This window comes from Ascaphus truei, chromosome 4 (assembly GCF_040206685.1).
Source record: "Ascaphus truei isolate aAscTru1 chromosome 4, aAscTru1.hap1, whole genome shotgun sequence".
Taxonomy (NCBI): domain Eukaryota; kingdom Metazoa; phylum Chordata; class Amphibia; order Anura; family Ascaphidae; genus Ascaphus; species Ascaphus truei.
The window spans coordinates 404,716,407-404,837,672 of record NC_134486.1 but is presented as its reverse complement, the minus strand read 5'-3'; the positions used below and the strand labels follow the sequence as shown (position 1 = coordinate 404,837,672).

Here is a 121,266-nt window from a genome sequence, read left to right as displayed (position 1 = left end):
TGCCCCTTTATAAAGCACTAGTAAGACCACACCTTGAATATGGAGTACAATTTTGGGCACCAATCCTAAGAAAAGACATTATGGAAATAGAGAGAGTGCAGAGAAGAGCCACCAAATTAATAAAGGGGGTGGACAATCTAACTTATGACGAGAGGCTAGCTAAATTAGATTTATTTACATTAGAAAATAGGCGTCTAAGAGGAGATATGATAACTATATATAAATATATTTGGGGACAATAGAAGGTGCTTTCAAACAAACTATTCATCCCACAGGCAGTACAAAGGACTCGGGGCCATCCCTTAAGGTTGGAGGAAAGGAAATTTCACCAGCAACAAAGGAAAGGGTTCTTTACAGTAAGGGGAGTTAAAATGTGGAATTCATTACCCATGGAGACTGATGGCAGATACAATAGATTTGTTCAAAAAAAGGTTGGACATCTTTTTAGATGGGAAAGGTATACAGGAATATACCAAATAAGTATACATGGGAAGGATGTTGATCCAGGGATTAATCCGATTGCCAATTCTTGGAGTCAGGAAGGAATTAATTTTCCCCCTTAATGGGTTTTTTTGTTTGCCTTCCTCTGGATCAATAAGTAAGTATAGATATAGGAAAAAGTATCTGTTGTCTAAATTTAGCATAGGTTGAACTTGATGGACCTACGTCTTTTTTCAACCTCATCTACTATGTAATATGTCATGTGTTGTTGTTCATCTGAGGTTGTATTTACCTAATTTTTAGACTTGCTATGGAACAGATGATTGTTATTATGGCCTGATATGTAAAACCATGGAATTCAAAGAGGGTGTACTTTCTTTTTCACATGACTGTATGTCCACTGAGTTCAACCTGTGTTAAATTTTGACACCAGATACTTTTCCTATATTTGGTATTTACAGTGTATACAGTATATTGATCCAGAGGAAGGCAAATAAAAAACCCCCAGTGAAACATTATCCAATGTCTCATAAGGGGAAAAATACATTCTTTCCTGACTCCAATATTGGCAATCAGATTTCTCTCTGGATCAACAGCCTTCCAATGTTTACTTAATTTGTATATTCCTGTATACCTTTCCGTCTAAAAAGATGGTCAACCTTTTTTTGAAGATATCTATTGTATCTGCCATCACAGTCTCCATGGGTAATGAATTCCAAATTTTAACTGCCCTTATTGTAAAGAACCCTTTCCTTTGTTGCTGGTGAAATCTCCTTTCCTCCAACCTTAAGGGATGAACCTGTGTCATTTGTACTGCCCGTGGGATGAATAGTTCTTTTGAAAGCTCCTTGTATTGACCCTGAATATATTTGTATACAGTTACCATATCCCCTCTTAGGTGCCTCTTTTCTAATATAAACAAATTTAATTTCATTAGTCTCTCCTCATAAAACAGATTTTCCATCCCCTTTATTAACTGGTGGCTCTTCTCTGTACTTCTTCTAGTTCCATAATGTATTTTATATGGAGTACTCCATATTCATGGTGTGGTCTTACTAATGCTTTATATAGTGGCATCATTATGCTTTCTTCCCTTCCATACATACCGTGTAATGCAAGATAAGATCCGACATCGTGGATATCATGAAAAAAAAGCTATTGGCCAGTGAATAATTATCACCGCCACACAGATGGCAAAGCAAAGCTACAGGTTGTTGTTGTACAGTGTTTGTTACCGTGGTTACCAATTTATTTTCATTTTAAATATTGAATTTCTCTGAAACGGTTGAAGCAAGATGTCTGAAAAATTAGTACAAGCTACAAAAACAATACATTTAATGTTTTGTATCAAGAATCAGGTCTTTTTGTATCCCTTCAAAAAACAAATCAATAATTCCAAGATGAGACTGGCACTGATTTGGTTGAAACTTGGCAGATCTAAGTTAGGATGGCATAAAGTTACCCTCAAACTTTAATCAGAATCAGTCAAGGTGTTTGGCCTGTGAACAACACACAACCAAACACAACACCCCCCCCCCCCGCCTCACCCCCCCAAAATGGCCAAAGTCTAGTTTAAGTTTTAACGTCGCTCGCTCATCCAATCACATAACTGCATTTAACTCTTGGGGATACTTCCATTTTGAACTCCCAGACACTTAATATTTGAAACGCTTATATCTCCTAAATGAAGAAGCGGATTAAAAAAAATTAAATAAAATGGAAATGGTGTTGGACAGGGCAAGAAGAGATCTATTCAAATAAGTAAAAGCAAACCCCACTCTCCCCCCCGGAGATCAGCGTAGACGGCGGCTTTAAATGAGCAACCAAAATTACTGGGTATCATAACATTTGTTTTTATTTATTAGGACCTTTTACCAGTCCTTTACATGCTCTCTCAAGTATATTTCCTTTTACGCTTTAGCACTGCAGATATATTTGCTTGTATTTGTGAGTGTGAACACAGCTGCAATTTGTTTCAAGGTGCAATGCTACCCAAAATCACATCATGTGAAGGTAAGTGGCCAATTATAAGGCAACTCTGCAGTTGCTATTTCCCATCCCAATATCCCCAAGCTTGTCTCATACTCACTGTTTTTCAACTCTCCCTCCCAATTCAAGATAGTGACACCAACAAACTACTAAAAAATTATCATATTAGCATGTTTTTGGTGTATTCTATATAAAATGTAGTTTCTGGTTAAGAGTCTGATGGAGATCCAGGCTGATTGGTTGAGTGTAATATTGATTTATTAATGTATATCCTGTATTTTACAGTAAGAAGGCTTTTTTTGGTTTTTATTTGTTTGTTTCCCTATTCTATGTTTTTTTCTCTCTTTTTTTTTATGTATTTCGTTTCATGTGGATATGTGTATATTTATGTATTTACAAGTACTCTCTATAGTGGAGTAATGTTACTTGCTATATTGCAAATAAGATGATTTTTGGCCCTTGCAAATAGATGTGTGTGTGTGTGTGTGTGTGTGTGTCAGTTATGCATCTGTGGTTTCCATGACGATCATGGCGATCTCGGGATCAGCTACTCCACGGCGTGTGTTTGACGTTTGACTTGCATGACATAATAGCGATGGTACGGAATACCCGGATCATTAGGCTGTATTTAGGTGAGTGATTAGCGACTGTTTGGTACTCCTTGATAAACCACCCGTGTGGTGCGAAACGCGTAGGAGCGTCTGTACCTCCTTTTTATCTATGGAAGAATAAAATATTTTTTGTATTGACCAGGATCCTGTCTCCTCCAGCTGCGCGCTGCCTAAACCTTTATTACTCTTGGGATTTTCATTTTCGGCGGCTGATCACGCGGTGGCATACCCCCTGAATGAGTGTGGAAGATTAAAACATGAGTAAAACCGGGTTTTTTTTATGTGGAGGGTGTCTTGCTGAAGAAAATATATTGAACCGTTATGTGAGGATCTAGGGGAGAAGATTTAGCAAGAATTCTTACCGCTATACCTCATTGGTCACTATTAAGGAAGGCGTAAGACACCACAATATATACCACATTATATATCACTTATTTATTCCACGCACCACAAGAAGAAGGGCACCATATTAGTTTTTTCAATATGAATAGCTTGAGCCCATATTTCCTCCTTAGTGTACATGAGCACCCATAGAAAACGCTATTGCCTTTTGTTAAAAGGACAAGTCCTCACTAGGACCAGCGTAAAGTAATGGTACAGATATGTCTAACCATTTAAATAAAAACATCAATACACACATATTTGTAAACTATTTTTAAGATTTCCATTGGCTCCGTGGTTTCCAGGATCTTTAGCTACCTCTTGTGCTTTGGCGTCTATTTCTTTGTTTTCTGAAAGTAATTCATTAGTAACCAAATAAAAAAATTAAAAAAAAGATTGGGAAAAACAAGTATCTGATAAGATTACAGAACCCAGTAAAAGTAAAAAACAACTTTTCGTAGGAAACAAGTATATTTTTGTGATTGGGTGGGTGATTGACCATGCATAAGTTGCTTTAACAGAGCAAAGCAATGTGTTGCAAGCCCCATATAACACTGAAGGGCTTGAACCTACTGTAATAGCAAGGGTATAATCTATTTTGATAACACTCCTTCCCACAGTTTTGGTTGCCTACTCTTTCTAATATATATTTGGCCAGCCCTTTGCTAAGTGTCTATGTGTTTATGTCAGCTCTCAATGTAATGCAATTAATGAAACGAGTCTTGTGGAAAACGCATTGTTATTCAAGTTTCAATATTTTAAAGCAGCATGAGAAGACGGAAGCAGAGACAGCACTGGAATTAAAGATGTAGCAATAAATGCAAGCACAGTCCTCTCATTACAATTATTTATGCTTTTGACATAATTGCTAACAATATTTACCCTTTGGAATGAGGCTTATATGTCAAGTCATGCTTATCTTGGTTAGCCTGTACTTCAGTGTCAATTATATAAATACCTTAAAGCCAATTCTCAGGCAGTTTGAGTAGATAAATAAGCAAGGTAATCGAGAAAGTATTTGGGTGGAGAACGAAATAAGGAAGGACAGAGAACAGCAAGAGGTGTGCTACAGAGCAGCCAATCTGCAAGACGAAGATGTTCTGCAGAAACTGGTTGTAGCGGCCTGCTCGAGAAAGAAGTGATGTGTTTACAGGGGGTAAACATTACCCCTGACATCAAATAATGAAGTCCAAACAGAAAGGGACTTATGAATCAACTTAAAGTAGCTTCCGATGTCTAGGCAAGTGAAACGATCAATTTTTCTATAAAATAAAGTCAAACAAATTAAAGCACTTCCATACATAATGCTGCTGCTGTTTTACAATGTATTTATTATTTATTCATAACATTTATATAGCGCCCTTATCCAGGGCGCTGTGCATTAGTTAGTAAAACAAAGGTGTGGTTACATATAGATTATAAAGTAATTGTTAAGATGTCATTGTGATGGGTAGGGGTTGGGAATATAATGGTCGGGCTATGAGTTAGGTGCATTGAGAGATTGCTTGGTTGGTGGGCAAGGGTTGGGGTCATATCTGGCTTTAGTCTACAAGAAGTAGAATATTTTGTTTTAAAGGGGATACCCCCTCCTTTTAATCTTTAATTTGAAGATGGCTTTCCCAGTGTAGTACTGTGCCAGTCTTGCATACAATTGAGTTACATAGAATTGAAGTATTTAGGAACAAGACATTTACCTTCTTCTAAGATGGCTTCTGGCCTGTGAGCAATGCCTACCTCATATGCTGCAGTTACTGATTGGCTCGCTGAGTACTTTATTGGTACATTTGAGGTGAATATCAACTAAACCCAGAGGATCCCTAGTGGTAACACAGCAGCTGAGATCTCCTACTGGTCAGTAGGTCAAACGAAATGTTTTCATTTTTTCTCCTTGTACCTTCCCAATACACATGAAAGCATTCAGTGTTAAAAAATAAATAAAAAGGAAACCATGCTGCTTTATATGAAAGCTACTTGACAGCTAAAGTCTCCCACAAGTTTGGGAATTCAGAGAGTGCCATGGTGTTCATGAGACAAAGTAGGAGAGGCCCCTGTGTATCATAAAGCAGGACCTGGGACTAGTGATCACAGTAGGAGTTTGGCTCAGCTTTGTCCCATGCTGGAATTAAGTGGCCCAAGTTTGTGATTGCTAGATTTTCTCCTGACATTTCTCCAAACATGGAATCTCAGGATGCACACTTTTGAGATTCATGAGTTTAAAGGTTCAGTCCAAGCAGCATTTTTTGTTGTTGTAATAGAGTTGAAGCAGAGGGTCTTTGGAGCTGAACAGCATTGATTTCAGCTTCGGGGACCCCCTGCTTCCCGAGATACTTACCTTAATAGGGGGTTCTGGTAGCAGCGACCGCTGGGCTAGTTTGGGTTCTTGTAACGGCGGCTTAAAAATCCCGTGCCACGCAGGCCAACAGGAAGCCATGACATCATCCCTTGCGACTTCCTATTGGCACGCTTGACCAGTACATTTAAACTTGAGATATCGGCGCAACCCATAATCAACGTGGTTCAGCCCTGGAGACCAACTGCTTCAATCCTAGTACAAAAAAAGTCATTAAAAAAATGCAGCTTTGACTTAACCTTTAAAATGCCATGCTTCTACGCATAAAACATGGCAAATGGTAAGGATTTCATTTTTTGTTATCAACATTTCAATGCAATTAAGGCTTCTTCAGCAGGATCTACAGTTGATTAAACAAATTTTATATCGAGTTTTGTTAAGCCTCTTTTGGAATATGTGGCTATACTCTCCAAGACAGGAACTTAGTGGAGGGAGACACGGAAGTCTGTAGAAGACCCTAAAAGCCACCCATACCATAAGGAAAATTAGATTTTAAGTCTACATGCATATAGTTATACTACTGTAGTACTCTAAAGTGCCACACATTTTCGAAAGGGGAATTTTCCTTCTTGAACATGAGCTATGAATGTCTCAGGCTCAGCAAGACATATTCCATAAAAAATCCTTAGAATTATAAACCTATAAGGCTTTATTTTACCTTTTAAAAAACTGATCAGTGCATCAGATAAAAAAAAAATAAGGTGAATAAAGTGACTTTATAGAGTCATATTAAGAGAATGCAATACTCACTAAAAAAAAACAAAATAACCCCGCCAATATAAACGTATAGAACAAAGGAACACAAACGGCTTCTATTTGTATTCCATTGGATGTGTATTTAGTGGGAACACTGGAAGGACCATATTTTCTTACATTCTATTTGTAAAAGAACTAAAAGCTAGAATAGGATGAAATGCATCTTAAAAATACCTGGATTACTTTACTAAACTACTGTATACTAAGACACCTGTGCCTCAGAACTGGAACACAGACGAACTGTTCCAAAGGGGATGTTTGTCATATATTTGACTTAATAGTGAATGTGTAAAAAACTATTTCTATATAGAAATGACATAACAGTCACCACAGTTTAAGGGCAAACATCAGATGTTATTTATTTCAACCTGGGAAGCAACCAATAAAGGATTTTTATTGTCTGCAACGGCTTGTGAAATTTCTCTATTGGTTTAAGCCAAATCAGTTCAGAAAGTCAAACTAATAAAAAATGTCTAAATAAATACGTTCATTATTGTTTACTTTTCCCATTTTAACAATTGTTTGTAACTAAGGCTGCGCTTATAGTGCCATTGGCGACGCTGACGTCACGCTGCGGTCACTGGAAAAATGAAATTGAAGTGACTTCAAGTGATCAAGCCGTCGTGCCGCGCCTACTATAAGTGCACGTGACAGCGTCAATACATTTGTTTTGACGTCGCGTCGCTGTCACTATAAGCGCAGCCTAAGGCATTCTGGTATACAGTATATAATAATGATCTTTTTTGTTCGCATGCACTGAATTTTCCATTTTAACAACTTCAGTGTTTGAATCACAAACGTCACAGGAGCAGTTCACAAATAGTTGTGCTTTAATCACAGTAGTTTACACAGTTGTCACTGAACCAAAATACACTTTCTCTGCTGCATGAACACACAGTAACCTTTAAAAAGATTCCTACTTCATTTTCTTTTTTGTGGATCGGCCTTGAGGAGGCTTCTTGGTAGTTTGTACTTTGGAAGTTGCAGGGTCAGGCACGGGGGGAGGATGGGGGGCAGGTGCATTAAGTGACTGCTTTTGTTGTCTTAGTTCCAAGATTTCAAAGCTGGTCTTAAGCTCTTCCAGCAGAATCTCACCTGTAAACTCCATTTGGACTCCAATTGCTTCTTTGACAATTTTTTCTAGAACCTAAGCAAAAAAAAAAAAAAAAAAATCTTTTACTAATACCCTAATATTGCTTACGCCATTTCAGGAGAAAGTTATTCTTGCATTGTCCTATGACCTTAACTACTAAAACGGTATGTAAATTCCTTCGACCAACAGACTACTCAGGCATCTTTGATGACTAACTGCCATATTTACAAGGCGGTGCTAAGCAATAAGAGACCTTAGTGCTCCTTCATATCAGTGTTAAGGTGTCTAGTGGCTTATCCCTGCTTAGTAAACATGGTCCCAAAACAACATACAGGTATTTTATAGCAAAACAGATTTACCCATTCTCTGTACTTTCATGTTTTCCAGATTCACTTCTTTGGGCAGCTCCAGGACTACCTTGGACTCTATATCACAGGTATTTTGTAATTCATTGTAAATTCATTGTTTGCACAAGCGCTATTGTTCACCTTTATTTTCACTAATACACCATCTGTTTGAATCTTGGAACTGTTTCTGTCGCTTAATATGGGCAGATTTGCCTTGGAGTAACTTTTGATTTTGTGATTACTTTGTGTTATATATTTATATCTTAGTGAGCCACGGGTCCTGCTGATCCGCTTTTCTACACAGAGTTGCACTATTGTTTGTTTGTTATGTTTTATTTTTCATGTGTTCACTGGTGAATCGCGCTCCCTGAATTTTCTCAACTACCAGCATACCCCAAGGATCTACTAGGAGGATCCGGTGAAGGTTGAGCTGCAAAGTTCATTCATCGTTTGTATAAAGCTTTATTTATTTTTATTTATTTTGAGTTTATTACTGCATTAGAGTATTTTGATTTATATACCTGCGGGAGCGCCTGGTGAATTTTTGTTTCTATATGTTTTCAATTGAGCTTTCTTTTTTTAAATCTTTGCTAGGGTAGAAGAAATAGTAAACGTGTATAGTTCTGCTTAGCATTACGCTATAGTAATGATATGAGCCACAAGATCTTGGAATATAATCAGTATAGGGTTGCTACTTATTCCGCTGAATATCAATGTGGTTGTCTAACACCTACATTATGTAACGATCACGGAAACGTTATTTCACATGTCAATCCCTCTATTTGGTTACGTTGGTGCTAACAAAATCTTATTGGGCTGAGTCTGTTTTCTGCGTAAATATATAAGCATCTGACCCCTTTTTACCAATATGTGAAATGTTCTGCAGAAAATCCTAAACAAAAAATGAGCTATAAATAGATCTGCTAAAACTTAGGTTAAAGGAGCTTACCTCAGCAGTAAGCATCATTTTTTTTAAAACACAATTATAATCAGCAAGACAAAACACGTATTACAACCTCTCCTACTTAAACCGTCCCAACATACAGAAAAGCCTTGAGGCAATATGTGTCAAAGTACTGTATGGAGGCTTTCATCCTAAATTGAGATGTATTGAAGAAAAGAAAACCTGGAAAGCACTCAGAGGCCCTTATCCCGATCCGGTGCTATCACACAGAAACCCCCGTGGAAATCAATTCAACCTTTCTGATCGCCATGTAGAATAAGGGCCAGTGTTCTCTGGAAAACTTTGCTTCTGTTGTATCAAATGTATACCAAATGTTGTCCTCGGTAATTGACTCTTTTCTTCTTGGTTTGCACATTCGAGGAAAATATTTTTAGAAAACTAGAAAAGCACATCTATGAACAACTCATGTTGGCCCATAAAAAGTTATTGCTACTGTACTTGCAAAATAATCATTCTCCAGGAATAATGTACAATATTCACAGGTAGGTGCTTGCCCCTTCATTGGGAATCTTCATGTAATACTGTGCAGTCACTTAAATGTGAGACCGTCTTCAGTGCACTGAAGCACTTCCCTAAATTATATATTCGCAGCAAATGCAATAACTTCTTACTTACCTTTGCGGCTATTTCATGTTTAGTGAATGGTTTCCTTATTTTTTCATATGTCTGAAGTGAATTGTTAATTTAGCCAGGGCTATGGATTTCGCTCGCTATCCTGTAATCAATTACACTTTTAGTCAGGGTCCATCCTTATCTTAATCCAGATTCAATCTCTCTTTAATGTAGACATATCTGTTTAGCTTTCTTTTTCTTAGTGGCAAAGTTAGAGCTCAATAGACAAGGACATTTTTTTCCACGTGGTTGGTGTAAAATATGCTATGTTTAGGTAGGAACTATGACAGTGAGCAGTGCCCCATCCCTCTCCCTTACACCCATGGCCCTTTCTTCCTATCTGCCCCTTTCAAGAAGCCCTATGGAGAACCAAAGCACTACATTTGCCCTGCCCTTTGCCTCTGATTCACCCATATTACTTCCTGGAGTATGGAGAGGAACCTGCTGGCAAAGATCAGCCCAATCTGCTGTTGCATTCCCTGTTTGACCTGCAAAAAAGGTATGAGGGACAGGGGTGCTGGAAGGGAACCAGGTATGCTGGTAGGAAGATTTGGGTGCTGTTAGGAGCAGGGGGATGCTTGAAGGGGCATAGGTATTGGAAAATGTACATATACTGTATGAGGGTACATACTGGAGATAGGAGAGAAATGGTAAAGATAGGGTAACTTTTTGTAGGGTTGAGAAAATATTGCCCGACTAGTACATACTGTATTCGGACTGGCTAGGAATTTTTTTTATATCCATTTCACTGGGTGTCAGTACACATTCAGACCATTGGAAAGCATAACTTCCGTTAATTATAAATCCCTGATTGAATGCACAACGTTTTAGTCAATTAGTTGATAAAGTCTGATCACATTCTGCATCAGCTAATATTACAGACGATAAAACACAGGGCCGTTTACTTACTAGTGTTAAAAAGGTAAGGCGAATAGCAAAATACAATACTTGAAATGTTGCCTGCATTTGTCAAATACAATTCACTAAAGGTATTCCAAGTGTTCCTGCTGTGTTTTGTTTGCCTGGATAGCAAGTCTGATGATACTGTACATAGCCTTGAAGCAGACACACACAGGAAGCCACCTCATTAGAAAACAAATTGCAATTTATTGGATGCTATAACTCACAGGCAGTTTGGGACAACAATGGAAGCGTGCAATGAAATTGGATTTGATTCATTTTTGTTGCGATTCTACTGGAGACTACAGGGTATAAATATTATTCACTTTGAAAATAGGGCACTAAGGTCACAACTAAAGTTTCGTACAAATAAGGTATTTTGTCTTAACTACGAGTTCAATTCATGATTTTGTAAAAAACAAACAAACAAAAAAAAATAATCAGTAACTTGTGATAACTTATTATTTTTAGGTCTATTTGAGCAAAATCTCCCGGTTGCAAAATTATAATTTTTCACTAAACAACTTTTATGCATAACAAATACTCCACACAAACAGGTTTGAGCGTGCAGAATTAAAATGTGTGTTGGGAGCTGAGGCTATTAAATACGTTTCTGGTCTAGAGAAAATAATGATAGAAGATCATGCATAACGTAACAGCATGCAACATAATTGTCAGGGCTTAGCTAAGTACATATGGGGGAGTAAGAAATGTCTGCTTTAATGAATAAGAACTTACTGCCTGGTACTGTATACTGGCTGTGCCTAAAAATGACTAGGTAAGGCTGATCTCTTCTGATTAATAGATTCTCAGTGGACTGTTCATTGCAAACAGATCTCTCTAGCATTGCATCACACTCATTGTTCACATTCATAGATTCCCATTCACTCTTTTGCACTGAAATTGAGATGCAGTGAAATACTGTTGTAATCGGCCTCATGTTCCACCTGTTCTCACGACAGCACTGACTGCTACCACATGTGGGAAATCTCCTTGCCCTTTTCCCAGTTTTCCATACTCCATCTTCTTGTTTGTTGAATGGCACAAGAGCCAAGACAACTAAAATAGCGAGTATTTCAGAAATGAGCATGTAGCTGCAATCGGGCCCAACATTTTGGGCCATATTTACTAAGCACCTGTAAGACATCTTCCAGTGCTGGAAGACACATTACAGACCATTGGCTTGAATAGGCTGTACGGCTTCTTCCAGCGCTAGGTGATTAATGGCAGAATACTGCTTAGTAAATATGGTACTTTATTTGTGACTGTGGCAGTAAGGGGGTTAATGAGTGTGGTGCTGCGCTACTAGCATAAGGCCTCGGGTATAGTAGGCGTCACGCGCACCGAGCGATCTGTGGCCTGAGATCCACAGCGACAGGGAGGCGTTGCAGAGGTGTGGCCATGACATCACGTGAGCAGTTTGCCCTCATTGGCTGAACCGCTCACATGACCCGGCCATCGCGCGTCAAAATAATATTTTTTTTTGTCGGCAGAAAACGCGGTTGCGTTTCATCGCCCGCTCTATGCCTCAGAGATGCGGCCTGTTTGCGCCACGCGCAGTATGGATGTGGCCTAACACACTCGGGTGCACTGCAGCATAAGCTCCCTGCCTCATAAAAGGCTGACAAGAACAACATTGGTACTCAAGTCTAGAGAGAATGCATGGGGAAACTCTGCTGGACTCATTCTAGTTCTAGTGAGGGCTGGAAGACACTAATGAGACACAGAAAGAGAATTTAGGCGGATGTGCAAAGTAGCACCAGCAGAATGATTTTGTTTGTAGTTTTTGAGTTCTGTAACTACTGTATGTTGGTGCAGCAGTGTTTAGGCCTGTGTTGAGGGGTCCTGATTCCAGGCATTTAGACTGCATCAGAGGTGAGGCTGGGTGGTGGTGCTCTGCCAGGATATAGACAGGGAAGAGCACCCAGCCCGCTATATCAGGCGAAACATTTATTCACGGGAAACCCACTTATTCTGCCATTGAGAAAGAGTGCCTGGGTATAAAGTGGGCCTGCACAACACTCCGGTACTATCTCTTGGGGCAGGAATTTATACCAGAGACAGAGATGCTGCACTTAAGTAGTTGAAAAACATGAGACTCAAATGCTCGAGTAATCAGGTGGTAATTGGCACTGCTGCTCTTCACCTAAAAGTACGGCACAGAGTCAGCAAGAGTCAATGCCCACTTCTTGTCTTGTGATGGCTGTGGTATAGCCTGTGAAGACAGTGCCTGTTCTTAAAAGGGGGCATATGTGGCAGTGGAAGTAAGGGGGGTTAATGAGTCTGGTGCTAGGCTGCTAGCATCGCCCACTGAAGTGCACTGCATTAAGAGTTAGGCAGACTGCTTGCCTGATAAAAGGCTGACAAGAACAACCCTGGTTCGCATGCTTGGAGAGAGAAAGTGTGGGGGAACCTGCTGGACTTGCAGTTTTTGAGTTCTGCAAATATGTTGGTGCTGCAATAAGGGCATCTCTGAAGAGTGGTTGATGTTAAGCCTCTGCCTGCATCTACAACACAGCCCTGAATCCACCCAGTTACAGTAACCTTTAAAAATACCCAATTTGTGCTCTTATTTTAACAGAGGAAAAGGTAGAATGGCCTAGAAAAGGTCAAGTTGTGTACCTTGCACTACACCAATATTAAAGGAGGGAAAGCAAATGTGTTGTGTCCTGTATGATAACAGAGCAAAAACGGCAATAAAGGGTGCGGAGGTGGTGCTGGCAGGGATGGGGTTAATAAGGAACACAGGAAAGAAAGAGAGCTCCCTAATAGCCGCACAGAAGAACACCTATGCCTATATTAAAAATGACTATTTATTGATAAATTGATTAAAATATATTTATTGCAGCAATACTAACGTGAACCAAAGTGAATAAAATAATTAAATTAAAAACGGAGAAGGTAACTATGTGCTCTAATTCAAACTGACAGTGTACACTGGGAACAACTATTGTCAATCAGGATGTCCCACTGCGATATAATTATACTAACAGTGGTAGTTGTTCCAATACAATTCTATGTCGTTTTAGGACTATTCCTAAATGTATAGAAAATGGAGAGTATTACCAAATATTGTGTGTGCGCTCGAACTTAGTATGATATATTCAATTGAGCCAGCTTGATGCTAATATATGCAGGTATACACACACAGTTGTGCCAGACCATCAGGTTCAAAGATTAATGAACCTATAGGTCTGTCTTGGTAAGCAATATACAGCTATCTCAAGATCACAAAGTATGTGTCTTGTACTCGGAACCATATCTATTAGAAAGTAGTCAGAGTGTTGTGCTTCCCATTGAAGGCTCCGAAACACTCTAACTGAGAAAAGGCAACAGACCTCTCCGATTTAGCCAGCACACTAGGTGGTAGCGCTTAGCCTGCCCAACATATGTTTCACCGTTGTGGCTTCATCGGGGGCAGTTACAAAGTGATTCTCTCAAATCTTTATACACATGATCCTTACCCTATTGGATAATTGATATCAGACTGTGATAGGTCTTCTACATTCATGTCCCTCCCACACGTCAAATTGGGTTACATAAGGTTGAAGGGCCCTAGTTGGCTGTGTCATATCACATGGCTAATGATATATCTCATTGGTGGATCATGGTCATGTGACCCTATCACATGGTTTTGCTGCCCCTTTATTGGATTGAACATGCAGGGGGAGTTTGTTATAGCTACAGGGAATGCCATATCCTCAATGGCCGAGAGTTGCGTCGCGTCATCAGCGCGCGACATCCCATAATGACAACAAACAACAGGATGTCAGTGTCATTAGCACATGGCTGTTAGTATATCTAATTGGTTGGTCGCGGTCACGTGACCCTTTGGCACATTTCCCCTGCCTCTCTGTTGCTTTGAATGCACAGGAGGGTTACTACAGCTACCGAGAATGCCATATGCTGAATGGCCGGGAGTTGCGTCGCGTCATCAGTGCGCGACATCCCTAATAACAGCAAGAACAAGGTATCACTGCGATCAGTCTTCTATCTGGTCATTTTGGCTGAAATAGAAATGTCTCTATTGTTTTAGCCGCTCTAACATGGCCCCATATCACACACTTAGAATAAAAACATTATTCATTATGATTACAGGGGATTGCGTGTGCTTGTGGTGTCGCATCATAGTCTTCATAATCCTGAGCAGGTATAGTATCTCTGATTGGAGGATATAGCGACATGTTAGTATTTGTTTTCAGTGTGTTAAATTAATGTATGTATTTACCTCTATTTGCAAATAAACATTCTTAATCAGCTGTTTACTTCTTATTGACCAGTTGTAAAGTATGACATTAAGTTAAAAACTGACCAGATAATTGTCAATGTTTGATTGTGATGTTTCTTGCCATTATTTTTTTACCATGAAGTGTAGGAGTGAGCAACTCCAAAGAGATGATTCTTTTCCAAGAGAGGAATGCAACTGATAAATAGGGTCAGGATTGAAATTAGTGCACTTATTACAGGTAGGTATCACAGACGGCCAGAGGATTTACAGGAAGGGGGTGAAAAGGAAGCCCTCATTCAGACCTGAAAGAGATAGGGTGGATAGTTGATATATCCAGCGGGACTCTTGCTGTAAAAGACTTTTGTCCCAATCCCCCCCTGTTGTATTGCCTTTGAGGCAAAAAATGCCTTGAAATTGTAGGGAGTTAATGTCTCCCCCATGATGTCCCCTTACATGGCATGACACTGGAGTGTCTAACTCATTCCTGATAGATCCAATGTGTTCCAATATGCGTCTACGGAACTGGCGGCCCGTCTTCCCTACATATTGTATCCCGCATTTACATGTAATTAGGTATACTACTTGTATGGTTTTACAATTTATGAAACTTTTCATTTGAAAAGTTTTGTTATTGTTAGTACTTTTGAAAGATTTACTGGTATGGATATATGTACATGCTTTGCATGTTCCGCACAGGTGCCCTGTGTTTTCTGTGGAAGCCATGTTTGAAATTGGGACTTAGTTTGGAAATGGCTGTGAACCAACGTGTCTTTCAAGTTCTTTGATCTTTAGGTACCATTGTTGGGTATGATTTTAGAACTTCACGAAGGTCTTTGTCCTCCAAGAGGATACAGTATGCCAATATTTCCTGTAGATGGATTTAATCTGATTCCATTGGGCACTATAGGTACCTATATATCTGATGGTTTTATCCATATTCAATTTCCTCTTTGAATATAGTAGTTCTTCCCTATTGATTTTTTCTGCGTTTTCGTAGGCTTTTTTAACGTGTGTTTTGCTGTAACCTCTATTGAGGAACTTGTTCTTCATAATTTCCGCTTGTGAATGGAAGTCCACTGGATTGGAGCAGTTCCTCCTGATGCGGAGGAACTGGCCCGTCGGGATACCTTTAATGAGTGGTGCCGGGTGGTGGCTGTCTGCCCTTAAATAGCTATTGGTTGCCGTTTTTTTTGCATGTGATACCGTATTAATAGTGCAATCTTCATTGATTGAAATTTTTAGATCTAGGAAAACCAGATTTTTGTCACTAGCCTCACACGTCAATCGTAGATTATGCTCATTTGAGTTGAGAATTTCCACAAAGGTGTTGAATAGTTTTTTACTGCCCTTCCATAATATCAAAATATCATCCATGTAGCGAATCCACATAGTGATATTATCCGTGAAGCTTGTCATATTCTCATTAAACACACTATTTTCCTCCCACCAGCCCAGGTACAAGTTAGCATATGTTGGGGCACAAGTTGTCCCCATTGCAGTTCCCTGTACCTGGAGGTAGAGTTTGTTGTTAAATGTAAAGTGGTTGTGTGTTAGGACAAAAGATAGAAGGTCACACACAAACTCGTTATGTTTGAGATATCTAATGCCACGAGTGGAAAGGAAAGAGGCTACCGCTTTTAAGCCTACTGGATGTTGAATACTTGTGTAAAGTGACTCAACATCCATACTGCACAAAATTGTATTTGCATCAACTGTTATTCCTTCTAGGCATTTTAAAACATCCCGAGTATCCTGTACATATGAAGGCAAGGATCTTACAAATGTTCTCAGAACTTTGGCTACATAGACACTTGGGCCCTCAGTGAGGCTCCCAATACCCGATACAATTGGGCGGCCCGGTGGATGTATGGGGTCTTTATGCACCTTCGGTAAACTATAGAAGGTTGCTGTTTTGGGGGATGGGTTATACATAAATTTGTGTTCTTGTTTGGATATTACTGAGTCTTCCAATCCTTGATCTAACAGAATTTTAAGTTCTTTCATAAAAAATGGATTTGGATCATGGTCTAATATTCTGTAACAATTCTTGTCACCTAGAAGTCTCATATTTTCCTTGATGTAATTTTCTGTTTTTAGTATAACTATGTTCCCTCCCTTGTCTGGGCTTTTTATTGTAATGTCTTGCCTGTCTGATAAATCTTTGAGTGCTGCCCTTTCTTTTTTGTCCATATTGCTCTTTCTACCTCTTCCCTCTGTTGTTATGGTTTCTAGATCTTTAGACACCATTTTAACAAAAGTTTCCACATTGCTGCATGTGTCCATTGGGGGAGTGAATTTGCTCTTTGGTTTGAGTTGTGTGTAGGGACCCACTCCTGGTGGTCTTTCAATTTCTTCACACAATTCCAATAGAGTATCTAGATTATCCAAATCCTCAGTACTCATTTCCACAGAATCCAAATTTTTTGATCTGGCAAGTTTGATTTTTTTTGTAATATTTGTGCAGCAATAGTTTTCTTGTGAATAAATTAGTATCCTTTATACATTCAAAGTGATCCATATTAGAGGTAGGAGAATATGAGAGGCCTCGTTTAAGGACTTTAATGGCCGTCTGTGATACCTACCTGTAATAAGTGCACTAATTTCAATCCTGACCCTATTTATCAGTTGCATTCCTCTCTTGTAAAAGAATCATCTCTTTGGAGTTACTCACTCCTACACTTCATGGTTAAAAAAATAATGGCAAGAAACATCACAATCAAACATTGACAATTATCTGGTCAGTTTTTAACTTAATGTCATACTTTACAACTGGTCAATAAGAAGCAAACAGCTGATTAAGAATGTTTATTTGCAAATAGAGGTAAATACATATATTAATTTAACACACTGAAAACAAATACTAACATGTCGCTATATCCTCCAATCAGAGATACTATACCTGCTCAGGATTATGAAGACTATGATGCGACACCACAAGCACACGCAATCCCCTGTAATCATAATGAATAATGTTTTTATTCTAAGTGTGTGATATGGGGCCATGTTAGAGCGGCTAAAACAATAGAGACATTTCTATTTCAGCCAAAATGACCAGATAGAAGACTGATCGCAGTGATACCTTGTTCTTGCTGTTATTAGGGATGTCGCGCACTGATGACGCGACGCAACTCCCGGCCATTCAGCATATGGCATTCTCGGTAGCTGTAGTAACCCTCCTGTGCATTCAAAGCAACAGAGAGGCAGGGGAAATGTGCCAAAGGGTCACGTGACCGCGACCAACCAATTAGATATACTAACAGCCATGTGCTAATGACACTGACATCCTGTTGTTTGTTGTCATTATGGGATGTCGCGCGCTGATGACGCGACGCAACTCCCGGCCATTGAGGATATGGCATTCCCTGTAGCTATAACAAACTCCCCCTGCATGTTCAATCCAATAAAGGGGCAGCAAAACCAGGTGATAGGGTCACATGACCATGACCCACCAATGAGATATATCATTAGCCATGTGATATGACACAGCCAACTAGGGCCCTTCAACCTTATGTAACCCAATTTGAAGTGTGGGAGGGACATGAATGTAGAAGACCTATCACAGTCTGATATCAATTATCCAATAGGGTAAGGATCATGTGTATAAAGATTTGAGAGAATCACTTTGTAACTGCCCCCGATGAAGCCACAACGGTGAAACATATGTTGGGCAGGCTAAGCGCTACCACCTAGTGCGCTGGCTAAATCGGAGAGGTCTGTTGCCTTTTCTCAGTTAGAGTGTTTCGGAGCCTTCAATGGGAAGCACAACACTCTGACTACTTTCTATTTCATATGGTTCCGAGTACAAGACACATACTTTGTGATCTTGAGATAGCTGTATATTGCTTACCAAGACAGACCTATAGGTTCATTAATCTTTGAACCTGATGGTCTGGCACAACTGTGTGTGTATACCTGCATATATTAGCATCAAGCTGGCTCAATTGAATATATCATACTAAGTTCGAGCGCACACACAATATTTGGTAATACTCTCCATTTTCTATACATTTAGGAGTAGTCCTCAAACGACATAGAATTGTATTGGAACAACTACCACTGTTAGTATAATTATATAGCAGTGGGACATCCTGATTGACAATAGTTGTTACCAGTGTACACTGTCAGTTTGAATTAGAGCACATAGTTACCTTCTCCGTTTTTAATTTAATTATTTTATTCGCTTTGGTTCACGTTAGTATTGCTGCAATAAATATATTTTAATCAATTTATCAATAAATAGTCATTTTTAATATAGGCATAGGTGTTCTTCTGTGCGGGTATTAGTCAGCTCTCTTTCTTTCCTGTGTTCCTTATTTTAACAGAGCTTAAAATAAGCTCTTACTTGTTAGTAACTTGTGTAACGGGTATTCCCTCTATCCCAATCACAGATACAGTGTGTGTGCGTGGAAACCTATGTGTTACCAGGTGTGGTGCATATACCTGTAGGTTCACAAGAGGCCTGAGCCTCCGCTTGTTGGGAACCTGGGGTGAGTCCGTCAGCTCGATCTGATTTACAGCGCCTCCACCTGTGCAGGGTTCTAGAAATGTAGAAGGTTGCCTACACAGGACCCACATATACAATAAGTACATACACGAAGATGTATATAACCAGTTTATATATATGCAGGAAATAACACACACTTAATAACACTCCCCCTAGGGGGTAACTCCACAGTCTATAACGCAGTCCCAAAGTGTCTTTCACTCCACTAGGAGTGTACCTACCCACCACCGTGTATCCCCACACCGTGTCCACAGCCTAACCCCTTTGTCCCGTGGTCAGCGCTGCCACTATGTGTAATTATAATATATAGGATACATTGGTGCACTTAGGAAGGTACCTGCCGAGCGCTCCTGCACTCGTGCCTGCCAGCAACTTCGAAAAGGATCTGCCGCTTGGTGATCCCATCTGATCCGGTGTTTCCTCGCACGAGGGTCTGCCAGGGGCGATCCCACCCTGGGGATAGTCTCTGTCTCTTTGGGCACAGACTTGAGCCCAAGTCTCTTCACGGAAGCGCAGCGCCCGCTGTGTCCCTATCTATCACTGGCACTAATGTGACAAAGTCCCTAACCTAGGGCCTGTCCCTATAGCACCACAAGCTGGGGGAGTTCAGGACCTATCTGAGGCCTACGGGGGTTACTGGCCTAATGCAGTGGGTCACAGACCCCTGCACTCACCTCCTTCCCCTAGCTCTCCTGGTCCAGCACTAACCATCTCCCGCGCGCGCGAAATTTATCAATCCCCTGCAAGCAGGGAGCTCCCGCAGCCCTATTGGCTCCCTGTAGTCCCGTTTAAGAGCCTTCCCTGGTAGGCTAGCGTTCGCGCGCTCCTTCCTGTGCATGCGCAACTCTGCCGGGACTTACTGCGCATGCGTGATCTAACGCAAGAGGGCGGCGCCCTGCTCGGGAGCCGCCGGGGACCGCCGGAACGCTAAAACGCTCCCTGCACTGGCCCCGGGGTCGCGGGGCAGCAGGCACGCAGAGGGGACCTGGCTACACTTGTAACCTTGGCTAAGAATGAATGAACCTTTAATACAAAAGTCTATCATTTAAGATTTTTAGGCATATTCACTTTTTTTTTTTTTTACTAATTCTATAAAATGGCCTCTGAAACATTGTACACTATTTTATATCCACAGTAATATACAAATAATTAATCATAATGGTAAAGCATAAAAAGAAATGACAACATTACTATGAATCACAAACAAAGCTTATTAAAGCTGCAGACCAAGCAATATCCTTCCTACATGTGTGTTTTTCTAATAAATCAGTTCTGTACTATGAGAAAATACTTGTAGCATTTTTTTTAACAAAATCAACTCCGAATGACATTTTTAATGTATTATAATGTAACAAGCATTTTTTGTTTCTATAGCAACCATTTACAAAGTCACGTCCCCTTCCTTTTCTGAAACAGGCTCTGGCACACCCCTTTCTGAGCCCTGCCCTCTCTCTAGCAGTGCACCAATTGTATCTAGTGACTGCCTGGTCACATGATATTCCCCACTTTGCATCTTTGGTCCTCTTCTGCTGCACTGACAGCCATTTAGTGAACCCCCGAGCAAAATCTTCGCCGGTTGAGCACAGGAGAACGGATCGATCGGCAACTTAGCTAATTACTTATCATTATGTGGATTGTATTGATGAACATATTAAAGGGGATTTTTTTTTTAAACGGCAGCTTGGACTGCTGCTTTAAAAGGTTTACATCAAGAGAAACAAATGTACTAAAAATTAGCTGAAACATTGTAATTTTATTTTTCCCCATTGCCAAAGGTAAAAACTAGTTACCAGTGCCGCCAACAGGGTGGTTCAGCCAGTACAGCGGTCCTGGGTCTGGTGGGTTTAGGGGCCCGGCCTTTGTCCCGAATTTCAGATATCTGCAGTGGGCCCCATGAGCTGCAGGAAGCACCGAGAGTGGAAATCTCTTCCTCTCTGCTGAGCATGGATTGGGTGGAGTCTCTGGGAGGAAAGCATGGCAGGGCTGGAGCATGTGGGGGGACAGGCTTAGGCCGCGCTTATAGTCCCGGCGACGCAACGTCGCGTCAAAACAAGTATATTGAATCTGTCACGTGCACTTATAGTAGGCGCGACAGCGACGGCTTGGTTGCGATCGCTGAAAGTCACTGAAATTTGATTTTTCGGCAATCGCAGCGTGACATCAGCGGGCATGTGAGCGGTTCAGCCAATGAGGGGGAACCGCTCACAGCCACGTCACGACCCCGGTTACCATTTCTTGCCTCTAACGCAGAAATTGCTGCGACAACGGCGACGGATGACGTCACGTCCTTAGAGGTGAGAGGTAAGGGCCAGTTCAGGGGGAAGGCACAGTTGAGGGGGAGAAAGACAGATATGAAAGGGTTACAATGGAAATAGAGAGGGGGAGACAAAAGGTTAAAATAGAAAATGAAGGAGAAAAAATTAATTCATAAAAAGGGAAAAGAGAGAGACATGAGGAGGGAAAGAGAGTGAGTAAGATGTGAAGGGGGAGGAAGAGAGATGCTGGGGAGAAGAGAATTCATAATTGTTAGAGAGGGTGACATGAGGGGGAAAAAACTGGGGAGAGAAAAACATGGAGGATTATAGAAACAGAATGGCAAGAATTGGAAAAGAAGAGGGACTAAGCATATGAGATGTGAAGGGTGTATCTAAAAGGAGAAAGACATGCTGGGGGGGGGATACATGCTGAGGGAGATGAGGGAGAGACATACTGGGGGGAGAGGAGAGAGACATGCTGGTGCGCGGGGTTGTTCGCCAGGGCTCTGTCCTGGGATCTCTTCTCCCTTTACTCTCTCTCTAAGTGGCCTTATTAAATCTCTAGGCTTCAAATATCACCTCTATGCTGATGACACAAAAATGTACCTTTCAACCCCAGACCTTACACTTGCTGTACAGACCAAAGTCTCCAAATGTCTCTCTGCTACATGAATCTGGATGGCCTTCCGCTGACTCAAACTTAACATGTCCAAGACGGAGCTCCTCATACTTCCTCCCAAGCCTGGCCCTACTGCCCCCTTCTACATTACTGTTGGCAGTACTATCATAAACCCAGTATTAAAGCACACTGCCTGGGGTCACACTCGACTCCTTCCTCACATTCACAATGTAGCTAAAACCTGTCGTTTTTACCTCCGTAACATTGCAAAGATACACCCTTTACTCTGTCCCTCTACTGCAACTCTAACGCAAGCCCTCATTCTCTCCCGTCTCGACTATTGTAACCGTCTACTGACTGGCGTTCCTGCCCCTCACCTGCCGCCCCTACAATCTATCCTTAACGGTGCTGCTAGAATCACTTTACTCTCTCCAAAATCTGTCTCGGTGTCTCTCCTGCTGAAATTCCTCTCCTGGCCTTCTAGCAAATCCCGTATTACTTACAAAATTCTCCTCCTCTCTTTTAAGGCTATTCACTCCTCTGCTCCTCCTTACATCTCAGCCCTAATTTCTCAGTATACACCTGCCCGACCCTGCCCGACTCTTGTGCTCTGTGCAAGGATGTCTTCTTTTTACCCCTTTTGTGTCTAAAGCCCTCTCCCGTCTAAAACCTCTCACTCATTGCCCCACACGTCTGGAATGCCCTTCCCCTCAATATCCGACTGGCACCCTCTCTCTCCTCCTTTAAGACCTATTTAAAAACATACCTCTATAATGAAGCATATAACACCTTTCTACTGTCTCTGTAAGTTCTCCATAATTACCACTTAGATTGTAAACTCTTCGGAGCACGGACTCTCTTTCCTATTGTTACTGTAATGTCTGAAGCGCTTATTCCCTGTATCTGTTATATTATTATGTCACATACAGTATATTACTGCTGTGACGCGCTATGTACATAAATGATGCTATATAAATAAAGATATACATAAATAGAATTATATGTTGGGGGGAAAGAGACATACTGGTGGGGAGGGAGGAGAGAGAACAACAAGCTGGGGGGATGGGAGAGGAAAATACATTCTGGGTGGGAGGGGAAAGAAATACATGCAGGGCACGCTGGAGGGAAAGGATGGGGAAAGACATACTGGTGGGGGGGAAAGAGAGAACAACATTCTGGGGGTAGAGGAGAAATTTTTTGGGGGGGGACGGAGGAGAGAAAGACATACGGGGCAAGGGGAGGAGCAGGGAGAGGAGACAGCAATGCTGGGGGGAGAGGAGAAAGACATACTGGAGAAAAATAAATTGAGAAATACAATAGGGGAATGAAAGAAGAAAAACACATTGGGGAAAGAAAAAACGTGAAAGACATGAGGGGGAAAAGAATATACATGGGAGGAGGGGACAAGGAGACAAGAGGAAAAGATGGAATGACAAAGGGTGTGTGAGAGAGAAACCAGAGGGAAAAGAGAGAAAGACATGGAGGTGGAGGGGAGGGGGGAGCGAGGAGACATAACGGGGCATGAATGTTTTCACACAAGAAGGGTAGCGTCATTGACTGGGGTATGTGACAGATTTTGTTCTACCCCTATTTTCTTCTGTAGCTGAACATTGAGGCTTCCACCCTCTTGATCTCCTGAGTTAACCTACTAATGCCATCTTCATGATCATTACAAAGGGTAATCATACTCTCCACAAAATGTAGCACTTGGAATGGTTAGTGCAAGTGGCAACACATGGAAATGGAGATGGAGTTACTGAAAAGAAAGTTTTCATGTCCCTCTTGAATGTAGCAATCAATCATCCCATGATAATTCCAACAGTGACTCCTTTGAGCACTTAATGGGCACATTTACTATGTGGTGCAAATCTGTATGACACCTTACAGCTCATTCACTATATTATAGTGGCGTGAGGAAAGCTCCAAGGTGAACCCTCATATTTATCATAGGGATAGGGTTACTTTCTCATATACTCCTCGCTTGTACTCCTACACCACCTCTTCCACAAATAAAACAAAAGGAAGAATACATAAAATACGAGAATGCATACCAATTTCACACTCGAGAAGGAGGGACGGAGAAAATTGACACTATGACAAGGCACTGGGAAGTATTTGAGGAGATGCATCTATACCCCTCATCCGGTATAAGCAACCAAAGTTTAAAAATGTCACATTTCTAGCTGTTGACATACAGTACAATGTTTTACCTTGCACCGATGATGCAGAGACCGTACCTGTTTATCTAACATCTGTGTTTCTTGCAATTCCAGACCTTTATAGAGAGACCTCAGTTTCTCTTCTCTTTCCAAATGTAGAATCTCTCGTAAAAGAAACATGTTGGTTCGTTTCTGGGTCTCGTCAGACGCAAAGTGTGCTAATTGTTGCTGATACCGCCAGAGATCGATATTAACTCCTTCACTCAGTGGAGGGGGATTTGGTGGCAGATGGATGTCTAGCTTGACAACTGTCTGAATTAGTTCCTGTTCTTGGCATAACACAAACTGGTAGAGCTGATAGTGTCTGATGAATGTGTCGATGAAGTAATCAAGTAAAATAAGCACATGGTTGGAGGGGAGATCAATTTCAAACTCATGAATTTTATCTTCTATCATGTGCATGATCTCCAAAATAGTTACCCCTAATAATAAAAACAAGAAAATGTGTCTCAATAAATGTATGGCAACATTTCTCACAATGCAATAAGGTATACAATAAACATTATATCAGCGGTTACCAACCTTGTTTTGCTCCACACACCCTCTCTATAACAAAATAACCGCATTTTCCATACCACACACTTTTTAGATACTCATACAGATGTAGCAAGTGACACTGTTGCTAGTGATAACACAACAAATCCCATATGATTCAATGGCAATAATCGCACTGTATATTACACTGCATCACAACACATCACTCCAAAAAGATGATGAAGCAATGGTGATGATGTCACTGTATATAATCTTTTGTCACATACGTTTTAATAAATAATTGCAATTTATCTCTAAAAATAAAGTCGTGTGGATATTAGGCTTCTTCTTTGTGGCTGTCCTCTCTCCAACAGTAACCCGAGGATTAAAAGCCACAATAGTATGGGATATCACTTCAAATTACCTTGTGTGCCACTCGTACAAAAACGTTGGGAAGCACTGTTCTACGACTCAAGAACCATCCAATTTCATAACTTTATTTATGATCATATATTAACATTCGGGATGCACATTGATACCCTGACATCCAAAACCTATGCCAAACTAGGTGTACTTTATAGGAACACATCCTCCCTAAGTCTGCTGGTATCGCACAGCAGATGCTAATGCCAATTATCGACTATGGGGACATAGTATACAGCTCGGCACCCAAAACCCATCTTAGCAAACTTAATAATCTCTACAATTCAATATGCAGTTTTGTTCTCCAATGCAAGTACAACACACATCACTGCGAAATGCTCAAAGAACTAGATTGGTTATCACTTGAGTCTAGGCGCAAAGTTCACCTCTCCTGTCTTGCCTTTAAATACATTCTGGGCAAGCTACCCGTCTATCTGAACAAGCTCCTCACCCCTACCACATGCAGCACTTATCACCTGAGATCTGACTCCAAAAGACTGTTCATAGTCCCAAGGTTCAGGAAAGAATCTGTCCGCTCCTCCTCCTCTTACCTTGCACCCCAAAACTGGAACAACCTACCGGAGACTTTCACAGCCACCATCAGTCTAAATTCTTTCAAAACTAAAGCTGTCTCACATTTTAATCTGGTCTGTAACTGTTACATACTCCTATAATATACATTATCTTTACTGCGCATGCCATGTCTTGTATATAATGTATAACCTGTTCACTTATGTAACTATGTATTTGTAACCATGTATTATTTATCATCAGAACTCTGTGCCAGGACATACTTGAAAACGAGAGTTAACATCCAATGTATTACTTAATGGTAAAATATTTTATAAATAAATGAAATATGTTGCAGCCATCTCAGATGCACTAGGGGACTTCATTTATTCTATGCAACTTCAAATATTACATTCATCTTTCAAATGAAAAAAAATATCTATTTAATACAAACGGAAAGCAATGTTTAAATATTCCAACAAAAACAAACAAATATATTGTTCGAATGGGTCTGTTTTCTTGCCTATTAAAAAAACATTCAAATTTGTTTAGCTAGTGTATTCTATAATGAACTTTAACAAAAAAAGTAGTGCAGCATTTTCCCCCTTAAATCTTATTTGCCAATCTTGTACTTCTTAAAGTACAATTACTAAAAAGATTATAACATTTAAAGTTATCCATTAATAATGCAATCTTAGACAACACAAATCTGTAGGTTATCCTACATTTCAATATACTGTAGGATGCATTGGGGCATTAGCCAAACGTACTCTTAGGCTTAGCCCATTACAAGTAAAGTGCATATGTACATAATAATGTGAATGAACAGAAAAAAGAAGCAAGCACAAATACCACTGCAGCCCAGTGCCCCATGCTATATATTTCCGGCCCTAACATTATAAGTCCCGGTAAGGAGCTGGCAGCGTTAGGGTTAAACTCCTCTCACATGGGCCAGCACTTGAGTCTCCCCACTAGGATGTTATTTTGTTGCGGTTTCCATGCACTAGTCTGGAACCGTTGGAGCATGTGCCAGAGGTGGAGGGGGGAATGGGGGGGAGGCGCTAATTTCAGCAGTGCTGCCCTATCACAGGAGCTTAGGAGTAGGACCCTCCCCTGGTATAAAAGACAGTTCCCCAGTGTAGCCTGCTCCTTAGGGAGTGGGCATGGTTCTACCTTGCCCCATCAGTGGGAAAGGAGGTTAAGACTAGCCCATGGGCCTCAAGCTCTTGGAGGCCTAGACAAGGTGATCCTGTAAAGAAATGCAAGCTGCGAGGGAAAGGCTTTTTTTGAACATCTATGAGAAGTGATCCTCTCTTGCATGAGAAGGAATTGTGTGAGCTGGTCCATCAATACATGGTTATACTGGTTCCTGTGGGGAAGAATCCCTGACCCTGGCAGAACCCTGCAGGATGGAGGCGCTGCACCATCCTGAAAACCTGTCCTGTTATCCTACTCCCCATACCATCGCGGAGACTCAGATCTTCTGGAAGCCTACAGGTGAGCACCACAGCACCATAACATCACAGTAACCTGCAAATCTCCATGCAGGGGGGGAAGTGGGGGTGGGGTAGGGGTAGTACACCACTTTTTGTGTGAAAAATATGCGATAAAAGTGTACACATTACAACCATACAGGATAGTGCGGCAAAGAAAAAAAGACTTTACTGGTGTCTCTGGATACGAACAGGACCAAATAACGGAGCGCAACTATCCTCAGGTAAAATCATAAAATTAAAAGAGGGGAATATAGTGCAATAATGCATGGTAGAAATTTGGATATAGACAAGAAATGGGAAAAGGTTACTCTTGAGGAAGTTCGCCTGAACGAAATGCGTAGGGCACCTTTTACGCAGAGAGGACTGAGGTTTCTGCACCATCCATGAAGAATACCAGTCTCCTTCAAACTTCCAGCACCTCACCATTGTGCCAGTGGCGGCCATTTTCTGGAAGTGACGTCGCGGGCAAACACGTGGAAGGGGAAGGACTGGAGAGTGTTGATCCCAGGGCGGCTCCTGCACTGCGTCCAGTGGCAGATTTCCCATTAGGCTCGAGCCTAGTGTGGCAACATTTGGGGGCGGCTAAAATTTCCATCCCCATATGGTAGTGCCGTACTCCCTGGCCTATTGGAACCTAATAGAAAGGCACTTACATGTTTCGGCTGCCTCCTTTCCGCAGCCCTCCTGCTCCTTTGGAATCCCAGCGTCAAATGACGCAGCGCAAAGTAACCAATGTGGCATCACATGGCGTTAAATTACAATGTCGCGTTTCCATGGCAACGTGTCGTCATGCGACATCATGTTTGTGACATCCATGGCGTCATTTGACGCTGGAATTCCAAAGGAGAAGCAGGACAGCAGCAAGGAGGTGGCCGACACAGGCAAGTGCGTCTAAACCCAGAGTGGTCACAACGCCTGTTATTACCGACTGCGTGTAATTGTATTTTCACTTTTCAGCTTCATGTAGTAAACTTTTTTGCACTATATTTCTCTTTCTTCGTTTGTTTGAGGAATAATCTGGTGCATTTACCTGCTGCTGGAGGACGTGTTGCTGTTTGACTGCAGAGGGGTCTTCCCCCAAATTGACTGATTAATTTGGATAAAATGCGAGTGGGATTTTGCCATTGCCATTGCTTATATCTATATCTATAAGTCTCAAATAAAATTTGTGTGTGTATGTCGGCTGGACAGCTCATTGGTCTGCGGGCCAGGCAGGGAGGAGCCAGGCAGGGAGGAGAGACACACCCGCACACTCTCCTCACACCGTGACCACGTGCGCCTCTGACCAACACCACACACACACACCACCCCCCCCTCTCCCGGTGCCCGTCACTCTCCCCCGTGTATTATCTGGCCCCGCCGGACCGCAGCTCACCTTCCCCCCTCCTGGTGGCCGTCACTCCCCCCCCACCCCCTCACCCAAGCCCGGATGCTCCGCAACATCCCCAGCCGCACCATCACCACCACGTGCGCCGCCCTGCACCGGCTCCCGGACGGAGAGGAAGCGCGGCGCGGCCCGCCTGCTCAGCAGCATACTCCAGGCTCCTCCTCCCTCGCTCCCAACGAGGAACGGAGGGGAAGCGCGGCGCAGGCCTCCTGCACTCACCCTCACGTGCATCGGCTCCCGGACGGAGGGGAAGCGCGGCCCTCCTGCTCAGCCGCAAACTCTAGGCTCCTCCCCCCTCGCTCCCAACAAGGAACGGAGGGGAAGCGCCGCGCGGGCCTCTTGCCCCCCCCTGCCAACTTCCCGAACCCACCTCCTATCAGTGCCAGGAGGGGAACCGTCTGTCGCCAGGAACCACCACCCGGTCAAGGTAAGTCTCCCACCCACCCACTGTCACCCAGTCAAAGTCAACCACACACCCACCCAGTCACCCAAGTCACTCACCCGCACAGTCACTCACCCAGTCACTCACCCACCCAGTCACTCACTCACCCACACACCCACCCAGTCACTCACCCACCCAGTCAGTCAGTCACCCACCTGGTCAGTCAGTCAGTCACTCCCCCGGTCAGTCAGTCACCCACCCGGTCAGTCAGTCAGTCACTCCCCCGGTCAGTCAGTCAATCACCCGGTCAGTCAGTCACCCACCCGGTCAGTCAGTCAGTCACTCACCCGGTCAGTCAGTCAATCACCCACCATGTCAGTCAGTCACCCACCCGGTCAGTCAGTCAGTCAGTTACCCACCCACCCAGTCAGTCAGTCACCCACCCAGTCAGTCACCCACCCAGTCAGTCAGTCACCCAGTCAGTCACCCACCCAGTCAGTCAGTCACCCACCCAGTCAGTCACCCACCCAGTCAGTCAGTCACCCACCCAGTCAGTCAGTCAGTCAGTCACCCACCCAGTCAGTCAGTCACCCACCCAGTCAGTCAGTCACCCACCCAGTCAGTCAGTCACCCACCCGGTCAGTCAGTCACGCACCCGGTCAGTCAGTCAGTCAGTCACCCACCCGGTCAGTCAGTCAGTCACACACCCGGTCAGTCAGTCAGTCAGTTACCCACCCAGTCAGTCAGTCAGTCAGTTACCCACCCAGTCAGTCAGTCACCCACCCAGTCAGTCAGTCAGTCACCCACCCAGTCAGTCACCCACCCAGTCAGTCACCCACCCAGTCAGTCAGTCACCCACCCAGTCAGTCAGTCACCCACCCAGTCAGTCAGTCACCCACCCAAGTGTCAGTCACCCACCCAGTCAGTCAGTCACCCAGTCAGTCACCCACCCAGTCAGTCAGTCACCCACCCAGTCAGTCACCCACCCAGTCAGTCAGTCACCCACCCAGTCAGTCAGTCAGTCACCCACCCAGTCAGTCAGTCACCCACCCAGTCAGTCAGTCACCCACCCAGTCAGTCAGTCACCCACCCGGTCAGTCAGTCACGCACCCGGTCAGTCAGTCAGTCAGTCACCCACCCGGTCAGTCAGTCAGTCACCCACCCGGTCAGTCAGTCAGTCAGTTACCCACCCAGTCAGTCAGTCAGTTACCCACCCAGTCAGTCAGTCACCCACCCAGTCAGTCAGTCAGTCAGTCACCCACCCAGTCAGTCACCCACCCAGTCAGTCACCCACCCAGTCAGTCAGTCACCCACCCAGTCAGTCAGTCACCCACCCAAGTGTCAGTCACCCACCCAAGTGTCAGTCACCCACCCACCCAGTCAGTCATCCACCCACCCAGTCAGTCACCCACCCACCCAGTCAGTCACCCACTCATCCAGTCAGTCACCCACTCACCCAGTCAGTCACCCACTCACCCAGTCAGTCACCCACTCACCCAGTCAGTCACCCACTCACCCAGTCAGTCACCCACCCAGTCAGTCACCCACCCAGTCAGTCAGTCACCCACCCAGTCAGTCAGTCACCCACCCAGTCAGTCACCCACCCGGTCAGTCAGTCACCCACCCGGTCAGTCAGTCACCCACCCGGTCAGTCAGTCAGTCAGTCACCCACCCAACCGGTCAGTCAGTCAGTCAGTCACCCACCCGGTCAGTCAGTCAGTCACCCACCCGGTCAGTCAGTCAGTCAGTTAAAGGGTCAGTCACCCACCCAGTCAGTCACCCACCCACCCAGTCAGTCACCCACCCAGTCAGTCACCCACCCAGTCAGTCAGTCAGTCACCCACCCCGTCAGTCACCCAAAAAACCCCACCCATTCAGTCTGTCACCGACCCCACTCACCGACCAACCAAAACCCAACCCAGTCACCGAACCGTCACCGACCCAGAAAAAGTCACCCAGTCACCGACCCAGTCACCGACCCAGAAAAAGTCACCATCACCGACCCAGTCACCGACCCACCCACCGACCCAAAAAAAGTCACCCAGTCACCGCACCCACTGACCCAAAGTCAATCAGTCACCGACCCACCCCCTCAGTCAAGTGTCACCCACCCACTCAGTCAAGTGTCACCCACCCACTCAGTCAAGTGTCACCCACCCACTCAGTCACCCACACACTCAGTCAACTCAGTCAGTCACCCACCTAGCTGTCAAGGGGGGGTAGCTGTCAAGGGGGGGAAGCCCAACCCTGTCGCCCGCCCCTCCAAAATTACATCCTGGGCAACGCCGGGTATATCAGCTAGTATATATATATATATATATATATATATATATATATATATATATATATATATATATATATATGTATATATGTATATATATATGTATATATATATGTATCCAAATTTGTACCATACATTATTGCACTATATTAACCTCTTTTTATTTTATGATTTCACCTGAGGATATTTGAGCTCTGTCATTTGTTCCTATACATAATAATGTGCTTATAGATCTATTGATTTAAAAATATTGTTACATTAAGATGTACATCTCATCCAAGCACGTTCAACTCATAATTTGCAGCCACAGTAGAACAATATTTATCGCTGAATCTACCAATTTTTAAAAAAAAAAAAACATGTACCTTTGTTTCTAATATCAAACCATCAAACTTTATAGATGACTGTTTAATACAAGACAAATTCGCGTTCATTGTAAACAAATGGACATTGAATCTGCACTAAAGATATGGGAATCACAATGGGGGATTACAATGTTGAGTTGATGCTAAGAGTGCTAATTGTGTGTTATGTCCCTTGCTGTCATTTACTCTAATTGTGTTAATGAGTTATTTGGAGACTGCTTAAGTAGAGCAATTACATGTTACCTGGAGCAGTTTTGTTTTCTCTTTGTGTCAGTTACCCCTGCTAGGCGGTGTTACAGTACCTGCATGCGGTCTAGGATATTTGATCGCGGACATTTCGCCGAGACCAAATGGCCGCTGGCACTTCACCACAACTCACCCTGCCGCCGGCCACTTCACTGCCAGCGACAAAGGAAAGTGCCTTACCCTAAACCCTTACCCTAAACCCCCAACCCTAAACTCACACCCTAAACCCCCCACCCTAAGCCGTTACCCTAAACCCCCAACCCTAAGCCCTTACCCTAAACCCCCCATCCTAAGCTCTTACCCTAAAATCCCCTACCCTAAGCCCTTACCCTAAAACCCCCTACCCGTAGCCCTTACCCTAAACCCCCCTACTCTAACTTCGTACCCTAAAACACCATACCCTATGCCCTTACCCGAAACCCCCCTACCCTAAGCTCTTACCCTAAACCCCCCTACCCTAAGCCCTTACCCTAAAAACCCTACCCTAACCCCCTACCCTAAGCCCTTACCCTAACACCCCCTACCCATAGCCCTTACCCTAAACCCCCCTACCCTTACCATAAAACACCCTATCTTATGCCCTTACCCTAAAACCCCATCCTAAGCCCTTACCCTACCCCCTACCGTAACCGCTAAAACCCTTAAATGAATCACCTACCCTAACCATTAAAACCTTTACATTAATTCCCTACCCTAACCACTAAAACCCTTTACATTAACCCCCTACCCTAACCACTAAAACCTTTACATTAACCCCCTACCCTAACCACTAAAACCCTTAACATTAACCCCCTACCCTAACCACTAAAACCCCTTAAAAGAACCCCCTACCCTAAACAGTAATACAATGTACCTTAGAAGCGGCCAGCGGCGGGACTTCCAGCGGCGGATCGGCTGCGACAAAGTGGCAGAAGCCATTTGGTCAGGGCGAAACGGCACGACCCAATGTCCCCTTCCGCCTCCATGCATCTGATATGTGAGTGCGAGAACATACATGGCAGTATAACCACAGGTACATCTCGTAATAGGTCCGGATGGAGCCAGTACAGCAAGGGTTACAGATCTTACTGGAACAGTTTCTTCACAAATAACCGATTGTGATAATAAGAAGTATATCAGACTTGGGGCATTCTACTGACAGTGGCAAACACCTCTCACATACAGTACAAACTGATAGAGCAAAGGCAGTCTTTCTAACCCCTCGCAATCAAAATGGAAGAGGTTTGAAATAGAAGATGTTCAGTGCTACCAGGATTGGGCGATAACAATTTTTTTTCCATAATAATGATACTGTATTAAGTAATTTATCGTGATAAATACCCCCCCCCCCAAAAAAAAAGTAATTAAAAACTGTTCCAGGTTATGTACTGTAAAATATTTCTTAGAAAAATGCCTTTAATTCTTAGTATATTTTTTATTTTACGAAGAAAACATTTTTAAATTAAAACTATTTTACAATACAGTAAATGAACTAAACCCCACTAAAGCCTTTTTTTTTCACCTGACACAGCATTAGTCCCCCTTTCCTGCACACATTTAATGGGCATGGGGGAGGAGGGAAATAAGGGGCATGGAGGTGGTGGGGGTTAAGAGGCTTTGGGGAGGAAGGGGTTAACATAAAAGTAACGCATCGAAGATGTAATGTTAAGCCAATGCTAATTCCACACAATTTCACCCCAACCCAATGCTCACATATACATATGTAACATAGCCTCCCGGCAGTTACTTCTGTTTCTGGGCCTTTCCTCTGTCAGTCCTGTTAGTGCAGGCAGTGGAAAGGTTAAATCCAGTTTTAGGCCTGTATGTGTATTTCAGCCTTGAATGTTGTAGCAATATTCGAGGGCGGACCTTGCAACTCTGAGGTTGTCAATCTAAGGGGTGGATATTGGTTGGAACGCCACCTGCTGTGTGTGGGCCAATCTGTATCCGGCTCTGGCTTGTAATGAGTCAGAGTTAGAGACTGTGATGGGGGAGGGGTGCCAAGCGAGTAATAAAGGGGTCACCCCCATTAGGCACCCCTTCCACCGTCTGGGAACTAAGGGGTTAACCCGAAATGTACGTATAATACATATGTTCCCCTGCTTCATAACCAAGAGGTATGTCCCTTGGTTATCCTATTCCCACATTTAGATGGAATTGGTGTATTTTTATTCCCCTGCCTCATGGCAAACCGTTTTATTTGCTAAGTGTTTATATTGGTACAATTATGGTGTTTGTACCTTTGCAGTGTATGCAGCAACCACATACACTGGGATCCAGGTGGGAGGGAAAGGGTTAATGGGAATTTTGTGTTTATGGCCCTTTGTCCCTTTTCCCACCTTTGCAGGCTCCATTTTGCAGTTTCTTCATAGGTCGCCATTGGGGCTCCATATAACCCTATGGATATTCCGGCGATTTGGGCCTGATATCGTAGAAGACCTGCATGTGGCGCCCGAGAGGAGGAGCGGCGGTTCCCCATATAAGTCAATGGAGCCATTCATTTCAATGACGATTCCTCGAAGCCGACCTCCAGGAACGGGTTGGCAGCCATCCAAACCGCAGACCGCAGACCGCAAGAGCGGAAACATTGTCTTGAAGAGAGCTTTGATCACTCCCTGGTCAAGTTCAAATTCAATTGGTGTGGGAAACTTAGGTTCTAGGGCACCCAGGAATAAAATTCTTTTTGCCCCTAGACCCTAGGAACCCACTCACATGACCCCAACCGGGTCCGAGAGTTAATGACCCCGGTAAAGGGTCACGCTCGTTATAAGGGTCGCACCATAGACACTAATGGCGGAGGTAAAAGCCGCGAGTAAAAACGGCAAAGCCAGACTGAGCAGAAACCTGGAACCCATAACTCCGGTTCTGTTCAACTTAGAGGACTGAGATTTGGCCACCATGTAGTCCTAGTTCCTGCAGGATTGCATGGCAAATACCGACCCTCTCGGGGCAACAGAACGGAGTCAGGGTAATTGCAAAGTTTGGGTTTCTGCCATTGACTTGCATGGCAGAAAAAAGCTTTGTGTTCAAAAGTGCTTTTAAAACTGCAATTGTGTAACTCCGGTTCGGTGGGTCACAGCGAGCTGAAACTTGGCCACCATGGAGTTCCCTCCGGCATGAGGGTCTGGCAAGTTTCAACCCGCTCGGCCCAGCCAAACGGATTATTTTAATATATATAGATATTAAGGAAGGTACTGTATTTCCAGGCGGGGAGAAAAGCCCACGAAAGTTAATGGGTCTGCTTAATGTTAATGCTCAGGGGGGCGACCCATTGTCTACAACAGACCCCCTGATCAAAGGCTCAACCACTCTGGTTGGATACATTAGGGCGGAGAAACGCAGGGCTTGAGTGGTCTGTAAGTACTATAATTCACACTTACAGACAAAGGATTTCCTGACCAGATCCAAGTCTGGTAGACTTTTAGGCGCCCTGAGTTTTGTGTGGGGCTAAAGAAATGAGACCCCAAGGGCCAGATGTGCCAACTAATGTACCAACTAACTGGGGGCATGATCTAACAATGCTTCCCATGTTAGCTGGCAAAGGGTCATTGGGTGGAGGTAATTGATGTCCAATGCCTGACACCCTCTGTGAATGTATAGGGCTGGAATCCCATATAAACCAGTGTAAACTCTATACCCATTGTCTTCGTGATATCTTCGATTTTACCAACTACTTGACGCCTGATTGCTGTATGAATTGCCAATCTTGTACCCGATTGCTTCATTACCCAACCCCTAAGTAAGTGCTATATTTTGTCTGTTATTTGTATCATCTGGTGTGTTCACCTATCTAAGAAATAAACTATCTTTATTATATCTAAGTCGTGTTCAATTCAACCCAGAAAGAGAGAAAAAAGTATGGTGAAAGAGAGGGGGGAAAGATAGGGAGATGGGGTGGGGAGAGTTCGTCCCTCCCCTTGTCTGGTCGCGCCTCTTCTAATATCCCTTACGGCTCAACTGGTGTTTTTGCGCCTCAAAGAATTTTATTCTGGTTCATGCTATTGGATTATCCAGAGTTCCCAAATTTTATAGAACCCTTCAGTTGAGCGCTTTAAGAAAGCCGTAAGTTTCTCCATCCTCATTACTTCATTGAGTCTATTTTTCACCTGTTGTTTTGTGGGGGGCGCTGTCTTCTTCCACGAGTATGCTACCGAGCATCTTGCTGCAGTAAGAATAAAGGAGATTAATTTCCATACTGGGCGATCAATTTCCTCTATCGGTCTGCCCAGAATGAAGGTCAGTGGATCCATAGGAATTGTGAGACTTGTGAAACCTGTGATCTCTTTTATTAAATCTTGTATTATAAGCCAGTATTTTTGAATCTCTGGACATAGTCACCAGATATGGGCCATGTCCCCTCTATGTCCACAGCCTCTCCAGCATAGATCGGAAGCCAGAGGGTAGATTTGTTTAAGTCTCACTGGTGTAAGATACCAGTGATACATTATTTTGTAAATATTTTCCTTCACCGTGGTACATATGGATGTTCCTGAGGCTGCGTCCCATATACCTTCCCAGTCCTCCCGATCTATAACTATGTTCAATTCCGCTGCCCATTTGAGCATATAATCGTGTGCGGCTAGGTTTGCCGGATTGTCCATGCCAGCGTATATTTGCGTTATTAGACCTTTTTGATGTGCTCTTTCTTGGCACAGTTTCTCAAACTTTGTGGGAGGGGGAAATTTCAACGTTGGGGACATTTTTTGTAGGAAGTGCCGAATTTGGAGAAATTTGAATGTATGTAGGTGATGTACCTTCAGTTTGGCGCGTAATTCTTGGAGACTCAGGAACTGTCCATCGCTCAGCAGATCTGCGATCACTCTGATCCCCAATGATTTGAAAATGTCGAATTGTCTAGTTTCACATCCTGGGGGGAATTTAGGGTTGTTAAATAGTGGAGTAAGTTGTGAACTGAGGGAGGAGAGCTGGAATTTCGTTTTGGCTTTCGCCCATATTTCCCATGTGTGTCTCATCGCTCCCAGTTCGAATTTGGGCGCCATATCAGTTCCCCTGTCACTGCACCAAAGATAAGCTGGCAGAGAAGGTGTTCTGGAGTATTGAGATTCAATTGCTAGCCAACATAGCTGGTCTGGGTCCGAGTTCCACATGACCGCTTGTCTTAATTGGGCTGCTTGATAATATTTAGCAATGTCTGGGGCACCCAATCCTCCTCTTGTCCTGGGCGCCATAAGGAACGACCTAGATACCCTGGGTCTCTTCCCTTGCCAGATAAATTGAAAGATTTTGTTTTGGATAGTTTTTAGTTCAGAACCAGGGATATGGTGTCTGAAAAAAGTATAATAATCTGGGGAGTATATTCATTTTAACTGAGATCATCCTCCCGATCCATGAGATCTGGTAACTTTCCCAATTATCCAGGTCTTTTTTAATTTTTTTAAAGAGGTTTGGATAGTTGTTTTGATAGAGAGAGCGGTAATTCCTTGATACATGTACTCCCAGGTATTTGATGTATGAAGGGCTCCATTTATAGTTGAAGTTTTGTTTCAATGTCCGCATCTCTGGTTCTGACAAATTTAGGTTGAGGGCGTCTGATTTGTCACTATTAATTTTGTATCCTGATATTTTACCAAATTCCGTTAGCTCCTTGTGGAGATTGGGAAGGGAGATGTGGGGTTGTGTTAGTGTTAGAATAATATCGTCTGCAAATAACGAGACTTTATAGTTTTTCCGCCAATTGGTACCCCTGTATATTTATGTTGTCTCGTATTTCAGACGCTAGAGGTTCAATTGTTAGGGCGAACAGGAGGGGAGATGAGGGACATCCCTGTCTCGTTCCATTTGTTATGTCGAATTTCTTAGCGGTTCCACCCGGGAGTTTCACCACCGCAGACGGACTGCAGTATAGTGCTCGGACTCCCTCTAGGTACGCATCTTTGAAGCCGAATTTCTGCATTGTTTTGTCAAGAAATAGCCAATCGATTCTGTCAAACGCCTTCTCTGCATCTAAGCTTAACAGAACCGCTTTGGTAGCTGTGAGGTGGGCATGATCAACGATATTTATAATTTTGCGGGTATTGTCTGAGGCTTGCCTGTCTGAGACAAACCCCACCTGGTCATTGTGGATTAATCTCGGCAAAATTGGGTTCAATCTATTTGCCAGGATTTTGCTGTAAAGCTTGAGATCGTTGTTTAGTAGAGAGATTGGCCGATAACTCCCACAGAGCAGTGGATCCCTACCCTCTTTGTGAATTATGGCGAGGTTGGCCTGGGTCATTGATGGGGGGATTGGGTTGCCCTCCATGAATGAATTGAATAAGCAAAGTAGGTGTTGAGATAGGATCGGGGAGAACCTTTTATAATAGACATTGGAGAAGCCATCGGGGCCAGGGGCTTTTGAGATTTTTAATGTTTTTATTGCGTCCGCCAACTCTTTTGGGTGATCTTTGTGTTAAGCATCAGATTTTCCTCCTCTGTCAATGTGGGCAGGAGGCAATCAGATGGGTAATTACTAATGGGTTCAGAGGTGGATATCACCGCATTCCCTCCCTGAGCCCTGAGGTTATAGAGTTTAGTATAGAATGCAGTAAATTCCTCCGCTATTTTCTGTTCATTATTGATTATTTCCCCCCGATCTGTTCTTGATTGCCGTGATCTGGGAACGTTTCTGTATACCTCTTAGTTTGCTAGCTAAAAGTCTGTCGGCCTTGTTGCCCTTGTCATAGTATTTCTGGCTAGTCCATGTGAGGGCTTTTTCTACATCTTCCATATGGGACTGTTTTAGCTCGTTTCTGGCTGCGGTCAAGGTTTTGTAATTTTTTTTCGAGGGGTTGGGTTTATGCTGTTGTTCCAGCTTTATAATTTTATTTGTCAGATCCGTTATTAATTTTACCTTGGCCTTCTTTCTATGGGATGCAATTGAGATGAAAGTTCCCCTGATTGCTGCCTTATGGGCTTCCCACAGTACAGCCGGAGATTTGACTGTACCCAGATTGAGAGCGCAATACTCCCTAAGAGCCGCTTTAATTTCTTTTTCTACTTCCGGATGGTTCAATAGAGAGTCATTCAGCTTCCAAGTGTAGGATGTTAATTTTTGAAATGGGGTTGAAAGGGTTAATGTGATAGGGGCATGATCTGACCAAGTAATGGGGCCTACGTCCGAATTGGTGGAGGCTTCCAGAATATTTTTGGTAGCAAAAAAATAGTCTATACGAGAGTATGATTGGTGTGGCGCCGAGTAAAAGGTGTAGTCTCTTTGGCCCTGGTGCTGGATTCTCCAAATGTCCATTAAAGAATATTCCCTAGTGATTGCTTTGAGTTGTTTCTCCATTTTCTGGGAGGAAGCTCTTTGCAAGCGATTTAGAGTTGAGACTCTCTCCTCAGTGGAGTTTAACACCATATTAAAGTCCCCGCCTATAATCAAAGAGGATAGGTAGGATCAATCTTTTCTAGCACTGTTTTTAGAAATTCTGTTTGATTTTCATTTGGGGCATACAGTAGATGTTGACCAGAGCGATCGCTGAGCCCGCAAGTGAGCCATATACCATTAGAAATCTACCCTCTGGATCTGAAGTTGTTTTGGTAATATTGAATGGGGTTCCTTGTCTGAGTAGAATAGCTACTCCGCGCTTTTTACTATTAAATGATGAGAAAAAACCCGTCGGGAATACATTGCTAATTAATTTGGGCAGCTCTTGAGATGCAAAGTGCGTCTCCTGGAGGAAGATGATATCTCCCTTGGACCTTTTCAGCTCCTGGAGCGCTAGTCTTCTTTTTCTGTTATTGTTTAAACCTTTCACATTCAATGGGACAAGTTTAATTGCCGACTGACTAGCCATTTGGGTTATGTGTTGGAATGTTATTCCCATTGGGATCGCGCCCTTCCCACCGGGAGGATCCTTGTATCTTAGTTCGGAGATCTTTTTCATCACATCTGGAGGTTGTGTTCTGTATGTGGGGTTCAGGTTGGCCCGACGAGGGGTTGGGGGGTGGTAGGGAAAGTCTGCTGGGACAGAATCAGCAGCAAGAGCTAAAGTAGGATGAGGTCTGCTAAGGACCTCCAGTGGATACCGCCGGGATTGGATACCGGCATTTGGGCGTATGGCCCAATGTGGAGGGGGGATCCAATGGCTCAGGTACCGCTGTGCAAGAAAAGCTCGGACCCAGATATTGGCTTAATGTAGCTCTTCCTGGGTGTGAAAAGGGGGGGGGGAGCAGGGGGAGGAGGGGGGGGGAGCAGGGGGAGGAGGGGGGGGGGAGAGAGGGGGAGGGGGCAGGGGGGGAGGGGAGAAGGGATGAGGGGGGGAGGAGGGAAAGGGGGGGTTAGAATGGGGGGGAGGAAGTGTAGGAGGAGATAGAAAACCAGGATAGTATAAAGCACAGAATGACATAGTGAAAATATTGTTAGAAACCGTGTTGATCTGTTAAACCGTTCTGTGTCTATTAGTCAGACTCGTAACCCTTGGTCTTAAGGGGTGGGGGGACCCACGTTGATAAAAAAACAAAGCAACATATAGCGAGAACATTGTTAAAATCGTTGGTGAGCATTGATATCATCTTATGTCGTTTAGTCTGATTTGTGACTCTTGAACCAGGTGGGGGGAGGGGAAAGGGAAGGTTCAAATTTATTTGCCATCTGACTCATTCTGACTAGTCTCTTGTGACTTGATGAGAACGTATCTTGCTCTAAGTGAATTCGCGTTGATAGTCATGTTATATCAAGAGCTGTACCTCAACACTTATTCACTTAGTTTAGACACTCTCAGGGATCACTTTATATCCCTGACCTGCGTAGTCCACCTTTGTGGAGCGTTTGTGAGGTAAGAAGGTATGTTGCAGCCGTCCGTTTGGCACGGGGGGGGGGATCAGGGTGGGGGGAGGGGGGGGATCAGGGTGGGGGGAGGGGGGGATCAGGGGAAAGTGCATACATATTTACTATATGTACTGGCACCTTGTGACATGGTGGGAGCATGTTTCACTCTAGACAATCCATCTCTTTACAGGTAACATCGTATTAACAGTCATACAGTATACTAATGAGGTTTATACCTCTACACGCTTTCACTTGTCTTAGACAATCTCACAGATCCCTTTTGGACCCTGGTCCTCTTAGTTAGTATCATTGAGGCTGACCTTGTGGAGCGTTTGTATTGTATGAAGAAGCATATCAACAGTTTCCAGGCCCCTTCAGTAATGAAGTGGGAGAGGGGGGGGGGGGGGGGAGAGGAGGAGGGGGGAAGGGGGAAGTAAGGAGAGATGCATATATATTTACTAAATATTGGTATTTTGTATTGCTATCTTGTGGCATGATGAAATCTTTTCTCACTCTAGGTAATACATCGCCTTACGGGTAACATCACACTGACCATCATTTATTGCGGAGGGCTGTTCCTCTACACGGGGGAGGGGGTGGGAGGGGGGGAGTGGGGATGGGAAGTGGGGATGGGGGTGGGGTGAGGGGATGGGGGGTGGGGAGGGGGATCTATGTCTCTTGTGCACCTATCTGTGACATCAACTCTGTCAAGCATTTCCCTAGATATTAGGCCTGGGCATTTATCAACATTGGGCATGTGGGAGTCCTTTGTGGGATGTGAGAGAACATTCAAACAGTCATCTAACCGCGTATTTTCAACTTCAACAGGTAATAACCGGTAATAACATGAGCAGGATGGGAGCAAACAGGATTGTCGACATTAACCTATGTACTGATACTTTTTCAGGCGAGAGAAAAGAAGAGAACTGGCCCGGTCTCGGAGCTATACCCCAGCCCCAGGGCGATTTCACCACGGCAGGCGCCGGGCGAAACACTCAAGTCCGCGGGGCCTCTCTTGTGTGGCCAACTTCCGTAGAGAGAGGGGGTTGGGGTACTCACAGTTTGATGAATCACAGGCCGGATCCGGGGCCACACTCCCTCTCTGGGCCCTCATTGCTCGTTTGAACCACCCCCCTGAAAACAAGCCAGGGAGCCTCTGCATGGGCGTGGGCCCAAGTGGCCTTTTCTGCGGGGCTCATAGCCCCTCCGGCTGCTGCCCTCCCTTCGATCTTTCTACCCTGGGCCTCAGATGAGCAGGCTCTGGTTGGGCTTTCATGCAGCAGGCCGGTCGTAGGACATCTGGGGGTGAGTGGACGCGTTGTCTGTTGTCGGACGATCTGCTGACGCAGGAGTTGTAAAATGCAGGACATCCAGGGCTGGTGTGCTCCATCCGGGGATCCGTCGACTCCTGCTCCGGTGGCGCCGTGATCCAAAGGTGAGTCAATGTGCGAGCCGGGTGTTGTAAGTCAGTTCTTTGCTAGATCATTTGTTTCTGGTTGAGCGCTGAGTCGCCACTCTTCTCGTGGTGCCTGCCGGGCCTCGATCTGCTTCGTCCCCTTGCGTGGCTGTCTGTGTGGAGTTGGGCAGCCATGCAGCTGGAGGAGATAGGCCTAGCGCACGGGCAAAAGGGAGCATATCTTCCGGCCGCCGTATGATGAGGAATTTGCCTCCGTTGCTAGCTGTTTAGTTTAAATGGGAAGCCCCATCTGTATTTCACTTCATTTTCACGAAGGAACACAGTGAGGGGCTTCATCTCCCGTCTCCGGTTGACCGTGATTCGTGACAAGTCATTGAATATCTGTATTGCCTCGTCTTGAAAGGTGAGTGATGTAGCACCCCTGCAAGCTGTGATGATCCTTTCTTTAGTCCTGTAGCTGTGCATCCTGACTATTAGATTGCACCTTCGGTCTGGATCTTCTGACCTCGGGCCCTGGGCTCGGTGGGCCCTGTCAATCTCGAGGTCTTTATCCTCCAGGGACTCACAGATTGATGTAAATAGTTCCTTAAGTAGGATCTGATTTGACCCGGGAGAACCGTTTCAGGCACATTGCGGATGCGCAAGTTCTGCCTCCTGTCCCGGTTCTCCTGGCCCTCTTTTAGTATAACAGGAAATATGGAGAACAAAAGCGCACTAGCAAAAACGGAGCAGGAAGGACCCAGAATCAAAAATAAATTAAAAGGGCACTTTAATGTGACAAAAGACCCACAGCTGTGACGTTCGAAACGCGTTGGATGGGTCTTTTGTCACATTAAAGTGCCCTTTTAATTTATTTTTGATTCTGGGTCCTTCCTGCTCCGTTTTTTCTAGTGCGCCTTTGTTCTCCATATTTCCTGTTATACTGCATATCTGAAGCTGCACAGCCTGCCTACCACTCCTAGGATGTGAGTATTGCTTATGTTCAGGGGAACCTGCCAATGAGACTGAGGGTGAGTGGGCTTGTACCATCTACCACCTGTCTTCAGGAGGATAGTAGCAATACTATTGCATATTAAGTACTATATCATACTCATTTTATACCTTGGTTTAGTGGTTTGGCTTACTTCATTTCATCATACCTGCATTAGAGCGCTTTAGCCTATTTTTTCTTTCCCTCTTTTAGTAGCAGGATTTCATCTCCCAGGCGGACGATTTCTTCCTCGGCCTCTGTCTGTCGAGCGAGGGACTCTGCCAGCCTTCCTTCCAGGCTTGTTGTTCGTTAGGTGAGGCCCTTTATGTGTTGTTTGAGTTCCGCCGCCACCGCTCTCAGATCGGCCTGAAGTGAGGCCTGCAGTTTAGTATGCATGGACGCCATCAGGTCCTCTATGTAGGATATGGTTACGGGTTCCTCCGGCGCTACGGTCTCCTTAGGCCGCGTTGTTCTGCTCTGCGGGGCCTGTGGGCCGCGTGCTCCGGCGCCATCTTGGTTTTCTAAAGAGCCCTCTGGGCTTTTCTGCGGAGGCGAAAAATACTTAGTGACCCCTTGATTTGTGGACTTCTTCTGTTTTGACATTCTCCTAGTATTCCTCTTGCTAGGGAGCCAAAGTTTGCTCGGGGAATTTTGGTGGAAGAGCGTTATATGTTTGTTTTATAGTAGCGGGTCTGCGGAGCTCTTTCCCTACACCACCATACCGGATGACGTCACCGGAAACCCCTCCTTTTTTTTCTGACTTTTAATTTTAATTTTTTTAAATATAACGGGCATGCAGTGACGGGGCCTGGGATGCCAACCCTGGCAGACCCCCCCTGTTGGCAGCCCTGATTATACTGGCCATTATATACATAGGCAATATAAACTAAACCAATCTGAAACAGGATAAAATAACTTTAAATACATGACAGTAAATATTAACACCTTAGTAGCACACGTCAACTAGGGATGGGTCTCCATGACTAGCTGACCACAATGGGCCTACAAAGAGATTAATATCAACTACACTACCTAACCCCCTTGCCCACTTTAGTGGCTAGTAAAGGCAATGAAGGGGTGGCACGTCTCATTTGACTGCAGGAAGAAGACAAGTCAACATCTGGAAGAAGAAAAGAAAGATGAAAAGAAGAAATCAACAAAATAAGAAAAAAGAAGAACTACTCACCAGACTGCTCTTCACTCAACGGAGAATCCATTGCTCTGGGTCAAGCTGAGGATCCATCAACCTTGTCCCAGGATGGATTCGGATTGGAAGGCCATCGGGCCTGGATCTATTTGACCTGATTGGCACTTTTTGCTTATTTTTGTGTCAGCGGGCAGGGGCTTGTTTTTTATTTATTGATTTATTTAGTGCCATCGGGAAGGGATTTGTTTTTCCTCATTTGGTTGCTTTGTGGGTTTTTTTGTGCCATCGGCAGGGATTATTTTGCATGGATTTTGTGTTTTTATTTTCAGTGGCCATCGGGCTAGGATTGTTTATTGGTTTTATTTTTATGGAAGGGCATCAGCGCTTTATTGGATTAATCTGCGGGTACCACTGATGCGAAGGACGGCCTTCATCCCAGGAGAGGTAAGTAATTGTCACAGGAGAAAAGGCAGTTTATACCTTTTTACCAGGATCATTCATTGAGCAAAACGAGATAATGAAATAAATTGTGGTTTATTCACTTAAAATAGGCAAACACACAATGGAACACAAAATACATTAGAAAGACACACTTACTGGGGGTCTGGGCTACACAACTAGACTTTGAACACAAAACAAAAGTCTTTCATTGACCGGGCCCAAAATGTCCTGGAGCTCAAATCGTCATGAAGTTCCTGACGCCACCGCTCTCTTTTCTCTGGAGGATTTGAAATCACTTGAAATCACTTCACCGGGAGTTCGCTCCAAACGTCCTGGAACTAAATTCGGCTTGCAATCCTAGCCGTGATCACTACGTTCCTATTTCAGAACTTGGTTGCAAAAAGCTGGACTTAAAAAATATTTTCTGAAGCTGGTCTCTTGCTATTTCTCCGAGAACATCTTTTGGTACATTCAAATTTGCCGCTGCTTTTCTGGCGCTTACAATCAGATCACCGGATTGGCCGAGGGATTCTTATAGTATTTCTGAGTTCATTCATGAAATACTACAGCCAATCCCAGCGTGGGAACTTTTTCACCAACCAATCAGAGCGATGCCAGTCTTCTGAAGCCAGGCAAGGGGTACTTCTGAATCAGCCACGGGCATGCGCAAGCTTGCCATCTTAGCCACTTGGTATTCAGAAGTAATCCGCTGGTTTAGGCTCCTCTCAGTCTGGTGGGGCAAATGGTAGTCCCGAAGACCTCCATTCATCCCAGGATGTGGGTACTAAAGCCTAAACCTCCTGCCCAAATGTTCTTCACACTTCTGACATCCTCTGTGGCTATCATGTCCGATGTCTGAGTAGACAAACTGGCACCAAGTTGGTAGTCCAGTGGCCTGTCAGAACATTGGATCTGAAAGTCCCAGCTCATAATACTGTGCACAAAGCATATATGTATTTTAAAACACTCGGTTAATAAAATATACACTTTAACTTTCCTAAGTCTTCTGGTTATAGGAAATAGAATAAGAAGCTGCACTTTATTCCTTACTAGCCATATTACCCACACACTATAAACTAGACTTAGACTTTAAAAACACCTCACAACCTTGTCTATAGTTGGAGCACCCCCAGAACCCATATACCGGGTTCTGGGTGATCTGTGAATCCCCCTTAATCTAGGGACCCCTTGACCGTTCCAGGGACACCTCACATCCCTATACCACATTTACCTTTCTGGTCTGTGCTGAAGCAGGGAATCCTGGCGGTGAGTCGCGCAAGCGTTTTCAAGGGGCGATTTTGCCAGGAAAATGTGCCTATATGTATACGGAAATCCGACCTGTTTCCCGGGTAAATTTTTGGGGTATCCAGCAACTCTGGATCCCGACTACCTAGACACATTCTGACAACACTTTCTCTGCAAAAACCCCCTTGAAACTCATAGCCCAGTGCTCTCTGCTTGTTGACACTCCTGGAAAGGTAAAAACACAAATTCTTTATTGTCGCATAATTTTATAGTATGGTTATACAACAGTTAGCCTCAAGAGCTGACACTCCTGAGCCCCAATACATGGATCAGAAGTAACCAAACGGGCTTAACCTTTATTAGTGCGCTTGGTTATCCCCTCACCGTCACAGTAATACTTTTATTTATTTAGTGTGTACATTGATTGTCAATTGGGGGCCTAGATAGCACATTGGCAATCAATGGCTTGGTTTTTCTTATGTTAAGATTTATTGTAATCTAATGCATTTTTTTATGCTTTTCAATGGTCAAAAGTCCCATTACCCACATTTGGCTAATAGGACTATTGCCCATTACTCTTGTTGGGAGTAGGCGATGGGGTAATTTTCCCCAGGGGGGAGGAGGGGTAGGGGTGGCTAGGTCTCCCGGGGGTGGCAGTAGGGATTAACACCTTCATTACCTTAGCAGTTAGTAAAGCATTTGCTTTGCAATATTTACTAGGCACTAAGGTAATGAAGGTGGGTAAATCATGTATTTTAATATTGCCTATTTATCTTTTTTTTTATTCGTTTACCTTTGATTGACAATGTGGCTATCTAAGCCTCCATTCAGAAGGCATGTTAATGAATACCAACTTAAAATTGCAGTAATAACGTAATCGTAATTGTATTTTTACCAGGTGCGATATAAACTCCACTTGAATGAAGTTTAATCACTTTTAAATAATAAGAATAATAACTTTACTTCATATAGCGCTTTTCTCCTAATGGGGCTCAAAGCGCCTAACAATGACAGTATAGTGTACAGTGTGCAGCACATAGGAATGTTACAGACACAGTCCCTGCCCAGATGAGCTTACAATCTATAATTTTGGTGCCGAAGGCAGTGAGACACTGATTCAAATGCAGTGTCATTTTTTTTTACAGAGTCCATGTCTTTGCTCACTGAGCCACTCCTTCTCAGTGAGTAAAGATGTATCCGGACCAGAGAATGAATAGTAGAGCTCTCAACGGTATTATAACAATAGTAATATAAAAAATTGCCAATTTTGTATTAGAGAAGAAACATTGATGTAATATTGATTTATAATATTCAGTTTGCAAATAAGATTGCTTACTTAGAGCATTCAAATAAAGTTTTATTTGATATACTCCAATTTAATTAAACATACAAATTCTATGGACTTATATTCGACATGTGTAAATGTGTTATTATTCAGCTACTGTAACATACTGTACACCTCTGGAAAGTTTTCATTAGGATTATAAAATTAAGTGCAGGTAATTTTATTGGCATTTTAATGGCTCAAAGAGGAGCAGTGGAAAGGTTAGATCATTAAGTTTTGTTGAATCATTCTCAATAGGTGCTAAATGCAACATTTAAAACGTGAGTCAGGAAAATAATTATATCCCCTTGTAAATGAACACAGCACATGGTATGGCAGTTTTAAGTATGACCACTTACCATCAGCCATATCCCCGAAATGATGTTCTTCCTTAGAGAAAATATAATGTAAAGTACCAAAAAACCTCATTCAGTATGACAAAGTCATCGACATACAGTTAGCAATGTTTTAACGCAGTGTTTCTCAACCAGTGAGCCAAAGTCAACCCTAGTGTGCCGTGAAGTTTTTTTTTCAATTTCCAACTCTGAATTCTCCCCCAACGCCCTCCGCTGCTTGTTCGCTGTGCGCCACCACGCCAGAAGTTGGCTCCAGACGGACCAGAGGCCTCTCACTCGTTTCTGCCACAAGTGTGGCAACAAGGAATAGTGTGCCAGCCCCCATCTGCTTGCAGGACTACTCTGCTGTGTCCCCCATCTGCACCCGCGAGGCGTTCTGACAGCATCTCCCGGGATTGCCAGGGACTTGCCAAGTCCTGAAAGCAAGTGCTGCAAGTGTGTGAGTGTGTGAGTGTGAGGGGGGGGAAATAATTCTGTGTGTGATAATTGAGTGTCCGTACAAACCAATCCATTTTAATTTTAGTGTGCTGCAAAGCAAAGATGATTTTCCAAGTGTGCCACAAGCATTAAAAGTTTAAGAAACACTATGTTCATTTAAATTATTTTGCTCACTCTCCCATTCCTTTTAGATTGTAAGTTTATCGAAGTACTGTAGGGACCTAGGGGTGGATCCTCTGAAGCCCGTTCATTTTTTAACATGATGTTATCTCCATTTAACATATCGATATCTGTAACAAGTATCCTCAAAGGTGCTTAGCGCTACAATGTCCTGGCATTTTCCCTAAAAATAGTGGATCAATACATTTTAATGAGTGTTTGGCTTACACATATGCAAATTATATGGTAACGAGCAGTTTATCTAATATTGGAGATCCTCAGACTTCCTCCGTTCATGTTAGCTCATGGAAATTACGATACGATATTTAATACCTTTTAAAAGCTGCCCTTACTCACATCCAGACCACGATTAGCATTGCGTTATTGCTACAAATAGCCTACAAAGGAAAAAGGGAAAGTCTTAAGTTGTACATGAATGTACTGTGTGTGGGACTTAACCCTTTCATAACCTATGATACTTCATATATGTGGTGGAACATATGAATGGCTGAAACACAGCAACAGATGCATCTCATAATGTGTCATGAAGTTCATGTGCTAATAGATACTAAGCTCTAATAAAAACATCCAGACATGTATTTTCGGACACAACATACATACATACATACATACATACATACATACATACATACTGACATGTATAATACAAATCATACTAAGAACTCAGTAAATAAAGCTATGAAAAAAAACTCTCCAATATTATTTGTTTTAAACAGGTCACACACAATCAACTTAATCTAATTTGCAACCCCTATCATGCACGTTTCAGTTCTTCCAATCAATATACATTTCTCCTAATATACACACCTATTAACCGCACAGTTACTGAACTGCTTGAGTTAATTTTCTTGCTGACAAATAAAGATTATATAATGCATAGTGATAACAGTGAATTAGACACCTCACTATATTGTAAATACATACCTTAAATGCATATTATATTAGTTTTAAGTAAAGAAGTACAATATTAACATAATACATGTATCTCAAGTGGTTAATTGAAATGGAAATGCACTTGTGCCATCCAAATTTAGAAGTCACCACATTCTCATTATTATTACAATTTGTTCTCATTGACCAATTATTTAAGCACGTATTTGTGTGATAACCAATTAGCTAGATATAAAAGGAAGTCCTGCTGCAGACATGTTTGTGGGCAAGATGGAGGTTATTTTGTGATTGATTGAGATATTGGAGATAGAGTGGATCTTGGTGGTGTGGATGTTGGTGGTGAACCGAGAGTGGTGCCTCCTAGGCCAGTCAGAGTTTATCGGCCTCATCAGACTCTGCAGGGCCTTCGGCTACGGCCCCGCTGTCTGCGTTGCACGCGCGCCTGCGAGGCTGGCGGCGCGTGCAGCCAAATTCCCCGGTCTGCAGTGAGCTGCAGGGGGAAAGATAGGGGGAGTGTGGCGGGGGCGCGGCTATGACGTCACCCGGCAGGTTCGCCCTCATTGGCCGAACCGCCGGGGGGCGTGGCCTACCGCTCCTTCATCCGTGTCCATCTCAAATTTTGGGTCTGGAATAAAAACTCGCGGCGCCCCCTCCTCGCAGCAGGCCCCCCCCCCCATTGAGAGGCAGCTCTTGTCCAGGCAGCGCTCGCTAGCCGGTGGGGACCAAGCCATAAAGAGGAAAAGATGATTGATCAGTTCACATTTAACAGCTTCTATTCTGGCCTTTTATGATCGTATAAGACCAGAATTAGAGTCACGTACTGGCAGGACTCATGCTGTTCCTGGCCTGGTGAAAATACAGAGTTCATGATTTTTTTTTGGCTCAGGCTCTTTTCCGAATACAGTTACCGCAGTCAGTGGAATAGCGCAGTCTATGTTTCAATCAAATTCTGTGTGCTATCAAGAAACACATGGCAAAATATATTTGTTTCCTCCAAGAAAGGTCTGAGTTGCAAGAGATATAAAGTGGGTTTTACCAGTTAGCAGGCTTCCCCAATGTGATGGGTGCACTAGAATGCACGCATGTAGCATTAGACCCACCCAGAGAGAGGGAAATGGAGTTCCATAATAGGAAAAAACGGTCATTCCCTCAATGTGCAGATGGTATGTGAGGCTACAATGCCAATTCTGAATGTGGTTTCTGCCTTTCCAGGATCATGTCTTGATGCACATATCTTGAGTCATTCATCCAGTGCTCGGTATTTTGAAGAGAGCAGATATGGAGATGGATGGCTCTTAGGCCTCGGACATAGTAGGTTTGTCAGTGCGGAGGCGCGCTGAGGCTCAGGGAAAGCGGTGCTTACACAGCGCGCCGCCCGTGGGCGTGGCGGGTCTGGGGGCGGGCCAGTGACGTCACGGAGCTGGTTCGCTCTCATTGGGTGAACCGCTCACGTGACCGGCCCTGCGCTCTGGCGAGCGCCAAATTTCAAAACTCCGTCAGACACACGCTTCCCCAAGCGTGCGGACGCGTGCGAGAGCCCCTGCTAAAGCTGCTCTCATTGCGGCTGCAGGGGCTCAGTGCCGAACAGCAGCGCGCCTCAGCACGGGTCAGCGCATAAGCGCTGACCATGCCCGAGGCCTTAGGTGATTTCCAAACTTACATTTTAAACACTTAAGCTTACGAGCATAGAACAGTTGTACACGTTGTGACAAAAAAACATTTTTGATACATTTATTCTAGACATTATAAAGTGTTGACACGATTCATACATGTGTTCTTGTGTCCCAAAATACAATAAAGCTTACTGTTTTCATGTTCACATAGGTGACGTAGGGTATGGATGCCTGACATGGCTTCTATCGCACCTTGCTAATCCTCAGACTGCAGTAGAAATACGGTTCAATGAGGCACACATATCTACGCGTTCTGTCATTGAGCACACATTTGGAGTGCTAAAAGGTTGATTTAGGTGTTCAGATAATGGGCTAAAGTATAGCCCTGCAAAAGTTATTGGTATTATTGCACTGAGACAGTGTGAGTGTCCGTTTCCCCTTGCCAGTGCCCAACCCTATGGCGGTTTCTATACAAATCTGTTGATAGGTTGTTTTCCTGTTTGTTTTTTTCTTTCATGTTTTTTATATAAATTTTACTATATTTGTATACTGTGCAGCTTAGGGTTTAGTCACCATCAGGTGTTCTCCTTGGTAGTACTTAGCCGTCCAGCTGCACAGCTGTTCTGAGGTGGGGTTGGATCCCCTCAGTTTTTGTGTATTTCTAATAAATTACCTTCCACTAATCCCTGGTGCGCATTTGTGCATTTTTTATTATCTTGTATTTCAGGGTGCCTTCCCCCCTTTCTAAGGGGGGTTCACCTAGATTTGAGAGTTTCTGGGGAGACGCCTTATGTACATGCTGCAAAGGGATCATCCACACCATCACACAGCACGAGCGCTGAATATCCTGTTTTTTCTACCTTCAATAAATAAAATAAATAAACATTTTTTTTTGTTTTAATATATGCAGCCTTTGATTGCCTCTATTGAAAACGAATTACCTAAGCTTCCGATCGATTAGTTCTCTGTGATCGATCAGCAAAGATCCTGCTTCACAATAAGTGCATTCTTTAGAGCAGTATTACAATTTGACAGGAAAGGAGTCCGATCTCCTGAATAGGAGACTTTCCCCAGCCTCACCACCTCCGTGGATGTGTGCGTCAGCATCTCGCGAGCAGGCAAGGTTCTCTGATACTTCCAGCATCGGCCGCCTGGGAACAGGGAACGCATCTCTCACAGTCTCCTCTCATTTCATATTTGCGTCTGGCGAACAGCGTCCATCTGAGACACCAAGACACCGACACGCCAACACATCCACGGAGGTGGTGAGGCTTGGGAAAGTCTCATATTCAGTAGATCTGACTCCTGTCCTGTTACATTTTAATAGTGCGCTACAGAATGCACTGATTGTAAGTGTAAAATCTTTAGGTTTTTACTTGGTCACATAAAATTGAATTGCAATCTGCACTATTGTGTTTCTCCTTTTCTCCTGAGATCCCCCTTCCACCTGGATCATCGAGGATTCATTCCATGTGTGTGATATGCCTTAATTTATCCCTCCACCAGACTTTGCCAGTTCCTGCAGCAAACTTGTTTTTATGTTATTGCGCTATTGTTTGTTCTTTTTTTCCTTTTTTATGGTGCTGTCCTGATCATTTGGAAAAAAAACTATCTACACGTAAAAATTTCCTAAGGGGTTGAGTGGAGGTTTATGACATAGAGTCCCACACACTTTTATAATATTGTCAATTTATTCTGTTGATAATTCACTTTTTTAAATTTATATTTCATAATTAATATTATTCTTGTAGATCACTATTCACAGTATAGTTTAATTACCACTGAGGAGGAGTATAATGCGTGGTGCTAAGAACCGTGTACAGCTATGATGATAATGGTATAAAGATGATGAATCCTATATGAGGTCTGGGATGTAATCTTGATTGTAGGGGCATATATGCCTTGATAAAGTGCTCTGTGTAGCATGAAACATGTTGGTAGGGTAATGCCTTGCCTTTTTTCCTTCCATGACTATTAAATCTTTTTATGGATAACGCACTTTCCTCCTAATTCTCATTTTTGGATGATTCTGGTTGAGCTCTGCCATTTCTCTCTTCTACTGTAATTAACCCGGGAGTACCATTTTTGTTTCACCTTTATTCACTGGTTAACACTGAGAGCGCTAACCAAGACATTTTTGTGTTATATTAATATTATCATAAACAGGAAAGTGCTCCAAATATCTTTCACTGCTTGGGAGGTGAGCTAAACTCTGCAATAGAAATAAAAGGATGCGCAGTATATTAAAACTCATAAAAAATTGCATTGCATTGAGTTGAATAAGGGAGAGTGAGTGGCTCAGTGAGTAAAAGACACTGACTGGCACTGAGAGTTTGAAGGGGAGCCTGGTTCAATTCCTGTGTCGGCTCCTTGTGACCTTGGGCAAGTCACTTTATCTCCCTGTGCCTCAGGCAGCAAAAACATAGATTGTAAGCTCCACGGGGCAGGGACCTGTGCCTGCAAAATGCCTCTGTAAAGTGCTACGTATAACTAGCAGCGCTATACAAAAACATGCTATTATTATTATTATAAAACCTTTTTTTTTTTTAGTAAGTATTATCTAATACTACAGAACTGATTTATTTTAAAAAAAAACACACATTTTTGCATGGATTACTCCATTAAGAGTCTTTTAAAATGTATATTAGTCAATTCTCATCTTCAATCTAAGCCATCAGAAACCAGTTTGAGAACGCAGGTGGTATAGTACTGTATTGTTTTTCAGTAGACTAACGATAAAAGCAATATTGGCACCAGGGCTGCTGACAGGAGGGGAGGGGGGAGAGCCGGGACAGGTGTCCCGGCCCGGTGGCTGCAGGGGCCTGGCCGGCGCTGCAAGTTGGGCCAACCGGTCCTCTCGCCGCCGGGCCCTGGCTCTCCCCCAGCTGCAGGCCTCCCTCACTCTGTCCCACACTGGCGCACACTGGGCCTCTCTGTCGGCACGTGCCGGAAGTAAGCTTGGCCCTGCTCCTGGCGCGTGCCTGCATGAGAGAGAGGCCCAGTAAGCATCAGCGCCGGAAGCGTGAGACAGAGTGAGGGAGGTGTGAAATGGGGGGGGGGGGGGGGCTCGCAAAACCACCGCTGTAACTCTAGTCCTGGGCCCCGGGAAATTTGTCTGCAGCCCTGATTGGCACTGTAATGAATAATATAGCATTAATATTGCAGCCTAACCTATCTCTGTGTCGCATTAAAAAAATCTATTACACAAGGCTTAGTGGGTTTGAGGAAGTTACCTCTGGCTACATCTGTATTGTGTTTATTTATAGTTTAACAGGTAACAAGTGGTGGAAGTATAAATCGGTACTAGGAGGTCCTGAGTACAGCTACAAACATGTATTTCCTAAACCAGGAGTATCACTACTTTTATTAAATGACAAATATATCGTTTTACTTTATTTATTTGTATTTTTTTTTTTTTATGGATTTCTTTTTTTAGAGTATATATTAAAATTAACAAAATAAGGTCCAAAGAAATTACTTGGGCGAAGAATAAACCACCATTCCCTGCATTAAAATGCCTGGGATACATACATACCATAGACATGGGAAAAAAGCCAGGGATCAAATAAGAGTCTAAGGCTTTAAAGCAGCTTAAAGAAAATGGGCAGACTTGGTGGGCCTAGACTGGTTCTTTGCGGTCGATGTCTTTGTTTCCATGTTACAAAAAGTTGTGGGTTATTAGCCTTTTACCCAAATCTCTATGACCACTTTGAAATGTTTGTATGCAGCCTTGAAGGGACTCTGAGGATCAAAGTGATCTAATGACAGAGGCATGCTAAAAGGTTCAATATAGATGATTGGTGATTGAAAAAAATAAAAAGAAGCACAGCACGTACAGCATCACTATTTTCTAAATACCTTTTCATACTTTTAAAGTTTCCGAGGCAACCAAATGCTTCGGAAAGTTTTCATAATATTTATCAACGAAATCCTTTTGTTCTTTATTTTAAAGTAATTCTGATAGCCAAACTAATAGAAATGTAGAACAATTAGCATTTGATAAGCATGGATTTCATACCACCTGGTAAAAAGAAAAACATCATTTTTTTTCTCAAAGAAGTACATTTATTTTAATGGTAATCAAGTCTTTGCAGGGAAGCCAATTTTATCGATTTGTCAAGTTGCCTGGGGAACATGACATGATGTTATCTTAAACAGGATCGGATAGTATATGTCCTGACTTAACGGGTTATACACAAAGCTAAATAAATGCCAGAACAATGTGTGCACTACATCTCATCAGCATAGGCTTAACATCATGTTATTGTAGCACAACGTTGCACTATCCTCCAATACCGTTACGTACGTCTTGGGATTACTCTGATCCTGATCCCAAAATAGGTATTTTGCTGGAGTGGAAAGGGAAATAACTCCAGGAAATAATGCTGTTATTTAATCATGTAACTGGGGCATTACACCCATCCAGAAACTTGGAGAATAGTTGTATCTGTTGTATTGCCTCGGGTGCACAGTTACACCACGCAGTGGTAATCACTGGAGGACCGGATCCAAAAAGGAATAAAACGGTTCTCCACAGTGTCACGGGAGACCAGTGCTTATCCCACAAAAATACCTGGATCCTTTGACTGAACAAAACGTGAGATAAAATAAATTGCAAGTTATTCACACAAGAAACACACAGCTTGATTTACAAGATAACACGAAATAACACTTAAGGGAATGAGGTAAAACGAAATAAATGGTTTCCAGAACGAAAGTCCACGAAATACAGTCTCTAGGTATCAATTCCCAGGAGCGGGGTTGATACGCAAACAAGACACGAAAAAACAGTCTTTGGCTAGGGGTGCCGCTTGCAGCTCCTGTTGCTCCGCTGAAAGAAGTATCTTCGTTCTGCTCTTGCAGAATTTGTTTACAAGTCCTTAGTGCTAACGAACTTTCGTAGCGGGGTACAATCCTTGGTTGCGATGGAATAGTCTATGTACCGCACACTATACCTTCCGATGGATTACAGAAGAACACAGTTGAATACCCGCCCGATAGCCTGCACGGGCTTATAACACCCTCCCAAGCCTATCTGGGTAATACACAGCCAATCTTGGCGTGGAAAGCAAATTCCCATCCAATGGCAAGTTTGCCAACAGTTCCTGCAGCCGGGCAAAGGGCTTCACGGTATGCCATGGGTCAAGCGCTAACTTCACACTTAGCCCGTTTAATATACCTGACCAAGACCCCTTGCACGGCGGAAGAATGTCTACCTTTCTCCAGGATGCCCGGACATATGCTAGGCAAACTGTTTATATATATTTCCTGACATTTAGCACTTTCCCCAGGTCCACAGGGAGTCTCAGAAGTCCGGACTTACATCATACATGACTCATCCTTGATCATAAATGACAATAGTGAATGCTTAATGTATCCGCTGTCCTGCCTGGCTGAAATGTAAATGTCCGGGTTCCTACAGTATCAATTTAACACACTAAACTCCGAGCTACTTCTCATTTATGCCTTTAAATAAATGTTACAGTCTCACAACTATACTGGATTATATGTCTACCCCCTAGCACTCTGCATACCAAAAATTAAAAAGCTAGCACCTTCCTATCAAAAGTTAGCTGGTTAATTATGTGTGGGCTATGATGTGGTTTGTGGTTTAACTTTTCTCCGGTCTGCGGTTTGGGGCCGGGATGCAATGTTGCAATGCCCGGACTCAATCGATAACCGCAGGCGTACTTTACCAATTAGCCTTAATTGAATGATGAGACCACATTATACACTGTTGCAATCCGGCATCTTTTCCTGACCGCAGACCACTTAACCAATTTAGCTTGCGGTTAAGGCTTACCTTGCTTGTCTGCGGTTACAGTGATAGTGTTGTAATGCCGGGCCCGACCACATAACCACCGGCACACTTATCCAATTAACCCTTTAAACAGTGCTAGAGGCCCCTTATTCCTAGCGGATGCATTTTAGACATATTATTACACCTTAATATAACTGCAGCCAGCCAATCTTGCTCATTTTAGCGCGTGTGGTAAGCTTATCCCTAGCCGGACGCACACAGACAATTCTAATGCATGTACAGGCTCTCAACTCGCAGTGGCTGCAGAGCTGACACTTCACATTTATAATATGACTCAAGGGACCCTGCTACATGGCTTATACAGTCGTTACATGGTATTAATCTCACCCCCTTATACCAGGGGGGAGAGACAGGCAGTTTGACTACAATCTGCAGTATTATTACCCTGATTGGGAATTGTAGAGTGTCAGCTCTGCAACCCAATCTGGTTCAGGGGCACCCAGCCGGGCCAAATACTTTTATTAATGGCCTGGGTACCCCTTCACCGTCACACACAGGACTTGGTAAATATTTTAAAAAAAAGGTGTTTAATGGTGGACAGACTGATGTTTTGGTCCTAACGTTGATCTTTCCACCATTAAACACCTTTTTTTTTATATTTGTCAAGTCCTGTGGAGGGCCGTTTAATTCCTTTTTGGATCTGGTTTTGCATTACACCCATCCAGACACTGCAAAAGCCCTATTTCAGGGTCTAGATGGGAGTAACATCAAGTTTAGCTAGAACTTAAATAAGGTATCGTTAAGTCCCCTTGTTAACCTTACCATACTTTACTGAATAGGTGATGCTAGGATAACGACTCGTGTGATTATCACCAACACCTGCTCTAGATAACAACATGCTCTTTACAGGAGAAAATATGGCTTACCGTGATGTGATTGTCCTTTGTGGATACAGCATTACTATTAATGTGACGTTAAGTGCCCCAATGGAGCTTAAGGCATATAGGCCAGGGGTGGGCAACTCCAGTCCTCAAGGGCCACCAACAGGTCAGGTTTTCAGGATATCCCTGCTTCAGCACAGGTGGATCAATCAGTGGCTCAGTCTTCGATTGAGCCACCTGTGATGAAGCGGGGATATTCTGCGCATCTGAGCTGCTGGTGGCCCTTGAAGACCGGGAGTTCCCCACCCCCGATATAAGCCTTAGTTTTGTGTACACATTCAATGTCAGGATAAGAAAAACCATGCGAGAGGGTGAGAGTAGTGAGTAAAAGAGACAAGTTGAATGGGAGTGAAAGAGGACGATAAAATGTGAGTGTGCTAGAGCGGTTTACAGTATGAGGACCATGTGAACTTTTCTACAAAATGGGTGCTAACCTGCAATGGACCGAGATTGAGTTTCACCATGTGTTGTGTTTGAAAGGTAATGATAATCTAAGAAAACGGAAAAGGTACTAACACAGAAAACAAACTACAAAGAATAACTTACAATTTGTAAAGCATACCCTAACAACCATTTATAAATGTTATATTTGCAACAAAGCAGTATTCCCAGTATTAGAAGTACAGTATGAACAGTGGCGAGAATTTTTTTTTGTGAACCCCTGTAACAGGGACGCATCCTGTCTCAGTGAGGTTTAAAAACTTCTGCTGAAACTGCACTCAGGGAGTCTTGAGCAAACAGGAGGGCAGTGTGCTGACAGCAAGACATGAGGGGACCAGACCTCTATGAAATTCACCAAAGTGCACATACAGTACTGTAGATAATCCACCAGACTTCTGGAACAATGTTCTCTGGAAAGATGAGTCAAAGGTAGAACGTTTTGGCCTCAATGAGAAATGTTATGTTTGGCGAAAAAAGAAGAACATCATCCCAACCGTCAAGTAAGGTGGTGCGAGTGTGATGGTTTGGGGCTGCTTTGCTGCCTCAGGACCTGGACGGCTTGCCATCATTGACACAACCATGAATTCTGCAATGTATCAGAAGATTATAAAGGAGAATGTCAGGCCTTCCGTCCGTGAGCTGAAACTGATGCGAAAGTGGGTCATGCAGCAAGACAATGATCCTAAACACACAAGCAGATCTACAAAAGAATGGCTGCAGAGGAGTTTAAGCATTTCTGTAAGGAGGAATGGGCAAAAATTCCTCAAAACCGATGTGAGAGACTGACCAGCAGTTACAGGAAACGTTACAGTAGTTGTAGTCATTGCTGCTCAAGGGGGCGCCACCAGGTACTGAATCAAAAGGTCCACATACTTTTTCACACATGAATATTGAATATTGAATCATTTGTGGATAAATAAATGTCGAAAAAGTATCATATTTTTGTGTCATTTGTTTGATCAGGTTATCTTTATCTATTATTAGGGCTTAGATTAAGATCTAACAACATTTTAGCTTTGAAATATGTGAAAATCCTAAAAGGTTCACAAACTTTTTCTCGCCACTGCAGATGATTGATAATATTTTCACAGGTGCAGCAAGTCACCTCACCAGAAAAGCCAGAATGTCTTAATAATCCCTTCACATGACATCCAGTTTATAAACACAGAGCATGAGGTCACATCAGTTTACTCATCTGGTGCTGTATGTGGCTTTTACTGGTAGAATAAACTAGAGATTTTTCTGATTAAAGTGGATTCTACTGTATTGCTCCTTTTAAGAGGTGGTACTACTAGAGAAAGAACTTGACTGAATTCTGTCAAGTAATTAATATGATTAATGATTCTAATTTACGTTTTTAGATATTTAATATTCTGAAAAAGACAGCATCATGCATATTAAGATATGTCCTGCATTGCCATCCAGCGAAATTATACGAGACAATCCCTACTACAAAAAAAGTAGCAGTCTGTCTAGTTACCCCTGTGGTGGCAATTGACAAATATGTTTACCAAAATGTCAGAAATTGCAAACAGGTAGAGAGTGTAAGCTTTTTAGAGATGGAGATTGCAGATGTGGTGACAATTGTGTTTTTCCTTTGGGAAAAGAAAAAGCCATAGCTCACAAAAGCAGAAAAAATGACTGTTTAATAGTAATATTGTGTTTCTTCCATATTGGGTAACACTAATGATACCTCTTAAGGTTTCGACTATAAGGGGGAAATTGGAAAAAAAAAAAAAAAAAAAACTTTTTAAATGAATTTTAAATAGTAGATGAAAATAAAAATAATAATCTGAAACTCGAAATTCTGCGCTTATTGAAGAAATTAAATGTATGTGTAACTATTTGCCACCAGCTTCAAGTCCAAGACAAAATAGGCATAGAACCAGGCCTATATACATTGCAAAAGAAGAGCATTGTCAGGCATATAAGCAATCTTTAGAAGACTGAGTGAGGGGTAAGGCTGCGTCCATGGTTAACGGGCTGCGCTCGCGGCGCGATCAAAATTATGCGCCTCTATGAGGCTGTCCTGAGAGCGCACGGTGAAGAGTGCGGGGAGCACAGATCACCGGTGAGTGCATAAAAGAAGAAAAAACACAAAATAGTGCAATTCTTTGTGAAACAGGGGAGGGCCTGATAGATGAATTTCCACACAAATGTACACTCACATTTTAAGGGAAAATAAACAGGCCTTAAATCCCAAAAGGGAATCTTTTGTGGTTGTTCTCTCAGTGATGTGGCTTGAATGTAGGATGGCAGGCAGAGTAACAAGTACTCTCACGTGGATGCAAAAAAAACAGAAAGAAACAGGATTGTGCAGAGGGTCACAGTGTATTAAACAACACACTTGTAAGTACAAATGGTAACTCACACGGTGACCCTAGAATAGGGCATGGTACGATAACAGCTGGATAGGTCTCTGGCGATTGAGGTTTCGGAGTGTTGCGGTCAGCGGGGCTCTCGCACAGGGGCTGGTGCGCCTTCAGCTCCCTGCGGTTTCTCTGTTTCTGTACTTCCGCGAAGTGCTACCTTATGGCCAACACCAAAGGTAGGGACGAAACTGAACGAGAGACACTGACTTTATAGAGCAGTCTATTGATCCAGAGGAAGACAAACAAAAAACCCCAGTGAAATATCATCCAATGATATCTCCATAAAGGGGAAAAATAAATTATTTCCTGACTCCAAAAATTGGCAATCAAATTACTTCCTGGATAAACATCCTTCCCATGTTTACTTATTTGGTATATCCCTATATACCTTTCAAAGGCAACTGTAGGCCAATGGCAGCCTAGCAAGTTCAAACCAATGGGAGGGAAATAATGTATGTGTAGTAATAGAGTTCTTTTGTGCTCAAACCCTGCATCTTGTGGTTTGCCCCCGTCATGGACGCGCCCACCCGCCCCGTTTAGGCCACGCCCCGCCGATCGCTGCTAACAGACCACAGATTGGTTTTCAGCTGTGCACACACCGCCAGAACGCCATGCGCGTGCAGCAGCCTCCAGCAGGACGTTGGCCTAAATCCTTCTCCATCAAGGATTCCCCTAATTTATCCCCATTTCATTTGTAAATCGCCTGTTTATTCTTGTTTTCCAAATGCATAACCTTACATTTATCTGTATTAAACATCATCTGCCATTTACCTGACCAAGTTTCCAGTCTCCCCACGTCCCTCTGGAGAGAAATTACATCCTGCTCCGATTGTACTACCGTACACAATTTAGGCTACGGCCCCGGTGTTTACTGCTGCACGTGCGCGGTCAGATGACAGCCGCGATGGGATGCCGGGGGGAGGGGCGCCATGATGGGGGGCATGGCCATGGCGGGGCATATATGCCCTTCCATTGGCTGCCCGCCAAGCTTGTGACCACGTCGTGGCATGGGAAGACAAAATGATTGTCTTCACTGTCGGCAGACGCGCCATCGTGAGAGGGGAGCGCACACAGAAGGAGCTACTGGGGCCTGCCTGACTAGGAGGTGAGTGTCTGGTGTGCGGCACACATACCGCCGCGCATGCTACCGTGACCACTGGGGACCCAGCCTTAGTGTCCTCAGCAAAGATGGAGACTTTGCCCTCTATGCCAACCTCAAGGTCATTAATAAACAAGTTAAACAGGCTTAAATGTTCCAAGCACATTTATAGTGCATAGCTATAGAGATGACCTTTACTTCTTGGCAGCCAATTATGAAAAATATATAATAACTGCCACCTCCTTTCAAATACTTTGTAATGCAGTGACTCTTACCTCCCATTTTGTAATGCTCTAGCACACCAGAGATATACACTTTTATTTTTCAGGGTAAAATAACATGACTGCCATTTTTATGGTTTCTTATGGTTAATCATTTCTTGACTGTATTTGCAATAAAATAACCCACAGCACTCCAGGAACACCCCCCCCCCCCCCCACTCGTTCCTGAGATAATTCATTACGATAATTCACTTGCAAGAATTTTGGTCTGTGAAAAACAATATCACTGTGGGGGCCAATAGAAAGCCATGACATAATCGTGCAACAATATTGCCGGCTCTGATTGGTTGCTAGATAAATACAGTGCTTCATTTGTGTTAGATAAGACATTATGGTCCATATTTAATAAGCGGTTCTAAGCCATAAGGTGTCCTATGACATAGCTGTCACGGCGTGCTCACCTCAAACAAGGCGGGACCTCGAGGCCGAGGTGGGGATATTGATAGCCACCAACCAACAACCGAGCAGACACATCCGGAGTGCAGAGTGGTAGTCGTGTAGCCGGGTCAGGGTAGGAGAGGTCAGATTGGTTGATGCGGTGCCGGGTTCCAGGGGTAGAGAGAGTAGAATAGTCGAGTCCGTAGCCGTGGTCCAGGGGTCAGAGAAGTCAGGAGTCCGGGTGAAAGCTGAGGTCAAAATACACAAAGCGACACAAGACAAGGCAACAGGAAGCTGGAGGTAAGCACACAAATGAAAACAAGTTTATGCTCAGCCAATTTGCCAAGATGCTGGCCAAGCATATAAAGCAGAGAGAGCCAATGGGGAGGCTGCAGGGAGTGAGCATCATAGGTATGCTTTGTTCCGATAGGCAGGGGCAGAGTCAGTAACAGCTGTGGGATAATGGATTGCATTAACCCATAGTGCCTGCTTCCGAATTCGAGCGTGCTGTGATCCGCCCATGCCGTCACAGAGTCGGTCCCCGCAGTGTTTCTTCCCAGCGGCGCGGCGCCCTTGCGCAGGCTGCGGCCGACGCGCGCCACCTGTGACGCCGCGGGATGCGTCACAGGGGCGGAGCCTGGAGACGATCCCTGCAGTGTTTATCCTTCTAGTAACACGGTGCCTGGGCGCAGGTTGTGGCTGACGTGCGTCGCGAGATGCGTGATGGGTGCGGGGCCTCACGCCGATCCTCACAATAGCTTAGTAAACATGGGCTCATTTTATCATACATACTGTATGCACCTAATGTGTAACAAGAAATAAACTGACTTTTAGGTCAGTAAATGACTAGCCCTAAAAATATAACATACTGTGGCAACATCTGCCTGAAAATTTTGTTTGGTGCGAAATAAACGAAAGTTCGCACAAATGAATTTTAAAAAAAAGCTGTGTGTGCTGTGCACGCGCATAGTAAGTGAAACTTCTTTGACTTTTGTCACAGAAATTGTATTTGTATTGGCGATGTTTTAATTAAAAATCAAAATACAATTTCATTGACAAAACGCAAATAATCAGTGGGTGTGGGGGTGTGGGTGGGTCAATCAGTGGGTGTGGAGGTGTGGGTGGGTCAGTCAGTGTGTGTGGGGGTGTGGGTGGGTCAGTCAGTGTGTGTGGGGGTGTGGGGGTGGGTCAGCCAGGGGCGGGGTATAACATTGCGCACCACCTCTCTCCCCCCCCCCCCCACGCAAATTCTGCACACACACACCCCCCGCGGGGTACATGCGCCCGGCACGGGCATGAGTGACCGAGTCCCTGTGCCGCGCGGGTTGCGCCGGGGTTTGCGCCGTGTGCCAGTGGAGGGCTGAATGGCGCCGCTGCCAATGGGCGTTAGGAGCGTGTGGGTGGAAACGACGCCGCTGCCAGCCGCTTCTGCGCATGTGTGGCGTCCGTCAGCGGCGCCATCACAACTGCGCATGCACGGCATGGCAGCGGTCGTGGAACAGTTAGGCGGGCCGTTAGGAGCGGCGGCGGCTATTGCCGCCGCATATGTCAGCAGCCGGGTGTGTGTGGGGGGTGTGTGTGGGGAGTGCGGTGGCGATTAGGAGCGGCGTCCATTACGTGACGTCACTTCCGTTTCACATTTCGTCCCCCATCTATCCAGTTTTGTTCTATCAGGACTAGGTGCCACGAAAGAAGTTTCACTTCAAAAAAAAATAGCAGTAACTTTTTTTGCACAAAGCCACGAAAGTTAAAGTTCAGTGGCGTTTTTTTTTTTTTACAAACTCAGACACGTCTGCCAAAATTTGCACTTGCAAAGATGTACTGATTTCTTGGCAAACTAGAACTTTTGCAAGAAAGTTCGCCCATCTCTACTGAAAACCCTACCTAAACCACTCTCAAATGCATCAACGCTAAATTAGACAAAACTGGCTCAAAGTAGCAAATTATATTTCAATTTAATGGCTAAAACATATTTTTTTAAATCTGATTAATCAGCCATTACACTACAAAACTAGGGAATTTCTAGTCCTAGGCCCAGACCACCAAGCTCTGTTAAGTTAGGTTAATGCCATGGTAAGTGACTTATTGTCACGTTAAAGCAGCAATACGGATTTAAGGTTAGGTAAGGTTTTAAGCCCGCCCCTCCCCACTTCCCAAGTTAGTAGGTCCTTTCATTCTACTGGATATAGATCCAATGTGGTCTTTCTCCCTCCTAATAGAGGTAAATGAGAATTGTAATCATAATAGAGGTATATTAGTATTTTATCTGGTAGTGTTAGGACTTGCGAACGGGTGTCTGCCTTCTCGTGGCTCGCAGGCTTACAACGCTTTGGCCAAAGGGTTAAACTAAATTACCCTTTTTCAAGAGAATATATAAGTATTTTACTGTGTATTTCTGTCATGTTGGATGTAGCATTGGGCTTCTCTGTCATCTGTTGTATACATATGCTACGCTCAATAGCACTCCTTTTTGACACATACATATATATATATTGTGTGGGGGCTCAGGGGTTCCCCAAAAAGAGCTTGCTGGGGTTTTGTGTTCTGCCAGCAATACGGATTTCACTTGTTTATTTTATTATTACAGGATTGAAGCGGGGGGTCTTCAGAGCTGGTGTGTTAATTTCAGATTGTGGACCCCCTGCTTCTAGAGAAACTTACCTCTGTAGCGGTGTCGGTATCTCTGCAGCCATGGAACTATGTGCCTCTCATAATGGTGGAGTTTAAATGTCTCGCGTCATGCGTACCAATAGGAAACCGTGACGTCATCAGGTGAGGCTTTCTATTGCCCCTCGTGACCGTGACATTTAAACTGAAGAGATATCGGCACCTCCTACAGAGACAGACATGTATCTCGGAAGCAGGGTGTCCCTGGAGCTAAAATTAACACAGTTCAGCCCACAGAGATCGTCTGCTTCAATCCTATAATAAAAAATAATAATAAAATGTTATTTAAAAAAATGAAACCCGTATTGCTGCTTCAAACCCATCGGTGCATCTTCAAAGGATAATAGTGTTAAGCAATGTTTTCTCCCATAAAAAGAGCATAGTGTTAACTAAAATGGCTGTGATAACATGCAAATAAGGGGTTATAATTACATTGTATATCCACATTCCATTTTTTTAAAGTTATCCCTAAACTTGCTGTTACTCTAATCCAGACACTAAAATAGGTCTTTTGCGGTGTCCTGATAGGTGTAACGCCACAGTTAGGCATTATTTCCCTCTCCTCACTCCACCAAAAGCCCAATTTTGGGGTCTGGAGCAGAGTAACGCCAAGACTGGCATAACTTCTTCATGCTGCTGGAGATCTCTCCTAATCCTGGACCCAGTCATATACACACCTGCTCTCACCCACGGCTCCCTGCCACCTCTTCCCCTGCTAATATTGTTAATACTGACTAACCTTTAAAACTCGCCTCACAAATCAAGCATCCCAGCAGCCTGCACTCATGTCTACTGTCCCACACCCAGTCACTCCTACCAACCATTGTGGCCAAGCACTGCCATCCACTGCACTTATTCCCTCACCTGCGGTCTCTGTAAGTCTCCCAACATATCACTTAGATTGTAAGCTCTTCGGGGCAGGGATGTCCTTTCCTATTGTCTGATATTGCTGCGGTTATTGTATTATTATAATAATTCCCTGTACTGTATTCTTTGTGAAGTGCTGAGTACACTTTTGGCGCTATATAAAGACATACATACATACATACATTGTCACGTGATTGGAAGAAGTAGAATGATCATTGTTTTTACATCTAGTTAACTTGGCAGTTTACCTGAAGGAACAATACGCCCGCTCGTGTTTTAGGTAACATCATGTTATGAGCCGTTGACTGAGCCACTGATTGAGTCACCTGTGCCGAAGCTGGGATATCCCCACAACTTGGGCTGTTGGTGGCCCTTAAGGACTGGAGTTGGCCACCTCTGGTCTAGCCCTTAGAGTCGACCAGCTTTAAAGTTGCATTATAGGAAATTTGCTCTTTACAGTATTATATAGAAAATTGTATTCAAGGTCTTCGTGCCCTGATACCGGCAGTGTCGACATGCTCATCATGCAAAGTTATTGTGCCAAATATCTTAACAGCAGCCTCTCTAAGGCAAAGGTGAAGGGTAATAAGAAATGAATTAACCATAAACCTGTGCTTTTTATGGCTGAGAGTGTTATAGTGGAACAAAAATAATAAGTGCAAACAAGGAAATATATGAGTGCAATGACGCAGCCCTAAAACTTCATTATTTAAACACATGGCACGCCCTTAATGGTGTGAACTGACTTTTTAATACATAAGTCAACAGGTATTAGCTGTAATTTGTTAACTGGCAGCCTAAGAAAAATGTCACTCTCATACCTAAGGGCAGGGTGGGACCTGGTTTAAATCTAAAAAGTTAATATCACATACGAATAAAATCCAAACAGTGAAAAACTTGTTCTTTAATCTTAATGATAATAGAAACATTCAGATGACATCACTTGTCAATATGTAATTTGCACATCTAATAACTGATTACGACACTGCAAGTTGCTACTTTTTAGCCTTCGCTTTGGTGACCAGGTTATTGGTACTATGCGAGTGTGTAGAATAAAGTACAAGACCCCAAATTAGATTGTACCTTCTTGGGAACAGGCACACAGAGGATGTAAAACTATGGGGTATACATATCACGGCAAAAGTGGTGCAATTCTAGGTAAAAACATCTGCACAAGCAATGGAGGAAAAAAAACGATGGAAATCAGCAGGATTTTTTTTTTTTGATACATCTGGTGCAGTTTCTTAATATAATATAATGTAAATAATATACATTGTGCAAGTATGACATCAAATAAAATGTGTTCAAGTTCTCATTTACTTGGCTTTATTCAATTGAAATGCATGTTTAGCATTTCGGTAATACTGTATAAGGAACTTAATCTTGAGGAATAAGAGCAGGGGCGGCCAACCCCAGTCCTCAAGGGCCACCAACAGGTCGGGTTTTCAGGATGTCCCTGCTTAAGCACAGGTGGCTCAATCAGTGTCTCAGTCTTTTGATACCTAGCCTGTTGATGGCCTTGAGGACTGGTGTTGGCCACTCCTGAATTACCTTAATGAGCACTAAAACTGTTACAGGTCAAATCAAGTATCAAAGATTTTCTATTCTCTGTCTACTAGCTTGTGTGTCAAAAGAGGAGTTTCTCACATTAAAAAAGATACAAAAAAGTTGGAGCGCAGAGAGAAAAAGTGGTGTTAGACAAAATCACTTTAATGGGTAAAATTACATATGAACACTTACAATCAATACAGCTGCATCGCCCATGGGGTTCCAAGTCTATCCTCGCTACCACTGCCTCCCTCGGCAGTGCCTTGCTGCGAGTCTCTGCCCTGCTACAACCCGGAAGAGGAAAGCCAATACTAGACTCTCTCGCGAGATCGCTCCTCGGGAAGTGCTAGCTCCGACTGGATTAAGACCCCTGTAGGCTAAGGGTACCACTCACCAAGACCGAGTGTGTACCCTATATTCTAAGCAACCCCTCTTTTTCTTTTTTTTAACGCGTTTCGCGCGATCTTGCGCTTCGTCAGGAGGTATTAAACATCTCAGGGGGCTGCCTTATATAGGCCACCACCCCCCTAATCGTGCTAAATCCATTACACTTGTGCATGCTGGTCGCAATGAATAATTAGTGATCCTGTGACTACAAATATACTTTCAACATGACATACATATAAACAATTCTTATAATAACATATACATTAAATTTTAAAAATTAAAAACTCCCTATCTCACAACTTTTAAAAATCCCTTAAAACATTATATCAAATTACTATAAAAGTTCCTTAAAATGTTCCTTTGCTTATACTTAGATCCTAGAATCAATCACCTGTCAGTCAGCATAATTTAAATGGCCAATCTATTACCACTTACTCTGCTTGCTATGAAAATGAATTATACAATTTATATATAAAATATAAAATATCTATATCCTCTTACACCTGTTAAAAATTACTTAAAAGTTACCAACTAAAATTTAGAAACTGTTCAACCTAAAACTCATGTTTTGCTTGTTGGTTATAAAATTAGGATTCATATAGCTATCTAAGAAAGGGGTTTAGCTCTATCATTTCATTCAGACCGTCAGGTATTTTACTCTTAAGTGTATATATCCAAAATTGTTCGCGTTGGAGTAACTTTAGATCTCTATTCCCTTTTCTAATATCTTTTTGGACTACCTCCAAACCTCTAAAGCTTAGGCCTTCAGTTAACCCATTGTGGTAGTGCAAAAAGTGCAGGGACAAATTATGCACTTTCTTGCCATTATCCACATTGCGAGGGGTTGCTTAGAATATAGGGTACACACTCGGTCTTGATGAGTGGTACCCTTAGCCTACAGGGGTCTTAATCCAGTCGGAGCTAGCACTTCCCGAGGAGCGATCTCGCGAGAGAGTCTAGTATTGGCTTTCCTCTTCCGGGTTGTAGCAGGGCAGAGACTCGCAGCAAGGCACTGCCGAGGGAGGCAGTGGTAGCGAGGATAGACTTGGAACCCCATGGGCGATGCAGCTGTATTGATTGTAAGTGTTCATATGTAATTTTACCCATTAAAGTGATTTTGTCTAACACCACTTTTTCTCTCTGCGCTCCAACTTTTTTGTATCTTGTGACTGTTGGCCCGGGTGATCGCCGGAGGATTTGGGAGCTGCGGGAGAAGGTGTGCAACAAAGCTGTCCAGGAGGAAGCAGACGAGCGCAGCCTCCTTTTTTGCTGGGGTTTCTCACATTAAACCCTGACCTGTTATCTGTTTAAGAGCACAAAAGTGTAAAATCATTGTAAAGGATGCCCACTGACACCAGAGATATATCTATTATCTCACATAAATATCTGAAAGTAGTATAAACACAAAATAAATAGTGATACTGATATTCCTATACTGTATAACCAAAATCTTCTCACATACATATTCTCCCACAATAAGATAAAGAACATTTTAGTGATAATGATATTTACGACGATAAATATTTTTGCTCAATAGGAAAAAAAGACATTCACGGTTTAATTCATTCAAAACTATTCTTTTTGTAATCAACAATCAAAATAAAACAAAATATCTTCTCAATTATTAAACATTTGACAAATTAAAGGTTTTTAAATTACATTTTCAAATAAAGGAAAACACCCATACTGCCCATTATTCCTGAATATCAGAGATAGGGGTAGCGATGGGATTAAAAGGAAAACACACGGTGAAGTTCAGTTCTGCCTTCTGTGAAGCTCATGTATTTTATATTGCATATCACTAGCTGCCCCTAAAACATCAATGACATCCAAGGCTGCAGATATTAATAATATGATAAATATTTTTAATACTGACTTACCTACCATTTTTTTTTATCGCCATCAGTACATTGCCCATCTCTATCACTATCTCTATCAGTCCGTTGCCCGTCTCTATACTGTACTGTAAAATGTCATTGCTTCGTATTGTTCCATATAACCAATCCCCATATCGTTGTGTAATGTGTGACAAGCCAAGTATCTTCTTAAACTGACGTGTCGATTGACATATTCCAGATGACTCTTTTAGGCCCCATTCAATATGCTGTGAAGTTGTTTTCTCCGCATCAGGGAAGTTTTCAGCCCAATTGAAATCAATGGCACTGAAAACTTCCCTGACCAGGAGGCGACTGCTTCAAAACATATTGAAAAGGTTTCAACTTCAAAGTAAAAATGGCTGTTTTCAGAGCTTAATACAGCTAAACCCCGTTATAGCGCGACCCATTATAACGCGGTTTTCACGTGGCTCCCGTTTTTAAAAAATAAATTTTTAAAAAAAATTATATTTTTTGCACACTGCACACTGCACACACTCTCACTGCACACAGTCTCACTGCACACTGCACACACTCACTGCACACTGCACACTCCCAGCACACACTCACTGCACACACTGCACACTGCACACACTGTCACTGCACACTGCACACACTCTCACAGCACACTGTTTTGGGCCTGCCGCTGCGACGCTGGGCTCAGGGAGCCCCCCCCTCTCCCTGCCTGTATCTCTGTTGCTGTGGGGGGAGGATTGAAGGGAGCTGATCCCTGGCCGAGGAACTCCGAAACAACTGACATCCCAGCAAAGGCTGCGTGAGCTCTCCTCCCCCTCGCAGCTTCTCTGCACAGATCAACTGTTGCAGATGCTGGGTAAGTGCTGCTGTGGGGTGTGTGTGTGTGGGGGGTGGGGGGTGCTGTGGTTTGGGAGGGGGGGTGCTGCTGTGGTTTGGTGTGACGCTGGGCTCAGGGAGCCCCCCCTCTCCCTGCCTGTATCTCTGCTACTGTGGGGGAGAATTGAAGGGAGCTGATCCCTGGCCAGGAACTCAGAAACAGCTGACATCCTGTGAGCTCTCCTCCCCCTCGCAGCTTCTCTGCACAGATCAACTGCTGCAGATGCTGGGTAAGGGTAAGTGCTGCTGGGAGTGGGGCGGGGGGCCTGCCATTGCGACGCTGTTCTCTGGGAGAGTTATCTCAGCTCTCCCCCTTCGGCAGCACGGAGTCCCAGATCACGGCGGCCATTTTGTTTTTCGCGACCCCGTTACTAACGCGGTGGTCTCGGGTGGACATCCAGGGTTCCTAGCTCTTGGGTTCCCCAGGTATCCCTAAAGGGTTGCCTGCAATTTTCTGGTCAATTGAAAATGGTATCAAATACAGAAGAATTTACAATGCATCTGATCTCAGACGTGCTATTAGAGAGTTGGGGTTCCTTACAATGCATCTGATCTCAGACACGCTATAAGAGAGGGTTGGGGTTCCTTACAATGCATCTGATCTCAGACGTGCTATTAGAGAGATCATCCTCAGAATTTCACCTAGGGTTCCTTAACCAAAAAAAAGTTGGAAACCACTGGTTTATGTAATCAACAGAAACTGTAGGTACTTCCGCTAACACAGAAAAACTTTTTTACATTCACATGATTGGCTTTTTTATCCAATTTATAAATTGTGGACACAATTTGGCAACATATTTATTTATGTATAGTGTTACCAGAATATATCAAAACATTCCAGTACTTATTTTTTTTTTAATAAGCGAATAAAGAAAGCATATTTAAACTAGTTTCTTAATTGGTCAATGTTGCAGGGTACATGCAACCACACACGCGGGTTCCCTTGATAAGGCTTATTTATTGAGCCTTAAACATACAGCACACAAAAACAAAATAGCTTCTCATCAGCAGACAAAAAGAAAGTAGCTTCTTCAGCAGACAAAACAAAATAGCTTCTTTTTAGCAGCCAAAACAAAATAGCTTCTCTTCAGCTTAGAAAACAAGGCAGCTTCTCTTTTGCATGCAGGACACAGACAGTTCATCACATATGTACTTTGCAACACAGACCTTATAGCAGTAATCTCTTCAGTATTTTCAGTCCTGTCTCCTGACCAGCTAGCTTACAGGTGTGTGTAGCCTGGGGTTTTTCAAACACCTTCATTATGCAGCTGGGGTCAGACTAATTAAGCAGCCCTTCTCCACTGAAAGTTAACCTCGTCTCTGCTGCACTGCAAACTTAGACATACAGTATGTTTGCCAGGTATATGGCTGGTGACGTTCATTCACCCTGTCACAGTCAATAATACCTTCATTGGTGAAGGGGTCAGTGCTGCACATTGGAGGTCACTAATTAAGGAATTAATGTCCCTAATTTGTTCCAAAATCAATAGGCTACATATCCCTTTAGGAAAAAGGAGGCTAATTTATGGCATGCATTAAATACCTTTGATATCATGTAGCAGTTGTTCTGATAATCTTGCAACTTTTGCCACTACAGACCAGGGAAATCCTTTATCTGCTGCAAAAATTATACTGTTGTAAATAACGTCAAGAAAAATGCTCTGTCTTAAATGGACGGATTCATCAAATTCATTCCACGCCAGCAACTTTCTCAAACTCTGACGACCTTCTTCTTTCTGAAAGACATGTTAAATAGCGTAAGAAATTGTAATAGAAACAATATCCTAAAAATGATTGTCTAATGATTGATGTTAATAAACTAAGTAGGCTTAGAGGAAACATGTTATTGTCCATTGAAAGGGTAGTGGATACCCCGGTAACAATATCACAGTAGGACTCTGCCAGACAGTATATATGTATTTATGTACAGCTGCAGAAGCCGTTATTCGAATAAATCACGGAGCCGTTTTCATGTGCTCTGCTGTATTCCACGCGGTATTAACTCCGCATTCACGCCACAAGGCACCCGCGGTTGATCTGTTTAATTTAATGGTTTCGGATGTCTTTGGGTGCAATTCTTCGCGTATCCGCCAGGTGGCAGAAATTAATTAATTGTAATGTGTACAGTTCTGTCTGTGCTACTGTGTCAATTTGCAGGTGTTTTAAACCAGATACTGTAACAACCAAGTCTACCACAGTTGTCCATTGTGATTCGACCTTGAAGACGTTATCAAATTTAGGCGCTTCATAATAAAAACTTATAAAACTGAAAGCTGTGTGCTTTTTTTCTACATTCCTACAGTATCCTTGCACAATTGTTGACTGGACTGGACATAATGTGCACACAGCAGACGTATAAAAAAACCTGACTGTAGTTATGCATTTTCAATATGTTCTGCAATTAATGCTGCAGCAAATAACATGGCAACTGTTGCAGAAATATGATTTTTTCTTCATTTCAAACTTTGATTTTTAAACGTTTTCACCTGACGTTCGAGCGTGGAAGCGTGCAATAATAAAAACCTTAAGTAGCGATCAGTGGTTTTTTTGCATTGCCCCTCCTGCCGGAGATACAAGCGGGTGTGACCCCAGAATTCACAGTATGTTTGATCATGGCAATTTCAAAATTGGAGGGAGCGTTTGCGACGGAAGGGGGTGTTGCGGTGGGTTTGCAGGGGCGTGGCCATGACCTCACGCGGCGTGATCGCCATCATTGGCTGAACCGCTGGCGGGGGCGTGGCCATGCCTCTGTCGCAAACTCTGAGTTTAAATTCTCCTGCCTGACTGAAAACCTGTCGCGCACCGCTGGGGAAAGGTACGCGACAAGGTAGTAACTGGGACCGGCCTGACTGGGGGGCAGAGCTTGATCGCACAGCGCACGTGTAGAAGGGACCGGGGCCGTCCCCTTAGGCTGCTGCCACGCTGCCGCTGAGCGCTCATGCTTGAGTGCGGTGACGTCACCAACTCTCCAAGCATGAGCGCAGGCTGTCCTGCTGAATTTGGCAAGCGTGAGGGCGAGGCCGGCTGCTTGTCATTGGCTGGATCGGGGCTATGTCTGTGTGTGTGTGTGTGTGAGTGTGTGGCTGTGTTCATTGACTGATGCTGATTGGTTGCTGGAGGGTCAGCGCACTTGAAAATCAATTTTCCCTGTCTCCCCAAGCGCCTAGCTTTTCTAAGCGTAAGTGCATGTGCAGCGTTAGCATGGCCATGCTAATTTGATTACATTAGAGTGAGCGCGTCAAGCGCGTGTCGCGGCAGCGTGGCCGCAGCCTTAGAAGAGCAGTAATACTCACAACCAAAATTAACTTATAGCACTCATTTATTTAGCAGGTTTACAGTTAAAATGTAATGTGAAAATAATTATTGAAAGTTAACCTCTGAATCGTTTGTAAACATTGTAAATGAAGACTTGGGAAGTATTTCAGTTATCTTCTGGATGATGTGGGTACATTTTGCTAGAGGGTCCTGCAACATAAGTGTGCAAACCCACCTAGGACCAAAGTGAACTGATGCCAGAGACATAACCTTGAGACAATGAGTGATCACATGACGCGATCAGGCCCTCGGATCCCGTAAACAGAAGAGGAGACTTTACATAAGTTTTGATTGGCCCCCCTGAGCAAGAACGCAAGTGCAAAACGCGTAGCGGTCACGTGAGGTTTCTGCACGCGTTAGCATTGGTGAAGTCACAGACCGACCGGTAGAGAGAGGATTGCAGTTTTCATTCAGGGAACGGCGTTTGTGGCCCGGACCCACCAATTCATCCACCAGATCTCCCGTTCTATGTACACCACAGACTTTTTACACATATGTAAGTTTCATTATATTATATTGTCAAAATGTTTTTTTTATCGTGTTGTCCTTTAGAGCAGGGGTGCGCAAACTGAGGGGCACGAGATTTTCTGGGGAGTTGGGGGGGGGGCGGCGCTTACAGAGGCCCTGTGCTATTCACCAAAGCATTTAAAATTAAATGACAGGGGATCACACACAAGGCCTCTGTAAGTTCCTTTACCTTGTCTCCGGCGGGGGGGAGAGCAGGCAGGGGGGCGCAGAGGTAAAAGTATACGCACTCCTGCTTTAAAGGACGTTTTTAAATACAAACATATTTGCAACTGTTCCTCAGTGCGCTTTTTGCTTCTTTTCTTTGTGTGTTATTTTGAGTTCCCCTCTGGGAGCTAACATTATAGGAGATATTGGAATACTCCTGCTGACGGCTGCACGGGGAATACAGATTTAAATCACCAGTACATGGAACAGCACGAGCGCAGATAACTTTACCGGATTTTAAATGATGTAATTATGTAAACACGGTGAGTGGACACTGGGGAGGGGTTTGATTTTCTCAAACTGCTCCCTTTTGTCTAATGTCACTATGTGTTCAAAAAAAGATAGCAGTCAGTCCCCTCTCTCGTTGTCTTTTATGGGGATCTCTAAGATATGGGGTTCAACTGAGTCACCGATTCAGCCACCTGAGCTGAAGCAATGATATTCTTAAAACCTGACCTGTTGGTGGCCCTTGAGGCCTGGAGTTGCCCACCTCTGATCTAGGCACTGATCCACAAAAGGGTGCTATTCATTTGAATTGAAGTAAAGACGTGCTAAAGCTTAGCACCCTTTTTTGGATCTTTTCCCTTACCCCACCCATGTCTTATCAGAGATCCCCAAAAAAGATAATGAGAGGGGACTCAGCCTTCAACTGAGCCACTGATTAAGTCACCTGTGCTGAACCTTAAAACCTGACCTGTTGGTGGCCCTTGAGGACTGGAGCACTGCTGGTCTAGATCAAACATTTCCCCTTTCAGAGTCCCCCGAAAAAATACCATATGTAATTAAATTAAAGCGCCCACATTTTTTACATTAGCATGGTTGGATTTGTTTAGGGAAGCTATTTAGCATGTTAAAATCTGTATTAAAAATGGCTATTTTCTGGCCAGGTACATGGGATAAGCACCTTCAATCAGCCACCCCATGGAGGAACGTGCATAAACCGGATTTACATTACATGTAAATGAGATCATACTTGTCAACACGTGAATGTTTGTTTCAGGAAAGTGGGGAAGATGTTGGAAGAAACCAGATACATCATAATTCCTTCCTCCACCTAAGGAGTTTCTGCTTTAAACTAAAAAATGTCTAAAATGACTTGATATACAGTACGCTATTTCTTTTTTTAACCCCTTCAGTGCCCTAATGACGTACGGTGTATGTCCAAAACAAGTACCACCCCTGGGGCCCTAGTGATGTGCACCGTACCTCATCGCCACTTGCTCATTTTATGGGGTTTTTACGTGATCGGCACCCGCCTCGCCGTCACGTCCGAGAACAGAAGCTGCGTCGCGTGAACGCTCCGAAGAGCGGTCCCGTGTTCAGGAAGAGCCGTGAAGCTGGCTTGACCCTTTTCCCGGTACTGCTGGGGTTAAAGGATCGGAGTCCCCAAGAGTCTTCAAAACATCCCACCTCCTGATTCCCATAATAACAGGGGTGGGGGGATTCTAACTCGCTGTATGGTACTGTGCTCTCAGGGCTTTAGGCCTATAAGTACCAAGGCAAAAGTTGTGTCAATCTGGGGCAAAAAAAACAAAAGATGTATAATTTTTTTTTTAATTATTTGAAATCAACAGGATTCTTTCCCCTGATACACGTGAAGCAATTATTTTGCCCTGGAATCGCACTGTCTCTTCCTGGATACATATGCTGCAAAGGGCTCTATTTGTTGAAGTCTCCCGGCTGCAAAACTGGGTCAAAAAGCACTCGGTGAAAAAAACAAAAAACAGCACCCAAATCCCATTAAACTGTAACTTTATAATGTTAGGAACATCATACAGGACTGTGGTCGCGTTAGTATTCACACATACACCCATATTTAGGGGAGATACACACTCATCATTTGGATAGAAGTGACCAGTTGAATGGTTAGGCTACGGCCTCGGTCCTCCCGGCTGCATGCCACGATCGGCGGTCTATTGGGAGCTCTAGGGGAGCGCGAGGGGGGGAGGAGGGGGCGGGACCATGACGGGCATTTTGTCTTCCCTGTCAGCGTACGCATCACAGAGCTTTGAGCACCCACGTCCACTTTAAGATGCCGATTGTGGGGATTAATTTCCTTCAACAACAACAAAAAATCTCGTTTACAGGGTTGCCACCACTCCGGGTTTCACTTGGAGACAACGGGTTATGGCCACGTATCTCCGGCCTTACTTAGTAAACCTCCGGGTGGTGGCAATCCGTGGCGGGCGGCAGCGGCAACATCTCCCCCTGCAACTACTTACAATATGGCTGCACGGCATCACATAGCGCCACTGCAATGGGAACGCCACGTGACATAGGACGTGGCGCCATGTTGTCATGGCAACCGGACGCCGCGTGATGGTCCCGTTGCCATGGCAACGCGGCGCCATTTGATGCCGCGCAGCCATATTGAAGAGAGTAGCAGGGGGAAGATGCCGGGAGGACACCAGAGGTAAGTGCTATATTTAAAAAAAAAAAATCTCCAGCTTGGCCTTCAGTTGAAGGTGGCAACCCCGCATGTTTATAATGTTGTCAACCTATTATTTTGTGCCCAAGACGTGCTGTACTGTACTTGGAAACGAGAGGTAACTCTCAGTGTATTTGTTCCTGGTAAAAGATTTGTATAAATGCAGTGAGTTATACCCGTGTACCAGCTTGACGTTGCAGAGCCAGTATAACAAGCCTCGTGATGAGACGAAATGGTTGAAATTGCTGTGTATAACCCAGGCTGTGTAACCCAAAGCGGTGTAATACACAGTGGCGGATTCCCCATTAAGCAAAGGACTAGGGCGGCAAAATGTTTCGCCCCGTATACTTTTACCGCGGGCCTGATGAGAAGTCACTTCGCTGTTGCTGCCACCCTCCTCCACGGCGTCTCGTTGCCACGGCAATGCGACATCACAGCGCCAAAAAGTCATTACGTCGTTAACATGGCGACGCCCTGAGACGTCACATTTGAGAAGCCCGCGGCATCATCAGGCGCTGCGGTTAGCCGCCACAGCTAAAGTGCCCGGGAGCGGTGGCGGCTTTTCACCGCCGCTGATAATACAACAGGCCTAAGCTCATAGGGGTCCATGTTAAAACGGACATGAAGAAAAGTGACCCACTGTGAGCTCATTTGCATGCCGTTTCCCATAATCCATGGCGGCAGTGTTTGCTACAAGATAATGGGGAAGGGCAGGGTGGCTGAGATATTTTTTTTTTTTAAAGCAATGGGGATTTTTTTTTGTTGTTAAAGTGATGAGTCCTCAGTGTGGCAGGCAGGAGACTTTGCAGCAGATGGGACATGTCAAAAAACACCCACACACCACACACCACACACCACACACCACACACCACACACCACACACCACACACCACACACCACACACACGTCATTTGGGTTTTAAAGACCTGCCCGACCTCTTTACCTGAAGCCGGTACACCTCCCTCAGCCCCTCAGCCGGTAACGACGCCATGAAGCGCCGGACGGTTGCTAAGGGACGAGGTGGGCGTGACCACGACTTTTGGCGGGAAGGTGTGCAATGCCGCGCGCTCACCATCTCGCGCGCGCCTCTTCAGCTGAGCTGGTCTGGTCTTGGTGCTGACTTGCGCGGCCGTTGACAAGTGCGGGCGCGAGGCTTCGGGGCTTGGTGTTGTCGTAGAAACGAACCGTTTTGGCCTGTTCTCCCTTAGCAACCGTTGGCGCTTCCCCCCTAGCAACAGATGACGCGGCTGCCCTGAAGAGACAGGGAGATGAATTTCCCTATCAACAGGTGACGCTGCTGTGTGAGAAGCGGGAAAGGCAGTGTGATATCAGGGTATAGAGGGGGACAAGCAGAATGTGAGCTTTATCTGTAACACTAAGAACAACAGCAATAAAGTCATTAATAAGAGTACAAAGAAAATATATCCCTTGTTTGTGTGCGCATTTGTAAAAGTATATTTATCTTTTCATTGGTCGCTGATTATAAGCCAGGGCTGTTTATTTCCATTTTGTCACGCCTAATGAAAAATTGTTTCATTGAATTAAATGTAACGAAAATAAAAACAATTAAATGTAAATTAAACAAATGTATAAAAAAAAAAAAAAAAAAAAATGAGAAGCGCACGCTCCATAGTATGTAAATAGAGATTTATTAATCTAGCCCCTTTTCCCCCTCCCAATCGCAGATCGGGCCCCCTAAGATGTTCTGGGGTCTGGCTATGTGTCTCTGTGTGGTACATACCTGCTGGCAACAGGAGGACCTGAGTCTCCCGCGATGGTATGGGGGATAACAGGTTACTGTGGTGGATGCCTTCGTTCTGATGCAATGGTGCAGCGCCTCCATCTTTAGTAAGCCCCAGGAATGCGGGGTGGAATCCTTACCACAGAGATTCCCCACAGGGATGAGAGATCCCAGTCTCACACAAGGATCATCTTTAAAAGCAGCAGTTTCTTTATTCTCCTCGGCAGCAGCAGCAGCCGACAGGTGCAGTGATGCACAGTCCACTAACTGTTCTCCCTGGTGATGGTCCTCCCTGCCACCATTCTGGACCAAAGGGCATCCAGAGTGGGGCTAGCTCTTCCCTCACCCCTTAAGCAGGGTGAGAGGTACTTGGTCCGCCTTACTAACTATAGTTAGATCAGCTCTACTCATGAGCTGATCACTCCTCTCCTCCTAACTCACTAACTCTTCACACTATAACCTTGTACCAAATAGGAAGTGACACTGCTTTATGTAACCTCCAGTAGGCACCGCCCCTGCGTCTCTTGATTGGACACAGGGTCACGTGACCTACCTTCACTTACACAACCCAGTGTCATAAGCGGGGGAAACCCATGTCAACTCCTGGCAATCTGCCCTTAGCAGAGTTTACACACAGGAGGAGGATAGAACTATAGCCCCATTTCTTACCAGGGCTACATTAATAACAATAAAATATTTTTTTTAAATAAATCTTATTTTTTTTTAAATACATTTACATACTGTGGAGCGTGCGCTTCTCCATTTTTGTTTTATAGATCTGTCCTGGATGTGTTTGAATTGGTGGGCGGGAAGCCAGTCCTATGTCTGGTGCATAAGGCCAGGTCCATGGAAACTTCGCCCGGGCGGAACCGTGCGTGGCCGTGACGTCACCGCTTAAAGCGCATGCGTTTTTCGGCCATGGTACGTGCCGTGTCTAGGGGCGTGCCAGTGACGTCTCGGAGCTGCTAACGTGACCGGCCTGTCGCGCCAAGAAATCTGTTTGAACGAATTTCTTGCACAACGCGCGCCCCCTGCCGCTTACGCGCCCGCACGCCACATGGACGCGAACACTGCCTTAAGGCCGTCTGTTCGCTCAGCAGCACGGTCTGCGGTAACATGGCCCCAGCAGCTGCGTGTGGAAAATATGTTTTTTTTAGCGGGAATCCATATAAAATCCATGCGGATAAGCAATGATGCCCGTGAGTGGAAATATACGTGGTGTACATGAACCGCGGTTAAAGGGAAGGCGAGGGGCAGTCACGGAAGACCCGCATGAACCCAGATCAATCAGTGCTACCTGCACAACATCAACACGATGGGTCCCATCAAACCTATAAATATCCCACTGGCATTAAAAATCGAGCCGCAGTAATGTTTGAAATAGATATTCGTTAAACTCGCGATCCACAGTCCGTAGAACGATTCCTGAATGGCGTGCTCCCTGGCGATGGGTAATGATCAGAGGAAAATCCGAGGCGGAACAAACCCCGGCGCACACCAAAAAATTGCAAAGGCTGGACGTGAACTCAGAGAAAAAAAGGTAATTAAACTAATTAAACAAACATGGGGTACAGATAAGTCCTCTGACGCGTTTCACACAGCGTTCATTTTGGTGAAGCACCTACGCTGTGTGAAACAATGTATCTCATCTCAGACGCGCTATTAGGGTTGGGGTTCCTTATAATGTATCTGATCTCAGACGCGCTATTAGAGAGGGTTGGGGTTCCTTACAATGTATCTGATCTCAGATGCGCTATTAGAGAGGGTTGGGGCTCCTTACAATGCATCTGATCTCAGAGCCGCTGTTGGGGGTACAGATAAGTCCTCTGACGCGTTTCACACAGCGTTCATTTTGATAAAGCACCTACGCTGTGTGAAACGTGTCAGAGGACTTGTATCTACTGAAACACAACTTTAGCTCTCAAAGATAGACTTTCCTACTACAGTGGTGCACTTTTGTCAATACGGTACCGATATGTTGGAAAGTCCAGTATCCTGCCGCCCTGAAGACTTGAAGGCCTGTTCTAAACGTCCTTCTTGATTAAATGTACCCAAAAGTAGTCCTCTGTGGCGGTGGAATCCTGCTACTGGATCTTCTGCATGTACGCGGAGACAAAAGTGTTTAAGGACATACAATGATCATGCATATATCTGAATAACATCTATGGTACTGTATTGGTGTAGCAGTATGCATATGAACATGATATGTTGTGTGTGGTAGGTCTCAGATATACCCTGGACCTCAGACATGCTATTAGAGAGGGTTGGGGTTCCTTACAATGTATCTGATCTCAGACACGCTATTAGAGAGGGTTGGGGTTCCTTACAATGCATCTGATCTCAGACACGCTATTAGAGAGGGTGGGGGTTCCTTACAATGCATCTGATCTCAGACGCGCTATTAGAGAGGGTTGGGGTTCCTTACAATGTATCTCATCTCAGACGCGCTATTAGGGTTGGTGTTCCTTATAATGTATCTGATCTCAGACGCGCTATTAGAGAGGGTTGGGGTTCCTTACAATGTATCTGATCTCAGAGCCGCTGTTGGGGGTACAGATAAGTCCTCTGACGCGTTTCACACAGCGTTCATTTTGATAAAGCACCTACGCTGTGTGAAACGTGTCAGAGGACTTGTATCTACTGAAACACAACTTTAGCTCTCAAAGATAGACTTTCCTACTACAGTGGTGCACTTTTGTCAATACGGTACCGATATGTTGGAAAGTCCAGTATCCTGCCGCCCTGAAGACTTGAAGGCCTGTTCTAAACGTCCTTCTTGATTAAATGTACCCAAAAGTAGTCCTCTGTGGCGCTGGAATCCTGCTACTGGATCTTCTGTATGTACGCGGAGACAAAAGTGTTTAAGGACATACAATGATCATGCATATATCTGAATAACATCCATGGTACTGTATTGGTGTAGCAGTATGCATATGAACATGATATGTTGTGTGTGGTAGGTCTCAGATATACCCTGGACCTCGGACATGCTATTAGAGAGGGTTGGGGTTCCTTACAATGTATCTCATCTCAGACGCGCTATTAGGGTTGGGGTTCCTTATAATGTATCTGATCTCAGACGCGCTATTAGAGAGGGTTGGGGCTCCTTACAATGCATCTGATCTCAGAGCCCCTGTTAGAGGGTTGGGGTTCCACAGAATTTCACAATATAATTATAGGGTTCCTTAATATAAAAAAAAAAGTTGGACGCCACTGTTGTAGGGTTTAATATTCTGCAAGGTTTCTAAATTCGGGTTGTATTTTTGGAAGATTCTGTAGGGAAAACGTGCAAGGGAATTATCAAGAATAACACAAATCATATTTCAGAATTATTTAATGTGGAAAACATGTCAAATCAAAGGGCAAGTGGTCTACAAAATCCAGGCCCGCTAAAGGCTTGCCCCTTGTACACCCAGCTGCACCCTACCCTGTTGGCTGCCCTTGTAAAAAACATTGAAATGTTAGCTGTTTGGTGCAGGACCCCCATATCATACTCATTCCTTTCCTTGGCAGGAAGAGATGGAGGTAAAAGGTTTGTGACGCATGGCAAGAGCGGGAGGGAAACGTTCAGTTGTTTGCACGGAGACCACACGAGTCCACACAAGGTTCCTCCGCAGCAAATCTGCAGTTTCCAAAAGCTTTCCACTAGAATTATTCTCCTGTTGTTTTTGTCACTACCCAGAATGCAACGTAACCACTGTATAACTTTTATTGTAAGCTCTTTGGGACCGGTCTAGGTTATTTTGCCGCAGGCACCCTGCCGCTGCCATTTAGCCCCCACTGTTTAGCCGCCGGGACATTTAATCGCTGGCCATTTCACTGCCAAGGTAGCCCCCTAACCTTACTCTGAACTCCTTACCCTAACCCGTTAACCCCTTAACCTAAAATCCCTAACCGTAACCCCTAAGGCTAACGCTAATCTTTACCCTAAAAAACTTAACCCCTTACCCTAAAAATCTTAACCTCTTTCCCTAACCACCTAACCTTGCCCTAAATCCCCTATAGTTAACCCTTAATGCTAACGCTAATCACTTACCTTAGTGGCGAAACGGGCGGCGGCGGTAGAATTGGGCGTCAAAAAGATCCTTTTCTGCTTTGGGGTAGGGTCTCCGTTTTTCTTTATGTTATTTACCCGTCGCTTGTACTTTATTTACCTTGTATTGTAATTATATAATGCTTTGTGTACATTGTTGGCACTATATAAATAAGATTATACATAATGTGACAATAAGGTAAATGAAACATCTTTGGAGTACTGGGAAACACACAAACACGGGCATTGCATCTTTGTTCAATGGAGGGGGAATACTTTCATGCTAATGCTGAACCCTGATTTCTCATTTGCATGTCATTACCCAGAATCCCTGGCTACAGTGGAAGCATTACATGGTAAGCAATAATAGGGAGAGACAGGGTTGACACATGCAAAAAAATGTCCTTACAAGTGGTGTTTTTATTTGCTGTATTTTACAAACAAACATTTTGTCATGTCTGATAATTTACTTTTCCAGAAACCATAAGGTTTTTTTTGAGGGGGGGGAGGTTTGCTATATTTTTTAATTTAAGGATTATTATATGTTATTATGTATCATTTTGTAATGGTCTCAATTATATATGACAGGGAAATGTTACAATATTTAGAAAAAGTAAGGTGTATTACAGTAATACAAGTTTTAGGGACAAAGTACACGTAAGGTTTGGTTACATTGTTACCTAGTTACGCAGTAGATGAGGTTGAGAAAAGACATACGTCCATCAAGTTCAACCTACAGTATGCTAAATTTAGACGACAGATACTTATCCTACATCCGTACTTACAGTATAATGATCCAGAGGAAGGCAAACAAATAACCCCAAATTAAACATCATCTAATAATGGGGAAATTAATTCCTTCCTGACTCCAATTAACGGCAATCCGATTTCTCCCTGGATCAACATCCTTCCCATATTTACTTATTGGGTATATCTCTGTGTAAACCCAGCTCTTAAGGGGTTTACATCAATAATCTATGTGCATGGCAGTGCTAACTCATGGTTACCTTTGTTAGGGTGCTGGATTCGTGCAGGCTGGACGTTGGTAAGCAGTGATGGGCGGCAGAAATTTTTATGGTGCAAACGTTCTCCTTTATTTGACAGCATCCACACTACATTCAAAGCAGTGTGATCTTCAATGGGTTTGTACCAACTGTTGCTTCTCTGGGGGTACACCCTCACTTGGTGCACCTTGGTGATGCTACTTGTTACTGGGTTCATCTTCTGTGATGGCTCCCTCCATATAGGGTCTGTGCCTCTGTGAATTCCTGTGGTCCCTCTTGGGCTTTCCTCACTAATATAGTCAAACTTCACTGGCATGCTTACCTAGTCTATAGCACTCCGGTGCTGAGGCAAAACGGGTATCCATAAGCCACCAACTACACCTCCTTCCCTCGAGATCCATGTCCAGGTCCTGTGTAGTGAGCTCTCTGATACTGATCTCTCTTGGAGTCCCAGGGCCACTTTGGGACAGCCCCTCTATGGGCCACAAGTTCCCCCCATCCTGTGGGAACCTGTACTTTTTATTTGTTGCGTTGGCAAACGGATCCTATCTACAAGGGCATATCCCTAAATCAAACAGTAATAACCAGGGGCCTTTACTAACTTCAGCGAGTATTACTTGATGGGGAACCTATTTACATATATGTACACTTGACCTTCTCCACTTGTCACCTCCCTGGAACCTAACCTTCTAGAAGCCTTCCCCCGCTATATATATCTTCCCGTCACTATGACTGGGCAGAAGAGGGCGGGACTATGATGCTGCCTAATCACCCAGCACCAGGTGATGGGCAAGGGTCGTTACCCTGGGTGTACCCTACACAGTTAACCCCTTAAGGCACTAGCAATCCCAAAGGGGGTTTCTTTCCTTTCTAAAAAGATGTCCAACATTTTTTTGAAGATATCTATTGTATCTTCCATCACAGTCTCCATGGGTAATTGGTGAATCCTATAGCCGGTGCTACAATAACCCACTAAGAGTGTCTCTGTATATACAGGAGTACGGGTGGCTGTAGTTCTATCCCATGGTCCAGGAGATTATAAAGCTTGTAGGCATATAGTCAGGATATGGTCGATGAATGTGTGTCAACACAGGTGTCTCCGGTATTAGGGTGAGGGCGAGGAAAGGTAGTCGGAAGCCCACTAATGAGACGAGTCGCCGACTCTAACCCCTCCCGCACGAGCCCCTGATTTTAATCGGTAACCACACTGGTCCCTTCATGACCCATGAGCGAAAATGAGAAAGCTGTATAACACTCACGGCCGCTGAGCCTGATGCACTCTCCTCGTGGTGTACTACTCCCAGGAACTCCTCGGTGTGTGTGTGTGTGCTCCTGCACAGGTAGGTAAAAGTGGAGAAATGGAAAACAGCAGCGGAGCACTACAAAAACGGGTTTGCGAGACGTGAAATAGAGATGAAAAAACTTTCATTGGCCAAAATATACATGCAGCCGCAGGCACAAAAAGTCCCATAGAGGGGCTGCAACAGAAGTGGCCCTGGGTCTCCAACCCGTTTTTGTCGTGCTCCGCTGCAGCTTTCCATTTCTCTATGGGTAATTGGGTAATGAATTCCACATTGTAACTGCCCTTACTGTAAACAATCCTTTACTTTGTTGCTGGTGAAATCTCCTTTCCTCCAACCTTAAGGGATGACCCTGTGTCGTTTGTACTGCCCTTGGGGTGAATAGTTCTTTTGAAAGCTTTATGTATTGACCCCGCATATATTGGTATATAATTAGCATATGTCCTCTTAGATGCCTCTTTTTTTAATGTAAACAAATCGAAATAAGTCAGATTTTCCATTTCCTTCACTAATTTGGTGGCTCTTCTTTGCACTATTTCTAGTTCCATAATGTCTTTTTTATGGCGTGGGGCCCAAAATGGTACTCCATATTAAACGTGTGGTTTTACTAATGCTTTATACAGTGGCATAATTATGCTTACTTCCCTTCCATCCATACCCTGTTTAATACGAGATAAGATCTCATTTGCTTTTGCAGCTACTGCCTGACATTGGGCACTATTACTAAGCCTGCTGTCTACAAATACTCCTAATTCCTTCTCCATAAAGGATTCACCTTATTTTGCCCCATTCAAAACATGATTGGTATTGTAAAGCTATATATTTTTTTTTTAAATAAGAAACATCTTTTTAATAATAATAATAATAATAATTAAAAAATTTAGCCAAAAATAATTATGGTGTTTTAGAAATGTATCATCAAACTTTTGATCCTGAAACTTCTGGCAACCTCAACACAGGTTGCGAGTATTGACTTAGTCTTAGACAATAAACAGATGAAGACTAATAAAATAATAAACCGAATAAACCTGCTGACATCTACTGTCTTATTGGAGAACACAATGTATCATTCTACTGTATCCCAAAAAAGGGTTCACTGTACCTAATACAAGTAATGGAAGATACATCGGTTCCCCACAATTTCCTACAAACACTCCCTGAAAAATAGTTTTTCCGTGTTGCAAACACGTCAGTTATCGTTGGTTTCCGGTCTCTTCCACTGAATTTTAGCGTTAGTGGTATATAGACGTTAGTGTCTCACTGATAAAAATCATGACTATTAAAATGAAGCTGGAGTCAAGCACAGCACGATAAATCACAAGTCAAGTGAGTCAAGTCATAGTCAATGTTATGACTTAGGAGTCAAAAACCAACGTTTTGGTGCAGCCATACACCGTTATCAGGGATGATGTGTGCTCCAAAACACTGGATGCTATTTTGACACCTACTGTTAGTCATTCCATTGACTATGACTTAAATCAGCGGTGCTACTCTCCAGTCCTTCACCCCCCTCCCCCCCCCCAACATGTCAGGTATTCAGGATATACCAACTTCAGCACAGGTTGCTCAATCAGAGGCTCAGTCCAAGACTTGACCCCTGATTGAGCCCCCTGTGCGATGGGCAGGGATATCCTGAAAACCTGAGCTGTCGGTAAATCTTGAGGACTGAGTGTATGACTTATGAACTTCGGAGGGGGGGTAATTTCTGGGGGGGTGGGGGGCAGGGGGGATAAGGGTCACCTGATTGAGCCACCTGTGCTGAAGCAGAGATATCTTGAAAAGCTGAGCAGTTGGGGGGGACTTGAGGACTGGAGTTGAGCACACCTGACTTAACTCACTGGACTTGTGATTTATCTTGTTGTGCTTGACGCCAGCTTTATTACATTGCCCAGGGTGGTTTAGTCTCTAGCGCCCACTACATATTGTTGTCAGTTTTCGTTTTCAGTATTTAGACCCTTCTGGTGATCTTCTCACTTTGCTGTTACTAGATTTGTGTTTTATCACGAATATTAAAATGACATATTTTTGCCCAGTACTCTCCCCCCCCCCCAAAAAAAATCACTGATCTTTGATGGTTGACATCTCCGATGTCATATCTCAATATGAGTGCTGCTTGTTTTCTAAGTCACTTACAAATAGAATAAAGAATGTTGGTTTGTAGGTTAAATAGCCCAGAGGACAGAAATCAACATGGCAGACCTGACAAGGGTCCAATATTGAGACTACCTAAGATTATTGTCTATACCAGGAGTGGCTAATTCCAGCCCTCAAGGGCCACCAACATGGTCAGGTTTTCAGGATATCCCTGCTTCAGCACAGGTGGCCACCTGTGCTGAAGCAGGAAAAAACAAAATGCGACTTTATCTTTGCAAAGACACCGGGCAAGAAATAACAATTTACTGCAAATAATTCACTGTTTCGGTGTGTGCGGGCTATGTTATCTGTTAAAGAAATCTGCTACTGTAGTATCGTCTCGCCTGTGAGAATCGCCTCGTGTCTAGAATTGCTCAGACTTCTCACACTAGAATTTCTCGTTAGACAACTACATCCTATATCAGATCCCAGCTAATGTGCCTTTCTTTTAAATACACGCAGCAGTCCCCCGGTTTATGGATATGGTTTTTACACAGCTGAATTGCGTTATACTGTATTTAGACCAGTTGCAAAGTACGAGGAAACAGCCTGAGGCGAGGAGAATCCTGCTCCTGCAGCCAACACAACGAAGGCAAACACATTCCTCAAAATGCAGGCCTCTAGGACAGAGATACAAAGTACAGCTCTACTCACACGTTCATAATGCAATTCTTCATTTAATGTGACATCCAAGAACAAAGGAAAGACAACGTTTCAGGCCCCGTATGGACCTTTCATCAGGTGTTTTTTTCCCACAGCTAAATTGTGTTAAACTGTATTTACAACCAGGAACCACATTCTTGAGATACTTCGTTTTTCCTTGTCTTGATATAAGGCTGTCTCACGGCCATACTGATTGCTTGGAATGGAACTAAAAGAAGAACAGATAAATATACTCAGAGCATGGTTCAGCTTCGACATCGATGGACCAGGAGGAGCGGGAATGGTGGCTTTTACACCTTTTTAACAGAGAGAACGATGATATATGACACAGTACATTGTGGGCCCAGCGGCCAGCAAAGAGCTCAAGAAGCTGCTGCAGCTCTTTTATGTTCATATATTTGCATTACAAGCTTGATGGTCGGTTGAACTTGAATGCCAATGCATCACACAGTCTGAGACATCATGTAGGCACAGAGGCACATATTTAGGTGCTATGCCATAAGTGTACTGTATGGGCTGTAAAGTGTCTTCTGGCACCAGAAGGTGTCTTTTAAGTCATAGCACTATTTAGGAATATGAGCCCTAGTAGTCTGCGTATGAAGATGATAGTGATTGTAATGTGTATGGCATAAGATATCGGGTATTTCAATCAATCTGGTACTTCAGGGGTTAACGTTGGTTACAAACGGTTTTAAAAATACACCAATTATTTTATGGCCAGTCAAACCAGGCATGTGTTGTACAGGACCGAGGTTATCTCGAGTCAACTTCTGTGTTGCCAGAGATGGGCTTAATATATGGTTTAACCTGGGGGCTATCACTGATGGTCCACTAAAACTGAAATATGAAAAGTTTGGAAGGTTGTAGACGACACCCAGATCCTGGGCTGTCTGTCTCAAAGAAAACCTTACATTCCTTTAGTATCCCCTGTGCCTCACAGTGAGAGGTGACGAACAAGTCACCAATTCGTCTGAGGGCTATATTAAACATGATATCATTGGCCTGACACCTAGTTGCAAATATAACAAATACATATTTGTAACCGTTGCAATGAAACGAATCAATCAATGCCAAACATTTCATGATTAAGAGGTGCAAAAGACAGATATCTGTTTCTCCTGCGAAAATAGACGTTAGGCTGCCACATTTTAGATGCAGGTGTGTTTGTTAAGTACAAAGACTCGACAGTGAAGATGGCGTATGTCTAAGTATTATCGCAACCAAGTTATGAAGCCTTTTATACAGTATATTGAGTCAACTTTTAAAGTCCAAAGAAGGTTTTAGTTTTCTCTTAAGTCGTAAAAATGTCATGGGTGGGTTTTATGTGTCTTTCAATGCAGAAGGTTTGGGCAGAAAAGTTGGCATGTGTGAATCGAAAATTAGATTTCAACTAATGGAGTGTCCATGCTGGAGCACGTGAAAATCTCAATCTCCCTTTGGGAAAAGATCTGATTAATGTTAAACGATAATGTAAGTTTGATTCTTTTTTTCATCTTTTTTTTAAATCAAATTTTATTGAAAATTTTCAAGGGAAAGGGAAGGGGGAAAGCAAGTGGAGCGGGTGGGGGGTACAAAAATAATGCAGGGAGGGGGTGGTTAGTGGTACATTTCCAAGTTTCATCAACACCACATCACAGGGGTTACAGCGTTCCTCGGGTTTACAAGACAAGCATCACCATCAGTACATTAAGAGGGAAAAAAATAGAAGTCATATATTCTCATTGACAATTTCATATCTAGGACATCCTCACATCTCAAGCTCAGCACCCCGTGGTTACAAAAGATGGGAGGTTGGGGGGTGGGGGGGAGATGAAGAAGGATCCTCCCTTGCCCAAATATTACAGCAAGACCGAATGAGAATTTATACCAAGATGTCCCAAATAAGAAATCCATAGCTGCCAAATCTTTTGAAAATCTAGACACGTGTCATTCGTTAGTGTGACGGGAGCGGGTAACCAGGCTCTCAAATAAAGGTCAAGCCTGTTCATGGTTACCCCAGATCCATATATAAAGGGATCAAGAGAGTTAGCTCTTGTACCCAGTAACATTGTATCTTTCAATGCATAAACTGTAATAAAGTATTTTTTGTGTTTTTATCTTTCCAGGCATGTCAACGTGCAGGGATTGCTAGGGTATGAGTTTCAAGGGCGATTTTGCGGAGAAATTGTCAGAATGTGCCAAGGTAGTTGGGTTCCGGAGTTGTCAGTTCCCCTAAAAATGTACCCAGGAATCATGCCTGATTCCTGGATAAATGTAGGCACATTGTCCCGGCAATATCTCCCCTTGAAACGCTTGCGCGACTCACCGCTAGGGTTCCCTGCTTCAGCATAGCCCAGAAAGGTAAATGGGGCACAGGGATGCAAAGTGTCCCTGAAACTGAGGTGATCCCTAGGTTAAGGAGGGTACCCCCATTAGTGCCCAGGTAGCCCAGAACCAGTATTGGGTTAATGGGTGCTCCAACCGTAGATAAGGTTGTGAGGAGACTCTCAGAGTCCAGTTTAAGTCCTATAGATAGTGCGTGGGGAATAAAGGCTGATAGAAATAAAAGTACATCTTTCTATTCTATTCCCCATAACCAGGGATGTATAAAAGTCTATTTTATTATACATTGTAATATACTGTAATGTACTGTTGTGCACTATATGAGCTTGGGACTTTCAGAACCGATATCTAGTCAGGCGGCCAGGGCTACCAAGTTGGTGCCAGTAAGTCTGCTGGACATCGGAGTTCAAAGCAGCCAGAGAATGCAGGAGGTGTGAAAGCCATTTGGGCAGCAGGGAAAGGTTCAAGTACCCACGTCCTGGGAGCAATGGCAGTCATCCGGGCTGCCATTTGTTCTGCCAGGCCTGGTGGTGCCTGGCCCAGCGGGTGGCATGAGATAGCCAGGGACGAAGGTGGCAAACTTACGCAACTTATCTTGGCAATTTCAGATTTCCCACAGACCCGGCTTTCCATACCAGCTTCGCTCTGATTGGCTGCTGAGAAAGTTCCCACGGGATGATTGGCTGTAGTATTTTGTGAATGAAGCTCAGAAATACCATAAGAAGCCGTGAGCCAATCAGATTTTAGATCCCCAGTAGAAAGAGCGCGAGCGGTCTTTTCAAAAGTGCTCTTGCACGAATAGCAGAGCACCGGGTTCGATTTCAAGCCTGGAAAGTCTGCCCGAAAATATTCTGTTCAAGCCCCGACTTTTGCGCCCAAGTTCTCAAGATCGGCCGCAGCAGACGTGGCTGGGATTGCAAGCCGATTTTAGTTCCAGGAGCTTGGTACTAACACCCGGTCAACAAAAAAACAAAGTTCTCAGAAGAGAAGGGAGCGGTGACGTGTGCAACTTTTTGCCGATTTGGGAACCAGGAGATTTCAAGCTATGTCCTGGTCAGGGTAAAACTCTTATTTGAAGTTCCCTGCATCTAGAACAGTCTAGTTTTTGACCCCCATACCCCCAGTAACGGTGCTTTTTGTCTGTATTTTGTGTTTCATTGTGTGTACGCCAATTTATGCGAATAAATTACAATTTATTTCATTATCTTGTTTGCTCAATGAATGATCCCGGTAAAAAGGGTGCAAACTGCCTGGTCTCCCGTGACAGTTAGGCTGGCCAGTTGCTCCATACTACAGACACACCAGACCTTATTTCTGATTTTGGTGATTGGGGGGATTACAACTTGCTTCCAAACAGCTGCCAGCTCACACCTTGCGGCCGTGGAAATATGACATAGTAACTTATTCTCATGTCTCGTGAGAGCTTGGAATGATTTGTTTAGCAGGAACAACCAGGGGTCTAAAGGGAGATCCAGACCAAAAATTAGCTGAAGCCAGGACTTTATCCTTACCCAAAAAGATGACACAAGTGGACAGGACCACCACATGTGTATGAATGTCGCCTGTTCCCCGCAACCTTTTGGGCATATAGACGGAAAACCCAGGAGGAACTTGGAGAGCCTAGTGGGGGTTAGATACCACCTCATCATGACCTTATAGGCGTTCTCTTTTATGGTGGTGCACCTGGAGGACTTGGCCACCACAAAAAAAAATGTCATCCCAGTCCTCCATATCTAACTTTTCCCCCACCAGATCTCGTTCCCATTGAGTCATATATTTCAATTTTTGTTATATCAATGGGGGGAGGGGGGGAGGTGGGGAGGGGGGAATTCACAAATTATCCATATAGGTGCAAGATAAGCCCAGAGGTGTTTCTTTAAGCTAAGCAGAGTGAGAGAATTAGTGGGGAGCATTTTATTATAGAAAGCTTTAAGTTGCAGGTACTGAAGGAACTGGTTTTTGGGTTGGGCCTTTTCTTTATTAAAATGTTCAAACGGTCTGCATTTATGGTAACTGTATGTTCTTGTAATAATCTTTTCTGCAATCTAATCACTGTGCTTTTTGTATATTAAAGTGAAACTTTAATAAGTGATACTTTGGGCTCTGATTGAACTGCTGCACGCTTTGTAGAGAGTAAAGTACATTTTCAGACACATTTTGTGTTAAGGTCATAGTTTTTTCTTAATAAACGGACCATTAGACTCTGCAAATTACATATTTGATATTTATTTTGGTGGTCGCAGCATATTAGTGGGTAGATTGCAACCAAGTACCTTGCAAAGGAGAACGGTGGGGCAACGAGTTGGCTGTGTATGTTAACCCTGGTTGCATACATGTCGCGTGCTCATAAGTGTGCTATTTAGGACATAACTTGTTCTCTGGCCAGCAGAGGAGTGAGCATGTGCTCGGCAGGGAGGTTTCCGAGTAGAAGCTCCGTAGCATAATCGGATCGTCCCCACCAGAAGGTCCTAAGTAAACTGATCAGACTATGGACTGAGTATCAGAATATAGACTAAGGCTGAGTCCCCAGTGGTGAGGACGGCGCGCACTACTGCGTGTGCGCCACACACCGCAGCACAGCCTTCTATGGGGCAGGCCCCGGTGGATGTGTGTGTGGGCGCACAAAGCGCTGTGATGCGTATGCTGGCCGGGAAGACAAGAACTTTGTCTTCCCGTGCCGCCACGCAGAAGGGCAGATGTGCCCCGTCATGGCCGCGCCCCGTCATGGCCTCGCCCCCGCGCTCCCTCTAGATCTCCCCTACAGACCGCCTATCGCGGCTGTAGTCTGTGGGCGCGCCGCCATGCAGCAGGGAGGACCAGAGCCGTAGCCTAAGAATCGCGTGCACCAAAACCGGATAGTGATCCCACAGAACAGTGTGTGCACCCCAACACGGGTCCCTCTGAGATGGGGCATTATTGAAGAGATTCACGAGATTGCCAATCGAACCAATACTAAAGGAAACCAGTAAAGAACCTTCCCAGCGTGGGAGTGAGAGTTACCGGGGGAAGAAGCGCAGGGTAACTATATTGTTTGACACCAGTTAATGTCTGAAGTGAAGTTTGTCTGCTCTATGTAGAGCATTATGAACGGCTGTGAATAAAGCTCGTTTGTACAATAAAATGTGTTACCAGGACGTAATACTTTGAGAGTTACCTCTCGTTTTCAAGTATGTCCTGGGCACAGAGTTATAAAAATACATGGTCACATTAAAAAAACATGTGTCCCTTGCTTAGGCAGCTGCTGTATGGGCAGTTTTTCACACTGAAGCTCATTTATAAGTTAAAGTATTGTAAAAAAAATATGTGGTACAGATATTATAAATGTCTGAAAATTGTTGAAAGATAATAATTGTTAAGTCTTTAAATGTATCTAAAATGACATTACAATACGCTTGTGGCTCTTCTACCCCTAAATGTTCTCTGATCTGACCCCTTTGGAGAGTCAGTTGAAGAGCCCTGGTGTAATGTTACATTGGAGCTTCATCTGGTGAGAAATTATAATAATAACTTTATTTCATATAGTGCTTTTTTCCCAATGGGACTCAGAGCGCGTCACAATTACAGTATAGTGCATGGTACGCAGCACATAGGATTGTTACAGGCATAGCAGCCCCTGCCCAGATGAGCTTACACTCTATGATTATGTTGCCTGAGGCACAGGGAGACAAAGTGACTTGGTGTCAAAAATTGATACATTTTCTGGTGTCACAAGGAGCGGACACAGCTGTCCCTGATTCAAACTAAGGGGGTCATGCAGTAAGCGGAGGAAAGGCACTTCTCGCCCGTTTCACGCCAAAAATGCCTACCCCTATTCAGTAAGGGGCGAAAACTTGGCGTAAAGCAAAAAAAACGCCAATGTGTTTGGCGGTTTTTTCCCCCGCCATCGGCTAGGCGAAAAGGCACTTTTCGCCTTAACTAGCCATTGTTTCCGCCACGTTCAATTCTAGTAGTGGCGAGTAGCTTTGCGCCGCTATTCGCCACTCTAGAATGGCGTTTTTCAGGCAAATCCGGCACGCCACAAAAAGTAGGCAAGTTGATGGTGAGAGGCTGCGGATGAGCGGCGGATCGGCACTTAGAAAAAATTCAGGCCTTTTTCCTGCCTGGGATTGATGCCGGGGGTCTCCGGAGCTGATACCACTAATACCAGCACCGGAGCCCCCCGGCATGCATCCGAGGCAGGAAACATGCATTTAAAGGCCACTTCATTACCTTAGCGGCTAACCGCTAAGGCAATGAAGGGGTTAAGCCGCCGTGCCAGGTTTATTGTGGGTAGCGGGGGTGGGTGAAGGGGGTATATGGCCCTTGGTGGGTGTTTAGGGCTTGCGGGTGCACTTAACCCCTTCACGACCGTAGCGGTTAATACCGCTACGGTCATGAAGGGGTTAAGCCCTCCTGCTACCCACCCGCAAGCCCTAAACAAACCACCGTTGGGGCCAAATACCCCCTTCACCCACCCCTGCTACCCACAATAAAAAGAAAACACACACAACAGCCCCACACTAAATAAATATATATATATAAATATATATATATATATATATATATATTACCCCAACAACCCCTATACCCCCCTAACATACACATATATGCACATACAGTATAGTAATGGGCACAATGTGGCCATTTTAAATACATTAAGAACAATAAATACATTAAATACATATAGCACTCACCCTTGTCCGGCCTCCCGAGTGGTGGGTGAGGGTGGGTTAACCCCTTAATGACTGTAGCGGTTAATAACCGCTATGGTGATTAAGGGGTTAGGGGACATTCATTGGATGTTTTTATTCTTGTTTCTGTTTTGCAGCAGCGGAGGGGGCATGGACGGTGATGAAGATGAGCATGGCCTTCATCGTGGCAGCCAGACATGGGTGAGTGCTATATGTATTTAATGTATTTATTGGTTTTTATGTATTTTAAATACACAGGGGGTGTATGTTGTTTATTGCTATGTTTATTGTGGGCAAATGTCCCCAATAAACATGCTATTCTGCCTTAACCCCTTCATTGCCTTAGCGGCTTTACGCTATGGTAATGAAGCAGCATTTATGTATTTTAATAATATTGTGCGGAAGCAGGGGGTCCCCTGAGCTGAACCGCATTGATTTGTGGCTCAGGGACCCCCTGCTTCCCGAGTTACAGGCCCCTGTTTGGGGTATCGGTTACAGTGTCGCACCCATATTTATAGCGGGCACGGCGCGTATGGGACGCTATAAAGATGGCGGCGACACTGCCACCCGATGACACATACCGGGGCCTGTAACTCGGGAAGCAGGGGGTCCCTGGTCCACAAAGCAATGCGGTTCAGCTCAGGGAACCCCCTGCTCACTGTACAGTATTATTAAAAATACATTCATGCTGCTTCGTTACCATAGCAGATAGCACAAAGATAAGGAACGATTGTTTATTGATATGGGTGTTTTATTCATACTGTAGATGTGCAGAGGGTCTCTGGAGCTGAACCGCTTTGGTTTTAGGTTCGGGGACCCCCTGCTTCCCGAGATACAGGCCCCTTTAGGGGGTGCCGGTATCCCTCTGCTTTGTTTACATTCCGCGGTCACGTGATCGGAACATTTAAATGCAGAGGAATACCGGCACCTCATAAAGGGGCCTGTATCTCGGGAAGCAGGGGGTCCCCGGACCCGAAACCAATGCGGTTCAGCTCCGGAGACCCCCTGCACATGTACACTATGAATAAAATTGTATTTAAAATAATTTTTAATGTGCCGATGTTTGCGCCGAGAGAGCGGCGGATCTCTCTCTGCTGCAAACACATCTCGGCAGGGGACGGCTTCTCGGCAGCTTCTCGCCAGGCAGCCGTCTCGCCACAGGTTACTCGCCATTCTTTCAAATGGTGGTGGCGCATTCATTAGCCAGGGATTAGGCCCTTCCTGCATACAGCGAGGTTAACACGCCAAAAACATGGCGAATACAAAACCTGGCTAATGCATTTTTCCGCTGCTTACTGCATAGACCCCTAAGTGTCATTGTTTACAGAGTCAGTGTCTTTACTCATTGAGCCGCTCCTTCTCCCATCTCTAACTAGAAGCGTACCCTCAAACTGTACCTATTTAGCAGGTACACTGCATGTTTTGAGTCCTGTAAGATCAGCTGTACCTACCAGACTTTTTGTGTGGGGTAAGCTGTATAGGTTAGGTGACTTGCATATGAACTGCTTGGAAATACCTCCATCCAGCACAGTTAGAGGAACTCTAGTGCTACCTATTCTTAAGTGCTAAACATTGCTGGGTCTACAAGAAGGCATGCATAGTTCTGTGAAATTCCTTTTCTTCATCACATTATTTTACCTCTGACTCATTTCAAAACACAGTACAGTATCTGTGTTTGGAGGCATCACATATGTAGATCATCATTGTACAGATGTTGCACAGCTCTAAATAAGACTGTAATTTATATACTAAGCTGTCTCAGTGCCTCAAGCCTGAGTGTACTGAGTATAGTTCTGGATGACCATAGCTCCCCCTTTGTCTGCCTTTTTAATGATAATCTCAGGGTTAGATGCTAAATTCTAGTCTAAACTCTTTGTCATGGGACAGACATACCGATGTCTGCCTTCTCTGTTTCACCCCGCCCCTCCCTTGGCAGTTCTGCCTGCTAGCTGTACTTGGATGTTACTTTCCTTGCAGTTTTACTCCCAGTGCAGATGGAATGGATACATTATGTTGCCCTTTTTCCTTCCAGTCTGTCACACCCCTGGTTGCCCTGGCAACATCTCCAGTCCTCCAAGTTAATGGGCTTTCCCATTTGCCCCTGTCCTTGCTGACAGTTAGTGTAGTCTCACTTCACTTTTAGTGTGACCCTTGCCCCTCACTTCCTTTTCCACCTAAGATCACAGTGAGTACAGACCTGTCAGCTTCCACCCCTGGTAAGGCCTTTCTGTCTTACCGTAGTCCACCTCATAGAAGCATTCCACATAGAGAAGCACTCTCTACTATCACTACACCTACTGTACAAGTTCCTGTTGTTTTCTACTTCTGCAATAAAGTTAAGAAAGACATTAAGGACTTGTCATGCTTTGGAAGAGGGAAGCTATTCATACCTCAAAACGTGACCCTAGTTTCAGGATACTCTTAATCTCATTTAAAGCTGCAGTTCAGTCTTTTTTTTTTTTTTTTTACATTTATTTTTTCACTTCAATAGTTTCATGTGTGCAATCTCTAATTAGCTAAAGAACTGTATAGCTGCAGGTCAATTCGTTCTCCATGTATTGATAGGTCAAAATTTGGTGACATTAAAAGCTGGAATTTGTTTATAATCTGCTTGTCTGTCAGTGGAAGCTCATGAATATTCATGAGCATTTATGCACTGACATGTGCAAGAGGGAGGGCAGGGCTGACAAAGGGGTGTGCCAGGGCTCGTGACAAGACATGAAGGGGCAGTGCCTTAGCAAATGGCTGTTAAAATAGAATACAAGAAAATTTGTCTTTCAAAGTTGTTTTTTTAAAAACAGAAAATGCTAAAAGTATTTTTTCTTACTGCAGAACTGATTTATTAAAAAAAAAACACATGCAGGATATTGACTGAACTGCAGCTTTAAGGAAAGGTTATGGTTTGTCTTATGTTGTTTTTTAAATAATTTGTCTACATCTGCTTTTACAAAATTCAAAATGTTTATGAATTTTGTAAAAACAGATACTCAGTACAGGCTTGAGGCACTGAGACAGCTTAGTGATACTCATTGCTATACCATTCTCACACGGGATCCAACATTGTCTTACCAACAAGAGATTAAACAGATTTTATTTTTGGGAATAGGGAACTCATGGATTACAGAGGAGGAACTTGATTTCCCCCCATTGACTACATCATGCTATTATTACACTTTGTATTACACAAAAACTATTTCAAATTCGAAAATGTGTACTACCTACAGACCACAGAGACTGCGATGGGTAGCAATGTAGCACCAGCTTATGCGAACCTCTATATGGCACAATTTGAGGAACGTTACATCTTCAGTGCTGTGTACTTTAAGAAGATGTCTTTCTTTTGTCGCTATACAGATGATCTCTTTTTTATCTGGTCAGGGACTGAAGAGGAACTCGTAGCATTCTTCACCTACTTAGATGAGTTGCCCACTCCCATTCTTTTTACTAAAAGCTGGAGCAAATCTCAAATAGCATTTCTGGATGTTTTAGTTTCATTTACTGGCCAACAATTACACACTGATCTTTATCGCACACCAACGGATAGGAACTCGACGCTACATGCGTCGAGCTTCCATCCATCATCGCTTAAAAACATGCTGCCCTTTTCTCAAAAGGTTAGAGCAACTTGCATAGTGGACAGACCGGATAAGCTGGGTGAAACTCTTGATGACATCAAGCAACGTTTTATATCACAGGGACACAAACTGACTGGTATAACACGTTCTTTTGAGAGGGACGTTACTCCTAAGCCACCCAAAGATACCTCTGAACGCATCAATATTGTCAGTAAATATACAACACTTAGCAGACATATACAGAATAGTATCCATAGACATTGGGGCATCCTGCAGATGGATGAGACCCTTAACACTATCTGTCGGTCCAAACCGAGATTTGCGTACAAGAGAGGTCCTAATCTCCGTGATATGCTGATTCGTGCTGATGATAGCAAATATTACACCAACGCACATTTTCTCAGTTCCAGCAAACCAGGTTGTTACAAATGCCATAGCTGTTCAGTGTGTAATAGCTTAAACACAGGAGACACGTTTAGTTGTCCTCACACAGGTCTCAAATATAACACGAAGAAAAGAATTACATGTACTTCAACGATGATAATTTACATCATTAAATGTCCCTGTGGCCTCACATATGTAGGCAAAACGAGCAGAATGCTCAAAACCAGATATATTGAGCATCGCAGCAAAATTAAAAATCAGAAAGAGGAAACTGCACTCATCAAACACTGTACTGAGTTTAAGCATAACATATCATCACTTAAATTAATGGGGATCGAACAGGTTACTAAGTTTCATCCAGGGTCAGAGAAAGACAAAGTACCCCTACAAAGAGAGGCGTACTGGATGTTTACACTTGATACTGTATTCCCAAGGGGTTTAAATGACTTTTTATCATTAAACTGCTTTCTAGATAGGAGATGACACTTGGTGGCTTATTACCTTTATAATGCTGTTGCTGCCTTTAGTGTGTTTGCAGATCTATTCCATTGTTATGTATATATTATATATGTTTTATTTCACTGTGCACTCATTTCATCCTATGCATCTATTAATCCTTTATTCATCCATTATTTACATGTGCCGCATTAACCTCGTGAGCTGACCAGCCGTGTATCCCCCCCCCCAGGAGATCCCCAATGTGCTTCAACACTACAAGGGGCTATTCATGCCTGAATTAGCATCTATTCAATGGTTCACGGCGCTGGGACAGAGGAGGATACAGCTTTAAACTCCAGGGAGCATCTAGTACCGCCCACGATGACATCACGAAAGGGGGATGCCCTAGACAACCATAGGAGGAGGCTGCTACGGCCACAGAGGCACTGGAAGGACCGCCCACTGTGATGTCACCGATGATGCAGATATCGTGAGACCACAGGATTCAACCAAGATGGATGCGCAATGATGACATCATCGACGGATTATCGATGGAGGATGGACATGATGCTTATAGGACACACATGGGGTGACCAGCGTTTTCTGTGGGGGGGTGTGTTTGCTCACCTGTTTCACTAATTTGGAGGGATATATAGATGGGACATTGTGCTGTTTGTTCATTACCAGTCACTTGACAAAGGCCTAAGTGAGGCCGAAACGTTGTGTATCTTCCTAAAGAAACCCTTGGAGCCCTGGGTCATCTTTCTTGTTGCTTTATTTGTATTGCGCCATTAATGTATATATATGTATATATATATATATATATATATATATATATATATATATATATATATATATATATATATATATATATATGTTTTACAACAAGACAAACTGCCTGCAACAGACTAAGCAAATAATGAGTACTTAAATTAGTAATATAATAACCACTACCGGTGCTAGGGACTAGAAGTAATATAACAACGAAAAGAAAAAGAAGAGCGTCCCAACTCAGCACTCAAGTATACTCAGAACAAATATCAAAGAAAATTATGATTTATTAAACGGCACAAATAATCAAACATAAAATACAAAAAATATTATTAAAACAAACCCTGACATCCTCCTGTGATAGAATATGTATCAGACAGGGGAAATCACCTATGAAGATACTGATGGACCCCTAATACCCGTGTAAACAGCACAGGCTATACCTATCTTCCTTCTACTGTGGAAAGTCCTGTTAAGATCAGGCACCAGTAATCATCATGGGTTTTCCCCCTTCATAGCCCTGCCCTGAGTGGTAGACGCAGGCCTGGACTCTGCTGCAGGCGTGAGCAAGAGGGGAGGTTCTGCTGGCATCACGAAAGGTGGGGCTAGCTCTATGTTTAGCAGCCAACTCCTGTAAGTGACGAGGCTGCTGTAGGTCTGTCTGAGTAGTGCGTCCTACTGATCGGTCCAAGGAGTTGGAGGAGACCGCAGGAGCAGAGAGGAGTGGAGAGACTCAGCCACTTTGAGTAGAGCTGATAGCATTATAGACCTGGTGGACCAATGCCCCTCACCTCCCTGCCTGGGGCGATGGGGAGAATCCAATCCCCACCACGAGGATAACCTCGGAGGTGGGCCGCGGGGTATTGAAGCCCCAGACCATCCTGTCAGAGGAGAGACTTGGAGGGAAGGAGAGGAGGAAAGGTCTGTAAGGGAGGAGAGCGGAGTATTTAACAAGGCTTTGCTGTGGTTACTGTGGCGGCTGGAAGCTACTGCATTTGGGAGCCGCTGATCTGCCAATAAAGAGACAATCCTTTTTACCAAAGACTGCGTGTGAGTTGGAAGCTATTACCCTGGGACCGAGGGGGTTCTTCTATACAGGTCCCGTCCCATATTCCTGGGAGTATAGAAGATGGAGGCGCTGCACCACTAAGAGATCATGGAGGCTACTACCCCAGAAGCCTGGCCCTGGCTCCCCAATAACATCGCGGGAAGCTCAGGCCCTCCTGTTCCTCACAGGTATGCACCACCACGACGCATGTAATCTGCCCTCACGCACCCTAGACACCACGATGAGTCTGGAGGGGGGAAGAAGGGTTACACATATATTATATACATACACCGTAAATGCAGTTGGTATAATCAAGGCAAACCAGGCACAGTACCAAAAAGAGACTGTTAGTATGGGAAGCACCCTAATGAAGCGAGGTGAAACACGTGTTGGGGCTCCTGTTTTTCCCTGACTCCCCTGCGGATGGACCCCTTAATTGGAAGATCTTTACCCTTTGGACATTTTACTATCACAGTGTGGCATGGATGGTCTCATGGACTATGGTAACTGATGTGAACTGTTAACCATTGTTGATCCCATACTAACAGTCTCTTTTTGGTACTGTGCCAGGTTTGCCTTGATTATACCAACTGCATTTACGGTGTATGTATATAACATATGTATTTGACATCGGCATGTATTAGGCAATTTGGTGCATGTGTTATCTATGTTTGCTGTGTGGTTTTATATGAACTAGGGGTGAGGCCGGCCTTGTAGGTTCAAGGGGTTATTGTTAACCCCTTGTTCTACATATATTTTGTGCTTATAGGCTTTTTTCCCTTGCCTTGGGTATTAGGGGTCCATCAGTATCTTCATAGGGGATTTCCCCTGTCTGATACATATTCTATCACAGGAGGATGTCAGGGTTTGTTTTAATATTTTTTGTATTTTATGTTTGATTATTTGTGCCGTTTAATAAATCATAATTTTCTTTGATATTTGTTCTGAGTAAACTTGAGTGCTGAGTTGGGACGCTCTTCTTTTTCTTTTCGCTGTTATATTGTATATATATATATATGTGTATATATGTATGTACTGGATATGTGTGTGCACCGGCGGTGCTGTTCGTCTCTGTGCATGCGCACGCGGCAACGTCCGCCTCAGTGCATGCATGTACGGCCGACTCTACGCATGCGTCGACGGCCAACTCTGCGCATGCGCACATGGCGAATACCGCTTCTGCACATGTCCAATCGGCAACGGCTGCTTCTGCGCATGCATGACCATCAGCAGCCCATAACGTCACTTCCGTTACGCATTTTCATTACCATCAACGAGATTTGTCCCATCAAAATTCACTAGGTGCCACCAAAGAAGTTTAACTTAAACAATATATTGGTTGATAACAATGGTGGGATATGCACGTACAGAATAAAAATAGGTTAAAAGCATGTACTGTATTTAAAAAGCGTGAGTCATGGGGAATCGCCGCGTTACCACCTGATCAGGGACATCAAGGTAAGCACGGACCATCCTCTTTTGTTCATGGAGGGAGCTGCCAAATGGTGGAATCTTCCAAGGAAGCCATCTGTAGTCTAAGTCCAGTGGGTCTCTGTGCTTCACCGTTAAACACTGCGGAAGCGGTGCTGCTCAGCCAGGAAAGGACTCCCGCACACGGCGTGCATTGATGACGTCATCGCCTTCTGTGCCGTCTGAGTCCAACAAGGGCCACACAAGTGGATAGTCCGATAGGGGCACTGTGTCCCGAGTAGAAGAAATAGCGCAATGGCAACAACAGTATCCTTAGCGTTTCGTGGCTACTCAGCCACTTCATCAGGGTAAAATAATGGGATTTCCAGTCAGAGCTTAGAAACCCATCCAAGGTTTCTCACTGGCTTAGAGTTATGTCATGTGATTACATGCACTTTAAAGGTACACTGACATATAAACAACATTTAAACTTTATACATAGATTAGAACCAACAAGCAGACACATGAAACTACATGTAGCAAATAAAAACATAATAAATAATTGGATCCATAAAATGAAGTGAATCCGTGAATACAGCTGAAAAGAGAAAAGGGAAAGCCCAAGAGATAATTGAAAGGTTAGAAAAGCATTTACAGTACCTGTACTCAGAATACAAAAACATCTAATACTGTAGATGGTACGTTACTATGTCTACAATGAAAAAACACCTGTATACTGTACTGATAAAATAGTAGAACCGTAATGAAGCACAGCTGAAAAAAACATGAATAAAGACTGGCCAATAGAGAGGCAAATGGAGCAGACCTAATTGATAATTATTTATGATATAAAATCTATAATGGGTTTAAATGTATTATAGACTAAAGCTGGTAAATTCTGGGCATTATTGAAATCCCTGGTCTCTGATTCGTTAAAATTCTGGGCATTATCCAATCAGTAATGGCCTGGAATTTTTGGAACCCTGCCAAGTTTTCAGCCTGCCTGACATGTAAGTCCTGGTATCAGTGCAGGCAGTGTTAGGCCTAATCAAGGGTTTTCCCCAGCAGTAAGCAGCTCCCTTGAATGACAAGGGGGGATGCGGGGCTAATCCTGTGTTCTGCCCAATCCTGGGATCAGACCTTGGACCCTCCCCCAGGTACTAAAGGGGCTGCATTACCAAATGTAGTTAGTTGTCTCTCCCCTGAGAGATACTGTCCCAAGAGAGAGTGTGCGCAGGGCTCTGGCCACTTTCTATCCCCTCCCTTACGGAAGTGGGAGCAGGGACTATACCTCCTTCTCCATTAAGGAGTAGGGGAAGGGCAAGGACTCACCATTGGGGCCCATGCCTGGGAGTTAGAGTCCAGGGACCATCCTCAAGCTGGAGGCCAAGGGTATGCTGCCTGTTTGCTGTATTCTTGGAGAAGAGAATAAAGCTGTTCGTGTTATGAAATATACTCTTGCCTCTGAGTGCAATCTATCAGGGGGAGTAGCAGAGAGTACGACTCCAGGGATTGCCTCCGGCACTCCTGGAGCCTGCAGGGGATGGAGGCGCTGAGCCACCATGAGTGGAATGACTCACCACCTCAAAAGCCTGTCCTGTCTTCCCCTCTACCACCGGCGGAATCTCAGCTTCCTGTGAACCAGCAGGTAAACAGTACTACACACCTGGTAACAGAGGGATCTCCCAGAGGGTGTGGGAAACCCCGTTACATAGGGTTAAGGCCTTTTAGCTATGGAGGGGGCTGTTGCTAGGCATGTTCCTATATGCGCATGCTGCGTTCCTGCACTCGTTCCTCTGAACGCCTCTGGAGGAAATCTCACACTCTCACAGACTTCCTTCACTCCAAATTTATACTATCCTGTTTCAACTCTGCCCTCTCTCAAGCTAAAGAAACCTACTTTTCTTCACTAATCAACACGCACAAGTCTAATCCACGCCGACTTTTCTCTGTCTTTGACTCACTACTCAGACCACCCTCTGCTGCCTGTTCTGCTTCCTCCATCTCACCTCAGGTCTTAGCCGACTATTTCAAGGAAAATATGGAATCCATACGTCAGGCCTTCCCCTCTGTATCCTCCTCTCATCCTACACCTCTTCCTAACCTCTCCTCCTGCCTTCCATGACTCTTTATCTGCTGTCACAGAGGAAGATGTGTCGTTGCTGATCTCCTCTTCTACCTCTACCACCTGCCCTTTTGACCCCATTCCCCCCATCTCCTAAAACCTCTGCTGACACACATTTTTTACTCCTCCCTCTACTCTAGTACCTTTCCCTCTTCCTTCAAACATGCAACAGTTATACCATTACCCAAAAACAGCAAGCTTGACCTACCTATCTTTCTAACTATCGACCTGTCTCCCTCCTGCCTTTTGCCTCTAAACTCCTTGAACGTCTTGTATTGTCTCACTTGCTCCATTTTCTCAACACCTATTCTCTCCTAGACCCTCTACAATCTGGCTTCCGCACTGCTCACTTCACTGAATCAGCCATCACTAAAATAACTAATGACCACCATGCTGCCAAAGACAGAGGTCATTACACTCTGCACATATTACTCGGCCTCTCTGCAGCATTTGACTCTGTGGACCACCCTGTTCTCCTTCACATTCTCCATACTATTGGCATTCGTATCACAGCTCTATCCTGGATCTCCTCTTACCTTTCCCATCGTACTTTCACTATCTCTTTTGCTAACACCTCCTCCTCCTCTATCAATCTCTCTGTGGGGGTACCCCAGGGCTCTGTCCTGGGACCCCTTCTCTTTTCTCCTTACACACTCTCTGTAGGTGACCTAATCACATCTCTTGGGTTCAAATATCACCTCGATGGTGAGGACACACACTTTTACTTTTATATCCCTGACCTTACACCTGCTGTATAGACTAAAGTTACTGAATGTCTCTCGGCTATATAATCCTGGATGGCCCTCCGCTGACTTAAACTTAACATGGCAAAAACAGAGCTCCTCATACTTCCTCCCAAACCTGGCCCTACTACCTCCTTCCACATTACTGTTGGAAGTACTATCATTCACCCAGTAGCTCAAGCACGCTGCCTAGGGGTCACACTCGACTCCTCTCTCACATTCTACTCTCACATTCAAAAAGTAACAAATATTACCAAGATACGCCCTTTTCTCTGTTGCTCGACTGCAAAAACTCTGACACAGGTCCTCATTCTCTCCCGTTTCGACTACTGTAACCTCCTGCTGTCCGGCCTTCCTGCCTCTCAAAATTCTTCAGGGGGGCGCCAGCGTTCACATGACCGTCATGAAAGAAAATAAAGATACAGCAGAGGCCACATTTATCCTAACGCTTGCTTTAAACTACCCGGGTTACATTCAGGGTATGTTCTGGGCTAGTTTGAGGCACGTTTAAGGCATTTCTGCATTGACTAATGACCCATAGGATTAACACAGCAGGGGTCCCTGGCAGTCCAATTCAGTTTGAATGGGACTGCCAGGGACCCCCGCTGTTAATCTGATAGGCCATTAATCAATGCAGAAATGCTGGGGCTAGTTTAAGGCACGTTTAAGGCATGTATTCTGGCAATTCCTGGGTCTTTTTGGTGAATGTCACTGTTTTTTGTTAGATTAATCGTAGTCTCTGCTGTAACATGGGGTAGTACAATTACAACCCAAATGGATACTCTATAGGTGAAAGATAATCCACTCACACTTTCCTCCTTTTCATCGGCGATCGGGGGGAATACCAGTCGGGATTTCGTATAAAGAACTGCTATTATGTACTGAATGCGAGTGCGCATCTATATGCTTTTAATGTTTTGATAATACACTTTGAGATATATTACGCAATTAGTATTTTTCATTATTTCCTGGGTATACCATCCACGGAGGGAAAGAGGAGATTAACTAAGGGGAGTTCCTGATCCATTGCTCCATTCAGAGAGAGGAGTGTCTCTGTACTGCCTTAATGAAAAGGAGGAAAGTGTGAGTGGATTATCTGTCACCTATAGAGTATCCATTTGGGTTGTAATTGTACTACACCATGTTATCTTTATTTTCTTTCATGACGGTGACGTGGACGCTGGCGGCCCCCTGAACTTCTGAAGAATTTTGTGAACCAATGGACTAAGAGAACAGTCTTTTAAAAGGGTTTTGAGCAGCTTTTCAATTAGCACTTTACACTGGGTGGTGGATTTAATTAATCACAATATATTCACTAATTGATCGTAGTTCACAAAAAAATGTATGTCACTTTATTATATGTTATACTTATTATTTTTATAGGACACTATTCACTTAAGTAAGCGCCGTTACAATTAATTGTGTTCTAAAGTATTTCCTGGCTCTCACCTGTCTCCCCTACAATGTATCCTAAATGTTGCTGCCAGAATCACTCTACTATTTCCGAAATCTATCTCAGCGCCTCCCCTGCTGAAATCCCTCTCCTGGCTTCTTATCAAATCCCGTATCACACACGCAATTCTCCTCCTCACTTTTAAAGCTTTTCACTCTTCTGCTCTTCCTTACATCTCAACCCTAATTTCTCGCTATAAACAATTTAGACTCTTGCATTCTGCTCAAGCATGTCTTCTCTCTAACCCTTTTGTATATAAAGCCCTGTCCCGCCTTAAACCCTTCTCCCTGACTGCCCCACACCTCTGGAATGCCCTTCCCCTCCATATCCGACTAGAAACCTCTCTATCCACATTTAAGACCCACCTCAAAACAAACCTGCTTAAGGAAGCATTGAGTAGCTCCATGGCTGATAATTAACACCTGATACATGAAGTTTGGCCCCTTGCAGACGCACTTACAAGAACGCCCTCCTACTGTCTCTGTACGTTCTTAATACCAACAAATTAGATTGTAAGCTCTTCACAGCAGGGACTCTTTTTCCTAAATGTTACTTTTATGTCTGAAGCACTCCCCTTCATATTATTTGTTATTTATATGATTGTCACGTGTATTACTGCTGTGAAGCGCTATGTACATTAATGGCGCTATATAAATAAAGACACACATACATACACTGAATGGAGCCGGGGTTACGTTACTGCTTAGCTGGGACGCAGGAACACATCCCTTTCCTTTGCTGCAGCGTGATCCTTGTGACGTAACCGCAAAATGGAGACATCAGTAAATCAACATGGTGACCTAGTATCCTGAGTTAAAAATGGTCCAGTGATTGTCAGAGAGCTTTTGATACCAAGTGCTATGGTTATTGCTTCATTGAGTACAGAGAAATAAACAGGATAGTCTGCAAACAGGAACACACTGTGATTTACTCAGATTAGAGGTAAAGTGCAAAATTATTTTACAGCTGTCAGGATGGCCGAGCGGTCTAAGGCGCTGCGTTCAGGTCGCAGTCTCCTCTGGAGGCGTGGGTTCGAATCCCACTTCTGACAAGTTTTTTTTTTTGTGTCTTATTTTATTTGTTACATTATAATATTACATAAATAAACAAACCCCCATACATTTATTTATTTAAGACATAAATACGATGTTTTATGTTGTTAATTGTCTGTTGACATCAATCCAAAATATGGTTGCAAGAAATTGCTTTTTATTGTGGACAAATGATGATACATGGAATCAGGTTTTTATTATTTTACTTGCCTAATATTGTTTCCGTCTTAATGATGATTTATTTTAATCATTTTTAATGGTATATTTTATAATTATGAGTGCTTACCTAAAGAGGCATGGGATAGCTCATTTTGAGTTGTAAAACCAATTTATCATATGTACAGTATTAATGTCACACACCCACAAAGGGTAAAATAGAAACAATTGTAGTTGAGGACATAGATGTTCATATTAAATGAATACCAAAACGCTGGTGTTCTGCAAAAAGAAGTGCACTGCTTCCAAATCAGTGCTTTGTTAACTGAACGCAGAACAACAAGTTCAAGACAAATGTAGGTGTCTTTGTATCAAGACGATGAAACATTTGCTCTAATGCATTGCTTATTCTGCAGCTGTGCCAAATAAAAGTAACTCCTATACTAGGTTTGTTAATAGTACACATGAAAAAGAGACCGGCGAGGTTTCAAAAGTATGATTATTTAATCCAGGGTTGCTTAACTCCAGTTCTCAATAGAATTGAAGCAGGGAGTCTCCGCATCTGAACCGTGTTAATTTCAGCTCCGGGGACCCCCTGCTTCCAGAGATACTTACCTCCGTAGGGGGTGCCGGTGTCTCTGCAGGTAGTTGCTCAATGGGGCTTGTTGGGGCCAACATAATGGCGACTGAAATATCCCATCTTGTGGGCCAATAGGACGCCGTGACATCATCGCTCGCAGCTTCCTATTGGCCCACACGACGAGAGACATTTCAGCACGAAGGCGATGCCGGCACCCCTTATGGAGGAAAGGTTTGGGAAGCAGGGGGTCACCGGAGCTGAAATTAACACAGTTCGGCTCCGGAGACCCCCCGACTTTAATCCTATAACTAAAAAATAAAAGAAAAATAAACTGCAACCTGGAGTGCTGCTTTGCCACTGAAATTGCTAGAAAGTACCTCGCTACACTGACCCCATGATGGATATGTATCAAACGTCCCAAACGGGTATCTACAGTACAAAGCCAGTGACACACACACACGCTCGAGACACACACCTCTCTCTCTCTGTGCCATGCCGTTTCCTCCTCTCCTTGTCCCCACCCAAGGCTCATGACACCTCCTCCTGAGTGTCTGCATGACTCCGCTGCAGCCAATTAGGACGGAGGGGCCCCAGTAGCTGCCTGCGCGCCCCGGCACAATGCGCAATGCGTGACCACATTTTGTCTTCGCTTGTGGCGACGGAGCGCTGGCCACGTCACGGCGGCGGTTCCGCCATTGTACTTGTTACAGTTTATTCAAATGTAACAAGCCTTTTTTGTTCCTATAGCAACCATATACAAAGTCACATCCCCTTCTGAAATAGCATCACCTTTTTCAGCCCTGCCCTCTCTCTAGCAGTGCACCAATTGAATCTAGGGCCTGCCTGATCACATGATCTTCCTCACAGAACTTTGGCTGTCAGTGCAGCAGAAGAGGACCCAAGATGCATTTAGTGAACCCCCAGCCGAATCTTCGCCGATCACATGAGAACGGATCGATCAGCAACTTAATGAGCCATTTGTCAGTGTGTAGATTGTATTGATGCACGTATTGAATGAATTAATTTTTTTTAAACGACAGCTTGAACTGCAGCTTTAAGGCCCTTATCCACACAAGCGTGCTAAGCTTTAGCACACCTTTACTTCCACGAATATGAATGGGAATAAGGGTGTGCTAAACCTTTGCACCCTTTCCTGCATCTGGGCCCAAGGGTCTTATTCTAATGTAAGTCAATGGAGATTTTTGTCTGAAGTCTGCCTCTTCGAACTATATAGAAACCTCCTACGTTTTACCTTAACCACAAAAGCACACTTGATACATACAGTAGCTCCCATAATGCTTAGAGGCGGTGTAGCTAGGGTTACCATACGTCCGTATTTTCCTGGACAAGTCCGGGTTTTTTTTATATAAAGTTGCCGTCTGGGAGGAATTTTTAAATAACTAAAAAAAACGTCCGGGATTTCAGTCGGCTTTCATTCGCGCATGCGTGGTCGGCTTTCATTCGCGCATGCGAAGTCGGCGCTCATCATTTGCGCATGCGTGGTCGGCATTCGTTTGTGCATGCGCAGTCGGCATTCGCCTCTCGCTTATGCACAAACAAAAGCCAAACGCGCGTGTGCGAACAATGAGTGGCGATTGCGTATGCGCGAATGAAAGCCGACTGCGCATGTGTGAGCGCCGACTGCGCATGTTCGAGCGATGAGCACCGACTGCGCATGTGTGAGCGGTGAGCACCGACTGCGCATGTGTGAGCGTTGAGCGCCGACTGCGCATGCGCAATTGACAGCCAACCACGCACATGTGAGCGATGAGTGCCGACTGCGCATGCACGATGGGTGTTCCGGCTTGGTGTCCTTTTTTGAGTGGTGAATTATGGTAACCCTAATGTTACACACGGCATCACGATGTTGCTTAGACAGGTGAGCCATGCAAATCGGAAAAAAAAAAAAAAAATAGTTCACATTTCCTTATTAAGGTTGGTCCATCGGCGTCACAACATTGTATAAAACGTGTAAAGTATTAGCGACTGTTATTTACTTTTCGTATCGAGGAAGAAGTTGTATTAAAAATACACCGTCAAATGAGGAAGTGGGGAATTAAAGGCAAAATAAACAAGACAACTTTAAAGAGAAGAATTAAAATAGTTGTGACGTATTAAAGACTAAGGGCATGGCATGTACTTCACAGAATCTGCTAGGGGTGTAGCCATGCGAAATATATTAAATGTCATGTCTGCAAAGGCATGTGCTATGGCACATCTCACCCCCATCCCAACACGTACTAGCTAAACGTGAGACAACACATGCAAAAATGATCCCAGCACAAGTTTAAAAGCAAAAATCGCACCTGGGAATTCGTATTTTTTTATTGATTTAAAAACATAATTGGAACCGTGGTAAGCGGTTCCAGTGCTGAACCGTGCGATTTTCTGGTTGCTGAGGTACTTACAGGTGAAGGTACTGGGTTTAAAGTTCCCTGCAGGGGAAACAATATGGCTGTCAAATCTCGCGAGCTTAACAAGCTAATAGGAAGTCGCAAAATATCATTGGTGCGGATTCCGTTTGGTCAGTGCTGGCGGCCATATTGTTTTCGCCATGAGGAGCACTGGCTTCTTCACATGCAAATTACTCTAGCACCTGAGGCCCCGCCCTCCCCCTGGTTCCAATTATAAAAATAAATGTTTTAACTTTTTTACGGGATGCTTTAATGCAGCAGCTTTGGCTTCTATACATTTTCTTCATTTTGATAGTGGATTCCTGGGCAGGATTGTGTCAGCAGAGTACCTGGGTACCCCGAGTTTTATTTAGGGATATATGCCCAAAACGTCTGTCCCTCTGAAGATGACATTGGACAAGTGTGAACGCAGGCAGGAAGCTGCTGACGGTGACATGTGAAGTGCATCAATCCATCTGTAGTATTTGTAAGGTTTGTGGGGGCATGTGGTTAGGAATCTCTGTTCAAGATTTGCCATAAGAAGATTTGGCATATTGCGGTGCCATCCTCATACCAATTGCAGTCCCCATTAGTTGTAGGTGCGTTTCCTTGCTGAAGCTGAAGTAGTTGTGTGTGAGGATGTATTCTATCAGTTTGGCAATTACCCCAGCGCTGTATTTCTGATCCATGGGAGAGGTTGCAAGGAATTGCAAGCATGCCTCAGTGCCATCCTTGTGGGAGATGCTACTGCACAGGGATCCTACATCCATGGTAACTAGTAGTGTGTTGAATGGTAGTTGTTTGATGTTGTTAAGTTTATTGAGAAAATCTTGTACCTTGTATGTGTAGACGGTCGCCTCCGTGATGACGATATAGGTTGCATACCCCCGATGAAGAGACACGCAATTTGATGTCTTGAAACGCGTAGGGCTTGTGGCACAGCGTGGACACCGTAGTAGAAAGAATCTGTGGTGACGTCAGCAGGAGATGCAGAGCGACGAGGATTCGGAGGAGTCGGGATCGTGAGGCATACCTGCAATACTGGGACCCAGTACCAGCCAACGAGAGGTGATCCAAGGCACCAGTGATACCTCCACACTAAGGCTTATGTCACTTGTTGTGAGTAGGAATTCAATTTTTACAATCGGCAGATGAGTCAAGAATTAGTGCTAAGTGCATTTGTTTTTATGTTGTGGCACTTTTCATGTGCACATATATTAGAATGTACAAGTGTACAATTTTATATGTAGATTGTGATTATCAATCTTCTTTCCATATGGAGTATTACATTTTCTACCTCTGCCGGCATCCCTGATATCTATCAGTTATTTGTCTCTATCCTTAGGATAATACACTATGGTAGTGTGTACTGTGTTTTTGTCTCCTATCTCTTGAGTGAAAGTATTTCTGAAGATCCGGAATTATCCTTATTGAAAATAATCTACACTCTACAGAAGATCTTTTGTGTTCTCCTACAGTCCGAGCGCCAGAAAGGTCTGTTTTGTTTGCACCGGAAGGGTGTTAACATCTGCGGACGGGCAGGAAGTACCGGCCAGTACCTCCACAAAGAATTCCTCCGCTGGAATCTGGGAAGGGAACACATCCTCACCGCTCCGCTGGTCTGCGCGGTTCTCCCGGGCTGGGAGCATGCACGTCCGACGCCACCTCACGAGGATCCTCCAAGGCCTTGGATACCCTCCGCTTGGGTAACGCCGTCGCTTCCGATGACGTCACAGATACGGGACACAGCTCCTGCTCGCCGTTGGTGATTTACACCACCACGGTGGCAGCACTTGGATGACACTCCGGACGGAGCATCACGATAAGGCGCCCCTCTTCACTTTCCTCTGACGCAGCCTCAGACTCCCTAGATGGAGAGGATGACCGGCTCACCACGGCAACGTTGGTGGCAGTTGGCAAGTAGCGGTCCCGCTCTTGCCCACCTCTGCCGAGGCTGTCATCTCTCCGGTTAAGTCTCTTAAATAACTATGGGCAGGGACACACGTTCTCTTGGAGCGTCAGATTCCACAGTCAATGCCTCGTGCGGGTGTAGATCAGCCTGCACCATCTCTATTGGGCCCGGCATGGGTGGTAGCACCACCTTGGGCTTAAGGTGGGGAGTCCCGCATCTTTTACATCTTGACTCCAGGCTCACGTCCCCGCCTGGGCAATCACAGCTGGGACAGATACATTGTAGAAAGCTTTCCCCATTTATTCTCACTAGCCTCCTGGCAGTGTATATAGGGAAATCGCACACTCCGCCATAGTAGGGATGTTGAGCGGGAACAGTGTTAGTTAGCTCCTGCTCTTGCCTCACCATGCGCAACTGATGGTGCGATAGCTCACGTCCGGCTACACACAATTAGTTCAGTAGCCAGTGCCTGCTCCCCCTGGTGGATCCAGGAGTACCGACACACTACAGATGGGCGCAGCTTCAGCTTTCGTGCCAAGCCACTCACAGAACATGGGCGTGGCTTTGCATCGCGCCAAGCCCTGAACAATTTTGCAACGGAAAGCTTGCAACTCTGCAAACCTTGTCACGCGGTTCTCCCATTTTTGTGGGGAACCGCTATTTCACTTGCCGTATTGCTATAAAATGGAGGTTCTGGCCTCCCAATCTTCGTGAGCCCCCCACCCCCCGGGACACTACACACACGTGGACAGTTCTGATGCACACACTGCGGCTCCCTGTGCCGGGGACCGCTATAGCATTGCTGCAGCACCTCAAACGGAGGTCCTGGCTTTTTGAAGGTCAAGAACTTCTCCTCGGATACTACCAATATATACTGTATTCATTTAGTAGAATAAAGTTGCATGGCGCAGGCCACAGTCCCCTTTGGTGAGGCGTCTGGGAAACTGCCCCTGCACCTCTTCTTAGTACATAAGCTGCCACAGTGCACGCTTATCACGCGGTACTCCAGGTTTTGGTGGAAACCACTATAGTATTGCTGCAGCTCCTCAAACGGAGGTCCTGGCTTCTTAAAGGTCAAGAGCTCCTCCTCGGATACTACAGTACCCGCTCATACTGGGAACACTTGGATATTAAATCACCCCTGGACTGTACATCAGGGCATTGCTTACTCTGCTTGGGTGGAGGGGTCCATGTTATAGCTCCATTTAATGGGGAGTCCAGTCCTCAAGATGCCATAAAGTCCCCTATTGAAACTACACCAATGTGCCCTCTTAGTTTGGCATAATATGAGAGTACCACCATCTCTCGCTGCAAAAGCCTGTCCTAATAACAGATCTCAGCAGCGCCTCCAAATGTAACCCATGTTCCCCCACCCTAAGGGAGAATCACTGCGGTTACCTGGTGATGGCGCTACCTGTATGGCTCACAGGAGGCTCTGAGCATCCGCCGGTGGTAGTGGGGAACATCAGGACAGGCTTTCAGGCATCTTGGCAGCTCTTTCTCTTGGTGTTGCAGCACCTCCATTCCCACAAGGCCTATAGGGACAAGTGCAGTCCCCTGTGGAAAACCCTCACTCCCTCCCTGAATAAACTGCAGCCTCAGGCAGGAGTATAAAAACAGGAACGGTTCTTTATTGCAGCAAGTACACAGCATACCTCACAGCATACTCTTTCCTTTCCCTTGAGGGAGGGGAAGGAAGGAGAACCAGAGCCGTAGCTCCACACTTCCAACACAACTGACTAAATTTGGATCTGCAGACCCTTCTGTACACAGGTGAGGGTTCTAGGTCTTAGCCGCTGATAGGACAGTACCCAAGCCTTAGACCCACCCCCTGTCAAACAAGGGAGTTGTTTACTGCAGCCAGCAAGGAGCATGTATTTAACCCTAACACTTCCTGCGCTGCTACCTGGGCTTATGTGTTAGGCTAGGCAGATTAGTAACCCAGGGATACCCAGCTACATATGAAGCTGTTGGTGTTTGTGACTAGTGGTTTTAGGATATTCTCCACTATGCCTGATATTGATACAGTGAGTGTATCCATACCTGTTATCATTGGTCTGCCAGGGTTTTCTGGGTTGCGGATTTTGGGAAGCATGTAGAAGATACCAACTCCTAGGTTGTTCGGTATTAGTAGCTACAGTTCTCGTTGCCGGAGATTGGGGAATAATTTCATGAGATTCCTGAATTGCAATGGGTCAGTTTATTGTAGTAGCTGTTGTCTGTGAGTATTCTGTTACCTTCTTCTATGTATTTATTTGTGTACATAACCAGCACTGCACCTCCTTTATCTGCTGGTTTGATGGCAATGTTGTGATTGGTTCGCAGTTCCTTGATTGCAGATCTCCCCATAGGAGAAAGGTTGTACATTACTTTTCTCTGCTGTACTGATGCCAGTGAGGAAACTCGCAATTGGAAGCTCTCTATGTAGCTGTCTATTTCTGATGAATGTATTCCTTACATAAACACTTAGGCCCATATATACTAAGTGGTGCTCTGCCATAAAACACCTTCCCGAGCCAGTAGACACATCCCAACCCATGTAAGTAAGTAGGCAAGTGTCTTCTGGTCAGGCACTGACTGTGCAAACCAGAAACGCAAACTTACCAACAAGGGAAAACCTGGTTCAAATCCCAGGGTCAGCTCCCAGTGACTGTAACTAAATCACTTTATCTCCCTGTGCCTCAGGCACCTAGCAGAGCTTGTAAGCCAGTAAAATGTTATGTACTGTAAACGGCTCGGAGTCCCATTGGGAGAAAAAGCACCATATTAAATAAAGTTGTTACTATAGCACTGCTTAGAAAACATGGGCCTTTGTATAGAGGATGTGTTACTAAGGATAAAAAAATTAAATCACACGTGAGCTCCAAGAAATAATCACACATACATACATATATATATATATATATATATATATATATATATATATATATATATATATATATATATATATATATATATATATATATATATATATATATATATATATATATATATATATATATATATATATATATAGTAGTGGTGTGTTTTTAGAAACAATAGAGTAAAACAAACATCACTGTGGTGCATTTCCCTTTCTTCCCCCTCCCACATTTTCTGTGCTCACGTGTGCTGCAAACTCTGACAACAATTTTAAGTGTTACTCACTAAAGTTTGGTTGGTGCTGAATTCTTGATGCCCTATGGTAGAGGTGTGCAAACATTTTCATCTACGCCCCCCTGCCTGGTCTCTCCCCCCCCACCTTGTCTCCAGCGTCTCTGACGTCATGTGACCCCGCACCGTGTTGCCACAGCGACGTGTCCCCAGAAGCCGCCGCAGACGAGGTAAGTAACATACAGAGGCCTCGCGCGCTCCCCCGGCATTTAATTTAAATGCTTTGGGGAACAGCACGGGGCCTCTGTAAGCTCCCCGCCCTCCTCCCCCAGAAGATTTCGGAGGGCACGCCCCTCAGTTTGAGCTGCTCTGCCCTATGGTATACGTCAGCGTTTCCCAAACTTTTTTTTCCGTGACCCAGTTATTTTTTAACTTCTCCTTCGTGACCCACTAAAATTTTTATCGCCTATAGGTAAAATAAAACCGTTATGAATGTCCATACAGATTTCATATATTCTCCCAATCCCCTCTATTCTCTCTCTCCCTCCCCACCCTGTCTCTGACCTGCACAGACGCACACAGTCACTGACCTACAGACACTCACACAGACAGACCAAACACACACAGCTAGTGCTGGCCTGCACAGACACACACACAGCCACTGATACACACAGTGGCTGTGGCTGATACATACACACACACACATCCATATATATACACACACACACACACACACACACACACACAAAGATACATACACTCTCTCCCCCATACACACATACAGATACATACACACTCTCTCCCCATACACACACACACACACACACACACACACACACAGATACCATACATACACACACACACACACACACACACACACACAGATACACGCACACACACACACACACACACACACAGATACATACACCCACTCTCTCCCCCATACACACAGCCACTGATACACACAGTGGCTGTGGCTGATACACACACACACACATCCAAACATATACACACACACACACACACACACAAAGATACATACACTCTCTCCCCCATACACACATACAGATACATACACACTAAGATACATACACACACTCTCTCCCCATACACACACACACACACACACACACTGTTACGCCGGAGTAGCCCGCAGACCAGACCTGTCCCTAGAACTGAGGTGGCATGTATGAATACACACACCGACAGAGCGAGGGACGTGTCCGGGTTGTGGTATTAGATGGTGCCAGGCCAGATGGGGTGTATTGCGAGAATACTTGCCGATACCGTTTTCCCAGGAGAATGGTCGTTGCCGTTGCCGAGATCAGGGGTAGGAGATGAATGGAGGAATCGAGATGAGTCCGAGGTCGAAGGGAGCCAGAAGGTACTTAAACAGGAACAATCCGAAGTCGAGAGCCAAAAGGGGTAGTCTGCCAAGCCGCGTCTAAACCGAGAGAATCAAAGAACAAGCACTGTGAAACACCCATACAAAAACTATGACGAGCGAGGAAGCACAGAACAGAGAGGGTATATAAAGCTGGAACAGCCAACCAGGAGAGGGGGCGTGCCTGGAGGAGCCCAGGGAGCTTCAGTGCATTGGCTGCTGTTCTTAGAGCTCAGGTGACACTCAGCAAGAGCCAGATTGTAACCATGCGGTGTTTGGGGGCGGAGCCTGCGTGGGGATAAGTTCAAGGGCTTTTGTGTGTGCACTGTAAGTCCAACGTGTGCATGAGAGGAAGCAACGTGGAGTGCGCACGTGCGTGCGGGGCGGCGATTCCGCGCCGATGGCTGCAACGCAGAGCGAGGAGGAAGAACCTCGTGGAGCGTCCCACCATGCCGAGGGGTTAGTGATGAAGCTGAAGGGGGCTTGCGTGGTTGTAGTGGAAGGGTCTGAGCAGTGTAAGGAGAGAGCCGTGAGCTCCGCCTGAGACGCTGTGTGCTCACATTCCTAACACACACACAGATACATACACCCACTCTCTCCCCCATACACACACACAGCCACTGATACACAAACACTCCCCTATATATACACACACACTATCTCTCCCTTATACACACACGCAGCCACTGATACACACACACTCTCTCTCCCCTACACACACACTCTCTCTCTCCCCTACACACACACACACACACACACACACACTCTCTCTTTTCCCTTACATACACACAGGCGGCTCCATGTCTCCCTCTGCCCGCCAGCGACCGCGCAGCCACCACTGCCCACCCCCTGCGCCTATCTCCCGCACCAAGGGGTCTGAGGGCAAGGGAGCGCCAAGAACGGAGGCACAGGTGCGCCCCCGCACCACTTCCTACCTCCTATCATGCCGGGCATCGTGTCCTGTGGGGGGGCAGAGCATGTCATGGGCGGCAACATCATGATGGGGGGCTGCAGATGGAGCCCGAGTCAGCGAATCACCGTTGACACCCCAGCGATAGCAGCCTGCACCACTTCAGCACTGTCCCGCACCTCACCTCAGGCCGCCGCAAGGAGGGAGGGGTGGACGCCGCAAGGCCGGGCTCGCTGCGACCCGGTAATTTTGCTTCCGTGACCCGGTGCCGGGTCGCGACCCACCATTTGGGAAACGCTGGTATACGTTGTCACACATTTAGAAATAAGTTACTCTAATCTGCGGTATTCAGAATGCCCGTGCCATTGTGGTTATTACGGTATCACTGTAGAGTACGTAAAGTAACACACAAGATAACAATATGTTGAAATGAGTGCATGTTAATGCATTGCTACCTGTACATTACCACACGCCTCGTCGTGAATAGGACAGGGGTAGCCAACCTCAGTCCTCAAGAGCTACCTGTACCAACTGGTCAGTTTTTTCATAATATCCCTCAATCAATCTTTGACTGAGCCACTGATTGAGCGACCTGTGCTGAAGCAGGGATATCCTGAAAACCTGACCTATTGGTTGCTCTTGAGGACTGGAGTTACCTACCCCTGGAACAGGGTGTATATGACACGAGTTTAGGAGGGGGCTAATTTCTGGGTTTATAAAGAGAGTATATTAAGTAGTGTTGCTAATCTTTCTTTACTGCTCCAATTTGTGCCGTGACTATTGACCTCCGAATAACCCTGGTGCCTCCCGTCTCACATCTTGCCAAACTTGCTCCTCAGTAAGTGCAAAAACACAGGTTATAAATGAACACAACGCCTGCCTGATGCATGTATCTCCACCTCCGCTAGTGATACATAAGGATGTGCTTCAACCTGTTCTTGCGATTGGCAAAGGGTCACGGGGTAACTTCCTTTTCCCTCTGATCAACCTTCTTTTGGCTTCCTGTGGCCTATAATCATTAATACACACCCTGCACATCTTCGTTCACCAAAATACACGGTGTTCTGCTTGTAACACCATCATTATTTGTGTCATCTTGCCGAACTCTCAGTAGCTGGCGTCCTGCTGCCTTTTAGCCTTGAGGAATGGCTAGCAAATATTTGCAGGCCAGGAGTGGCCAACTCCAGTCCTCAAGGGGCTCTAGCAGGTCACGTTTTCAGGATATCCCTGCTTCAGCACAGGTGGGCTCAGTCAATGACTGAGCGACTGATTGAACCACCTGTGCTGAAGCAGGGATATCCCTAACCGACCCATTGATGGCTCTTGAGGACTGGAGTTGACCACCCCTGTTGTAGACTATTACCGGCTGCATCACACTCATTTGCAGAAATCATGCAGCGTCACGCTCAATGTCCTGGAACCAGTGTGTATTTTCTCGGCTCTCAGGCTGCCAGCACTCCTTAGTCTAGTCTGTTTGTCATGACATTGTCATTTCTTTGTTGACTACTCAGCCTGTTGCCACAGCTTTCCACTGGCTGAGTGGTATAATCCAGGACCCCTGGATTCCTGTATGTGAGGTTATTTCCTCTACCTTTTTGGAACCAGCAGCCTTCACGAGCAGATTTATTTCACATCTCCTGTTAAAGTAAATTTACTTTTCCCTGAGTTATTGCCACCTATTTCAGTACCCCCCCCCCCACCCCCCTATTTTTTATGTTGCAGTTATTCTTCAAGAAGAAACGAAGAACTTGGTGTTAATAAAAGGGGAATAAGTTAAACTACCTGCCTCTACCACTTGCCACAGTGTGCAGGAGTCAGAATACTTAACCATTTCTCTGCCAGACGGGTCAGCTGGTCGCCCCTGACATCGAAAGAGTTAAAGAACAAAGGGGCTGAAACAAAATTGCAATCGACATTCAGTAAATAAATGCAACGTGGAATATTTTAGTCTCCAAACCCTTAATTAGCATGAATTTCTCAAAGGCCTCATTTAACGGCAGGGGGATACGTGCTGGATCAAGATGGCGTAACTTTCGCCAAAACGGGGAGCAAAAATAGTCTATTGCTTCAAGTTGCGCCAGATGTATACATTTTGGTTTGCTTCTTACATTTGGCGCAGATATCTTGGGGGCGGAAGTTAGCATCTCCTCAAACACGGCGGATTTATTTTGCACAAAGAAAAACTGCCCCCGTATTAGGAGCAAATTTGGATACATATCATATCAAGCTATATTGTGCTGACTCTTTCCTCCTATAGCGAGCCCCCAAATTACTCACTGCTAGAGACGGGCGAAACTGTCAGAATCCGTTTCCCGAAATTTCCCGAACTTTCCATTTAAAATCCGTTCCAGTTTCACTCCGTACGGATTAATCCAAAACCGCCACCGGATCCAATCTGCACGGATTCGTAAGAATCCAATCCGCGGATTCCACAATCCGGGCGCTGATTTGAAAAAAAAAATCCGCAAAGATTTGTGGAATTGTCAGTGATTCCAAAAAATAATAATCCGGAAAGACGAATCGCCCTCTCTTTGAGACCGATTTGCGTAAAAACCACAGACCAAAGGAACCGGACAATCCAAGGCAGATCCAAATCCCGTTAAAAAATAATTGCCCAATTTCTGCGCACTGGGGCAGGTGGAGAAAAATTGGAGAAAATCCCAAAGTGACATCATTTGTACCAAACCGTCCATTTGCTTTGCTTGACAGATATTGCCCGGAGCCTGTAAATCTGCACAAGGACGGCACATTTATCCCTTCGGATTCATCTCTGCTTCTTGTAACCTTATATATTTTTATTTTGTAATGCAAATGTTATGATAATGCCTCATTTGCATATCCTTATAACCAGTGCTTTCTTTTGTAAAAAGAGAGATGCTGGTAATCCGGGCCGCAGACCGCTTTCCCAGGACTAGAGTATCTACGGGGTCGTGGACACCTCTCCCCCACCCCCAGTGTCGGCGGTCTTGTGAGACACCCCTCTCTATCTAGGACACCCCCACCTCTCTCTCTCCCCCACCCCACACTCCCACCTCGCTCCCCACCCGCCTCTCTTCCATCTCCACTTCTCTACCTCTTTCCCACAATTCCACCTCTCTCCCTCCCACACCACCACCTCTCTCCCCCACACTCAATAACCCTGCTCCCCCAATACACGCTAAGCCCCCAATACACATAATAACCACCCCTTCTCCCCAATACACATACTAACCCCCCAATGCACGTAATACCCCCCAATACACATAACACCCACTCCCCTAATACACATATACATATGTAACGGGTATTCCACCCCACCCAATCGCATATATAGTGTGGGTGAGTAGAACATGCAGTGTTACCGGTGTGGTGCGTATACCTGCAGGCTCACAGGAGGTCTGAGCCTCCGCTAGTGAGAGCCTGGGGTGAATCCTCTGGAACGTATC

At 44.3% G+C, this 121,266-nt stretch overlaps 1 protein-coding gene and 1 non-coding gene across 4 annotated transcripts; one reads left to right on the top strand and one right to left on the bottom strand.

Moving 5' to 3' along the window:
- Positions 1-7,340: 7,340 nt before the first annotated feature.
- On the bottom strand, positions 7,341-78,770 carry C4H8orf74 (chromosome 4 C8orf74 homolog). 3 transcript variants are annotated; one of them, XM_075598693.1, is made up of 4 exons: positions 78,289-78,770; positions 71,616-71,808; positions 24,288-24,691; positions 7,341-7,675 (listed from the first exon to the last, which is right to left on the bottom strand). In XM_075598693.1, the coding sequence occupies exons 1-4, from the start codon at positions 78,388-78,390 to the stop codon at positions 7,445-7,447; spliced, it is 930 nt and encodes a 309-aa protein (XP_075454808.1). In that variant the 5' UTR covers positions 78,391-78,770; the 3' UTR covers positions 7,341-7,444. The 3 variants fall into 3 exon arrangements, with proteins under 3 accessions (XP_075454808.1, XP_075454810.1, XP_075454809.1); XM_075598695.1 differs by lacking the exon at positions 78,289-78,770 and adding an exon at positions 77,620-77,796; XM_075598694.1 differs by lacking the exon at positions 78,289-78,770 and adding an exon at positions 77,491-77,597.
- A 28,559-nt stretch (positions 78,771-107,329) lies between these two features.
- On the top strand, positions 107,330-107,412 carry TRNAL-CAG (transfer RNA leucine (anticodon CAG)). Its single transcript has one exon. It is a non-coding gene; the product is annotated as a tRNA-Leu (tRNA).
- The last annotated feature ends 13,854 nt before the right edge of the window (positions 107,413-121,266 follow it).

Excerpts from the sequence above, each read along its gene's own strand:
- C4H8orf74 (XM_075598693.1), bottom strand. The coding sequence starts at position 78,390 with ATGGAGGCGCTGCACCATTGCATCAGAACGAAGGCATCCACCACAGTA. Across the intron at positions 71,809-78,288 it reads GGTCCTCCTGTTGCCAGCAG|AAAGAAGAAGGTCGTCAGAG; the intron begins GTATGTACCACA and ends CATGTCTTTCAG. Across the intron at positions 24,692-71,615 it reads ACTGCTACATGATATCAAAG|GGGTAACTATTTTGGAGATC; the intron begins GTATTTAATGCA and ends TTTTATTATTAG.